This window comes from Rhinolophus sinicus, chromosome 5, assembly GCF_057876585.1.
Source record: "Rhinolophus sinicus isolate RSI-liver-muscle chromosome 5, RSI-T2T, whole genome shotgun sequence".
Taxonomy (NCBI): Eukaryota; Metazoa; Chordata; class Mammalia; order Chiroptera; family Rhinolophidae; genus Rhinolophus; species Rhinolophus sinicus.
Window position 1 is genome coordinate 86,235,648 of NC_142505.1, and position 144,179 is coordinate 86,379,826.

A 144,179-nucleotide genomic window follows, 5' to 3' on the forward strand; every position below is an offset into this window, starting at 1 on the left:
AGTGCAGCCTCAGGAAAGCAGGCATATTTACAGTCTTCCCCTCTGATCCAATGCCTCTCATTAGCATCCTGAAATCATACGGGCACGGACTTGACAAGGCTTCATTTTCTTCCGCTGCTTATCTTTGACATGATGCCTTCAGCGGCTGTGGGTGATGAGAAGGCTTTTAACCTGGTGAATCAATAGCTGATCCTTGCCCACCTCCATCCCGGGGGCGACATGTGGTCGCCTCAAAGACGTCTCAGGTCTTTAAGGCATCTTGTTTGTTGTCCTTGAGTCCCACTTTTGCAATTTTCACAACATTAGCTTGTCTTTTGGATGGGAGATGAAACCCTCAGTAATCATTTAGGGCATGGCTTGCATCAGCAGAAATGATAGCTGGGTTTTTGTCCTTGCTCCAAAAAAGTAAAAAGCAAGTATTGAGATTTTCTAAGGAAGCTTTTGTCAAATATTTATTAAGCTACCTATGGAGTTCCGGGTACTGCTTTCAAGGAGCTTTCAGACCAATGGGAGAAATAAACAAAAGAATTAATTAATGCCATCAGAAGGAAAGCACAGGAGACCACGGGAAAGGGGGAACAAGCTATAAAGGCTTCCCAGGGGAAATAACAGCTCTGCTGGCTCCTGAAGGATATGTGAGAGTTATCCAGATAAAAGTGTGGAAGGTATCTGTGCCCTGAGCAAAAAGAACTATATGTTCAATGGCCTGAAGGTGACAGAGCATGGCATGTGGAAGAACTTAAGGAACTTCCAGTGCCTAGAACATAAGGTGCCAGCCTGGGACAGGAAGACACACAGCTATAAATGCAGATGGGGCCCGAAGGTTTAGACTTTACTCTAAGGGCAATAGGAAGCCAATATTAATTTTCCATCAGGACGATCTTCAGACTTAGTTCAAATGATGGCAAGACAATGCAAGTAGATTGGGCCTGGGATTGCTTCAGTCAGGGTCTCAGGAAACACAAACTGCTCCAGATATTTTAAGGAAGGTAATTTCATAGAAAGAATGATTGGCCAGATGTTAGAAAACTGAAAAGACCAAAAAGAGGTACTGAGGTATCATAAGTGTCCGTAGGAAGCAGCTATCACTTCAAGGACTGGAGAAGCAAAGAGACGAGGTTGGCATTATTAAAACATACATGCTTAGCAGAGGGGCGCTGCAGAGCTCCAGCCCAAATTCCGGAGAAGATGCTGCCTGGCTGGTGCTGATTCTTCAGTTTAGAGGGTCCAGCAGAACCAGGATTTAGACTTTCAAGGAGAGGCTGGCTCGTTTGGTTCCAGTTTATTTTTCTAACACTCAGAATCTGCCTCAGGGAGGGCACCATAAGGCAGGTTCTGAGAGTGTTAGACAAATAAACTGGAACCAAATGTTTCTGCTGGAAGCAAGTGTCACAGACAAGGTGAAGAAGCACCGGTGGGCTCCATAAACAGGAAGGAGCAAGACCCTTCTTCCTCCTCGAGCTTCACAGCTTCTTGGCTCCCTCTCCCACTGGGAGAGCCCACCAAGGAGCCCGGTGGGAAACGTGGTTAGCAGAGGCTCAAGTATCACAAAGCTGAGGAAGAAAGATGGGCTTGCCGCTGAGAGACAGTAGTTTACCAACCACTCATCACAGGTCTGCAGGCTTCCTCTCTTTACACACCTCCTTGACAGCACTGGGGGTGAGGCCAAACTGGGAAGCAACAGATTTAAGCTCCAGGGAGAGAGGAGCAAAAGGCAATGAAGCACACCCTGGAAGGCTGAAACATGAAGAAGGAATCTGGCCATTGGGAGGATCATGGCAGCCCTGCTTCTGCCCAGTGCAAGGGCTCTGCTCAATCAGGGTCAGCCACACAGTGCAACAGGCAGTTTGTACCTGGGCCCTTTGATCGCACGTGTAACCCTATCATGCAGGGTCTCTGGTTCCCGCTCCCGGCACCAGAACGCAGGATATGGTGAGGCAAAAAAAGAACATCAATGGAGCCATAGATAGGGAAGTTATACCACTATATTCTCGCTGGCAGCTGGGTTGGAGACACAGGAAGCAGGAGCCACATGATCTGCAATCCACCGTCTGCTTCTCTGGCAACCAACCAACCAACCAGCCAACCTCTTAGTATAGCCACAGCAGTTATATTAGTGGCTAATAGCTAACCACTTACATTGGATGGCCATCTACTACCCGAGCCAGCACCTTTCCAACTGCTCTCTGGGACTCTGTCCCCACAAATATCCATTGCGGAGCCCCTCGTGAGACTCCCTCCTTCCCAAACAATTGCTCCCTGGTAAAGCTGGAATACTTTAACTTCCATCCACTTTACTTCCAGTTTCCTTGTGGGCATCCTTCTCTTTTCTAGCCTTAGTGCTTAGGATGAAGTTCCAATTCAGCTAACAGCAGAGCACGGGACACAGGCCTGAACCAATCAGAACACCACATGCCTTCCAGCCACCATGATTGGTTCAGTATGTTCAAGTGACCCAATCAGACCCAATGAGATTGAGAAAGAGATTCTGCTTTGCCATATGGAAATTAATCTGGAATTACAGAGTGGGAACTGCTGTAGGTACAGAACATCCACAGGAAGAGAGCTTATTTGAATATGGGACTACAATATCAAATGCAGACCACAGAATCCAGAAGTGGATCCTGGTAACATCATTTGAGGCCTGAGCTGTAACTGAAGTCAAATCTACTGTCAGGACTTTTCAGTAAGTAAATTACCAAATTTCCTTTTTGTTTATGCAAGCCATTTGAAGTAAGGTTTTCTTTCACTTGACACACACACACACACACACACACACACACACTACAAAATGATACTGATGTGCCACCAGTGTCTTGCATCTGTTTCTTGCCTCTTTCTCATTTGCAAATAACCTTTGCCTGCCCTCCCTTTGGATCACAGCACCAGAAGGAAAATGCCTTCACACGATAGAAAAAAACACTAAAAAACAAAATGAAAATCATTTAACTTCACTAGTAAACAAAAAAACACAAATTACAATGAGAATGATCTCATCTTGATTAAATTTCCCCTTTATTAAAAAAAACTTTAAAAATGACAATAACCAACTCTAACAAAGTTGTGAGGAAATAAGTACATTTATATACTTCACATACCATGTAAATTAGTATAGCTATTTTGGAAATCATATTGTAATATATATTAATGGTCGAAAACTGTTCACCAACTTTGACCCAGTAATCATACTCATAAATTTCTCTTAAGACAATAATTGCATAGGCCATTCTCTATCTTTCTTGACCCTCCTGGTCTAACTCTAGTTTATCAATGTTCTATTTAAAAACTACTAAAACTGTATACCATACCCTACATATAGTAGAACATAGTGTTCCTACTAATTTTCAGGACCCTGAATAACATTTTTATGTATACTAATGAAGGTTGGGTTAACTTTTTATTTTGGAGTTTATAATATTCTTGTCAAATCTCTTTTGCATGTGTAACTGGTATTTCAATCTTTGCATATTTATAGCTCATCTCTCCAACAAGACTAGACGTTCTCTGAAGTAAAGTACTAGCTCTCATCTTTATAATTATCCAACAACATTTCAGTCAACAAACATGTAGTACCTACGTACTGTGACGTGGAAACTGCACAGTAGCTCGTGCAGGGCCATGCATAGTTAGTGATGGATAAAGAGATGATGATGAATATTTGCACAGAAAGGAATGAGAAAATAGAGCCAAGGGTAACCCCAAATAAATCAATCCTAACAGTAGAAATACAGGGGTCTTCAGAAATTATCTGAGACCCACAGGTTTTTCCCATAGCCTAACATCTCAATGCAAAATGGCCAGTGCACATTCAAATGTCTCTTTCTGGAGCCCAAGGGTGACCAGAATATGGGCTGTCTCTGCAGCGCCTCAGTCTCCTCAGTCCCGCAGCCCTAGGGGACTGAAGTTCCTTAATTACTGCACGCCGTTTCATAACTCTGTGCCCTTGAACATTTCCTTCCTTCTGTCTGGAATACTCTTCCCACCTTGGCCACCTGATGAGTGCCTCCTTCCACACCTAACGCATGTGAAGCCTCCTCTGTGCTGCTGCCTCTAAGCCCCTCCTTCCCTGACCCACGCTGTTCCCCGCACTTGTCATTCATGGCAGTATCACACGGTCTCGAATTACTTATCTATCTGGCTAAGGTTTCCACAACCCCATGAACTCCTTGAGGTTCTCCTTCATTTTTGCATTCCAGCATTTAGGGCAGATACGCAGTGTGCTCAGTAAGTGCTTGTCGAATAGATGGATGAATACATTTTAAACTGATTGCATCTTCATGTTTCTGAGAGTCCAGTCCATGGGGCAGAAAATGTTTACATGTGTTTTTTCCCCAGATAGTTCTGCAAGCTTGTATGTACACAACTACAAGACACACACACACACACACACACACACACACACACACACACCTAGGACTCAGGTGTAACCGTGCTGTGTGTTTCAGCATATTAGCAAAGGGAATGCTTGACCAGCTAGAGACCTCCCAGAATAGCACAATTCATCAATCACAAGAGTTTGGGCTGACATTTCAAGAGGTAAACATGTTTAGTGTTTTCACCCAAAGGATGACATTTTGTCTAATGATGTTAATTTTGCACCATAAACACTTTACACTACCAAAAAAAAAAAAAAAATCCAAATAAATGCCTGTCAGGTCGACAATTACAAATGGCAAAGGGGAGATAGATTAATTCCTGCAACAGTGAGTTTGAATTATCCAGAAGACAAGTATTTAAAACACAATTAGACAGAGATTAATTAGCCCTGTGTCTTCATAAAGCAAGCTTTTTTGTTTGGCTTGAAATAGACTCCAATTTGCCTGTAGTGTTAAGTATACAGATTTGGTTTACTTTACTTGCTCAGTCTTTACCTGAATTTTCATTCTGAATTTTCCATTCTCTTGTATTTATAGCTCGCCCCACAGTTATCATAATGTCTCTATTTAGAAACACATTTTTCACTTGCTGGCTACCAAGTAGATTTTCAGCAAAAGCAACCATTTGATAAGAAGAGGAAATACAGGTGGACCTCACTTAAATTCATGAAGTAACTACCTAATACTCCAGATGTATAAAACCACAAAACTGTCCACTTTTCAAATTTGCTCCCCATAAACTTCTTAAATTACATGCTTTGTTGAACTTTATATACCAGTTTGAAAAATTTAACCTAAGGGAGGCGTCATATAGGGGTGCAATGATTTACCTTCAAGTTGCTTTATTGTAAAATGTATTCATAATAGTAAAAAAAAAAAGAGAGAGAAATGGAAGGAAGGAAGGAAGGAAGGAAGGAAGGAAGGAAGGAAGGAAAAAAGGAAGGAAAGAAGGAAGTCCTAAAAATTCTTCAAAAATAGAAGAACTAGAGTATGCAAGTATTAAAACACTATATAGCCATTAGAAATAACTTGGAGAGTATATCAAAGTTGGGGAGATGTTTTTGATATGGTGATAAGAGGGAAGAAAATAAACAAGTCACAAGCAATATTTGTAGGCAGCAAAAACAGTGATGAAGAGCCTGGATTCTGGAGCAAAACTGCTTTGGTTCAAATACCAGTTCTATCACTCACTAGCAGTGTGACTTCAGGCTTTTAACCTCCTACGTAGGGTCTCAGTATACTCATCTGTAAAACGGGGGTAAGACTAGGACCTAGATCATAAAGAAATTAAATTAATACGAATAAATACAAATAAACCACTTGGAACAGTGCCTGAAACACAGTAAGTGCAACATAAACATTGGCTCTAATAACATTTATAGTATGTTTCTGTTTTTAAACACGTATGGAAATATTATATGCACAAGAAAAAAACTTGGAAGAATATGCTCCAAAATATTAGCAATGATTATGTCAATGGGATTAAGGGTAATTCTTAGGTTTTATTCTTATGTTTATTTTTTTTTTACTATTCTAGAATAACAATGCAGCATTTTTGTAATCTTCAAAGTTGATCATTTTTAACGAAATCGTCTTTTCTTATATGTTTTTCCTCTTAAAATTTCATTAGTAAAACACCATTTTAAAGAACAAGTAGAGTATATTACAATATAGTATAATTACAGCTGGTGATTTTACTTGAAATTAAGTACAAATCCACTGCAGTTGAAGACTTTGAAGTCTATGGTATAAAGTAAGGTACTGTGTTTTGCTTTGTTTTGTTTTTCAATGTTTTATTTCCTGGGATCAACTATACCTGCATGGCATTCCTAAATGTCATTCATTGATTCACTCGATAAATATTTGAAGTGCCTACTATGTGAATAGAATTCTAGTGGGAGAAACAAACAAAAACCAAAAATACAAGTCAATGATGTAGCATGCTAGAAATTGATAATTGGGTCTGAAAACAAAAAGGAAGCAGCATGTCAGGGATTGGGCAAAGGGCAGGGGGGAAGGAAGGCGTGGGGTCCAGTTTTTAAAAAGGTATTCATACTAAGCCTCACTGAGCAGGCACTGTATGCCAGCACTGATGAAAAGTCCTTTGATAAATACAAATATTCATTCCACAAACTGTTGATGAATACATAGCATGTGTCAGGTTCTGAGCCGGGCACTAAGAATGCAGTAGTGTCCGAGCAGGCACGGTTCCTGCTGTACTTTACAAAATATAAAATCTTATGGTTGCAATACTATCTAGCCCTTTACAGGGAAAGTTTCCTGACCCCTGCTCTTAACCATTATTTTATCGGAACAAATCTGAGGATTGGGTAGGAAATTGTCATAACTGCAGTCCACGTAGACACGAAAAGTCTCTGGAGTGTAGTTGTGCCTGTGTAGACAGTTTAAATCTACAGTGAATTGGGAAATACAGACTACGCCTTTAAGGTTTAATGCAGTTAATGCTTGAGAAGAATTACAAGAAGGCATTCTGTGACATTTGAAGCTGTTTCGATTTCAGCTGCCTTTTATCTGACACTCCAAAATAAAATCACTAAAAATTTGCAGCCTCCTTACTTCGAAGTTCACATATGAGATCTGTGATTCTCTGAATGCCCCTCAAGCACACACACACAAAAAAAATCATTTTAGAGATGTGGTTTGCAATGCAATGAAAAATATAAATTCAAGACTTGGGTATTATTAACTGAAAATAGCAGCCACTTTGAAAACTCCATCACATAAATCTCTATTATAAGTCTATAGTAAGTTTAGATTTTGATTCCAATCCACAAAATCTCATGTATTCACTCATTCAACAAATTTTTATTAAGGCCCTACTATATGCCAGGCATTGCTACTTCACAGAACAGTTACTTGTCTGGTGCAAGTAGCCTAGCCAGTATTACATACCCCTCACCAATGATATTGTCACTTTTAAATGAGATGAAAAAACAGGTATGTCCCTATTATCTTGGAGTGTATAATCTACTGGAGAAAAGAGAACCCAAATGAACACAATAACCAAAAAATAATAATATCATTAGAATCGTGCACAATGTGTGAAGAATAGGATTCTAGGAAAGAGAATAACATCTCATTCCTATAGGAAGACTTAGAAAGCTTCTTGCAGAAAGTGGCATCTGAGATGGGACCCAGAGAAGGAGCAGAGTGAAGCCCGGCAAACTTGGCAGGAAGAATCCCCTTGTCCCTTGCTGCAATGCTCACACACTGAAATGCTAAGGATTGGGGGAAACTGGGACCAAGACATACCATTTAACAAATACAAGTTAGATATTAGTTAGTGCTAATACCCTTCTACACACGCGTGCGTGCACACACATACACCAACTTACAGATGGGCCAGCTGAGACTGGGAGAACTGCCAGTTCATCCATCTGCCCAGTAAATGGCAAATCTGGGCACAAGCCTGGCTGGCTCAGTGGCCAGAGCTTTTCCTGCCCCATAATGTGCATCTCTCCCCTGTTCTTGGGGAAGCCCAACTTCCCAAATCCCATTTCAGTTCATGGGACACGGGGCTACTAAGGAGAAACTGATTTCAGAGCCATATGATTTTGCTTTAAAATTTCCAAATTCAGGGAGAAGAAATGTCAAAAGCTGTCATTTAAACTAAGCTCCATCCCATTCTCTCTAGCACTCCGGCCACCCTCTCACCCCATTCTCAAAAACACAGCTGCATCACAGATCTCTTTTCTGGAAAGAAAACATCACCATCAGTTCTTTGGATTTTTGGAGATTCTAGAAAGAGCCCCTGGTGTTTTGTGAAATGTAATCTCCACTTCACGTGGTTTCCTGGTAGCTGTGGGGTTACTCACTTCCTGGGGCTGCACAGGCAGCTGAGTGTAAGTTCTTCAAACTTCTGCAAACTCCCAAAGAGAAAGCCATTTTGTTTTAGAGCAAACACAGATATAGATAGACACAGCCACACATCTGTCTGTGGTCATTTCATTCCCACTTGACAAGTGAGGAGAAATGACTGGAGTACAGTGATGTGACCTCCACACGTCTAATAGCCATTTAGACGATATTTCCAAAGAGTCATTGGAACCCAGTGGTTTTTCTGATCATCCACGGGGACCCGAACATTCCCTTTCTTCTAGACATTAATCTGTAATGATTCTAGAACCAAGAGACCTGGATTCAAGTCTCAAATCCTCCACATATGGCTTGTGTGACCTTAAGAACTTAATTGACATATCTGAACCTCAGTTTACTAATACCATGTTCTCAAAAACTATTTGCTTTCCTATATCCCCTTTGATTGATATTCTGCTGGTTTTCACCAGCAGGGTAGCACTGGTTTATAAAATATTAACTGTATCTGTAGTTTTAATAAACAGCCACAGCCTCGAGCTCTCCAAGGAAACCTCCTCCGAGAGCCCCAGAATCCCTCCATAATCCAGCAACAAAAGGGTTAATAACTGGTACATCTGGGACCTCTAGGACCGCCCAGCTGGTATCTTTTCTAATTGGTTGATGCCCAAGAAAGTTAAAGCACCCAAAAGTATCTGTATACTTGCTCCCCACCATAGGTTCTCCCAGGGATCCCCAAGGGCTAGGCACGTACTCCTCCAGGTGCTGGGGATTTCTGGCCATCCTGACACCCATATATGGGAGCCAATCCACTATGCTCTCATATGCCAATATTTGTTCCACCTGCCAGAGCGTGTCCTGGGGCAGAAGAGGAGTGAGGGATGCCTTTGGCAGCACAGCTAACACCCAGGTGAGCAAACCCTCTGTGCCCATCTGGACCACAGAGGCTATGACTGGCCAACTCAGGCCAGCATTCCCTAGAATCATCTCTGCGTGGCCACTTGTGGAAATTGCAGCCACCATGAGCCAGGCTCTGAGAGAACCAGAGAAAGATGGGGACAGCAAATGGGCAGGCCAGGAGATAGACATAGGAGGAGCCATTGCAGGTTCAGGTCAGTGGCAGGCGGCTCCAACTCTACAGCTGGCACTCCCAAGAGATCAGAGTACTGTTTGGAGTCCGATATTACTATGGTTTTTCCCATTTCACAGATAAAGAAACTGAGGGATGAAAAGGCTATTTAAAATGTGAGTGACAGAGTCTAACTCTAAACCCAGGCACCTCAGTGACAGAAGGTGCGAGCTTACCCTTTACACGGCACCACTGCTCATTTGGCCTGAAATATAGATTGAATTTAATTAAAAATGACATTCCAGTAAATGATTTTCATGGCTTAGTTGATAGGAGAGAATTTGACCGTATAAAAATCATAAGCAACATTATAAAATCTAGAAAAAAATGTTTAATGGAATTGCTTAGTTCAGCAGAAACTGAAGGAACTCTCAGGACCATGAACAATATTTTGGATTTTAAAAGAAATTCTCTACTTTTTAAGATGGCAAGTCACCTAATGACTATCAATTGAACACAGAAGTGGACAGAAGAATTGGATGTATTTCCCTGTGTCAAACCACAAGGTATCATTTAGCATGTGACAGCCATCAGAAGATCACACCAATGCCTACAAATCAACAAATGACCTGTCAATCGTTAACATTTCAATGAATGTGTGCATTACAACTTCTATCACTTGGTAAGGAGTTTTATAAGTTTAGTTCAGACATTAAAAAGGAATACATGTTTAATTTTTTATATAAAGCTTGATTTATACATTAAGTTATATTACTGTAATGCTTTCGCATTTTTTAACTACCACCCCTGCATTCACTTATAAAAAGCATGTTTCCTAAGTGTGTAAGAGATTGAGCTTGTAAATTTATAGGAATTTGAGTATAGTATTCTAGCACCACTACTTAGCATAAAACAGCCCTGCAAACCTGGGAATCACACAGACCACTCCTTGTCTGTGGCTTGGGGTAGAGCCATGCACAGAGGATACGAACATTCAGATAAATATTAAGGAACTATAGTAGATGTAGTTTACTTTTTTCCTTTTAATAGGGGAAGGGGTGCTCTCAGCATCAGCTCTCCCTTCCTGCATGTGGTCCTGGCAAAATGTCTCAGGACGGTTCTGTGGCATAAATTAGGAAAGAGAAAAAAACAAAACTAATAACCAGCTTCACATCATCAGACAACAGTAAGACTTGCAAGACAACAATCTCAACAATAAGATGTCAAAAGAGAAAACAATTCAAGGATAGTAAGGTCCCGTGTTCTTCAAAGAGCTAAGCAACCTTTCCCAGAAGCAATCCCACCCCCAGCAAACATCCATTCATGTCTCATTGGCCAGAATTGAACCACATACACCTTTCTGAACCAAGAACTTACATGGGGAAAGGAATTTTCTCCATGGTACAGATTCTTCAAAACAGTCCCTACATTCATTCCAGAGCATCCCTAACACAACTTCACCAGCCAAAAATCAGAGAAGGTACCAGTGGGCTTTAGTTCCACGTTCACCAGAAAAATTCATCATGGTAAACCATATGGAGGAAAGGGAGTCTTTTAACAGATTGATCTACAATTATTTCCTTTTCTATCAAAAGACAGTAAATACTGTCAAATAAAGCAATCACTCATCTTTCAACCCTGACAAAAACGCACACTAGCCGTGCAAACAGGAAGCTGGATCCAAATTAGGAGCTAAATTTGCCATTCCTCTATTGGCCTGTGCTACCAAATAACAAGTGTTAAGCTTTTTTGAAAGAAGCCGGTCAAATTACCAAGCAAACATAATCTATTCAGAGCAGACACGTAGTGATACTACTTGTAGCTGATGCGAATTTTTAAATGCAAATTGTTTAACACTCAGCTCATGTGGCTTAAACAATCCATGTAGAATTAGGGTGGGCTTTCAATGAAGCTTGTTGATTCAGCAGCTCAAACATTGTCACCAAGGACCCCTGGTGTCTCGTCTTCTTTCTGTCTCTTAACTCTGCCTCCCATGGGGTTGGCTTCAGCATCAGACTCCATACAATGGACATACCCCACAATACCCAACAGCTCAAGCTTTACTCTTATGACAAAATGGCTGCCTCAGTTTCAGGCCCTGCGTCCTTATCCTAAGTGATCTACGGAACAGAAATAGTCAGTTCCAATAGCACAGACCCAGGTCCTGGGATCTTTCATTGTCCTGAAATAAGTCATTTGACTAAATCCAAATTAATAACTGTACCCAGAGGGGAGAATATGCAGGTTGGTGTGGGTCAATAATAGCCGATCATTTGAACTGTGTGTGGGATTAGTCCCACCTCAAACCACACAGAACAGGGTATATTCAGGGAGTAGTTACTGGGAGAAGGGAAGCAGAAAGCAATGGTTATTTGAGTGACAAACAGCAAATTCCCACTGCACCTATCCTCCACACCTTAATTCTCCGTACATAAAGGAATGACTTCAGCAAGCCTCCAGTTTCCAGGGCTATTTCAGAGCTACCTTTTACAAAACCACATGGTTCATTTTCACTCATTCATCTTAAAAGAAAAAAAATCTCTATAAAATAATGGCATATTTTATTTAACAAGTGCCCCAGAATCAGAGTCACAATACCTGTGGCATCCTCCTCGGTTGGCTCAGTGGCAGGTTTTGTGGCTGCAACGCTCACTGATGAAACATCATGTCAAAGCAGTTTCTGGATTCGTGCTCGCTGGGCTATATCCATTGCTAATCGAGCTTGGAGATTGGTTGCTGGCATTAGACACAAAGATGTGAGACAAAAGCGGGCCAAGTGATGAGATGCCAGCCTAGACTGGCATGTGGATCATTTTCACTCAATTTCCCTCTGTTGATGGATCAAAGTACTCTGAGCACAGCAGTCAACCAGGAGAAAATTCCAAAACCTGCGTCTGTCCATTGGCTCCCAGCTGCAGCCTGGAGACAAATTAAAGGACACAGAGGGAATTCCCAGCTTCCAAAGAGATATCAAGCAACAAGATGAAAAATGAGCAAACTATGATCTGCAGCGCAAATAGGATGTTATTGTTGTAACATCCCAAGTCCACAGCAATCAACAAGCAACAGTCTGGTGTACTCAAAACACGCCTGGGATTGGACACCATACACTTATATTTGACCAATTACTTTACTACTTGGGTGATTCATTCAATGTCTTTAAGACTCAGTTTCCTCCTCTGTAGAATAGGAGCAATATAATGAAGTAGAAACTTCTGAAGTATCTCTGTAATGCACAGTTGCTCCTCTTAACTATCCCCCAATATATAGAGGAGCCATTTTGTAAATGATTCCCTAGCAGCCATTTTCTACAATGGTTATAGGTGATTGAATCAGGAGTAAAATCTGGCCAACTACATTTCTCCTCCTGATAATATTATATTTAGAATTGGGCCTGAGAGGAAACAATTAGGCTCCTTCAGAGTGGTGGGACCAATAGCATGGAATGTCATACTATTAGCAAACAAAATCCTCCACTTGTACTTACCAGCAGAGAAATACAATTTATGCAAAACACACACACATCCCATAATCTTAAATCAATCATCCTCAATCCCCTTTTCTTGTTTAATATCCTTAGGTCAGTGTCCATTACTTGCAAGCAAAGAATTTCCATGAACTCATAATGTCTAACTCACTAGGTAGCTATGAAAATTAAATTAGATAATGGTGCTTTGTAAATGAAAAGTACTACAAAAACTGATAAGGGCAATAAATTTTATGACTGATAAAGATAATAGATCTTGACAAAACAAAAGAACTATTTTTTTAATGATAAACAAATTATTTTTGGAGAAAGGTAGTTCTTGACATGGAAGGATGTTTAAGATATATCATTAAGCAGATGTTCAGTTTACCAAAATAGAAATTGTTTATACCAGGGGTCAGCAAACCTTTCCTATAAAGGGCCAGATAATAAATATTTTTAGTTTTGTGGGCCATACAACCTCTGTCACAACTACTCCACTACTATATCAAGGAAGCAGCCATACAAATGTGTGTGGTTGTATTCCAATAAGACTTTATTTATGGACACTGAAATGCAAATTTCATATCAGTTTTACATGTCACAAAATAATATTCTTTTATTTCTTCAACCATTAGAAAACATTAAGTACAAAATATATTCTTAGCTGAGGCTGTACATACACACAAACATACACACACAACTCTGAAACTGTTACTTCAAGATAGGAATAGAATTTATTTGCAGGTGATAAGTTTCAAGGAGACTTATTTTCTTCTTTTTGAATACCTATATTTTCTATTTTTCTAGCATAGGTATAGATATTACTTATGAAATCATCTTTAATTAAAGAAAAAAGTAAAGTGGCATCATGAAAGATAGTTCAAAGGTAAAGAAGGAGGCAGGAAAATGGCGGTTGGAGGGTGAAGTCCCCCTGAGTTTCCCTGCAGCACTAGAACTCTTCTTGGTGGCTAAGCTGGATGACAGTCTCACTGTGAACCATGATGACACCACTGGGACAAAGCAAGGAGTCCTGTCTGAAGTGACTTTACCAAGTCAACACAGAGCCACTTTACCAAGTACACTAGCCTCAGTTATCTCAGCCTCCAGTTCCAGATGTCATAATACCAACCCCATAGCCTTGAAATCGTAGTGTTTTCCAGAAGAAACAAAAATTAGTAAGTGTAACTCCTTTTTGGGCCCAGATGATCAATGAGTCATTGGTTTTCCTTTATAGGAGAGAGCTCAAGGGTTCATCCACCCAAACCCTCACCAGGGCCCAATACTTCCACGCAGCATCCCTTCCTGACTCTCAGCCAGCCTCTGCCAATACGAACATCATGTGCAGTGCACGTCAACCTGTGGTTCTCCTATGTGCCAGGCATCGTGCCAGGTGCTACTGAAAAGACACGTTCCTTCCACCAATAGCTGCAGGTCATGTTCTTAAGGTCAGTACTGTCAGTGTTTGGTTTAACACATGTCACATAAAAATAGCAATAATAATAATGATGATGCTATGCTCCTGGCACCCACTGTCTCATTTTAAGTCTTCACTTTATCTGTGATGCATAATCACCACCGTTGAGAAAATGAGGTTCAGAAAGGCAAAGTGACTGCCCAAGATCAGCCAGCCAGCAACTAGCAAAGCCAGGATTCAGTCACAGGTGTGACTCCAAAGTGACAGAGCATTTGTGCCCTAGGGTCTTACCATGCAAGGTAACACTTGGAAGCCTGTTACAAATGCAGAGTTTGGGGTCCCACCCCCAGAATTGGGGTCCCACCCTCAGAATCTGCATTTTGACACAATCCCCAGGTGAGTCTGGAGTCCAGTAAAGTCACTGTCCTAAGAAACGAGTTCTTCCAATTCAAAGGAAAGTGGAAAGGAAACACAATGTATTCCGTGTCGATGGGCCGTAACTGCCATTTTAATGATTCTTTTTCTTTTCATCACACAGTGACCCTGATTTCGTAAACACTATATTAATACATAGGTGAGGGACCTGAGGTTCAAGGAAGTTAAATAACTGCCCAATGAGGCACAGGGCCAGGATTTGACCCCAATGCTCCCAACACCATTCTGTCTGCCCTTCTTACTTTCCTGTCAGAGGCTGAAGGGAGTTAGATGACCATGTAGCCAACTTGGAAGAGAGCTTAGTTAAGTTTGGGACTTGAATTTACCGGTAATGTTGGAAAGAGGGTAATTTCTGTTTTATAAGCCTTAAGTTTCTAATAAGCTACATTAGGGGATAATGGATATAGAGAATCCGTAATTGTGTCCACCAGAAATGAGACATATATTTTTTTTTACCTCTATTAAATTAGAGGTAAATTAGGTGTAATTTCCCTATGAGGTTTATCTAAAAGGTGCTGAAATGGCAGCCTTTGGAATTGACAAGTTCCTTATCTCTAATAAAAGTAGAAACAGAAATTAGACTCAAAGAATCTACTAAGCCCACCAACAGCTAAAGAGAAATGGAAGGCTTGGAATGAACGCTGAGAAATGCTGGATCTTTTCAGCACAAAGACCAAAGAATTACTCAAAACAAGTCAGAAAAAAAAAAAAAAAGGGACTTGCAGGTTGGTTTAGATCAAGTGTTATCCCTGATTTGAATGATAAGGTATATCCAAAATTGTGTGGAAGGAGAAAAGGTGGCCATAGGCAAGCAGGAGACAGAGCCCAGGAGAGACAGCCTGCGTGTTATGCTATTCTCACCCCACCCCACACATCCTGCCTTTCTTTTTGCCCATTTTGTTCAAGGCTGTCTGTATTCCTTTCACCTCAAAAGGTGCCTGGCCATAGTAAACACTCAATAAATAGTTGGTAAATAGATAGATAGTATTAGGTAATAATCATTAAATGTATCAAATGGCGTCCAGAAAATCTGAGGAGTTCTATAGAGACGTCTCCAAAGAATTCTGGGGGTCATGGGAGGTGAGGAGAACTTGCAAGTCTGGCCTCCCCACCTGCTCCCACTCTACTATAGCATCCTCGTTACATATGTTGGGCTTCTAAGTAAGATTTGACTTAAAGAAAGTCTCATGACTAAAAGGAGAAAATAAAATATTAAAAATCACTGGTCCAGTAGATAAAGATTAAGCAAGAAAAAAACTCTAAGTCTCCTTAGTATTAGCCTTATGACCTTGAGCAAGTCATTGAACTTATCTGAGCCCCAGTTTCATCACTTATAAAATAATTTATTGAAGAGAGATCCAAGATGGCGGAGTAGATAAACACTGTGTGTGCTTCCTTCAGTGAACACATTAAAATTACAACTAAATTATAGAATAACTAACCTGGAAAACCACCTGAAGTCTGGCTGAACAGAAGTTTCATAACTAACAATATAAAGAAGCCATGTCGAGACTGGTAGGAGGGGAGGAGATGTGAAACGGGTCGGCCTCAAACCTCCGTGCTGTGGCTGAGAATCATCAGAGAAATCTCAGCTGCGAAGGTTCACCCCAGAGGAGTGCAGGTCCCCAGCCCACAGTACTGGTCCCAGGAAGAAGAGCCCCTATAACATCTGGCTGTGAAAAACAGTGGGGATTCTGACCACCTGGGTAGGACTAAAGGCTGAGGGAAATCCAGACATCCTCTTAAACAGTCCCCACACATACTCACTCTCAGGCACTCACCCTGGGCTCTGGTGGAGGGACAGTGACTCGGAACGCATCGGAGGAATATGGGGGGCAGACTCAGGTGTGTAGCTGCAGGGTCAGGGCTGGAAGACAGTCGCCATTTTCCTGTGTGGGGCCCTCCTCCCAGGCAGCCTTCTCTCCTGTGTTGAGCCCGCCCCTGAATCTGATTGGCCTAGTGAGCTCTGCTGCTCCATGCTGCTGACTCACTGAGATCCTGCTTCACTCAACTTGCTTTACTGCCAAGGCTTTATCAGCAGCTGAACCTTATGGAAGCCTGCAGGTGGCAGTAGGCGTCCTAGTGTCCTGGCTCTTTGTGAAGCTACCCCAGACCCGGTACTGGTGGCAGCCATCCTCCATCCACAGCGTGGCCTCTCCCATGTGCCTCCAACATTAGCACAGGCAGCGGACAACCTCGGATCACTGTAGCTCCTACCAGGTAGTCCCTAGTCAGTCACAGGCAGTGGGTGACCTGGGCCTGCACCAGAGCCCCTCCCAAGGAGCCCCAGGACGAACATACTTGGAGGTTGTCTTCAGAACACAGTAGAGCAATGCCCAATTCACCACACAAGCAGCACAAAGGGCAGTCTCAAAAGCTACCAGAGCCTGTGGCGGTGAATCTCACTCAGTGGGGTAAGCCTCCCACACAGCAGCCTGTAAACTGTGGATGTGGCCAAACCCCACAGCCAATGAGCAAGGGGGGCCACTGCCATCCACTGATTTGCCAAGGCTCATCTATAACAGGAGGACACACACAAGCCACACAATGGACACTCCTACAGCACCTGGATCAGGTGACCAGGGAGACTGTGCCAGGGCCCCACAGGGCACCTACTATGTAAGTCCACCTGGACAAGACTGGGAGACATAGCAGATCTACCTAATACATAGAAACAAACACAGAGAGGCAGCCAAAATGAAGAAACAAAGAAATGCATCCCAGTTGAAAGAGCAAGAGAAAAGTCCAGAAAAAGAACTGGAGACAAGCAAACTACCAGAGAGAGTTCAAAACAATGGTTATAAGGATGCTCAATGAACTTAGTGAGAACTTCAAGAGAGAGATAACAAGCATAAAAAAGGACACAGAAACTATAAAAAAAAGGACCCGTCAGAAATCAAGAATACAGTAACTGAAATGAAGAATGCACTAGAAGGAATCACCATCAGATTAGATGAAGCAGAGGATCAACTCAGTGATTTTGGAGACAAGGTAGTATAAAACACCTAATCAGAACAGCGAAAAGAAAAAAGAATCCAAAACAATGAGGATAGTTTGAGAGACCTCTGGGAAAACATCAAGCATAACGACATTCGACATTCGCATCATAGGGGTACCAGAAGGAGAAGAGATAAAGCAAAGGATTGAGAACCTATTTAAAGAAATAATGGCTGTAAACTTTCCTAACCTGTCAAAAAAAAAAAAAAAAAAAAATGACATACAAGTCCAGGAAGTGCTGAGTCCCAAACAAGAGGAACCCTAACTGGACCACACAAAGACACATTATAATTAAAGTGGCAAAGGTTAAAGACAAAGAGAGAATCCTAAAAGCAGCAAGAGGAAGGCAACTAGTAACTTATAAGGGAGCCTCCATAAGACTGTCAGCTGACTTCTCAACAGAAACTTTGCAGGCCAGAAGGGATTGGCACAAAATATTGAACATGATAAAAAGCAAGGACCTACAACCAAGATTACTCTACTCAGCAAGGCTATTAGTTAAAATCAAAGGACAGAGCTTCACAGATAAGAAAAAGTTAAAGGAGTTCATCACCACCAAACCAGTGTTATAAGGAATGTTAAAGGGACTTTTTTAAGATGGAAGAAAAAGATCAAAATTACAACTAATAAAATGGCAATAGCTACATGTCTATCAACAGTTACTTTCAATGTAAATGGATTAAATGCTCCACCCAAAAGACATAGGAGGGCTGAATGGATAAGAAAACAAAACCCTGACATATGATGCCTACAAGAGAGTCACTTCAGATTTAAAGACACACACAGATGGAAAGTAAAGGGATGGAAAAAGTTAGTTCATGAAAATGGGAACAAACAAACAAAAAAAGCTGGGGTAGCAATACTGCTACTTGTACCAGATAAAATAGACTTTAAAACAAAGGCTATAACAAGAGACAAAGAAGGACCCAGTAATCCCACTTCGAGGTATTTATCCAAAGAAACCCAAAATGCTACTTCAAGGGGACCTGTGCATCCATATGTTCATTGCAGCATTGTTTACAATGGCCAAGACGTGGAGGCAGCCTGGCGTCAATGGAAGAATGGATAAAGAGGAGGTGGTACATATAAAAAATAGATTATCGGTAGGCCATGAAAGGGAATGGGTTCTTGCCATCTGCGGCAGCATGGAGGGACCTGGAGGGTATTGTGCTGAGTGGAGTATGTCAGACAGAGAAAGACAGATGCGATGTGATTTCACTTATATATGGAATCTAAAGAACAAAACAAACAACACCAAAAAAAGAAACCAACTCAGAGATACAGAGAACATTTTGATGGTTGCCAGATGGGAGGGGGTTGAGGGTGTGGGTGAAAAAAGGGGAAGAGATTAAGAAGTACAATTTGGTTGTTACAAAGTAGTCATGGAGGGATGTAACATACAGCATAAGGAATACAGTCAATAATATTGTGATAGCGTGGTACAGTGTCAGATGGTTGCTGGACTTATCATGGTGATCACTTAAAGTATACAAACATTGAATAACGATGGTGTACCCTTGAAAGTAATATAATATCGTATGTTAGCTATATTTTTAATAAAAATCTTTAAAACATAGTTTGTTGAGTTTGGTTAGATTATTTCTAAGGTCCTTTCCAGCTCTAAGGTAATTTTATTTCATTTTAATTACCACCCAATTTTATTTTTTTTTCTTCTTTGTATTTTTTCTAATTTTTGTCTAATTTCTTTATAATGAGCATGTATTTTTTTGTAGGAAGAAAAGGTTTATGTTCAAAGACATATAAATGAAATTAAACTTTAAAAATCCCTCCCAAGTATTCCCTGCATTTGCATTGCTTTTAACAAAAGCTGGAAGAGACGTTTTCCACATTCTCGCCTGGGGAGAACAGAATTTAAAGTCATGCTGTAGGGAGAGCTGAAGCCTTCAAAAGCAAGTAATGCTTAATCTGTTCTATTTCTGAAGCACAAAATAAAACCAAACAAAAAAGAGAACTAAGCGACAGCTTCACCAGTGCCAAGTTTCCTCATGCATAAATAGAGATCCATCCAGAAAAACAGCTTTCTCAGTCGGGTGGGACAAATCCTCGTGTGCTTTTGTGGAAAATTCCCCCAGCAAACTGGACACTGTCTACTGGCGTCAAGGACACTGTCTACAGCTGTTTCCATGTATGGCCAGAAAACTACACAAAGGTTGTGAGATGCCATGATCTCTGCTGGGAGCAAGTGCCTGAGTGAGAAAGCTGCTCTAGCCTTTACATCCCATGAAGTAAAGGTGACACACAGCCCTGGAGCTGATTGCAAGACCACCCTGAGCAAAACGAGTGTAGGAGAGCTCTCATTTTAGACCTCCAGTCTCTGCTTCTCTGTGTCTTTTCCTGGCCCAGGAATGCCCTCACCCCCACCCCACCCACTGTGAATCTTAGTGGTGCTCAGTTCTGCTTCCTCGTGGACCTAGGATGAGTCCTTTCTCCTCCTCCTTCCTCATTGATCTCTCACTCAGGAAGGGACCCTAGCCACAGTCGTTCCAAAATATAAATAATGATGTGGCTTCCTGCAATATCTCTCCCAGGTGATTATACTTGAATGGAAACTAAGGAATAATTTTCTGCTTCTGGGATTTCTGATTTTGGTGAGATTGATGGGAGGCATCAGGGAGCAGGGAGAGCTGCTCAGTCCCTCTGCAATGAGACATCAGAGCTGCCACACTCTGAAAGTACAAGCATGGGCCTCTTTCTTTTCTTTATCCACTCATTTCCTGTAGGTGAGCCCACCCAAATTCCACAGCTTTAAATACCACATCTATACTGAGGATTTCTGTATCTCTCCTGGAAATCCACACTCATATAATCAAGTCTCTATTTGTCATTTCTATTTGGATAGAATAAAAAGCTTTAATACAATCAAAACAGAATGTTTTTATTCTTCAGAAGGTCTTCACTCTTCTTCAGAGTACATACAGGTCTCACAATTAAGTTCACAAATTTGTTGCAACGAAGTTGCTAACGTTTTTTTATATCAGAGGGAGTATTCATTATGAATTTGTACCGGCTGGACAGTTAAGCAAGTTTACTATTTGGAAGTGCTGAAAAGGCTGCATGAAAATGTTAGACGACCCGAACTTTTCTCCAGCAATTCACCGCTCTTGCATCACAACAATGCACCAGCTCACACGGCACTGTCTGTGAGGGAGTTTTTAGCCAGTAAACAAATAACTATATTGGAACACCCTCCCTACTCACCTGATCTGGCTCCTAATGACTTCTTTCTTTACCCAAAGATAAAGGAAATATTGAAAGGAAAACATTTTGATGACACTCAGGACATTAAGGGTAATATAACAACAGCTCTGATGGCCATTCCAGAGAAAGAGCTCCAAAATTGCTTTGAAGGGTGGACTAGGCACTGGCATCCATGCTTAGCTTCCCAAGGGAAGTACTTCAGAGGTGACCATAGTGATATTCAGCAATGAGGTATGTAGCACTTTTTCTAGGATGAATTCACGAACTTAGTTGTCTGACCTCCTAGCATGACCACCCACCTGATTACTTAAGACAAAACTCTAGGCATTTTCTTTGGCTTAATTTCCTTTATGCTCCACAATCAATTCAATGGATGTAGGTAACTAACTTCAAAAGAATCCCAACCACCATTTTTCTCCTTCTCCACTGCTCCTACCCTAACCTGGGCCACCATCATCTCCTGCCTCGCCCATTGCTATACCCCCAACTGATCCCAGTCTCACTAAAACCCATTTGCCACAAACAGGCAGTTGGATACTTTTTAAAACATAGATCCTATCAAGTCACTCTCCTACTGAAAACCATCCAGAGCTTCCCATCCCACTTACAGTAAAATCTAAACTCTCTGCCCTACCTTACAAAGCCCCACATGATCTGATGTCTGCCTTCTTCTCTGACCTCACTTCACTCACCACTACTCAGCCACACACTGGCCTTTTTTTTAGACTTCACACCCACCAATCTGGTCTCGGCTTTAGCATCTTCATGTGTGTTAGTCATTGTCCTGCAATGTCCTGCCCCAGGATCTCCCCATGGGATGTCTTCTTCTTGTCATTTAGGTCTCAACAGGTAAACTGTTACCTCTGCAGAGAAGTCTTTCTTGACCACTAATCTAAAGTAGTCACCAGGTGAGATATCATCACACATTGTATTTTCATTATCTGCATACCACTTATCATTTGATATTTTCTTGTTTCTTTATTTTTCGTTTCAGTCTAAGACATGTGATATAATGCAAAATTCAAAAACTTCCCCATTGTTCACCATGGTTTACCATTATCTATCCAGTGCCGCCTCCATTGGGTTCTCAATAAATATCTATTGAGTGGATGGATGGATGGATGGATGGATGGATGGATGGATGGATGGATGGATGGATGGATGGATGCATGGATGGATGGATGGATGGATGGATGGATGCATGGATGGATGCATGGATGGATGCATGGATGGATGGATGGATGGATGGATGGATGGATGGATGGATGCATGGATGGATGGATGGGTGCATGGATGGATGCATGGATGCATGCATGCATGGATGCATGGATGCATGGATGCATCCATGCATGGATGCATGGATGGATGGATGGATGGATGGATGGATGGATGGATGGATGCATGGATGGATGGATGGATGGATGGATGCATGGATGGATGGATGGATGGATGGATGGATGGATGGATGGATGCATGGATGGATGGATGGATGGATGCATGGATGGATGGATGCATGGATGGATGCATGGATGCATGGATGCATGGATGGATGGATGGATGGATGGATGGATGGATGGATGGATGGATGGATAAACAAGGATATAAACCAAAGATGTTTACGATGAAGGGAGAGGAAACCATGAGGAAGCCTTCACAGCATAATGAGAAAATCGTGGTGAGCTACTCTTGGCTCATCCCAGTCAGAGCCACATTGTTCTGGGTGGGAGCCCCAGTCTGGGGGTCCTCGGGGTTCTCTTTCTCATCTTCAAGGGCAACTCAAGATTTCCTCTTCTCTCTCTACATTTCTTTTTCATTTTATACTGATCTAACATTACAGACATTTTGAAAATATGAAAAGGCAGCCCACAATACCATCATCACAACAAAGCAATTCTTTCCACATGTCCATATTTCCTTTGAGTTTTTATTTATAAGCAGATATAGTTTTCACAAAATTACAACCAAAGAATACATGCTAGTTTACTGGGTTGCTTTTTATACTATGAGATCATAAACATTTTCTATGCTACTATAGATCTGAATATTTTTGGAATATTCATAATAGTTAGCATTTATGGAGAGTTTGCTGTTTGCCAAGCATTATTCAAAGCACTGGTGTTCTCTTGCTTTATCTGCACAATAACTGTTTAAGGTGGCTACTATTATTATTTCCGTGTGTAGATTCCCCTGCTAGACAAGGTCCTTGCATGTGCACACTATATGTACCAACAATAAACTTCAGTGTAAGATTGTTGATAATATTAACTGGCTACAACTCATATATCCATCAATAATAGAATGCTTGAATAAACTGTGATGCATCTGGTCTGTCTACTGCCATTAAAAATAATTATACAGTAATATATATGCTGATATGGAAATATTAAGAGAAAAAAGAATCAGAATATGTTTATTATGATCCCATTAATAGTTATCCTAAAAGGTCATGTGCAGGTAAGTAAAAGAAAACTATACACCGGGGGCACCAAAAAAATGTATACAAGTGGACTCTTTGGTCAACATTGCTCAAGCAGTAGTTCGCCATAATCAGAAGTGTCTGGATGCTGATGGGAACGACTTTGAGCACCTCTTGTAATTGCAGAAGTCTAACATGACTTCTATTCATCTTTTGTTATCGGTATCAATTGAGTATTATAATTTTAATAGTTTTCCTTTCTTAAGATGTGTATACTTTTGGCACCCCCTATATTGTTTGATTTCACTGACATGAAACATCCAATCTACAAAAATCCACAATGACAGAAAGTATATTAGTGGTTGCCAGAAGCTGGGGAGAGGGAAAAATGGAGAGTGACTACTAACAGGTATGGAGTTTCTCTTGGGGGTAATAAAAATGTTCTCAAGTAGACAGTGCTGATGGTTGCATAACTATGAATATACTAAAAACCACTGAATTGTACACTTTAAAATGGTGAATTTTATGGTATGTGAATTGTATTTCAATGAAGAATATATTTTAAAAGAAACTGAAGAAAAAAGTTGTGTTTAATATATATTAATTTATATTATATTACAGTATACATTACATTATAATATATATATATATTTATATATAAAAAGGGGGATAAAAAGATGCCCAGAAAACTGTTACTTGTGGTAGAAGGAAATGGAGATGGACATATAAAATAAGATAAAAAGAGAGGGTTTCTTTCTGTGTAGTTCTACATCATTTGAATGATACGATTTGAGTAATTTAGAATTAGAATGCTTTAATTTACTACTTGTTTGATTTAAAATAAAAATTATATAATAAAAATAACGATGAATTTTTAAAAATTCTTATCAAGTAAGCAAAATAGGGATTGATGTTTGATTTTTCTTAGCTCACCATGGTATTAAGATCAACAGGTTTTATACAAATGAGAGAATTTCAGGGGGATGTATCTCCTCCTTAGTTTGTTTTGTCTTCAGAGGTTGAATATTTTCTCCTCGGTAGTACAAAGAAAGACTTTTTTGGATTTATAATGAGTTTTAACATAACAATACTATATTATATTATATTGTCTTTCTTTGTACCACGGATATATATATATACTGCCAGCTCCCAAATAATCATACAGTTAGGATAAGAAGCATAATTAAAGTTCATAGAGAACAAAGAACAAATCTAACACTGCTATATTTTCTTACTTTTATTTTACCTGAGAGTGCAAAATAAAATGCTCAAAATGCAACATTGAGAAAGTGGAGTCTTTATTTGTAGATTATATATGATCATAACTTAGAAAAACCAACATAATCTAGAGATAAACTATTAGAAAAAGGGAGCTTAGTAATGTTGCTGATATAGGATTGACCTACAAAAATCAATAGTATTTCTCAACATCAGCAATAACCAGTTAGGAAATATAATAAACTATAAGACAAGCAACAAAAATAGAAAATACTCAGGAATTAAGCTAAGGAATAAAACTCAATAGCTCTCTGGAAAATAATTTTTAAATCTAATAAAAGACATCAAAGATAATCAGAATAAATGGAAATTACAATAATTTTTAAATGTAAATTTTTCCATCACTAATCTGTAAATTTCCAATTTAATTTCCACTTAAACACCTTTGAGAAATTCATCATATGTACTCAAAAATTTACATGAAATAATAAAGGTTGATGCATAACTAAGCCAACTTTAAAACAGAAAATTAAAAGCTGACCATCAGATATTAAGACACACTATAAAGCTGTAATACTAGAAAAACAGATCCATAGAACAGAATAAATATCTTAGAAACACAGTCATGTGCATATAAATACTTCATAATATGTTTCCCCGAAAATAAGACCTAGTCAGACAATCAGCTCTAATGTGTCTTTTGGAGCAAAAATTAATATAAGACCTGGTCTTATTTTACTATAAGACTGGGTATAATATAATACCAGGTCTTGTATTAATTTTTGCTCCAAGAGACGCATTAGAGTTGATTGTCCGGCTAGGTCTTCTTTTTGGGGAAACAGGGTATATGACAAAGTGCAAATAAATAAGAAAATAATTTATTGTTTAAGAGGGTATTAGGAAAACTCAATCACTGCATGCAGGAACATAAAACTAATTCCCTTTATAAAACTATATAAAAAGGAGAGACTAGATAGGTTTAGATATAAAGGCAACAGAACAAGAAGGTTAACTGAAGAAAATACCTCGGACTTCATTTTTTTAAATTTAATTAATTAATTTAATTTATGCATGTGGGGTGGCGGGAGGGAAAGTAATGGATTGGGTTACACTTAAGGATTTCTGCTTCCGGGTGGGCTGAGGATAATGGCAGCTAAATCAGAATCACTTCACAATTGTTCCAAACAAACTATACAGATTAACCAGAAACACAAATAAAACCAGAGAAAACCCATCCCTTCAGCATAAGTAGAAGATAGAGGGCCCTGGCCCCCACTGCAAGTGTTTGTGGAAAGTGAGAGAAGTCCGGGAAAACTGAGAAGGGTGAGAAGGGGCTTATTGGTTTGAAACTGGCCGGGTACATTGAGGGCAAGGAGAGACGGAAGACCGGCACAGATCACTCCAGATTGGTAAGTGGCAGGTTAATAAGCAAGGGAACCTGTTTAAGAGGCTCGTCTTGGGTGCTGCAAGTTGAGTAGATCTCCGCACCCCACAGCAGAATGTTACAAGTTTCTATGGAGGCCTTAACGAGGTTCGCTCACATACACTGTCCAACTGGTCTCAACACGTTGCTCCCTCTCAAGCCTGCGTCCTTGAGAAGGGCTCTGGCTGTAGGCATGGCAGGTGGGACATCCACTCCCAAGTCAGCGGAGGGAGTGAGGAGCCTCCGATTGCCCGGATCTAGCTCACAAGTCAACCTGCGGTAGTTGTCTAAGATAGAATTAAAATCACCTCCAGAAAGAGCAAGTCCATACTACGTAACTGTGACAACACTTAATAATGACTACAGGGAAGAGATTTAAAAGCGTGCAGGACCCAAAGCAGCAGCCTCAGAAAGGGACAACATTTGAAGGGGAAAAATATTCGTACTTCAGTGCCTGGGGTGGTGAGGACAAAGGCGCATGTGAAAGAAATTTGGTATCCCACAAGACAAAAGAAAATTTAAAAATTGGGGAATACATGGGAACTTTCCCATTATGACAGATACAGATAGATGACAGGTAGACAGATAAGATAGATATTGATGGATGGATGGATGGATGGATGGATGGATGGATGGATGGATGGATGGACAGATATCCATTAAAGAAACTGCACTTCACAGGCAGAAGAGGAAACTTTTGAATGAAAACTTGTACTCTTCCCACATTGCCAAGTTGACCCACAAAATAAAGACTCCAAAACAGTCTACATCTACAAAAACTTGGAAAAATAAAACTGAAACTTAAAATTGAAACATTTAAACTGGTGAAAATTATCCCACACCACCCCAAAAACAACTAAGCAAAGAAACTATAGAATACAACACTCCAAATTAAATACAATATTTTCAAGCAAGTATATGAATGAGATGTTCAAAATGGAACAGAAATGGACATAAAACATGAAAAAACAAAGAGTGAATTTAAAGAAATGGAAGAAAAAAATCATCTCAGAAATGAAAAATTAAATTACAAGTTGGCCTAGGAAGATTGCATCGAATGAACATTTAATAAGAAGAAATGAAGAAAAGTAGAAAAACAACTAAGAAATAAAAATAAGATGAAAACATTAAAAAGGGACAAAAAGAAAGTAGTTTAAATGGAAGAAAAGCAAAGGAGATCCAATTACACGTAATTAGACTGTTTAAATAAGAAAAAGGAAACAATGGAATAGAACTATTACTTTAAAATATTGCCCATGAATTGATTCAGGAAATCATAGAAAATCTAAGTCCACATACTAAAAGGGTCCACCAGGTACCTTGGACGATTTATCCAGAATTATCAACCCACATACTGTGTTTCCCTGAAAATAAGACCTAGCCAGACAATCAGCTCTAATGCGTCTTTTGGAGCAAAAATTAATATAAGGCCTGGTCTTATATTATATAAGACCTGGTATTATATGGTATTATATTATATTACATTTTATATTATATTATATTATATTATATTATATTATATTATATTATATTATATTATATTATATTATATTATACCGGTTTTATATAATAAGTAAAATTATTAGTAAATAAGACCGGGTCTTATATTAATTTTTGCTCTAAAAGACGCATTAGAGCTGATTGTCTGGCTAGGTCTTATGCTCAGGGAAACACGGTATATATCCTAGCAAAACTATTAGACTTTAAAGGTGAAAAAAACAAACAAACAACAATAAAAAAATCCCTCAGTTCTCCAAGCTGGCAAAAAGACTGAAAATCTTAAAATAACAAGAAAATTCAGCTGTTAGACTTCCCAAGAGCGACATACAAATCAAGGCAAGAAGCAAGCAGCATTTGCAAGAAATTTAAGGGGGGAAAATACGAACCAAGGATTTTATGTCCAGCTAAGCTGTTCTTCAATATCAAAGCTATAAATAAAAGATAACATAAAAAACAGTTTTACACATGCAAGAACTTGGGGAATACTGTATTCACAAGTCCTTGAAGAATCTGCTAAAGAATAAATTTCACCAATGAAGTTATGACTGAGGAAATTTAGTTAATTTAACATATTTTATATTTAAGACTAAAACAAAAATGGAGACAAGTAGAAGAATAATATAAAATGGCATATACTCTGCAAAATAAATATAATGTGAATAAAAAGTGGAAGAGAAGGGAGAGGGAAAGTAGAAAGGAGAATAAATTCATTGATGTAACATAGAAGCAGTTCTCAAAATTTTTGGCCTTTGAAATCCTTTACATATAGATGATGTAATACAGAATTGTACACTTGAAATCTATGTAACTTTACTAACAATTGTCACCCCAACAAAATTTAATTTAAAAAATAAAAAGAAAAAAGAAATTATTTACACTTCTAACATTTTTGAGAACCTCAAAACGGTTTTGTGTATTGAGTTACATGTGTCAATACTTTCCATATTACAAACAAAAACTGAGAAGTTATTTATTTACCTTTTTTAAAATTAAAGTTTATTGGGGTGACAACTGCTAGTAAAGTTACATAGGTTTCAGGTGTACAATTCTGTAATACATCATTTATATATCACATTGTGTGTTCACTACCCAGAATCAGTTCTCCTTCCATCACCATATATTTGATCCCTTTTACGCTCATCTACCACCCCTTTCCCCACTTACCCTCTGGTAACCACTAAACTATTGTCTGTGTCCATGAGTTTTTGTTTCTTCATTTGTTTATCTTGTTCCTTTGTTGTTTTCAACTTTATATATCACATATCAGTGAAATCATATGATTCTCTATTTTCTGTCTGACTTATTTCACTTACCATAATAATCTCAAGATCCATCCATGTTGTTACAAATGGCTCACTTAAAAATAACAATAAACCTATTACATGGTAACAAATACAACATTTTTATAAAAAATTGACATTTTCCCCCAAAATATAATAAAAAGAGTGGCATCATTTTACATTTTTGCAAATCCCTTTAAGGCCTGGCTTAATAGAAAACAGCTGGATTTTCATAGGTTCTTCACACATCTCATTAGCCATCACAGCAATAACACCATCATATATCATGTAGCCTCTGGAAAAACTTCCATGTATTCATGAGAAAATAAGAATGGAAAAGTGAAATAATGTCATAGTTATACTATGAAAATAGTTTTGACCTCACACACCCCCTGAAAGTGTTTCAGGGGCCTCCAGTGGACATTATTTTGAGAACATCTGTTGCACAGACAAAAGAAATGAGTCAAGGATACATTAGAAACTGACAAACCACATAAAAAGGTTTAACTAAGAAAACAGCGGAACTTTTCCGCCTGCTCCCCTTCCCCTCAAGCACCGCTCTAGCTGTCTCGCGCTCGCTCCGGGATCCTGCTAGACTAGCACTTGCCATCGTCTCCTGCCAACCACCATCATGATCATGTACCCGGAACTCATCAGCCATAATGAGATGATCTTCAACATCTATAAGATCCTGGAGATCACGGATGGGCTGTGCCTGGGGCTGGAGGGGAGGACAGTCAGTGGGACAGAGGGTAACATTGGTGACTCACTCATTGGTGGAAATGCCTCTGCTGAAGGCCCCGATGGCGAAGGTACCAAAAGCTTGGTAGTCATTGGTGTTGATACTGTCATGAACCATCATTTGCAGGATACAAGAAGTACATCAAGGATTGCATGAGATCAATGAAAGGGAAACTTGAAGAACAGAGACCAGGAAGAGTAAAACCTTTTATGACAGGGGCTGCAGAACAAATCAAGCATATTCTTGCTGACTTCAAAAACTACCAGTTCTTTATTGGTGAAAACATGAATCCAGATGGCATGGTTGCTTTGCTGGACTACCGTGAGGATGGTATGACGCTATATATGATTTCATTTAAGGATGGTTTAGAAATGGAAAAATGTTAACACAGTTGGCCATTGGGATCCATCACCGTCGTTATCATCATTACTGGCTGCTGCTTTTCATCCACACACCAGGACTAGGACAGATGGGACTGATGTCACCTTGAGCTGTTTGTTTATCTTGACCTTGATTTATTTGGAGCAGAGGCAGTGTTTTTAGGAAAAACATGTCATATAGGTTGTCTAAAAGTAAAATGCATTTAAATTCAAAAAAAGAAAAAACAGTGGAGAGGGGCATTTTAAAAGGTAAGCACCAAGGTTATCACTAAATACATAATCCTGATACCAAAGAAATTTTTTTAATTAAACAGCAAAACAAACACATCATGTACAGAAACATAGAAAATATAGTAAACTCATATATCATGTTTCCCCGAAAATAAGACCTAGCCGGACAATCAGCTCAAATGTGTCTTTTGGAGAAAAAATTAATACAAGACTTGGTCTTATTTTACTATAATATAAGACCCAGTCTTATATAAGACTGGGTCTCATATTAATTTTTGCTCCAAAAGACGCATTAGAGCTGATTGTCTGGCTAGGTATTATTTTCAGGGAAACAGGGTAGTAATTATAATTGAAATAAAATGACAGGAGAGAGACCAAACATAAAATGCATATTAATAAATGTGTATTGATTGGTTTATCTTTTAAAAGAAAAAATATTTCCAAGTCAACTCACAAAGTATCAAATCTATGATGTATACAAGAGTCACACCTGAAAGGAAGTGATTCAGAAGGCTAAATGTAAAGGGATGGATACAGACATAATAGGCAAATGAAATCAAGGGGTGGGGAGGGGAGGGTAAAGGGGATCAAATATATGGTGATGGAAGGAGAACTGATCCTGGGGGGTGAACATACAACGCACTGTATAGATGATGTATTGTATAAATGTACACTTGAACCCTATATAATTTCACTAACCAATGTCACCCCAATAAATTTAATAAAAATATATAATAATAATAATAATAATAAGCTATACCCTACAAACAAAACACCCAGCCTAGAAGGTTTCATAAGGAAATTTTACCAAACTGTAAATAACTGGATAGTTTCAATATTATAAAAATTGTTCAAAAGCATAGAAAATGAAAACCTTTGAAAATCATTTTACGAAGCAAATATAATAATAATACCAAAATATGATATAGTCAAAATTTTTGAAAATATAATTTATGAATATTAATTCAAAAATTTGTAATATTTATCAGCAATTTATCACCACACTGTGAAAATAATACACAATAACCAAGGAGGATTTGTTCTAGGAATGCAAAGTATACTTATTAGCATAAGATACCATATATCTAAGGAGAGAAATCATGCTATTATCTTCATAAATGCTATAAACCTTCTTTTCAACACCCATTCCACACACACATGATTCTGAAACCACAATCTTACTTGGTGTAAAAATGCTCAAGATATGTGCAAGATGGCCCCAGTGATCCCTATTTCCATGTAATCACTGCTTTGTATAGACCCCTCCCACACTGAATAGTGCTGATCTATGTACCCAGTTCCACAAATTATGGAAATGATGTTGTATGACATCCAAGGCTAAGTTATAAAAAAATAACTATAGTTCGCACCATGGATCATTTGTCCAGTGCAAGCCAGCTGCCATGTTTTAGGACACTCAAGCAACCCTATGGAGAGGATTGCGTGGTGAGAAACTGGTCTCCTGCTAGCACCAACTTGCCAGCCATGTGAGTGAGCCATCTCAGAAGCACCAATTAAGCCTCAGATAGCTGCGGCCCCAGGCACCATCCTGACTATGACTTCATGAGGGACCCCCAAGCCAGAATCACCCAGCTAGGTCACTCCTGAATTCATGAACTATAGAAAATGTCTGAGATAACAAATGTTTATTGTTTTAAGCAACTAAGTTTAGAGATAATTTGTTATGCAGCCATAGCTAACTAGTACAACCAGTATGAGAAAACAAACACAGTACGGAAAGACACAAAATCAAATTTGAACAAATGGAGAGATAGCCCTTGTTCTTGGACACCGATTTGTAAACTTAAGGCAATACTAATAAGCTATTTTTATTAAACTAGATAAGTTCCAACAAAAGTTGATGTGGAAAAATAAACATGCATGAATAGCTAGGAAAAAGACTGAAAAAAGCAAAGCTACTAGGAAAAGGGGCCTATCAAATATTAAAACATTCTATAAAGCATCCCATAATTAGAACCATGTAGTTCTGGCACATGAATAAGGCAGACAGATTGGTGCCACAGAAAAGAATAGAATGCCCAGATGGAGACCCAATACATAGGGACAGTTACTACATGATAAAGGTGGCTTTTCAACTCCTGGGCAAAGATGAACTTTTTTAAAAAATGATATTGAGATAATGGGATAGTCTTTAGGGAAAAGATAATAAATGCATTCCTCTTATCACATGCGAAAATAAACTCCAAATGGATCCATATATAGCAAAGTAAAAAATAAATAAATAAAACCATACAAGCACTAGAAAACATGATTGAATTCATCTATATAACCTGGATATAAGAAAAGTTTCTAAGATTTAAACACCAGTTGAAAAAAATTTTAAGATAAATTTGACTATAAAAAATTATAAATTTTATTCATGGAAAAAATGCCACAACCAAAGTAAAATGCCGAAAATGACAAACTGGAAAAAAAAATTTGCAGACTGTATCAGAGACAAAAAGGTATTATCCTTAATATACTTAAAAACTCTTACAATAAAGGGGGGGAAGTGACTAAAACCTCAACAGAATAATAAGTTAAAGGGACAAACAATTCATTAAAAAGATATACAATGGTCCTTAGTCATATGAAACTATTTCAATTTTACTCAGAATAAGAGAAAAGCAAATAAAATGACAGTGAGATACCATTTTTCTTCTATCAGGTTGGCAAAGAATTAAAAAGGTTGGCAAAGTCTGCTGGCAAGGCTGTGAGGCACTCTTGCTCATGGCTGGAGGCAATGCAGATGATATAACCCTGCTGCTGGGGAATTGGGCAATCTCTAACAAAACTACACATGCATTTTCTTTTAATTTAGCAATCCCCATTCTAGGAATTTACCCCGAAGATACACCTCTACCAATAAGAAATACATCTGCATTGGGTTATCCATTACAACATTATTTGTAAAAATGTGAAGTTTTGGAAATAACCTAAATGTCTACACATAGGAGACTGCTAAATTACGATACATACACACAATGAAGTGATTTGTAACAAAGAAAAGAGATCTCTATGAGCTAATAGGAAGTGAGTTCAGCATATATCGATAAGTGACAAGTGCAAAGTACAGATATATTTCCACAGTCACAACATGTCTATGTGATAGTAGTTAATGACAAAGGAGGAAATGGTCATTGGTAGACTCATCTTAATTAAGTGACCAAAGTTAACAGAAAGGGTATAAATTGATATATGCCTCCTGACATGATGCTCTGAAAGCACAATATCACCTTTGTAGCATTTCTGCAAAAAATTCATAATCGTGAAAAAACATCACACTAACACAAACTGAGGAACAGTCTATTAAACAAAATGTTAAGGGCATAAAAAAGAAATCCTAAGGGAGAGAAAGAAAGGAAATAAAAGAGATTTGACAGGTAGAATCCTGGACTGTAAGGAAAAACTAACTATAAAACTCAATATCGAGAGAATTGGCAAAATTCACACTTGGATAGTGGATTACATAGTAGAAAATCAATGTTAAATTGCCTGATTTCTTGCTTGTATTCCCGTTATAGTTTGTTCCTGTTCTTAAGAAACACACACTAAGATAACCAGGAGTAAAGACATATAAATTCTTTACTAGGAGTAAAGAACAGGTCTGCAACCTATTTGCAAATGGTTCTTTACACACACACACACACAGACACACACACACATAAATACATATATGTATATGTATGTATATATATGCATATATGGAACAAAATGTTAAGATAATGAGTCTGATTAAATAATATATTGGAGTTTTTACATATACATTTACAACTTTTCTGCAAGTTTGAAGTTCAAAATAAATAGTTTTTTAAATGTACATTTCTGTTTGACAAGTGCCAACATGAACACAGGTCACTAGTGGTTGAAAGCACAGGGGAAAGTATTTGAAATGTCTAAAACTCACAAGGCCTTACCGAATGTAAAAGGAATTGCTGCAAAGCAACAAGAAAAAACAGCAATCCCAACAGAAAAAAAAGAAGAAAAAAAAAAGGACAAAGTCTATGAACAGACAATTTACAGAGGAGGAAACCCAAAAAGCTATTAAATATATTTAAAAATGCTCAGAAACATTGGTAGTTTAAGAAATGCCAATTTAAAAAATGAGATACCACTTAACCTTATTAACTCACAAACATTAGAGTTCTAAATAATTCTAAGGGTTGTAGAAATGGAAATGTAGGAACTCTTAGGCATTACTAACATATCTATCTATCTATATATATATATATAGAACTATAAGCCATTCTGCATAATACTCTTATACTTAAATTAAATATATTTAGAGTTGTAGAAAAACTTCACTGGACACTTGTTAAAAATGTTAAGGAAAACTTGAAACCATTGCAATAGGGGAGAAAGTTTGAATTCAACTCTGCTGAAACAAAAGGCAGAAGAATTTTTAAATGCTGGGTGAGCTAATGGAAAAGTACTGGAGGACATTGGAGGGAGGCTGGTTCATGTAATTAGGCCATTTGTGTTTGCTAATTGTCACTTTTAGAAGTTAGGCTCCCACAGAGACTCAGAGACAGGGATGCTATCTCCTTCCACCATTACATTTCAAAGAGACGATGATTTCCAGATCCTTGAGAAAGATTCCTGGGTTGCAGAAAATTTACAATACAATTGTAAGTTTTCTAAAGTAAATTCTCTAAAAAGAAAAGGGAGGTCAGAGCCTACAATCAGGAAGAAACTTGTCTAAAGTTTAATCAAACTGAGGAGAATGTTAAGGTAGCCTTCATGGATACCTACCAGTAACTCCACTCCTGAAGATGGATTCATAGATAGATGATTGATTGATTGACTGATAGATAGAAGATATAGATTCATAGATAGATAGATACACAGATAGATAGATACATAGATACATTGATAGGTAGGGGCAAGCAGATATGCACAAGTATGAGAACAGTATTTAAAGCACAGAGACTCACTAGCTGAATAATCTTACACATGGCATTGAACCATTCTTAGCCTCAGTCTTTATCAGAAAACATGGCTATGATAGGCAGGTCATTTCTCTTTTCCTTGCCTCGATTTGTTCCTTCCGCCCCTCACTCCTACTGAAATTGCGCTGTGAGAGATGCCAAATTTAGCAAAGAGAAGGGTTTGTCTGTCTCTATTCTATACAATCTAAATACATGAACCTCCTATAAAAAAAAGGCAAAAGCCATAATAAGGGTCTACCTTCCCCCCTCTCAGCAGAGACCAGAACGGAGAACTTGACTCCCCCAATTTCAGGAGGGAACCAGAATCCTGAGGAGAAGCAAGAGGATCAAAGAAAGCAGAAGCCTCTGAATGACCTCCTAAAGTAGACTGAAAGGTGTCTCAATGAGGAAAGTAAAATGCCTGTTGTATTTCATCATTGTGTATTTTCACCTTGTGTATTTTCACAATTGTGTATTTTCACCTTGTGTATTTTCTTACCTGCAGGCCTGTCTGCACATTCCATCCTCAACCATTTGTTACAACAATCGCTATCATTAAACGCAGCTGTAAATCAATGGGTTTTCAAATTACAAAGCATTCTATATTGCTTATATATATTATATACAAGTGTGATTATAATTATGACCTCAAGGATTGTAGTGTGTGCGTCAGTGTGGAATTCCCCCAGAGGGCAATAGGGTAGGGGCATATATGCAGTCTTCTCACTTGCTGGATCTAGAACCATTACAGTTTTCACGTCCTGAGACTCTTCTCCCATCTGCTCTATCAGGGACTCTAACCCCGTTTTGAGGAATGAGTCATTTCACACAGCACAAAGGCATGCTAGTTAGAGAAAATGTTTCCAACTAGAACAATCCGTAGAGTGAGAGCTGGAAAGAGTTCTTATAGATCACTCAGGGAAGTGTCCGACAGAACTTTCTGCGATGATGGATACCTTCTCTATCTGGCTATGCTATACAGTATCAGCCAATCACTACGTATGGCTGTTGAAGACTTGAAAGGTGGCTAGTGTGGCTGAGAAACTTAATTTTCAATTTTATAGAATCTTAACTTAAAGTTGAATTTAAATAGTCTCATGAGGCTAGTGGCTACTGTATTGGACAGTGCAGATTAAGGAAAAGCTTCCTGACCTTGGACCCACAGATGTTCTAGTCTCCAAGAAGAGCCTTTAGAAGATGCATAAATTCACATAAAATTGTATATGAAATATTGACTCTGCAAAATAATACTGCTTTTTCTTCTAATAACACATAGCTCTCCAAGAATAAGTATTAAATAAATTAGGGTGGGTATCTAAGTAAATAAATTAAATAAATTAGGGAGGGTGGTTCAGGGGTGAGAATGAAAATGGGAATGAGAGGGGAAGGTGAAAATAAAATTTTAAAAAATAAAATAAAAATAAGAGAATGGCTCTGCAGACTGAAGATGAGAATGGTCCAAGAACTGCAGAGTATAATAACTCTTTGTACCCAAGGTATGAAAAGAAAGAAAAAATTGTTTGTATAGGTATTTTTTAAAGTCAGACTTAGCTTTCATCAAATTCTCAAAGAGGTCCAAGACTCCCACCAAAATGTCAAGAATCTCTGAGCTCGGGGAGAATAAACTCAGGACAGAAGGGATGGTAATGAGATGTGAGTTGGTTAAATAATATAATAGACAACCTTTTATCTGACACAATTGAGATTGGCAGTTAGCTAGTTAACCAAGAAAGTGAGAAATTTATCTTAAAGTGGGAAAACATAAAAACATAGTACTCAAGACACTTAAAATATTTTATTTCGATTTATATATAAAAATACATGTGTTTGCCTTTGCCCATCTTCTGGGGTGGAGTCAAGGACTTTTCTTTGTGAACAAGTCCATTAACTAGACTTCTGAATTGTATTTCTCCCATAAATCAAAACCATAATGCATTTTCTGATTTCCAGTGAGCTTCTCTAAATGGAGCAAGAACATAAACACTTCTGAAGCAATCTGGATGCAGAACCCTTCTCGACTTTCACAATTTCCCCCAAATTTTATAGTTGGCTCACCCACATCTAATTCAAAAGCAGTATGTTTTCAATTTAACTTAATGCGTCTTTCCAAAGAAACTAGGTTTCATAAAAACTCCCCTCTTTCTCTTCTCTCAAATGTCAACAGTTGTGGAAGGCAGAGTTAATAGTTCCCCGAAAGATGTCCATGCTCTAACCCTTGGAACCTGAGTATGTTCCTTTACATGGCAAAAGAGACTTTGCAGATGTGATTAAATTACGGATTTTGAGATGGGGAGATTATGCTGGAGTATCCGGTGGATCCAATCTAATCAAAGAGAGGTGGAGAGTCAAAGAGGAATTTGAAAATGCTATGCTGGTGACTCTGAAAATGGAGAAAGAAGCCAGCCACAAGTCTAGAAATTCAGGTGGCTTCTAAAGCTGGAAAAGGCAAGGGAACAGATTCTCAGAGCCTTGGGAAAAAGATGCAGCCCTACCAGCACCTTGATTTTAGTCCAGTGAAACCTATTTCAGACAGACCTCCAATACGATAATAAATGTGTATTTATTTTAAGCCACTTAGTCTGTGGTTATTCGCTAAATCAGCAATAAGAAACGAATACACCAGTATATGCAATAGTTAACTAAATGAAATAATTATAAATGCAATGAGCATAAACCGATTTGGGAATAAATGCAAGTAACCTTTGCAAAAGATGTTAATTCAAGTTTCGAGACCAGAAACCTACAAGAGAATGAGTGAGGTATACCAGCAGTGGTTATTCAGGATGCTGTTTTATGGGAAAATGGAGAGCACTCACTAACCCAGCAAACCAATCTCTTAACCCAGAAAGAGAGCATCTATTTTAGTGGCTCACTTTTTTTGAATGGTCACTGTATTCCAGGCACTGTGCTCACCACTTTACAACAATTCTGCAAATAGATAGTATTTTCAATTATATTTCACCAATGAGGAAATGTAACTTCAAAGAAAGTTAACTTGTCTCAGACCACAGAGCTAGTCAACGGCGGACTTAGTAGCCAACAATTGGTCTGTAATCCATCTGATTTGAAAGCCTAGGCTGTTAAGGTTCCTTCCAACCCTGTTTCTGTATTTCCCAGATGCTAACCCAAACACCCCATTTTACAGATGAAAAAAACTATAATTAGTCTAACCAATTCTAGCTCTATCACCATAGTAGTCAAGATCACAGCAAACACACACACACACACACACACACACACACACACACACACACACACATCAAACAGGGTAATTTGAAAGAAATTGAATAAAGGACTTTTCACAAGATGTGTTTTTACGTACACTGAGAAACACATCAAGTGAGTCATAATGGTATTTACTCCACTTCAGAGAAAGAGGTTGTAAAAGTAAGATCGAATGACGATGATATGACATGGTGTACATAATAGTTTGTGATCAGGAACTCTAAATCAAGTGATATCTAGATGTATGTAGCATTGCGTAGCATTACTATAAACTTTCATTTGAGGTTTGATAAATGTGCGGCCACACAATGATTCCAGTTCAGCCACTTACTAGCCGTGTGCTCTTGGACAAGTCACTTATCCACTGTGAGCCTTTGATGCCTTATATGTACGGCACCTCCTACCATCTACCCAGGGTTGTTTCAGGGATCAAATGAGATAATAGATATGGAAGTGCTTAGTAAATAAACTAAAACATCCTCTATAGATATGAGCAATTACAAATACCTGTCACATAAGTGAAGTAGATGATAAGCATGACCAACCATGTCCCAAGACAAAAACACTCCTATCAGGCCTCTCTCTGGAGTCAGTAAAATTTTAGCTCATCAGAAAAATGATGGCTTTTGTTTAAAACTTTGCTGATGGTACAGGCTTGTCACCTGGGACCTCTCATCATTGTCTCTGGCATCTGGGAAATACAAATCCAGCATCATTTTCAAATAGAACAAGATGACAAATTAAAGTCCAGGCAGGTTCCTTTGTAATTACAAACTAACACTGCAACTGGCTCTTGTTAAAATGGTTTCATTAAATCAGCTGTTCAATTCCCTCTTGCAATGTACAGTATGTAACCATTACTATACAGTGAGGTCACACATTCATTACAAAAATAAAATGCCAAAATTCACAAGCACTTCAGTCTCTATTTTTTAAAAAATGCTTACTCCGGTGCTTCAAAATGTGAACAATATAGTGAGGAGTGGGCTACCCAGACCTTTTCGTTGAGAAAAATGTTTTTGTCTGAATGTATCAACTGGGGCGGCAGAATACATGCTACGTAAATTGTGAAAAGGACGGTCTTAATTTGACGTCCTTCATACTCCTGAACAAAATATTTGAACAGCCATACAACTATTGAAGAAATTACATTTGTAATTAAAAATCTCCCCCAAATAATAGTCCAGACCTAAATGGCTTCACTGGAAAATTCTACCAAACGTTTAAAGAATACCAGTTCAACACAATCTCTTCCAGAGATGGCTGAGTGTTTACTGTGCCAGGCACTCACGTTCCAGCTTTTTTCTTTTTTTTTTTTAACGTGTCTTGAACTCTCATCCTTCCAACAATCCTATAAAACAGGCCCTACTATTACTCCCTCCCATAGAAAGAAAATGAAGCCCAGAGATCTTATGTATACAGCTAGGGCACAGCACAGCCAGTTTAGGCTTCTTGGCTATATTTGAATTAAATCAAACCCTCCGATTTTTTTATATTTTAATCTTCATCTAATGCCAAATGTATTGTCAAGTTTCGCTTTAGTGAAGGGAAATTCAGATCTGATTGGGAAACACTGTTTCAACAAAGAAGTTGGGGTACTGCCATAGCTGACATTCTTAATAGAAATGTGTGTGTTTTGTAAATAAAAATAAAGGTTATTCCTGCTGGCAACTGCCATACAATTTCCATCTAGAAGATAGTTCAAATATATCTGAGGGAATAAATCAGAAAAGAGGTCTGTTGTTGGAAAGATAAGAGCTTCACTATAGTAGAACCAACAGCACCACTATAAATACAAGAATCAAGAAGCAAAATACTGCTTCATTTTTCCTTGTTATTTGACCCCACCAAGACTAATTATACCCCTTCCCATTGATTTCAACAAGCACACTGGATTAAACACTGTAGAGAAAACCGCAGTATATAGGTGTATCTGAATTCCCTCCATTTTGGGAAAAACAGTATGTTATAAACATTATATTAACATAGAAAATTCTTCTCATTAGTGTTTTCTCTGACCAAAAGCGAAAACATGACTGCACCCCCTCAAAAAAATTACAGGGAAAAATAATTTAAAATTTAATATTCAGTAAATGCTCTTTCTACTTATATACTCAAAATAAGCTGTGATGCCCAACAACAAGGTTTGCCCTAGTTTATTGGGTATTTACCCTGTTTTGCATTACAAAATATTCACAGGCAAAGGCCATGCTGCCAGGATGTAAAGGCTGACTCTGAGGGACATGGGAATTCTGGGAGTTCCAGGGATCAGAGGTGGCCTCCATCTGGACTCTCCAACTCTTCCAGGGAGAGACCTGACTCCCACGGGCAGAACAGGGCCGTGTGGCACTGGGGGATGTCCTAATTCCAAACGCTTGTATCAGGCTGAAGCATATGTAATTGCCATCCTCCAGTAGTCCATTATATTCCACTTAATAGAACACCTGCCCTGTACAATGCAGCATTCTATGCAGTGCCCCAAGCAAATTGTCTTTCTTTTTTCAAAATTAAGAGTCTATTCCAATTACACATTCTACAAAGTGATATGTTGGTTTTGACATAAAAAGTGTTTTTTCCATAAATCTTTGAGAAAAATGAATGCTCTCAAAGGAGCATTCCGCCCTTCTATCTTGTGGCTTCCCACATCCCTCACAGAGATGACCATATATTCTCAAGGTACAAATACCGTTTTGAGAATTGCAGATACCCTGTTTTGAGAATTGTCCCCACTCCCACCAGAAAGAGGTTTCAGAGGCAGATGGTGGGGGATGGGGGGACAGTAGAAGAGGGGACGGGGACAAATGCCTGGCTGCTGCTTTGCTCTTCCCCAATTCTTCTCTGCAAATTCCTTGCCTTTTTTTAATGAGGCCCCAAAACATTATTAGCATTTATTTTTTTTCTAAGAAGAAATGGTTCTCACAGCACTTGACAGAACAATTAACACCTAGGGAAAGAAGTTATAATGCTAGCTTCTGAATTCATACATATAAAACGACTCCTTTCCATACTGGAATAGTTCCAATTGCAATCTGATGCATAGTTTAATTCAATTTAAAAGTGTAATTAAAAAGGGGAGCCACCCTAGTGCCTCAAATGTGACTAACTCCAAGTTTCCAAGGGCTTTAGAGCCAATCACCAAGATACAGGCAGAAAAGTTGCACAGAACTTGTTTCAGCTCTAATCTATGGATATGTTCAGAAGGAAAAAGAAAAAAAAAAGGAAGACATGAACTGAGGTACTCTGAATTTCCATGCCATATCCTCCAATTGTCTGAAATGTCATTTCAGACAGAAAAGGTTTCTTCATAGTCAGCCTTATCTAATCAGCGACAGGTAGGACCTTGGTAAGTTTTTTTCTCTTCTTTTTCCCCTTCCTGATCCCATATCTTGTTTCCGTTTACAATAACCATACTCTGTGGTAATTCATTCATTAAATTATTTCCGGCTGCTTTTTGTAGGTCTCCTGTCCTGAGGACCATGGGAATTTTTTTTTATTTTTTTTCCTTTGGACTGACAAGAATGACTTGGGTTTAGTTGAAACTAATGACTACATCCTTAAACAAACACATATAACAGGGGAGCTTCAGTCCAGAAAACAACTTCCCATCGACCTCTCAAGAAATTGTCAATGCGGTAATTTCAAAATTTGAACAATGGATGGACTTTTGAATTTAGAGAGATTCCAAAACCCCAAACGGGGGGGGGAAAAAACAGACAACTAACTGAAGAGTGAGCATTTTCTCATTTGTCATGAGATCTCAAGGTTCATCGTGGCACTGACACAAAGAAGCAACGATTTCCTCAGCAGCCTAACAGATGGCAGGCACAAAATGGCTCTAACCCTCTCCGACAAAGCTGGAGAATAGCCCCACGGAGTTCAATTTAACAGGATGGTGGCTGCTATTTTCTCTCGGCCGCCTCCTGCACAGCATGCCTGTCCAGAGCTACATCTTAAGGTCCAGAAACAGTTACTCAGGTTAACCCTTCGAGATGAGCAAGGGTCTCAAGTTACTAGGGGATTGCTTTTCTGCATGGAACTCTGTCCCAAAAAACACAACTCAAACGTCTGATCATAAAGCAGGTTGCCTGCACATGGTGGAGAATTTCTAGCATCTCTTTTCTACTATTAGCATTTAAGAGACACTGAGCACGTTTTTCTTAGAGAGTGAATGATATTTTTCTGAAGGGCTGGAGGCAAAACATTAGAAAGGAGCCATCTCCTATTGCAAACTCTCTCCTCTAAAATAGCTTCTAAGGGTTACCGCTTACATGAGAACAGACATTACTTCTGAAGTTGATCAGAATCACTGCTCACAGCTTCAAGATAACCTGGGGAGCTTTACGCAATCCTGATGCCAGCGCTGCAACCGAGAATCTCGGGGTAGAACCCAGGCATCAGTATCTTTTTAAAGCTTCCCCTGGTATACCCAGGAGGTTCCAACTGGCAGTCAAAGTACGCAAGAAATAGTGCATTGTACATGTCAAATACTGCATTCTAAATGTCTATAAATTGTTTCTGTAAGTTAACTTAATTTCAGAGTCCCTACCGCACTGGGTTTGTCATTCTTAGTACTCTATGTCTCTCCCTGCCTTGATCTTTCTGAGGCTTGTGTTAAGGGTTCTGGGGTTTGCAGGGTTAGCCCACACTAGTTCGCACGCCCCGCCCAGATATCAGGGAAACAGGTACCCATCCTGCAAGCCCTGAGTTCAAGGATGTCCTGAGACCAGGTTGTAGTAGTCAGAACAGTCTGAAAGTAAAAGATGTTTATGCCTGAGTACTGTGTACTCTGCAATCTCTGTGCACTGCGGAGCTGCTACATGGCTCAGAAGAGGTGGTCTCATGCAAGCCAGCTCCACGCTTCTACATGTAAGGCCGGGCCTAGAGAGAACCAGCTCTTCTCCAGGTATCAGGAGCCCCAGAAAACCAGGTATGACATACCCCTCACTAATTTAGATATTATTATCCACAACTGTGCCATCTGCTGGGGAGGCTTTGGGGCCACCAAGTTACACATTTTGGTGATGATCTCTCCACTGTGCCTCCTGTGCTGATTTTTTCTGCATCCATTAAATAAGTAATCATCGTTTGATTTACCCAACGGGTAACGATATGTGGTCTTACCGCCAATTGGTGTCCATTCCTGCCATCTGTCAGTACTGTCAGTATAATGATGGTGCAAGCCTTCTGGAAACCCACTGGATCAAGTCAAAAGAAGACAAATCCTGCCTTTCTCTTGCACACAGTAGGTGCTCAGTGCTAGTTAAACTAAGGATTCTACCCCTAACGGCACCCAGGCTCTAATAAAAGAAAGGCAATAGGGTTTGGACAAGGCATTTTGATAACAGGGCACAGAAACCCAAATACATTCAAGTTAAAAAAAGAGACAAATGAGAGGATAAAGACAAATCCATGGAAACAAAGTACAGAATGTACAAGGTATAATAATAAATAAATAAAAATACAGTGAATGTTTAAATTAAAAATAAATTTATTACAGTAAAAGACACATTGCTATTAATCCCCCTCAAAATACTCCCCCTTGCTTCAAACATACTTATCCCATCGTTCTTGCCACTTTCTGAAGCAGTTCTGGAAGTCCTCTTTCGTGAGTGTCTTTAGTTGCACTGCCATAGCTACTTCGATGTCTTGAATCATTTTGACTTTGGGGAAGATCCAGAAGTCGCACGGTGCCCGATCCAGTGAATAAGGTGGATGAGGACACACTATAATGTTTTTATTTGACAGAAATTGCCAAATCAGAAGCAATGTGTGACATGGAGCATTGCCATGATAGAGGATGATTTACTGCCCACTTTAAAACATACCTTCTCTTAATCGTAGCTCACACCTGACTGATTGCACCGAACAAGTTGAAACTTGTCACACACTGTTACTAAGGTTCGATGCGCCACTTCCCGTATTGAAGATCCCTGCCTTTCCATTGGATGGCAGTCGGCAGCAGCATTCACCGTATTTTTCTATCACACCTCGTAAGCTTCACATTACAGAGCTACACATATAAAAACACTAACATGAATGGGGGAGACAATGGCCTAAAAATCAAGAGAAACCACTTGTAGCCACATGTCCCTTACCTTGAGGTCCCGGATCTGACAACTGCAGTTGGGAATCAGGAAGAAAGTTAGAAAAGGGTAGTGGAGCCACTAAAATAATGTCACGAAGTCAACGTGGCAACATTCATTCATTTCACTGCTGGAAAAGCCCCTCAAAGCCTCACTCAAATCCTGTTTACTATTCCTTGACATACAGTATATACAATTACATGATTTCCCGGCTCCATGCAGCAAATGAGAGGGACGTTCCTAGAGTATTGGCAGAGAGAAACAACACATAACTGTGAGGGAAAAGGAAAACTGTAAAGACCACTGCAAATGGCCCCTCAAAGAGCAGAGCCTTTGGGGGTCATTCAGTAGAGGGGCTTTAACAAATCTAAATAGGACCTGAAAGAATTCGAAACATAAATAATAACCCTGAAAAGACTTCATTATCTTCAGCAGATTCTGGCTTACAAGGGCAGGAAAGTATACAGTAAATTAAAACAGCGTTCCATATTAAATGATTGAAGTAAAGCAAAAAAGGTGTGCAGCTGAAAGGAAGAGCCTTGAGGCTGCCCACACCATTCAGGTACCCCATAATGGCTGATAAATGAGCTATAACTACAAGCAGACTACTGATAAAACACACAAAGCAATTTATATAAAAAATACAGCACCTGTTTGTTTTAATCCACATATGACTGAAACCATAAAAGCCCCTTCGTGGCAAAAGCACCTCAATCGTGTAGGGATAGCTTAAGTCAGCTTCTCTCTGCGTAAGAACTTTCTATCGTGTTCTGAGTGATCAACTGTATTGATCAGCAGGCCCAACTGACTGCAAACCCTTCAGAAATGATAACAGCTAAGGAGGCCAGAAACAGCTCCACTAAATCAGTGGTTCTCAGCATATGTGTCTGGGAAACAGCACAACTGAATCTCCTCGTAAACGTATTTCAAAATGCAGATGGCCAGGTGCCGAATGAAGGGTCACGAAGTGGAAACACTGGGGGCGGTCCTGGAAACCTCTCCTTTAGCACACCTCCCCCACGATTTCTGGTCCCAGTGGAAGGCTAGGACTCACTGTAGTGAATCATCACCTTGAAAGGTGGGGCTCAGAAACCCAGTCAGGAGGAGGCTGACCAGGTCTGTGAATCGACCCTCGCCCAGCCTTGTTCCTAATCTGCCCAATAAGGCCGTACTCCTGGTTCTGACATTTCTTACACTGGACTACAGATAAAATGTAAAATTTAAACGTGGGCTTCTAAATGTTTTATCATGGGGAAAGGATTCTGACACATAATAAAAATGAACTCTAACAAGGCCTAATTAATTTTTAAAAGAGCAGAAGATTTTTCAGCCATAGATAAGAAGCCGGAAGCAACGGATGCCTGCAGGAGAAAAAGGGAGGGAGGGAAAGTGTCTGATGCAAGTCCAGAGGATTATGTGGAAATGGGAGGAAAATACATTCAAAAGCAGTATTGGAGGAGAGGCAGAATGCAGTTCACATCCGGTTTATGAAAATGCAATCTATTAAATATTAGCTGGGAGGCTACTAATGCTGGTCCGTAACACTCCTGAGGCAGACGCTGGAAACTACTGGCAAACATGTTTCGTTTGGCCAGCACAATGTTTTAAGCAATTTTGAACTTATTGCCGACATGCAAAAACTGGGAGATTTCTTTTCTTCTTAAATTCTCTCTTTTCCTGAAAAATTGGAAACTGGAAGAACTAGAAGAAAAACCAGCCACATGGCAACGCCGTGCTGGATCCGGGCAGCAGCTGTCCACCTTTTGCCAGGCACACGTGCTCTAGGATCTCCCCAGTGGTCACCAGCCTGCTTCACCCATCAGATCACCTGCCAGACCCCCGCAGGCATTGGCATCAGCCACCCCAGCTTCAAGGAATTAAGGCAATAACCCAACCTCTCCGTGCTTCACTATTTCTCTTTCTCACAAAAACTCATACTACAAAGATCCTTTCCTACCTCAGAAGTATTAAGAAATCAGATAATGTCTTCAAATCACCTAGAATTCGTGGTAGTGTTGTCATCTTTAACTGCCCATGGGAATCACCGAGGCACCTTTAAAAACACTGATGCCTGGGTTCCCCCCAGAGATTCTGATGTATTGGTCTGGGATGTAACCTGGGCATACGGATTGCACAAAGCTCCCCATGTGGATCTAATGGACCTCAGCCAAGACTGAGAATTCTCCTGCCTTCAGCAGAGGCAAGTTGTTGAGTATGAAGAATTAAGTTTATTCCAATGTCAACCTCCAAATACAAATTTCTTGCCTGTCACCCCTGTGATAAATCACACCATCTCTTATTTTGGGAAGTGGGCTATTATTCCAAAATCCTACAAAATGCCATTTACAAACTGGAAAAGGAGGCCAAAGTGTGTTCTGGATTCTACCTTTTTTTTTTTTCCCCTTCAACACAACTAAAGAATGAAACACTAAAGAAATAAGGAAAAATTATCCCAAGACACAAAACTCAGGCAATGCAAGTAGCTCAAATACACTAAGAAGAGGCTCACAGGAGCAGGCTTGTATTTTTTTAAAAAATACAATTGCTTTGAAATTCATCAATACACTAAGTGGAAAGTCTTTTAAATATTTAAAAAAAAAAAAAGAAAAGAAAAAATATCCCTAAGACTTTCCAGCAATGGCCCAATTTTTATCTTAAGATGAATTCCAAATTATTGCCTCTCTTCAAGCTTTCTGTTAGGTAACGCACATTTATATTTGGCATCCGATCATGGGAAATGTAAACTACTGTCATCTAATTTTCAAACAGTAATACCACCTTACATTACATTTGAAAAGCACATTTTCAAAATGGTTTTACATGATAATAATGGTTCCTATTTACTGGACTTCTACTAGGCACCAGGAATGCTAGGAAAGATATATGTATATTCCAAAATCGGTCCAACAACTGCACACAGTTAATTCTACCACCCCGTTTTACAAATTTTACAAAATGAGTTTCAGAAAGATGTAAAATTATGTACTAGTGTGCTAGTGGTTGGCAATGCTTAGATTCAACCCCAAGTCTGTTTGATTCTCAAATCTGGGCTTTTCATACTAAACTACCTTGTTTTAATCATCACAACCCACAGGTAGAAAAATCTGTACCTGATTATCCTCATTTGCCCAGTGAAAAACAGAGAGGTTAGGATCTGCTGTGCATGTCAGAACAACTCAGCAGAAGCCAAGAATATAACGTGCCTTCCCACTCTCCATCCCATATTTTCTCATAGGTCAAACCACAGTCCACGTATTACATTATAAATGCTATACTGATGGCAGTTATGTAGTACTTATGGATGGAAAGCAAATGCCCCTGATTTCTGAAAAGCTTAAAAATTATTAGAAATGTGGCTTAGCTTCAACTCAGATCTGGAACATTCCTGTCCGTTCCAGGCTACCTGCGAATCAGGTATCTGGTTCCACTCCTTTCTTTGTCCCAGAATCCTCTCATGAATCCTCCAGGCAATGATTCAGATAACACAGAGGCACGAGTACCACTCTCCAGGCCTGTCCTCGGCTGCCCTGACACCAGACAACCAGCAGGATGTCCTGAAGACAGGCGACATCGCCTGCTCTCGGTTTCCCCTTTATGTGAAAAATCGTAGAGACTGTGTCATACGAAAATCCAGCTAGAAAGTCTCAGTTCCATGAGTGCCGCATTTGAGGCTGGCTCCAAGGCGAGTGTATCATTCCACGTCCTGGCAGGAGGGTCTCCTCTTCTTTAAGCTGCCGACATTGCAGCTTTAAACCTGTATTTCAAAAAGTGTCTTTGATGTGCTGTGTCCGAGAAGCGACTCTCGAGCAAAAGTGGACACAACCCAGCTCCCCTGCAAGAGAAAGCAGACAGGCTTTATCACCTCATAAACATGTCTCACCAATCAACACTCGTTTGTCGTCTTTGCTGCAACAACTCTTAAGGGCCACTTGAGTTCTATGCCTATGGATAATTCTTGAAGAAACAGCATCTCTGCATCCTAATGATCTTTGAACAAAGCAAGCACCTCATTTTATTAAGTCCAGCTACCTAAAGGAGCTGGTTCAAAGGGGAGTTAAGAAAGAGCTGAAACTGAGGTCTTAATCATTTCTATGTGAAAGACCTCTGCTCTGTTTTCCAAACTCACCAAGCCCTGTCTCCCAGCTGCCAGCAGCAAGAACAAACACATGCGAGGGCTATTTGTCCTACTCAAAAATGACAGGAAATCTAACCAACGGACATGTCAGCAGCGGCACCACAAGTATATTGGTTAGTGAGATTTATGTACCTCCGGTTTGGCTCACGACAAAATCACCTTCTAAGCTTTCTAACTGTCAAATGCCCACTTGGATATACAGGCCAGACAGGGTTCTGGGGCATATCTTTAGGGCTAGGTACCATACACAACGTGGTCACAGTCTGTGGGGGTTTAAATTATGCAAATTTCAAATGGGCCATGATATAGGAATATTAAATAACGTCTCCTACACACATTTGTGCAAACCCCACAGAATGTTGTTGTTGTTTAAAGTAAGAATTGCATAAGTCCAAAGCTGGCAAATTGAGTGTATTGTTGCCAGCATCTACACCATGGCCACAACCCAGTGATAATTGTATCTGCTACACAAAATGCCTGCATTTCTACTCTATTATGCATGTGCATTGGAACTTTATGAGCAATTTGAACGATCATTGTTGCCGGTATTTTATCTTCATTGTTGTGACCATTTCAATGCTTCTTATGCCTTAAACTAACATCATCCACACGGTGGTATTAGAGCTAATGCAGAGAAAATAAACTGTCACACTATTAACGTTGGGATAGAGAGGTACGATGTGATCAAATGCTAGATAAAAAGGCCAAACCATCACCACGAGGCACCCTGATGTTAATTTAGGAGGGGGCATGCTCTAACCCAGGACAGAAAACTTTTTCTTAAAGGATCGGATAGTAAGTATCTTAGGCTTTGTAGTCCGTAAACTGTCCATCACCACTATTCACTCTGCTGTTGTAACTAGAACACAGCCAGGAGCATAGCTGCCTTCCAATAAAAGTTTATTTACAAAAGCAGACAGCTGGCTGGATTTGGCCTGCGGGCTATAGTTGGCCGATACCTGCTCTACAGCTATAGAGGTAATTCCCCCACCCCTTTCTTTTAATATAGCATGTTACCGCTCATAAAAACAGTAGTTCTCCCACTTAAAATGATTCTCCTATTTTTCACAGAGCTAATTTTGAGAAAATGAAAAGTTCCATTAAAACGGGCACACTTCAAGCTTGCAAAAACTTTGTAAAAATAGGCAAGAAAATGGGATAAACATGGGAAGCAATCAGCTAGCAACAACACTGCAGCAACACAAAAGCCTCAAAATGTTCTGTGTCATGTTTTTGGTGATGCTTACATAGCTGTATATATCCGTCAAAACTCACCAAATTGTGTGCTTAAAACTCATCAATTTAATTACACAGATAATACTTCAATGAAGCTGATTTTGAAAAAAGCGTAAAGCTTCAGCAATCGCCTCTAATTTGTAGTAATTGTAGATTTATGTGGTCAGAGTACGTACCCCTTACTTTACATTTTTTTCCTCTGAAAAAAGTACTCATACACTTTGAGTTTGAATGTACCTCCTTCAGGAACTCGGTTGCATTAAATGCAACTGTCCTGCACTGAATTCCTGGTAGTATCCAGACCTCAACCACTTCACTTAAGAGAGGAGAACAAGTTGGTTTTTAGAAACAGCACAAAGCCCCGAGTTCATGGCTTAGCTCTCAAAACAAACAAACAGAACAAGAACACGGGTAATTGAAGACAATGGGTAATATTTAATTTCCTCATTTTCACTAGCAACACTTAAATCAAAAACACAATTTGCTGATTTAAAACACAAGTCGATGTGAGTCTCATCTCCTTTTCTTTTTTGAAATTATCTTTTTTCAGTTACAGTTGACATTCAATATTATTTGAAAGTGCACAGCATAGGGGTTAGACATTTATATAATGTGTGCAGTGGTCCCCCCGATTAGTCTAGTACCCACCTGGCACTCTACATAGTTGTTGCAACATTATTGACCATATTCTCTGTGCTGTACTTTACACGCCCGGGACTAGGCTGTAACCACCAATTTGTACTTCTTAATCCCTCAGTTTTTTCTTTTCAGTTGTCTTTGCTCCAGTGTGGAGCCTGTCAACATTCAAGCAGCAACAACAAAAGGCAAGCAAGAAGAGGCTGAGATGCTAAAATCAGGAGAAAGCCACACAAAATCATTCCTCTGATTAATCTAAAGTCAACAGAATACATGACAAGGTCAAATCCCAGGTCCTAGCTTCCTCAGTGCCCTTGCATGTAACCTGTCTCCACTCAGAGATGAGAACTCATTTAAAGCAATGGTTCTCAAAGTGCAGTGCCTGAACCAGCAGCAGTACCAGCTGGGAAAACTATTCGAAACACAGATTCTCAGGTTCCACCGGGACCTACTGAGTCAGAAACTCTGGGGGTGGGGACACAGCTCTCTATGTGTTAGAAATCCTCCAGATGATTCTGATGTGCACTAACGCTTCAAAATCACTAGTTTAAAGTTTAAAAACCAATATATACTTTCCCCAAGTAAGCGGTGTCCCCTCGTGTTTTTTTTAAAAAATAATTTGTGACCATGTTTCATCAGCCACCCTTGTTTATTTTTATTTTTTTTAACTTATTTATTTAAGTGTGTTTTTCCAGGACCCATCAGCTCTCAGTCACGTAGTTGTTTCCATCGAGTTGTGGAGGGCGCAGGTCACACTGGCCCATGTGGGGATCAAACCGGCAACCTTGTTGTTGAGAGCACTGCGCTCTAACCAACTGAGTTAACCGGCTGCCCCCTCCCCTTGTTTTCCTGTTAAATACAGAGCTGACTTTAGATCCCACTCTTCAGGGTAAGACGAACTCTGTGCCCAAGTACACAAACATTGGAGGAGCTTAGTGAGCTTCAAAAAAATGCCAGCCTGAAAAGACAGGGAGATCTGGCCAAGTTCCTCTCTGTAACTTTTCAAAGTACAGAGTAGATTATAGGAGCACACAATATTTAGATTCCATTGCAACATTTTTGAGCACCTGCCATGCACAGTGGCTGCGGTAAATGAAATTATCTTGTTTTCCCTTTGCAGTAATAAATAAATCTATTATTATGTGTAAAGTACACAGAGGCTTAACATTAATTAGAATGGAGTCCAACCCGCAAACAAGCAGAAACACTTTATAATTCTCAAATTCTCATTCAGAGGCATGACCAGCATGCTTTGAAGGTTGAGGTATTTGCATATAAATGTTCCTTTTGCTTCTTCTTGGGTTAATTGTTCTCATAGTTTACTGTATATCACAATTAGAGTACCAGGTCGCTTATACAAAACCCTGTGTACTATAGTTTTAAGCCAATAAGAGGAAACTTGAGGTCATTCTGAATTACCCAAAACAGTGTTTGCTCTACTTAAAGGTCTTACGTTCTCTCAGATGTTAACAATCTAAGTCCAATAAATTTTACAAGATGTAAATCCACTGTATTCATTTATTTTAGGCTTTGATTCTCTTAAATAACTTTGTTCTTGTACCCTTTCCACTATAAAGACCATTCTTGATGTAGACAATAAAAACGTAAAGAAAAAGCTTTATGTAATTCTGAAATCCCCTGCTATCTGTTAACCTCGCATCACGTTCGCTAAACTAGAAGTGGCATGTGCTCCCGCACAACTGCTCTTTCTTCCATCCTGTGCCCATGGCAGACATTGCTAATCAATGACGGCACTCTTACCCAGAGCCTGAGAATTATTGTCAGGCCTCAGAATCCTTCTCAACAGCATTTCAGGCAGCCATTCTTAATCAATGGGACTAGATATGACTGATAAAATACATTTCTTTCACTGGCCAATCAACATGCCCCATTCTGGCTTTCCTCCCTGCTCCAAATGTAGCTTTAAACACCTCCTTTCATTGTTCACAGAACAATAAAATTAAGCTCCAGTGATTCCCGAGCTGCAATCTCCACAAATCTATGCCACCTTGAGAGTTGCAATCATGTTGGATTGTGCTGAGCAGTTTAAACCATTTGAATGCAGTTGTAACCCAGCACGTAGTACGAAACTGCTCTGAAAAAAAAAAATCAAAGAACCAAGTAAATAAAGCTACAGAACAGATAAGGAAACACCTGTGAGACAGTCCCCTGTGCACATAACTGGGAAATGCGTAGCATGAAAGCCCAGGGAGGCAGATATATAACACCAAGCTGATAAGCATAAAAACACAGTCTGAGTAAATAATTCTGATTTGGCTTTTGGTACTCACTGATGCTTCTTTATTCAGCCGAGGGGGCACCACACTGTTCCTTTAGCAGCATCTCCATTATTCTAATTCCCTATCGAGAGAAGAAAGAAAAATCAAAATGCCATATTTCATGGACAAGTACCTTTACATTTATCACAACCCTTCCCCTTCAAGGAATTCAAGTCATGGCCATATATTCATTTCAGAAAAGCAGGCTCATAGTCACACCTTACATTTTTATAATAGTCTACTCATCAATTTCACCTACATTATCTCCACGAGTGCTAGGAACTACTTAGGGAAATAAGCAGAGTTTAGGGTCTTCATTTTAAACATAAGGAAACAGCCCAAGAGAATTTGAGTAACTTCTTGAAAGTGGCCCAGCTACTAAGTGGCATTGCCAGAGCTGGAATAATAATGGCCATAGTTAATATTTATTGAACACTTACAGATGTGCTACATTCACTGCTAAGGTTTGATGTGCCTTATCCTGGGTAGTGGGTGCTGGGTGCACTGTCTCAGGTACTCCTTCCAGCCATCTGCCAGCACTGTGGGCTGCTGACGGCACACAGCCACCCTCAGCCAAAGGGAGCTGCCTTACCTGAGACTATGTCCCCTCTCCACGTGTAGTCCACATCCAATGACTAGTGGATACAGGGGTCTAAAGGCCTGGCCCCCTTCCCTCAATTTGTGGTAACTCTGAGGGGCATCCTATCTCTAGCTCCCCATGGGATCAGCGGAGACCTTCATCACAACTATGTCACAGTTCAATGTCACCTGCTGCCTAATCTTGCTTTCCTCACTCCCTCACAAGGCGTGTTCCTGAGTGTCCTCTCCAGTCACCCTCTGCTCGCAGATCTCCATCTGAGTGTGTCCCCACAGCCAACTTGACACCATGTTTAATACACACAAAACCCGGAACACGTACTATTCTTACCCCTATCTTACTGATGAGTAACCAGAAACTCAAAAAGGTTTAAGTAATTTGCCCAAAGTTATATAGCTATTAAGTAATGAGTCCAGGGAAAGAACAGAGGCATGCTATTCTGGTTTCTGGGGCCACCCCCTAACCACCTTGCAATGCTCACTCCACTAGTGTACATTTCAAGCTGTCTTCCCACCTACCTTGGCCAGTCAAATCTTACCCTGGAGGAAAAAGGAAAGCAGATATTCCCCCTTTCCTCCTTCAAGGGCAAGTTCTGAAGACCAGAGGATAAACCTTAGATGGAAAGACAGGGTTATGGTGTATAATAATTATGCAGTAGGGTCTTAAGGAAGTCAAAGCTGGATCCGGGAGCCTGGGACACATGGTTCCGAAGTTCTCAGGGACTGGAGAGTAGGTTAGAGAGACCATGTGTCCCATGCCCCCGGTTTCAGCTTTGGCTTCCTTAAGACCCTAGTTCATAATTATAATAATTAAAATGCAGGCTCCCACGTCCCTCACAGGAAGTCTTTGATTTAATGGGACTCAAGTAATAAGCATCCAGATGATTCTCAGGATCAGGTGGGGCTGGGAAACACTGAGTGGGCCCCTAAGAGAAAGGAAGGGGCTTCCTACTTGGGGGTTGATCTGAGCCATGAGACGGGGGTGCATCTCTAGAGGAGACAATAAACTGCATTTAGTACCAAAGTACACTGAACAAAATGTAACATTTCCTTGAGGTTTCAGAAGGTCCTTCAGATTCGGGCTGGCCATCACCACAAATGCTGCCACTGTCTTGGAAAGAAGAAGTGTTAATTAAAGGGTCTTGACAGAATGCCGAGAAGCATGGAGTGTTGGGTAAACCCAAGCAGCACACTGTAGGACCAGGCACGCTGTCATCAGAATCAGGAGACCTGGGTTCTGATCACAGCTCTGCCAGTTACTCTCCTGGGTACGTCAGGCTACTCACTTTCACCAAGAAGTAACTTAGACCTGAGAGCTCACGGGGTTACGAGGCTTACTGGATGGTGCTTTCCACAACCAGCCGCACACCAGAATTACTAAGAACCCACAAAAGCAAATACAGATTCCCAAGCCTTATCCAGACCGACTCAAACAGAATCTCCAGTGCTAGGGCCTGGAATCTATAGATTTATAACATACTGTATGTGGTTCTGAAGCACAACTAGTTCATTTGTAAATGAACTAGAATTTGTAAATGGCAGCTTGACACCACTTCCAAGATCCCTTCCAATTCTGCCAGCCTGGGAATTGATGAAATAGCTCTCCTTAATCATGTCTGAAGGTATGTACTGCTATCTTGTACTGTTGGAGCTACTCTCCTTTTAAAGAATTGGGGGTGAGGGGAAGAGGAGAGGGGGGCGAAACTACCAGTGGACTGAAATTTAACCTAAGACCAGAACTGTGCCAATTTCTGCTCTCATTCATCCATCAACAGATCCAGCTAATAAATATTTATTATGTACCTACTATGTGCACTGGAGATTAAACGGTGAACAAACAAGACAAAGTCCCTGCTCTCATCGAGCTTCTCGTCTAGTGGATTTCCTTCCCCGGTTTCATTTTTGTTGTTTCAACAAACCCCTGGACAATAATTAAATGCCCTCCTTCTACTTTCAGGAAGATGAAAAACTGCCATGTTAATTCTGTTCCAAGCTTCCATCGGCAGAGTGGGCACATAAATCTAGACGGCATGTCTTTAAAACCAGAAAAGCACACTCCTTCCTTAGGAAGTACCTAAGTAAGCACTGGTGAACTCTTCCCATCTGTCTGAATTAGGAACCCACTACTTACGGAGCGGAACACTAATTGACATAAGTGAACACTTTGAGGTCTGCCTTGGGAATTGAAAGACGTTATTTATTGAATCAATTATGTTCACAATGTGACAGTTGATTTTTCTTTCCGTTTTTTCCCCTCTCTCATACCACTTTCAGTCTTTTTAAGCAGAACAGTTAGAGATAGAAGGCGGAGAATGGGGGCAGAGAGAGACCTATAAAGTGAATTTAAAAAACTAACAGGGAGGCCAAACCATTATTTACTACCTCTGTTAGGTAAAGAAGGACAAAATCAAAGCCCAATCAATACAGTCCTTTCAAATAAAGTTCCAACGCTTGAAACTCAACCCCCAGGAGATCGGGCTTAAAGGGGCTAAATTTACACCACTTATAACACAATGATGCCTGAAATGCAGAACAAACATTACGTGGATACACCTTTATAGCTAGGGCTTAAAAGCTTTTTGGACTGACAAACCATAAACCAGCTTGATTTTATTATTTCTTTCCCCTCTGAGAATTTACAAGGCTATCTTTCTCTACTTACCAACAGACAGGTAAGTGAGCTCTTTCAGTCTCATTTCCCTTCATACTAGAGCTGTGCTGGCCAAATGTATGCCCACAAAGGAGCCCCGGAGTCTTCCAGACTCAAAGCACTTCACAAATTCCCCCACTCTAAGAGTCTCTGATAGCTGATTAGTATGGAAAATGAAAAGCTTTTCTGAAGAGGAGGCGGAGTAAGTTAGAACTGAAGGTAGCTAAATCCAGATAGTATATTTACTTTGCTATCAAACTGATGCTTCTTTAAGAAGCTCTATTTTACCTAGGAGGCCTCGAAGAGAGTAATACTAGACCTTATAAAAATTACAAAGGTCTAAAGCAGTTCCCAAAGGACACATCTATGGGGTACTCTTAACAAAAGAGAACAGTTCGATTATCACAATGGCAAAAGATTGGTGTTCAAGACGCCCACTGGAAACAATGCTTTCCTGTGGGTCATGGCTTTGGAGTTAAGTACCATCAATAGTATCGAGGTCCTTGTGTGTAAGAGACTGCACCACTGATGCAGTGGGCAATAAGGATGCATATAAGACATGACGCCTCTACTCAAGCTGTCATTGGTCTCTTGGGAGGAAATAGCAGAATGCAAAATAACTCAAAGGCAAGACAGCCTCTGAGCAGAGCTACCATGTTTAAAAGGAAACCGTTCAATGGAAGAAGAGAAGTCAAGACTAATCTCGTGGGAAGGGAGGACTTGCAGAAGCCACTGGACAAGGAGGGATTTGAGTCAGACCCAACATCTGGTTCATGAGTGTGACAAGATGAAGGGAAAGACCAAGCAAGCACAGGGAGGTTTGAGAAAAGACGTGTGGGTGGGACAAAGTGTTCCTGTAGTTAAGCAGGTGCCTTCCTGAAGGGTGATAAAGTGGACTGGAAAGAGATGAGACTATTACATTTCCCATCTTTCCACCCTCCATGTACGTACACCCTTCCTCCCACCTTAGCTCTGCTCTTTCCTGGAAGAGACAACAGCACCAAAAACATCCCTGCATTGCCACAAATGGCACAGTAATTATGCAATAACACTTTGAGAGAGACATAGGGTCAGGTCCAAGCTACTTGTGAAACCTTCGGCATTTGGCTTATTTTCTAATCTCCAACCACCTCTTCTTCGAATGGAAATAATAATATGGGCTTCTCCTAAGAATTAGTTAAAATAATGCCTAATCTGGTTATCAAAGCACCTAGCTTCTAGTAAACAGTAAGTAAGTAGTTGTTCATCTAAATCTCTTTAGTGTTCATCTAATCCCACTAAAATGTAAGCCCCATAAGGTTGGGGGCCTTGTCAGTCTTATTCAAGATATATCCTCTAGAACAGGGGTGTCCAAACTTTTTTCAACGTTTTTCACCAAGGGCCATATGCGGTAAAATACACAAACAGCCGGGCCACTCACTCGAGGTGAAGTACATATTGCCTCACCTGGTTTATTTAAGTAAACGAAATATATTTTTGGAATTTGCTGCGGGCCAATTAACAATGGATCATGGGCTGCAGTTGGCCCGCGGGCCACAGTTTGGACACCCCTGCTCTAGAAGAACAATGCCTGGTACATAAAAAGCAGCAGTAAATGAATGAATGAATCTATCTATCAACCAATCTATCATCAGCTTACAAATCTACCACATTAGATGATAAAGTGCTCAGAGGCAGGGAACAGAAGAAGTTACTTACTTTTGAATCCTAATTGTGTAGTGCAGAATTTGGCACACAGTAGGTGCTCAAAGTTGATGTATTATAAGACAAAGTTGATGTATCAACTGACTGCATCTGAATGCCAGGCTTATGATAAATTTGCATTTGGGAATTACAGTGCAATCTGCCCAATAGTTGGCCTTCTTGAAAGTGCGGTTGAAAAGGTCAGGAGAACAAGGGCTGCCACAGGGAATGAAGAAGGAACAAAAGAAGGAAAGAATAAAGAATGAAAGTATAAAAGATAAAAGGGAGGGTATGATGTGGCAAGAACTGACAGCAGTGGTGGGAACTTAAAACAGGCCCTGAAGAATCTGGGTTAGCCAAGGGTTTAGAAAGTAGGATGAGTTTGGATGCTACTGTTTGCATTATAAAACCACTCGCCTTTTGATAAAAAGTTGTGCATCAACTTTACTTTTAAACATTCACCACCTTTTTTATTCCAATTTTTAAGGTTGACAGATCTTTTCATTACCTTTATGTAGAATCATAAGGTATGAATAAAAGACAGAATAAGGATATATTACTCCCTTGCTTCAACCCTCCAGTAGTGCCCCATTGCTCTTATAATACAATCCACATTCTGTCATGGCTATTAGGCTCTGTTTGATCTGCTTCCAGCCGACTTCAACAGCAGTTCCCTCCATTTTTCCCCTCAGCACCCTCCAGATACACAGGCCTGCTTTCTCTTCGTAGGACATGTTCAGTTCCTTGCTTTTTCACTCTCTGTTCCCTCCGGCAGGAACATACCCAGATCTTCCAGTGGCTGGCTAGCTCCTGGCAATATTCAGCTCTCAATTCGCCTCCGCAGAGACTCCCCTAAACACCGAAGCGAGGCCACAGTCTGGATCACATAGCCAGGTCTTACCGTCTTTGTAGCATTCATCACTATAAATAACTATCCTGCTTTTTAAAATATTTTGTACTGTCTGTCACTGCTCCCCCCCAATAGAATGTAAGCTCCATGAGATAGAGAACAACCTGGCCAGTGGGTGTCCTCTGTGGAAGGAGGGAAGGAGGGAGTTTTTACATCAAAAGGAAGAGAAGGACTACTCAAAACTTCTCCAGGAAATCTTTGGCCATAACAAAACACCTACTAATCTGATGCTGTCGAACTCTTTTATATTTAGGACTTCCTCGTCTATGAAACTGGGATAACAGTGAACAATAGTAATAGTTCAGATTCATTGGCTCGTACTGTGGGCCAAGCACTGTGCTCAATACTTTACCTGTGTCGGCTTATTTCACCCTCCGATCTGCCTTAGAGGATTATTATGTTGTTTTGGATAAGAACCGAGGCTCAGAGAAATTCAGCATCCAGACCAAAATCACACAATCACTAAGAAGCAGGACTTTGAAGAATCAGGAGTGAGATCCAGGATATTACAACACTGGGGGGGGTGAGAGTTTTAAATGAGATGGCGGATGTGAAAATACCTATTATACTGTAGAATACATAGCAAGAACTTTTCTGCCCTTCCCTATTGACTATGTTCAAAAAGCCTGGTAAATCAAATTTTAGTCCTGTTCCCAAACTAAATGGCATGAGTCTTAATATGTGAATCAGTATATCCTGATAGAATGTATGACTTCAATATGATTTTCCCACAGTGGCTAATAAACTCCAGTAAGATTCATTTTTATTTTGATAAGTAACCCAAAATCCTAAGGTGTAACTGCAGAACATTAAACTGATACAATAAGTCAGATGTCATTGCTTCACACTGTAAAGCGTCCTCTCCTTACGAATGTTTAATCTCAATTTGTAATGGAAAAGAATATATTCCAAAATAATAAAATCTGAAAATTGGAAAGGACATTATATTATTTAGTCCAGATAGGAAACTGTCAGCAAAGGATTGAAAGTGGCCCATCTGATTTAGAGAAGTGTCCTGGGATCAAATATCAGAATGAATGGTCACAAAGCCATTTCCATATTGCCAACCTTCAAATCAACCCTGACTGGACGTGAACATTTTAGCAGCTACAAGGCATTTAGTCATTGGTGTTTTTGGTTTTACAAGGTTAATTGCCCACCTCCAATATGAGTCAATTAGTCTACTTTCATTTTTAGTTTTTTAAAGTGTGACCAGTATATATAATTTAATTTTTCCTGAATTAGACTTCATGCAAAATACGGATTGTTCACCAATCAAGGCCAGCCCCCTACCCGGTGCCACATCCCATCTGTGACATTTCACTGATCATCTCTTACCTGCTTACAAACCTCCACTGATGGGAGGCTTTCTACTCTTTATTCCATCTGTCTCAGTCCTAATTACAAGAGAATCTTCTTACACTGACACAGGACTGTCTCAGTGCCTGGCCCCAAAAGGGCGCAGTACCAATTCTTGTACTCTTGACTAACAAACTAAAAAACAACAACGTTCATATCAATGCCCTTTATCAGCCATTGTTTTACTATTTATCAAATTTATGCTCAGCCATAATTTCCCCTTGTTTCTTCCCTATTCTGAGATAAAATGATTAGCAGTTTGCTTATATATTTCATCACTAAATTGCCACTAACAGAATCAGTCCAACTAGTATCCAGATAATAAATCAATCCAATAGATGCCCAGATAATTCTCCTTTTGTCTTTTATCTCTACCCTTCGCCTTCCCCCAGATTCATTAATTTCTGTAAGTCAATGATACTCTTTACATGTAGGGTTGGTCTACTCTGTCTTCATATAGGTGTTTCCTTTGAACAACATATAATTTTCCAAAGTCCTATTCAGTCAAAAACCCATCCCACCAAACCTCAACAACATTGAGGTTAATGATCATTTATTATGGGCTTCCTACATGCCAGTTTACGTACATTATCTCGTTTAATCCTCTCAACAGTTCTGAGCTAAGATACTTTTACTCTCATCACTTCTGAGTAAGGAAACTGGGCCTCAGCGAGGTGAATAACTTGCTCAAGGTCACATGGCTAGTAAGTGGCCAAAATGGAATTTAAACGCGGATGTCTCCAACTCTTTCCACAATGAGTATGTACCTCACTGACTTTGTTTCTGTGCCTGTGAAATGGGTACAGGGAAAGAACAAGCACACGTCCTTGAAGGATGGCTCTGAGGACTCGATGAGGCAACACAGAAAGCTAGTGACACATGGCAGACTTGGGTTAACTCTTACTTCCTATCCTCCCTGTGGCCTGAAAAGTGGCTACTGATTTCCTGATGGCCCCAGACCTGGTGAGTGGCCTCTCACAATGGGACTCCCGCCACAAGGCCTCCTCCATTCAGTTGGCGATCGGTAACCTGGAGGAAATGTCCGCAGGGGCTCGCCTTGCGCTCGTTCATAGTTCACAAGGCATATTTTACTTGTTCTTCACATCACCTCGAAGGGTCACTAATACTTCTGTTTGACAACTCAGAGCCCAGCAGGCTAAACCAGCTCCCTCTAAGTCGCAGGGGTCCATCAGCAACAGAGACAGAATGAGAATCCCGGGCCTGGGGAAGAACTCATTATTAAGAGGCTGCGGCCCGTACCAAGCTGTGCTGAGCACTTCACATCCTTTGACTTATTTAATCCTCACACCCAGCCTATGAGTCAGTGGTGTGAGGAGAAGAGACTCAGACAGGGTAAGAAACTTGGTCCAACGCACCCAGCTAGGAAGCGCAAAATCCAGATTCACACCCAGGTTTTTGTGACTCTGAGCCCCCAGTATACCACCTCCTTTTTAAAAAGGTGTATTTAGAGGGTTCTCATCTCAAATTATCAAAGAATGACATCACCCAAAGCATAGTCCTTCCTGCCATCCCAAAGTTATTTCCATCTACATCAGCGTGGTTTTAAGGTTATAAATTTAGGGGAAGCAGGGGGAGACTGAATCACTAGTGGCTCTTGAAATTGCCTTAAGAATACAAGCACCTCTCCACATCTCCAAATGCATTTCATTTTCTGTCGGTACCAAGTGAAGTCAACAGCCCCCTCCTGGTGTCCAATTCACTTGCTAGAGCAGCTCACAGAACTCAGAGAAACACTCCCCTGTGTTTACCAGTTTATTAAAGGATATTATAATGGACACAGATGAGCAGCCAGATAAAGATACACAGGACGAGGTCTGGGAGGGTACAATGCATAGGAGCTTCCGTCCCGGTGGAGCTGGGGTGTGTCACCATCCCAATGTGCATGTCTTCCCCCACCTGGAAGCTCTCCGAACCCCAGACTAACGGGACTTCCCTGGAGGCTTCGTTACACAGGCATGATGAAATATTAACTCCATTTCCAGCTCCTCTCCCCTCTCTGGAGGATGAGGGTTGGGGCTGAAAATTCCAAGCTTCTCATCAGGGCTTGGTCTTGGCCCCCATCCAGAGCCCACCAGAGTCACCTCATCACAACAAAAGATGCTCCTAGAGCTCTTATCACTCAGGAAATGACGAAGGCTTTAGGAGTGCTGTGTCAGAAATTGGGGGAGAAACCACCATATATAGTTTCTATTATCTCACAGAGAGCTGGAAGAAATGGACCTAATAACATAACTGATACTTTTTTAAAAGTTGCTTTACCATTTCAGTTGCTAACTAAATGGGGAGCATCACTGGTTAATGCCTGAGATTGACAGCCTTTGTAATGTTTGGTCCCAGATACTCTTCCATGGATTACTGACACTCACGTAACAATATTCTAAATCTACCAGCTGTCTTGAAGGTTAAACAATCTAATAAAATTCTTCCCTTCAATAAAAAAATCCAAGGCTTATAAAAAATACTGGGGGTGCCAAAAAAATGTATACAAGTGGACACTTTGGTCAACGTTGCTCAAGCAGTAGTTCGCCATAATCAAAAGTGTCTGGACGTTGATGGTAACCACTCTGAGCACCTCTTGTAATCGCAGAAGTCAAACGTGACTTGTATGTATCTTTTGTTATCGGTATATATTGAGTATTATAATTTTAATACAGTTTTCCTTTCTTAAAATGTATACACTTTTTTTGGGCACCCTGTGTACATTCACATATCTTTCACCTGGAAAACTGCAAAGGTGGAATTCCTTTTAAATAACAAGCAAGGTAAGCAATTCTGACTGTTGTTCTGAGATTGATGCACAATCCTCGAGGCTGAGGGACAACCCGGATTCATAACTTGTTTGGAATTTGACCAACAAATTCAGGACCCCTGGGAAATAATTTGTGAGAATGCCTGAAGTATACAGGGGTGAGCTGCTGGAAAAGTCAAACTGGGGTGGGGTGAGAGGGGTGATATGCAGCCTTAGTCATCGAGTGCTCAGGCTAAGCGTTTGAATTGGGGTTCTACCACTCCCCACCTGTGTGATCTTAGGCAAGGCAGCTCACCTCTCTGTGCCTCCTCAGCTATAAAATGGTGATAACAGTACCTACCCAGACAATTGCTGAGCAAACTGGAGGAGGTAAAGCATGTGATATACTGAGGATGTTACCTAGGGCATAGAAAATGTCCAATAAATATTACCTCTTATTGTTACCTTTCCTATTACCGCAATGGATAAAACGTTTCTCCACTTTGAAGACTATTTTTAAGATAATAAAATGAAAGCATAAAGAAGGCTCACCACTTTTGGAAAATAATACAATAATATGTACATTTGTTCACTAATTCAATAAGTATGTATTGAGCACTATGTGCTAGGTACTGAGGAGAAACAGAAGCCCGTGGTTCAGTGAAGGAGACAAAGAATACATTCAAAGCATCATGAAAACAGTCACATACTGAGAAGAGCACTTCAGGGAACCTTTTCTAAAGTAATAATACAAAATCTGAAAGACTTTACGCATAAAGATGCTTCAGATGGTCTCAATTATAATGGGAAAACTTGGCAATAACTTCAACACGCAATACTAAAGAAACGGTCAAATCAATTATTATATAACCACTTAATGAAATATTATGCAGTCATTAAAATGACAGCTTTGAAGTTTATGTAATTATTGTGAAAGTCATTTGTAATAAAATGTTACTTCAAAAAAAAGCAAGACATGAAATTGTACTTATACTGTAGTTATGGCTGTTTAAACTCTGCATATGAAAGACTAGAAGTAAATATGCCAATTTGAGTTATAATGGAGAGATAATTATCATTTATGTATTTATAGTGTGCAAGGTATTTTAAGCACTTTACAGTATTTCCTTTAATTCTCACACTCATAAGGTAGGTACAATTACTCACATTTCACCCAGACAGAGATTAAATGTGTACAGACCCTTTGAGGGAGGGCGCCGAGATTTAAACTAAGATTGGCTTGACCCCAAAGGCAGGTTCATTATAACCATATTTGTCTATAATGTCATAGCAGGAAAAATAAGTTTGGGCTTATAACTCCCTTGCATTTTTCTTTTTAAGTAACAACAACTGCTCACTGACCATGTGCCAAGTCCTAACCAAAGCATTTCATACACGTCACTCCGTTACTCTTCACACATACTCTATGAAGTAGCTTCCAGTACTGCCCTCATTTTACAGGTGAGGAAAGTGAGACTCAGAAAATCAGATGGCTTGCCCAAGGTCACACAGCTGATCAGCAGAGGGTATTCTGCTGGTTTCAAAGAGAAGGAGGGCAAAAGAATATAACTGGCTTTCCTGGAAATATAAGTAAGTAGCACTTACTCAAAAACATTTTAAATACATTTTTTAAAATTTTGTTTAAAGACTGAGTCTTTTGGGAGGAGTGCAGCAGGATTTGGGGTGTTTTTTTTTAAATTATGAAATATTTCAAACACATCAAGAAGGGCAGAGAATAGAAAAGCTAGTAGGCTTTAACAAGTGTTAATGTCTTTTAAAGTAACAAAACCTACATACCTACCAAAGGCCACTGAGGAAGAAAAATTTTAATTATAGCCTTTAAATTCTTAAACTAGATGTCCATACGAAAGCAGTTAATTAATTCAAAAAGCCACCATTTTCCTTTACCTAAGGAAATTCAGAGAAAAATAGAATAACAGTTTAGCTAGAATCCAAGGAAGAATGCTGGACAAGGAATAAAAAGGGTCAAATCCCAGGCAGCAAAAGGAATTAGGAAAAAAATGGAAAGTGACAAAGAAATAGCGCTCCAGCAAACCTGGGTCCGTGAGACATCAAGCTTCTTTCTCCTTAAAGGGAAGACATCCCAACCTCATCCCCATCACCTTCCTGGGACTCAGCCTGGTGCCTCAAGTCCCACAAAAAGTGGGCATCACAACCAAAGAGGTCCGTCAGCAAGAGATGATATTCTACAGTACAACAGGGAGACAGAATAAGAAGTCACCAGGCAGAGGGGGAAAGATGGTTACAGGAACAGTGCCAAGAGCATTTAATTAGCAATGCTGCAGGACGTAGGCTCAAAACTGAAGTGTAACTATCAGATGTACCTTTCAAGAAATGAAATTACCTTTGCAATTCAAGTTGCTTTACCCAGAATTCTGTATTAACCCGATCTGAGATGCCTGAATGACATTTCCCTGGCCTTGCTGGTCAAATTAAGAGCCTCAATTCTGCACAAAAAGCCTCGCTGTATCCAAGCTCCAGCCTACAACAGACTTGATCCACAAAAGATTTGTGTCTCAAATGTACAATCTGCAGATGCAGCCCCTATTTTTCTGCTATTTCAATGCAGCCTGTGCAGAGCTGCTTCAGTTTTCAGTGCTGTGCCTTCCTTAGGTTTATATGAGGGACATGTAGACATATGGTGCACTATTTTCTCATTGTCTTTGTCTTTGAATTTAGCACAACAGAGAGCAAGACAGGCTCAGAAAGTAAGAGGTTGGTTGGAAATTCTACCCAGAACGGTGGGGAGAACATGGCCCCCAAATCTCTAAGGGTACTGTTGAGTATGAGAGTAGAAGAGCAATAGGAAAGCAAGGATCACAGGTAAGTGTTATGGAGACGAGGGCACTTTCAAGTGTCAACTTCAGAGTCATATGTATACCCACTGCTGACAGAGACAAGTTATGCATTTGTTTTGTCTCCTCACCCAAGCTTTTTTTGGGGGAAAGGGTCCTGTCCTCCATGTCAAGGGGTCAAAAATAACGACAGATTAGAGCAGGGGTGTCCAAACTGTAGCCCGTGGGCCGCATCCATTTTTAATTGGCCCGCAGCAAATTCCAAAAATATATTTAGTTTACTTAAATAAACCAGGTGAGGTAATACGTACTTCACCTCGATTGAGTGGCCCGGCTGTTCGTATTTTACCGCATATGGCCCTTTGTGGAAAACGTTGAAAAAAGTTTGGACACCCCTGGATTTAGAGGGTCGGCTCTGAAGTCAGACCACCTAAAATTCCAGTTCTGCCACTTACTGGCTGATGCCCCTGTGCCAGTAATTTAATCTCTCTGTGCCTGCATTTCCTCATCTGTAAAAAGGAAAAGTGGGAATAACAACATTCTCCCTTTAAGAGGGTTGTTGAGAGAACTGAATATTCATAAAACAGTGCAGTGCTTGACTCATGGTAACACTCAATAAATTGTATTAGCTACTATTATTATTATATCTGGCTTTCTCCAGAGTTTCCAGAACAGTCTGTGTTTACAGACAGCATGGATTAAAAATAAGCCAACGTTTCTATTATTAGGCATTAATATTCTGAAGGCACCTATGATACCTATAAATCTTTGTAATATGCCATTTAGTTAGCTCACATGAATAGGATTTTAAATGAAATTGTAACAACCTTACCACATGCTTACCACCCCCTCTGTCAAACAAGTATTTTGTAAAAGTATACCTCTTATTTTTAAATATTTTATTGCCACCCTAACACTTGACCATCTACTTGTTACATGAATTACCTCTGACACTCTTGGAGCTGTACTTAGCTTCAACTCCTGAATTTTTGTGCAGGCTTAAAGACTATTTGTCAGATTAATTTTTAAAATCTTGGTATTTACACCTTGGAGGAAAGGAGGAGAGAGCTGAGAAAAACATCATACAATGTCAGAATTGAAAATGACCTCCTAGTCCAATCCCTGATTTTGCACAAAGTGACAGTGGCATTCGGAGCAACTAGTCCAAGCAGTGCGGCCACCGGGATGTGGCCAAGGGAGGCCCAGAGCCCAGTTTCCTGATCCCTGACTCGTTCGCTCCTCACTGCACTGTGCTGAGATACGATGACTGATTACTACTCAAAGAATGACACCAACCACATCGAGGGCTCAGGAACCCACTTTCTGTCATTTTAAGTAAGAGCTTCACTTTCCAGGTTATGTCTAGTTTAACAGAAGGCAAAGTCCCAGCATTTCAGCTGGCTGACTTAAGGGATTCCTGAAAGCTTCACCACTGAGCAGTCTATTACAACCCCAACGAATTCAAAGGAGCCACTGAGGGATTTTGGTTTCCTAAGTCTCACAGTCAAGATAAAGGCACTGATTTAAACTCGGGAGAAGGAACAAAAACCATGTCACTCACAGAATACTCATTTTCACTAAGATATTTTCACTGCAAAGGCTACATTTCTCAGGACTAAAACTCTAATAATAACAGCAGAATGAGCTGAGCTGCTGGGGAGGGAATATGTAAGAGGAGGACAGCTACAATTACTTAACTGATTTAGAAATAAATTGTTAAAATCAGAATTCTTGGTAATATGCTCGCAGTAGCTAATGAATAAATATCAAGTAAAGCAATCTATTTGAGTACTCAAGAGTGGAATTAAAAAGTAGTATCAACAGAGGTAAATTGAGAGCTGAAAAAGAAACCCTCTGGAACTGGAGGGACAGAATGTATTTCATCCGTTCTTTGAAGTGGTTCAAGTAATGGAAAGAATCTTGCAAGAATTCATATAACCAAGCCGGAAATACAAGTCTCCAAGATATAGTCAGTAGAATATTCCACTGGGATTCTTATGTTGTATTTGTGTCTTTTATTTATTGTTATGAATGAGTTTTATTTGCTCTTTTCCTTTATCTTGGACTCACTGGGTCTTGAAATGCCCACTCCTTTTCAGGGTTTTGACTACTATGCACGTGTGTACACTCTTTAATTTACCAATAAGGGATTGAGCAGCTCAGGGCAACTAGTGCAAGGGAACACAATTCAAAAGCTTGGAGGAGGACTGAGGTCAAATGACTAGTGAATGACTGAAGCATTAACTTTCAAGGTCTTTGGATAGGAATCAGAAGACTGGAGCTAACAATCTCATTTCTTCTTCACAACAATCCTATGAGGGTAGAATACTTAGCCCTGCTTTCCTAATGACAAATGAAAGTTCTAAGATGTTAAGTAATTCATTCAAGTCATACAGCAAGAAAACTGGTAATACCCAGAGCCAGCTTGTAGTGGAAGCTATAAATTGGCAGAATTCTTTTAGGAGGAAATTTGGCAATATGCATTAAAGGTCTTAAAAATGGGCTTTAACCTAGGAAGCTACCAGAAACATACACAAGTATTTATATTCATGGATTTACCACAATAGTATTTATAATAGCAAAAAAATAGAAACCAACAATAAGAGAGCTATTATGCCAATGGGATATTATAAAGGCATCAAAAATGATGTTTTGCAGGAACATGTAATAATCCAGAAAAATGTTCACAATATGTCCACAAATGACAACATTGGGCTAAATGAACAGAATGATCCCATTTTTGTTTTTCAAAAAAAAAAAAAAAAAAAGCTACACATACATATGCAAATATACACAAAGACACACGGAAGGGTCAGTCCTAAAATGTTAAAAGTGAACATACTGAATATTAAAATTATGGAATTAAAAACTGGTAAAAAATGTTTTTTTAAAGAAACAACATAAACTTGACCTATACTGCTGCTATAGCTAAAATTTCTGTTTAGATCAGTATTTAAAAGGCAACTTATTTATTTAAAAAATATACTTCTTATCAGAGAACGTCTCTATTTAAAATTTTATTTTTCAGTTACAGTTGGCATTCAATATTACATTAGTTTCAGGTGTACAACATAGTGATTAGACATTTATATAACTTACGAAGTGATCACCCTGATAATTCTAATATCCACCTGGCACCATGCACAGTTTTTACAATATTATTAACTATATTCCTTATGCTGTACTTTACATCCTCGTGACTGTTTTGTCACTGCCAATTTGTACTTCTTAATCCCTTCATCTTTTCACCCAGCCCCTCAAACCCCTCCCACCTGGCAACCATCAGTTTGAGAGAACTTGTCTTAATGCTAATAATTATTGGAGTTTTCCTATGTGCCAGGCATGTTTCATGTCTGTGCCCTCATTTCATCCTTAAAGTAACCCTGCGAAGTAGGACGATTATCACTTCATTTCAGAGATGAGAAAATTGAGGGTCCAAGATGTGAAGCATGACACCTGCGATGTGAGGAAACCAGATCACGGGCCAAGAGGGATTCCTCTATTCAATCCCTAGGTTAAACACATAATCAAAACCTTGTTTCACATGACATCATCTTTCTAAAGGCAGAACATAGTAGGCTTTTAGTGTATGATGTTTGGTATATGATTACTAGGATGTCTATAATTTGCTTCAGAATATTTCAGCACAGGCAGTATACTATTATGCCTGTAACACAGGCGTGCATTATTATAGTTCCAGTTACGCACCAGGTACAGTCAGTTCCCCTACAGAACGCGTCACACTTCAGGGGTTGGCTATGAACGTTCTAATCAGTAGCCTTGCTCTCCAGAAACTTCAGTTACCTTTATCCATGACAACACCAGAGGCTTTTATAATTAGCATGAGGAATGTGAAAACTGAATTTTCACTAGTGACATCCGTGGTTTGCTGAGCAGCACAATGGATGTTAGAAATGGACTGTCAGAAAAAGTAGAGAACCATATGATTTCACTGATATGTGGTATTGTCATGCAGGGTGTCATGCAGGGTCTCTGCTCCCGCTCCCCACGTAAGAACGCAGGACGTGGTGAGGCCAAAAAGGAACACCCACAGAGCCACAAATAGAAGAGTCATACCACTATAGTCTCACTGGTGGCTGGGTTGGAGACACAGGAAGCAGGAGCCACACTATCCGCAACCTGCTCTCCACTTCTCTGCCAACCAACCTCACTTGCTAGCTGCAATCCACTCTCTGCCCAATCTTCACTCCACCCCTTGCTAGCTTAGCCACAGCAGTTATATCAGTGGCTAATGACTAACCAGTAACAGCTGATGGCCAACTAGTCACAGCTGATGGCCATTTACTACCCAAGCCAGCACCTTTCCATGTGAGGCCGAGAGCCTGGAAACTGCTCTCTGGGACTCTGTCCCCACAGGTATATAAACTGAAAACAACAAAAAAACAAGACAAACAACTGAAAGAACAAAAACTCATAGACAATAGTTTAGGGGTTATCAGAGGGTAAGAAGAGAGGTAGGAGGAGGGCTCTAGAAGAGGGTAAACGGGGTCTAATATATGGTGTGGGGACGGAGCCCCAGAGAGCAATTTATAGGCTCTCGGCCTCACGTGGAAGGGTGCTGGCTCAGGTAGTAGATGGCTGTCAGCTGAGGCTGGTTGGCCGTCAGCTGTGGCCAGTTAGCCAAGTGGCCACTAATATAACTGCTGCGGCTACGGAGGAGAGACGAGGAGAGCCGAGGATTGCCGAGGAGAGTTGAGGAGAGTGGAGGACAGTCGTCGGTCAGTTGGCAGAAAAACGGACAGCAGGTCGCAAGTCCAGTGAACCCAGCCTCCAGTGAGACCATAGTGGTATGACTCCCCTACCTATGGCTCCATGGGTGTTCCTTTTTGGCCTCACCATATACAGTGTTCCTGTGTGGGGAGTGGGAGCAGAGACCCTGCAGGCCTCCCCGCACAACATATGGTGATGGAAAGAGAACTGACTCTGGTTGGTGAACACACAATGTGAGATATAGATGATGTAATACAGAATTGTACACCTGAAATCTATGTGACTTTACCAACAATTGTCACCCCAATAAACTTTAATTTAAAGAAAAAGAAATGGCTGTCATTCATTTAATTAATGGGACGTACAATATGGGGATTAGCTCAAAATTCTAGAGATACTCCCATCCCTGCACAATCAAGGTGTAACACTCTATCTAGCAAGCCTTTCACCTGCCAACTTCAGGGATGACAGCCTTAGTTTATGTCTACATGATCCCATGGCCAGCCACTGGACCGGAAGATTCTGGCTGCCTGACACTGTCTGTAAAATAGCTGAATCTTGCCTTTGGAATATCGTCAGCTCTGCCTTCAGTGAACAGTTCATGCAATTCGTGGTCAGAGTAACAAAAGGACAGAGACTTAATGGAATTTACATAACAGGTAAACTATTTGGTGCCTACTTGCACATAAAGGACTAATAAAATATCTGTATGTGTTGCAGATTTTTTTATATAAACTGGTAGGGAGGTTGTGAGGGTGTAGCTGACCCTCACCAACTATGAATTATCCTGTTCCCAGTATGAACCAAAAAGAAGTTAACAGTTGTACATCAACTCAGCATACAAATCGGCTAGGTCAGGATGACAGGCAGTTCTGACATGGCTCCCAGGGATCCCTGCCTCCTGGTATTTATGCCGTTGTGTGTATATAAATACACACACACGTATAGTATCTTATGTCCCAGGCAATTATCTTCCACTACTAAAATGAATGTTTGTAAGGCTCACATAAGAACATGCCACGGTCAGATCTCTTTAGCTGTGGCATGTCTAGGCCAGACTTCCTCAAAACGATGTTCACATTATTTGACTTGCTCACATTGTTTCGGTGACAAATATTTCACATGCTGTTGCGTTCGATCTTTCTCTGCTTCAGCTTCCCGATCAACACAATAAGAATAATGATGGCACTAATAACGGGGCCTTGCCAGGAAATAACAAATTATTTTATCACACGTTGAAAATGTATTTCACAAACTCAAAAAAAAGAAAATCCCTCAATGCGAGTGCACAATGAGAGCTCTGCATGTGCGCAGCATTCGTAGTCATCTCTAAGGACTCAGGCAACTGGGCGAAAAGAGAACACTTGCATCGCAAAACTGCTAGCACCCCTGCTATCCACTGAGCCTCTCCCAGAAAAGCAAAATGCAGGATTTGCAAGAACCACATGGGAGTTCACCAGAAACTGCTTTTGATTTGAGTTTGGAATTTTGTTGGGGGCGGGGGTCGGGGGAGGGGAGAAGAAGAACTGGATTGTTTTGTTTTGATTTGGAAAGATGCAGGCAAAAATTCCAAAAGATAGTTATACCCAATGCAGTATAAAGCATGCTTTCTCAATGGGGGCATTATCAAAACAAGGTGACAATTTCTTCTTGGGAGTGAAAAATATCTTTCACTTTTTGTGAATAAAGCAAAGACATAATATATACAAAGGCAATCAGTATATCTATGGGATTATAAATTCATGGTGGGAGGGTAAATTAGGGGGAAAAAATGTCTAAAAAGGCTCCATGGGGGGTGGTGATAATGGAAAAAAGGTTGAGCAACACTGGCCTAAGAAATGCCTTCCCCAAACTGGGAGCTGGTGCAAAGCCACACCTGCCGCAGGGACTATCCTGATCTCTGTTACCTTCCCTGAGGACCCCCGAGGTCATCAGACTTGCCTCTGGCCTGGGTTCCTCCCAGCTCTGATCCACAGTTGGCCATTCCCCAGCTGCAGAAATGCCTACGAGGCCTTTCATGTATCCCAGGCTGCCACCAATCCCTATTTTCCTTCAGATCTTTCTCTCTGTTTCCTTGATCTGTTTTTGAATGCGCTTGCATACCTCGAGGCATGTTAAAAATCCGCATTTGGCATCTAGTGTGCTACTTGTCTGTGGTGGCACCTTTTCAACACTTCCAACCTATCTTCCGTTGGCCATCTTGGGTCAAAACTGTCCACCAGGGAAATAAAAATAAACAAAATTAAAAAAAAAAAAAAAAAAAAAAAACTGTCCACCTGGACATGAAAATCAGGACAAAGAGTCAGACTGTGGAAGAGTCCCAGACTGAGGAAAGCGCTGCATGGCACGCCCAGTAGTGTCACTGGCCGAGGGTGTGGTATATACAACACTCACTCTTCTGTACAGACATGACAAAAAGACACAGGAATGGTACGTGCCATTGCTGTCTTGGACAAAAATAGATACCTACCTCAAAAGCAAACTTTGAAGCAGTTCCTCAAAAATTAAACATAGAATTACCATGTCATCCAGCAGAAGAACTGAAACAGAGACTTGAACAGATAGCACCATGTTCATGGCAGCATTATTCACAACAGACAAAAGGTGGAAGCAACCCAAGTGTCCGTCGATGGATGAAAGGATAAATAAAATGTGGCACACAATAGAATATTATTCAGACATAGAAAGAAATTATGATACATGCTACAACGTGGGTAAACCTTGAAAACATGATGCTAAGTGAAATAAGCCAGTCAGAAGCACAAATATTGCACGATTCCACTTGTATGAAGTACGTGGAGTAGTCAAAGTCATAGAGACAAAAACACAGAATGGCGGTTGCCAGGAGTTCGGAGGAGAGAGGAAGAGGGAGTTAGTATTCAATGGCTACCGAGTTTCTATTCAGGAAGATGGAAGAGTTCTGAAGATGATGGTGGTGATGGCTGCACAACACTGAATGTACTTAATGACACAGGATTGTACACTTTCTAAATTTAATGATAAATTTTATGTAATGTACATTTTACCACAATAAAAAATTTTAATATACTTTTCAATATTCTCTTTTAATAGAAAGACAGCTTCAAAATACTAAATAGCAAAACAACAAATCCATAGCCCATGGGAAAGCAGATACAAGGATATGTCATTACAGTAAAAATGGCAGAAACGCCAGCTAAACACGCCCTCCACCTGTGTGGCATTATGGCATTTAGGCCAGCTGGAGTCTGGGTAAGAACAGAGGCTGGGGCTGTGACCCAAAAGGAGGATGCTATGAAACCACTCAGAGGTCCTTTCGAGTGAGTGTCAAGGCCCCTCCCTCCTCTGGCCCATCCCAAGTTCTTTCCTTGTAACTGAGTTCCTGGCTTCTGCATCCCCCATCCTTACTGTACACACCACACCTCCACTCTGGCTCTATTAATAAGCACACTCATCTTGCCCCACACAAGTGGTTTGGGTGCAGAGCCCACGATGTGACAGTGTGGTGTAGTCATCAAAAGCACACTCTGGACAGTCAGACAACTTGCGTTCAAATCCCAGGTTCATTACTCACTAATTCTGTGACCTTGAGAAAAATGTTTGCCACTTGAGATCTCACTTTCCCTGTTTGGAAAATGGGAACAACAGCTACTAGATCTCAAAGAGTTGTTTGGATAAGTAAATAAAGTAATGAAATGCATCCCAATCACAGTGCATGGTATCTAGTAAGCTCTCACGAGCACCAGCTGTTTTTTAATATCCTTTTTAGCACCGATCATAGGACTGAGCACTAAACACCAAGTGGGCACTAAACATCAATAAAGTTTCAGCATCAGCATATGTTTGTTTATTCATTACCCGACATGCTCTCCACCCTGAGCTAGATGTCTGGGGGGTTGAGTTATATAAGGTACAGTCTCTACTCTTGTGAATTCTATCTTATTCCTACTTGTGTCTCCAGCATCCCACGCGATGCCTGGCTCAGAGTTGGCACCCAAAGTGGAACTGAACTTCTGAGACTAAAATCTAGTAGTGTGTTCACATGAATTTGAGGGGGTAAAAAACACACACAAAAAAAAAAAACACATGTAACTTTTAAAAAAAAGTATGAAAAAGAAGCCTGTGAGTAGAATTTTTTTCATTCTTAAAAACAAAGAGAATCTTATGTATAGTTGACTTGTGTTCTTCAATATCCTGAAAGTTTTCATACACAGCTTTCTCAAAAACAAACCCTGGGAATGCATTAAGATTCCCATTTTGTGGATGAATAAACTTAGGATCAGAGGGGTGAATGACTTGTGTCAGATCACAAAGACAATGGGCTTTCGTGGGCTGTAAATTCAGAAATGCTTCTATTTCAAGGGCCTATTTGTAGACTTGAGTATGAAGTGGAAATCCCCATTCTCCTGCCCACAGGCTTGCATTCCAAGAGGAACCTGGGGTCCAAGTGAAGTATGAAAGTCAGCATTTGTGTCACAAAGGCCCCTGAATTGCAAGTCTCTTCTGAGTGGTTAAAAGGAGAAAAGCAATTGAACAAGCCCCCAGAGACACAGAAATACAAGTGACCTTAGCTTGAGGGTTCAAACCTAGGGCCAGCTTTGAACTTACAAACAGAAATATAAACTTTGCAAGCACCTAGTTTTGCTGTTTCTGGGGGGCAAAAAAATAGGTATCAGACCCCATCATTAAACAGCCTCAGAGATAAAGTCCTAAAGTGAAAATAAGTCACCTAAAACATTCTCATGGTGACTTCCACAGAAGTCATCTACACAGGCTAAGCTGTGAAGGTTTTATCAGGAAACCAGCTGATATCGGAAAATATCCCCACTTGGATAAAAGGTAAACGACACTTAAGTATGAGTGGCTCCTAAAATTGAAAAGCTAACTAAGTAAACTAAGGCTCTTTTTAAAATAGTAGTTGGAAAGAGCAAAAGCTAGCAGAAAAAATATATATATTCTTACTTCTGAGCATAAGTGAGAACACAGAGGTTCCCCACTTTAAAAATGTAAAGTCACCTGATGATTTCCAATAGTATTCATTAGAAACCAACTGTGGACCTCACTGTGCATTCCAACTCCTTTCTACTCATTTCCACATCAATGTGCAAAGCCCTGTCCAAGGTACTGCGGGGTGGAGGAAATTGGGATTTGGATTAACAAAAGCCCCTCTTTTTTTATCAAGAGCATAGAAGCTACTGTGAGGACATGCCAGAAACCCTTGGGAATACAGATATTCCCCACTCTTCAAAAGTTCACAGTGTGCTACTTCTGGTAAAGTGGCGCACAGTAAGACTCACTGGCAAAAGATGGGGATTTCAGTCCAGACTCTACCCTTTGCTAGACCTGTGATCTTGAGTAGATCCATTTAGCACATACGTAGCACAGTGCCTAGAACAAAGCAGGTGCTCAGTATATATCTGTAAAAGGAAGAAAGGCAGGCAAGCAGCCATCAATGCATTGGGTGCACTTATCTCTTCAAGACCTTTCTCATCAATAAAATGGTAATAATAATGTCTACACATCTGACAGGATCTTAAACAAACACTATCTGGTTAAAAGTCATTAATAGGTTCAGATTGATGGACCGGTCAAATACAGACCCATTTAGATTAATCAAACAATATTTATTTATCTAAAGCAAGAGTTGGCAAACTATAGCCCACAGGCTAAATCCAGACCACCACCTGTGTTTGCAAGGTCCATGAGAAAAGAATGGTTTTTACAAATAAACATTTACAACCAATCTGATGGTAGGTAAAACTAGCTTGTTACCCCAATTTGGCTAAATGTTAATCTCCCCCCCAAAAAAAGAATTCCATTCTTCTAAGTATTAGATCCTTAGTAGATCTGTGTTAAAAAAAAAAAAACAAAAACACTGTACTTTATTATTACATTTTTAATTTTGTCAAAAAAACTTCAGCAAATTTGTTTCTTTTGTTATAAAGTAGCTACGTAATATCTCAATTTTGCTTCTTGGCCCACACAGCCTAACATATTAACATATTAACTGGCTCTTTACGGAAAGAGTTTGCCACTCCTGATCCAAACAATGTACAGAAAGTCAACTCAGTCAGGGACATGACAACAAAATTATTTTTCTCATCAGCACCATTATACTTAGAGTGCAATTTTGCAGAACACGGGGATTTTTACAAACGCATATTTTGCAATATAATAGGAAAACCTGCAATAATGTACAAGTGAGTGATAGTCAGGTCTTCCAGAGGCTCAACTACCCGCTTCTAGCCCAGGTTGAAAAAGGCTGGGCCAGTCTGGATATGTGCTCATCTGGACCAGGAACACATCGTTAATCTTGACAGTATGGAGTCCAGTACAATACCAAACACTCATTCTCACCCTCAGCCTTCCAGACTAATGCATCACGGTCCAGGTTCCTTCTGGAACCTAGATCTGCAACATGAGGTCAAAGGTCCATTACCCAGAAAAGCTCTGGGGTCATAACAATAGTTCCTTAGACCAGCCATTAAGCCTATGCCACAGAACAAAACTAGGTAACATATACATAAGTCCTAAGTAAATCTGGGACTAAGTGATTCTGCTCATAATAGCAATAACAACATGATAAAATAAAACATTATAAATAGAATAGTAATTTAAAAACCACTTCAGAACACCTGCAGATAAAGATGCATAAGGAAGAGACTTTGCCCTAGGCAAGAAATTAGGACACATCAATCCCATGTGTAAAATCATAACAGACAGACTCCACAGAATTGCTCTACTTAAAAGAGGGTAGATGGGACCTCAGAACGCCAAGGTGGCTTCTGAATCACTTTCCTGGAAGCCTAACCTCTCACAAGTACAGAGTTTGGAAACCACAATAGACAATCAGGAGTTCTGGATTTCTGTGTCTTCCTCATCCATAATATCAGGACAATAACAGCTATTTCAAAGGTTTGTGAGCATTAAATGCGATAATAAACAAAAATTCCTTTTACAATGAGTAGCACATAGTAAGCACTCAATAAATATTAGCTATTACCTTTTTTATTAAATAGTTGTCATATTATGTATACTGTAAATATAATTATTCATTCTGATTATTTCTCTTAATTAGACTATAAGTATTCTCCATATTATCACATACTCTTCATTGGTATATTTTTAATTTAATAGGTCATAAATGGCACTTTAGTTTTGCTTTGATTTGGATTTATATAATAATTAGTAATTTATATAAATTAGATTTATATAAATAATCACTTTTGCATATATTTATTTCTTAATTGTATGCTTTTCTTAAATCTGTTAATGAGCCTTATTCAAGAACTCAGTGGGAATATCAATGGTTTCTTAAAATTACTGTTGGTTCCAAGTGGGAACACGCTTACCTTCTGGGCTCCCTGTCTTAAGAATGCGCTAGCGAAAGTTTCCAAAATACAGTTGAGAAAGCCAGCCCCTGTGATTGAAATCCTGCCTCTTTGAATAAACTCCGTCCTGCAAAAAACAAAAACATACATCTTTGATGTAATTCTCCATTTGGATATTTAAACCACAGGGATTTCCAACAGCATAATTACCACGTATAATTAACACAAAATAATACTCACAGTAATTCAATAATTGCCTGTTACAATAAAAGACTGTTAAAAAGAGACTTATAGTTTATATAAGCTGTACACAACATTATATGTCAATTATATCTCAATAAACCTGGGAAGAAGAGAAAATATGTGGGTGCATTATTCTGGTAACTGCAGAACACAGGATTTCTAGTCATACCTAGTAAATAATTCCATGATAGGAAAGTCAAAGACCATTAAAGATTGCTCTATTTGACCCACAATGAACAAATTTAACTAATTCTAAGTAACTCTGTGTGTGTCTGTGTATATCCAGTGTGTGTGTGTATCCAGTATGTGTGTATCCAGTGTGTGTGAATTGAGTGTGCATCCAGTGTGTGTGTATCCAGTGTGTGTGTGTATCCAGTGTGTGTATGTGTATATCCAGTGTGTGTATCCAGTGTGTGTGTATCCAGTGTGTGTGTGTATGTATCCAGTGTGTGTGTGTGTGTATCCAGTATGTGTGTGTATCCAGTGTGTGTGTGTGTGTATCCAGTGTGTGTGTGTGTACCCAGTGTATGCATGCACATATGAGCACTTTCACTGACACTAAGTAAAACAGTTTGAGAAAATTATGGATCCAAAAAGCTATGATTTTGGTAAGAATAGTTATTATAACCTCTTCATTAGACTTTCTCTCTAATCCTCTATAATCAGTAGCATGATTTAGATCATGCACACAGAAAAACAAAGACTTCAGAACACTTCTCTCTGTTTCCCGACCCCCCTCCACACACACACACACTCACACACACACACACACACACACACACACACACACACACACAGTTATCCCAGCCTATCTGACATAAATAATCTAAGCAAATAGTCTAAGCAATGCAGCTTCCATGTCTTAGATTTAAGCCTATTTAAAACAATTTGCTCGTGTAAAACATATCCTAGTGACACTAATCTTTCCTGTCTTTATTCCAGAGTAGAGTAGAATTTAACAGTGGTTTTAACATTTAGAAATGAATAGTTGGGCAGTCTTACATCCTTGGGAGAGGTGAACTCTTCAGTTCTCAAGGCAACTGTAGGTGAGCGGTAAATGTCTCTCTAACATCATATTCTAAACAATATTTATTTTTGCAAGTTTAGGGAAAAGTAAGTGCTCACCAAAGCACTCTCAGGGTTTGCCCACATATCAGAGAATAACAGGACAGTAAAGTGGGGTCATGGCCTTGCCACCAACAAGATAAGAGTTCATCCTATTATATTTTAAGACTGCCAGAGAAGAGAGAGGAGTAAAAGAGATCCGAGATGGCAGAGTAGATAAACACTGTGCCTGCGTCCTTCCCTGAACACAGTAAAATTACAGCTAAATTATAAAACAATCAACCTGGAGAACCATGTGAAGTCTAGCTGAACAGAAGCCCTACAACTAAAAATATAAAGAAGCCATGACGAGACTGGTAGGAGGGGCGGAGATACGGAACGGGTTCCAAACCTCCGTGTGGCAGTTGAGAATCAGGAGGGATACCTCAGCAGTCCTGGAGGTTCCCCCCAGACGAAAGAGGGATCCCATTCCCCCAAACCAAGTTCCCCAGCCCAGAGTACTGGTACTAGAAAGAGAAGCCCCCACAACATCTGGCTGTGACAAACAGTGGTGGGGATTCCAACTGTTCAGGTTGGAAAGCTATGGGAAACTCAGATGTCCTTTTATGAGGCCAGTGCACAGACTCAACTTGCACAGACTCAGGCACTCACCTTGGGCTCCAGTGGAGGGACGGTGACTCGGGGGCCTCAGAGACATATGGGGACAGACGGAAGTGTGTGGCATCAAGGGGAGGACTGGAGGACAGTCAGCATTTTCCCAAACAGGGGTCTGCCTCCTACGCAACCGGCAGGCAGACACCATCTTTTCTACACTGAGCCCTCCCCCATGGGCCAAATCTGAATCTGACTGGCCTGGTGAGCTCCACTGCCCTGCCCTGCCCACTCAGCTGGACCCCTATCCCACCCAGCTTGCCAGGCACTTTCTCCAGGAGCAGCCAGCCCCTCCCGCGTTGCACTCTTCCTTGGAAAACAATCAGAGTCCACAGACCCCAGCAGGCAGCAACTAACCTCAGTGTGCTCTGAGACTATTGCTGCGTCACTCCAGGCTCAGCACTGGCACCAAACCAGTGTCTGTATTAACCTGGTGACCATAACTCTTCCCACTCCAGTGACTCCCTGAGACCCGTCTCACCCAACTCGTGTGCCACATGGGACTTTATCAGTGGTTGGACCTTAAGAGATTCAGCAGGTGGCAACAGCCCTCCAGGTATCCTGGCTTTTTGAGGAATTACCCCAGGCATGGTACTGGTGGCAGCGTCCTCGGTCTGCAGGGTGGCCTCTCCCATGCACCTCCAGGTTCAGCACAGATTGCAAACAACCGCAGTTCGGTCTGTAGCTCCTACCAGGTAGCCCCCCCCAGCCAGTCACAGGCAGCGGCTGACCTTGGCCTACACCGGAGCCCTTCCCAAGAGGCCCCAGAACCAACATACTTGGAGGTGGACTTCAGACCACAGAGAGCACCGCCCAATTAGCCCCACAAGCAGCACACACAAAGGGCGGTCTCAACAGGCACCAGAGCCCACTGGGGTGAATCCCACTCAGTGAGCTAAGCCTCCTGTACAGCAGCCCATAAGCTGTGGACATGGCCAAACCCCACAGCCAGTCAGCTGAGGGTCAATCCCACAAACTATGAAACAACAGCAATCAAGGCTCAACTACAACAGGAAAGCATACACAACCACACAATGGGCATTCCTGGAGCACCCACCTCAGGTGACCAGGGAGACTGTACCACTGGGCCCCACAGAGCACTATATATGGCCACCCAGCCAAGATTGGGAGACTTAGCAGATCTGCCTAATACATAGGAACAAACAGTTAGGCAGCCAAAATGAGGAAACAAAGAAATATGTCCCAGGTGAAAGAAAAGGAGAAAAATCCAGAAAAAAAACTAAACGAAAGGGAGGCAAGCAACCAACCACAGACAGAGTTTAAAACAATAGTTATAAGGATGCTCAAGAGTCAGTGAGAACTTCAGCAAAGAGATTACAAGCATAAAAAATGACATAGGAACTATAAAAAAGAACCAGTCATAAGTGAAGAATACAGTAACTAAATAAAGAATGCACTAGAAGGAATCACCAGCAGACTAGATGATGAATATATTTATAGGCTGGTCTAAGCCCTCACCTAAGATTATTTGCTTAGGACACATTGCTAGAGGTAGATGTTACGGGTCCAAGGCCTTGCTTGTGTTTGAGGCCATTATTAGGTGTATACCCCTGAAACTAATATAATATTGTATATTAGCTATATTTTAAATAAAAATCTTTTTTAAAAAAGGGCAAAGGACCTCAATAGACATTTTTCCCAAGACATACAAATGGCCAACAGATATATGAATAGATGCTCAATTTTACTAGCTATTAGGGAAATGCAAATCAAACCCACAACGAGATACCACCTCACACCTCTTATAATGTTTATTATCAACAAGATAAGTAATAACAAGTGTTAGAGAGGCTATGGAGAAAATGGAACCCTTATAAACTGCTGGTGGGAATGTAAATTTGTACAGCCACTATGAAAAACAGTTTGGAGGTTCTTCAAAAAATTAAGAATAAAGCTACCATACGACCCAGCAATCCCTCTTCTGGTTATCTACCCCAAAACTCTGAGAACATTTATCTGTAAAGCTCTATGTACCTCTATGTTCATTGCAGCATTATCCACAATAGCCAAGACATGGATACAACCTAAGTGTCCTTCAATGGATGATCAGATAAGGAAGATGTGTATGTGTGTGTGTGTGTGTGTGTGTGTGTGCGTGTCCACGCGCACACTCAGCCTTAAGAAATGATGATACAGCCATTTGCAACAACATGGATGGATCTTAAGATTGTCACGCCAAGCAAAATAATTCATATGGAAAAGAACCATGTAATTTTACTCATATGTGGAATATAAAACAGAAAGCAACAAATGAACAAACCAAACTAACTCAGACTAGACACGGACAACAGTATGGTGGTTACCAGAGGTAAAGGGAGGTGGGGAAGAGGATGGAAGTGGTAAAGGAGGTCAAATATATGGTGACGGAAGGAGACTAGACTTGGGGTTTTGAGCATACAATACAACATACTGATTATGTGTTATAGAATTGTCACTTGAAACTGATACAATGTTATTAACTGTCACCCCAATAAATTAAAAAATGGAGTAAAAAAAAGACTGCCAGAGAAAAACATGTTGCATTTTCCCATTGAAATAACTCATTTCCCCATTGACAAAGATATTTTCTTCTTACTACACATAGCTACCTAAATTCCTCATGCTAGATAAGCTCCCATGTAAGAGCCTATGCACAACACAGCAGGTTACACATCAATGTAGTTTAACTTCAGCTCTTTCAAAAAAAAAAAAAAAGACAGAAAGGATAGATGGATGGATGGATGGATGGATGGATGGATGGATGGATGGAGCTGAAATATTAACAATAGGATCCCTAGGGTATTAGAATTATAGTTGTTATTTATTTACTTAGTTCTTCTTTTTACTAATTTTCTATAATAAATATGTATTACTTAGCAATCACCAAAAATATTAAGTCCCTGAGGATCATTGTTATGTAAATAAAGTTATTCTTTATAAAAGGTTCCGCACTACCGAGGACCATTTTCAGTGAAGGTACATGCTAACTTCTGATTTCCCCGTTACTTCAAGTCTCATTCAACACCTCTTGACTTTCCTCTTCCCATACCACGTACCCTCAGTTCTTTGTGCCCTGTGTCCTAAGACTTTTTCCCATGCCCAAGTTTGAAGTATTCCATGTTTCACTCAAGAGACATAAAGATGATCCAAGTATTCCTACACCTGTCCTTTATTTCTGTTAAGCCTAAAGGAAGGACTGTATCACATTTATGATGTTACATTCTCTGGGTCACACCTACTCTTCAAAAAACTGTACAGGAACAGTGTATCTTACGTATCAGAGAGTGTATTATCTTCTAAGGTTGTTACTCAATTTTTTTTTCTCTCTTTTACTGAGAAAACTGTGGTAAAGAGAAGTTAAATAACTTGCCCAAGGTCACATAACTTGTCACGCAGATTCATTATCTACCACCTCAAGCTCTAGTCCTGCTTCTACCTCAGTTAATGACACAGCCATCCTCCTAAGCTGTGAGATTAGAAATCTCAGGAACATATTATTTGGTTCCCTTTCCAATCAATCCAAATGCGGAATCAATCACCAGATTGTGTATATTTTATTTCTAACACCCCTCAACAGTCAATGTCATTCTCTCCCTGATTACTGCTACTGCCTGGGTTTAGCACAGCATTTTCCTCTCTCCAGGACCACAACTGCCTCCTAATGGGGTCCTTGTCTCCAGCGTGGACTCCCTATAATGCACTCTGCCCAAAGTCAGCTTTCGCAGCACGCACTGGTCTCATCAACGGCTGTTTACTAAGACACAGGGAATAAAGCCCGCGCGGTCAGTCGAGATTCATCCATATTGTTGCATGTAGCTATTGTTTGTTCATTTTCATTGCCGCATAGTGTTCTATTGTGTGAAAATAGTCCAATTTATCCACTCTACTGAAGACAGACATTTAGAACAGATCCAATTTGGGGCTATTATCAATACTGCTGTAATAAAACTACTTATAATGTGTACAGGTACATGAGTGCACCAGCATCTCTAGAGTATCTAGCAATCAAATATCTGGGCCATAGGACAGGCACAACTTGAACCGATAACGCCAAATGTTTTTCTGAATGGCCGTACCTGTATTTTTTTCTTCATTGCATCAATTCCAGTTGCAATGACTAGCACATGGTAGGAAATCAATAACGCATTAGGAATGAAAGGATGGCGAGGAAGAGAGAGGGTAGGGAAGAGGAAGGGAAAAAGCAAAAGAAGGGGAGAAAATTAGAGTACATCTCAATGCTTTTGCCAGGGAAGCAAATGTCACAGGAGTTTCACCTACTACAGCCTGTAGGGGGCAGCCTTCACCTGGCTGAGTGAGAAGCCACAACAGTTTTCAGGAAAATTATGTAAAAAGAGGAGGCTCATTCACACACGAAGAGCCTGTATCTGAGTCACATCTATCACTTTGGCTACAGAGTGGACATAATTCAACACAGAACACAATGGAATCACCACTGTGGAACAGAGAATCACAATGAAACACAGAGAATGCACAACACAAATTTCAGAACACCTTTGTGAAAGTGAATGGCAGTTGATACCATCAGTCTTCTAGTGGGTCATTTAAATTTTTGGTTCCTTCTGGATTTGGGAAAATTTTAAAGTTCAGAGGAAACACGGATCAGGAACTACTCCCCAGAGCACATGGCCACCAGCTCTGAATCCTCAAAACAGCGGTTCCCAGGACAGCAAAAGCTCTTCATGAGATCCTATACTCGCATTATTGACTGGTTAGGTATGGCAAATCTTGCCTAATTGTTTTCATGAGGGGAATTTAATCAAAGTGTCTTTGAGGAAAAAGTCTCTACAAATATTCTTGTGATGACATCTTAATTCTCATCATGATGTTTTCGACATTTCTCCTATAACCACATAGAGGGGTGCCCCAAAGGCAAGGCAGGGTTTGCAGGTCAGGGGGTCAGCTCACTCTTTGCCAACTACCTGGGTCTAACACCACTGCAGAGACTGCCCAGCTGGGATGTGCACACCACACCAGAGTACACAGTCTCTCCCACCCCGTCTTCCCAAACCCATCTATGGAACTGTGCTTCCTCAGAGAACCAACTCAATGTAGAGTTCTCAACAAGTGCTGCAGTTTTCAGCCTTCACACATACACACACACACACACATATACACATATATATAATGTATACATTATATAGCATATATATATGCATATATATACATATGCATATACATACACAAACACATATAACATTCCTGGAGTCAGATTGCTTGGATCTCCTAACACAGAATGAAGACCTACTCAGGTACACAAGTTCATGAAGCTCTGTGAAGCTCAGTGTCCTCTGTAAAATGGGGTTAATACCTATTTCATAGGTTGTTCCAAGGGTGAATAAGGTAATATGTGTCAAGTACTGAAGGTAATGTGGGAGAACTCAATAAATGTTAGTCAATAATACGAACACCAGTCAGCATGAAATGGGACTGGGAATGGAGGAGAAGGAAGAGGGTCAAGTCTCCAGTGAAAGAAGAAAGTGACCATATGATCTGTAAGTGACAGCTATGAGGAGGAGAGAGTGGGACAGCTTCATGAGGTGTTGAAAGAACGTGGGTGTGGCCATGAGGAGCTGCTCTCAAAAGGGTGATGCTTCAGTTCACTCTGTAAAATGAGTCTTTTGAGAGTTCCTATATGCAAGGCTTAAATTAGATATAAAGGGAGTCAGGAAAATCATTTTTTATCATTAAGAGCAGTTTAATGTCTATTGAGGTCCCTATTCTTTCTGAATGTCATTAGATTAAATCTTATGACTTAATTTCAGGATTCTTGGAAGGGATTTTATGCCTTGTTTGCATTGCCTTACAATTCCATGAGTGCCCAAGGGTTGTACAGAATTACATATCATTTTGTGGGGAAATAACCTGTACCATAGATCCAGAATTCTCTTCATCAAGGAATCTCAAGTCCAATGAAATAATAGCAGAAAGTAGATCATTATGAGTATACACACTTGCATTTGTTATTGCTTGTATTGATTACGTTGATTATAAATAAAACATGCAAACATCCTCAAAAATAGTAACGATGCCAATATCAGTAATAATAATAGTAGTAATAATAATGTTATCTCCTACCACCACCATTCTTTCTCCCATTTACAGAAAGAGAAGCACCGTGTCTGAAACTTTGGCGATGGTACAAATCCAGCTCCAGGCAACTCTAAAACCTTTGTGCCTCATTAACTTCTAGGTAGCACTGATCACCAAAAACCACTTAGCAATGAGCCGCTCCCTTCTCATCTGGCATTCAAAGCCCTTGGAGCTCCAGAAGGCTCCCACGTCTCCAGCTTTGTCTCCAGCTTTGTCTCCCACGCTGCTATCACGTCACACACACACTCTCCCTCTGCAGAGCCGCTGTGTGAGACCAAACACCCTGCCAGGCTCTCTAACCTCCACTCCTAGGCTTCTCTCCCTCTGAGTTGCTCTCTTTTAACCCATCCCAGGTTGCTGCCTAAATTATTAACAATGAGCAGCAGCAGGAAATGCTGTAACACTGAGGAATAATCAAATCTCAGGAGCCCAGCGGCCTAGTGTGGGTACTTATTACAGGGCAGGGTGGCTCAGTCTCTTAAAACAACATTTAAGAATTGATCATCAATAGCCTACTGTGGTAAAGCATTGTATTAAGTCCTTTATAAATATGCATTAGTTAAGCTCTCACAACAATTTTAAGAGGTTAAAAGTAAAAGCGCACAGATGAAACAACTGAGGTTCAAAGAGGTGAATTTGCTCAGATCACCCAAAAAGGAGTGGTAGGGACCCTATCTGAATCCACAGTTAACCTCAGATCCCTGTCCCTTCCCGTAGTCCTACTAACTAAAGAAGGGCCCGTTCAATGCCAGCTGGCTGGCATGAAGGTTCAAAATATACAACAGCTTGTGAACTGGTCCAATAGTTTTGCCTTGGGATATTGGGCCCACCGATGCAAGCATCTCACTCTGGGCTGGCTTCGAGCATGTGTGATCTACGTGGTCGCACAGGACTACACACTTAGTTGAATGCTCTGCTGTCACTGTTTTGAAATTCTTAACCATTTTTGAACAAGGGACTCTGCATTTTCATTTTGCACTGGGTCCTACAAATTACGTAGATAGCTGTTCCTGATCTATACAATACTACCAACTGCCATGCCCCGGAGGGTTCTGAGATGCTTCGGAATGCATGTTTCAGTTTAGCAACACCTAATAAATGCCTCAAACACAAGCAAGGCCTTGGACCCATAACATCTACCTCTAACAATGTGTCCTAAGCAAATAATCTTAGATGAGGGCTTAGACCAGCCTATAAATATATTCATCACATCATTATTTATAAGAGCAAATAATGGGAAATAACGCAAATGCTCCCACATTAGGACATTAATAAAACACACTGGAATGAGTTTATCCAATGAATCCATCTGATCAGCCATAAAAACCACTTTAAAAAATGACATATTTAATAAGGAAAGACAGTCCCAAATGTAATGATAAATGAGTGTAAAAATCAGAATACCATGCACAGCAGGATTCCATGTTTGTAAAAATGATTTTCCTGCCGAATGAGTAAACACATTGCAGCGACTGCAGTATGCTCCTGCCGTGGAACGCTACATAGCAATGGGAAAAGAGCAGACTCCTGATACGCACACGAGGATGCACATAGACAGAAAGGTGAGCAGAAGAAAACGCAAAGAGCAGAGCACGTCCTGCAGGGCTCCATTCCGTGTGAGGACGAACCACAGGAGGGACTAATCTCTAAGGACGAAGGTCACAGTACTGGTTTCCTGTGGAGTCACTGATTAGAAAGCGCAGACACCTGCAGAGGGTATATGACCATATTCTGTGTCCCCTCTATGTGCTTTGTAACTGTTCCACCATGAACATGGAATACCTACTTGTGAGAGGAAAAAAGAAAGAGGAAATATTATTTTTAAATATGATAATAAAGAACACTCGGAGCAAGATTCGTCCAAACTCGACCACTGTGAGGATCGGAAGGTGCTCCTATCTTAAGATAAGAGGCTGTTGAGTCATCCCAGGGCAAAGGGGAGAATCAAACAACGAGCTAGGAAAGAGCACATAAATTCCTCTGAACGCTACAACCCTCTGGAGGTCACATGCATGTTACATGGAGCAGCCTCCACCTCCAGCACAGAAAACGTCTCAAAATGCAGCTGTAAATGCAAACCAGAAAACTGAACTCAGCGTGTCCATTTTATTTTTTCATTAGCTACCAATATTAGTGTTGATTAGAAAGATGGCAATCAAGCTCCAAGGTGTCGATTCTCAAGCTGAGGAAGGAGGCAGATCCTTAGACCCAGGAGACCATCATCAGCATCCTGTCTATTTGTCTCAAGGCCTTTAGGTTGTTCTGCATGATACCCAGGCCTGGTTGATAAAATACTTTAATTTTTATTACCCAAACTTTTTATTCTACAGATGAAAGAAACTAAAATAAAACAGAAAGGAAATTAAACCAGCATCTCCTCCTTAAGAGTGCAGAATGCCACCCAATGTTGACACTAACCCCACTCAAGCCTCCTTTCTTCATTCCTTCCTTCCACTGATAATTTCTCTCTTGCATAAATTCAAGAGGGCCCTCATCTGTATTTACTGTTTGCTGGAGAGCCAGATTATCAACTGGTCACAGGAACTTGGCACAAAACAGAGTTCCAAAAGGGATGCCCGCTATATGTTTGCTTACCATTGGGACCCACAGGATACTAATTGGTTATCAGGGCCTTTCAAATCTAGCTGCTCAACTAAAAAAGCAAGTGCTAACTAAACACATGGAAGTCACCAAAATGTCAAATTTGCTCCTGGAAGAAAAAAAAAAAGACTTCGGAGCAAGGAAAAATGGATACAAGAAGAAAAAATGCCCAACAATTAAATCAGCCCCTTGAAATGCAAATTATACTATTTGTGATTCACTAAACCAATACTCAGGACTTGGGATATTTTAATCCAGGAACTGAAAAATAAAAAATTCAAAATATTATATAGCTTATTTGTTAGAATGAATAGTGTTCAGATGAGTAACTTCAATAATAAGGAAAATTTATTGAACTAGGAACAGCTGTTCATCCCATTAATTTAATCTGTGTGTAAAGTTTGACTTTGGCTTTCTTTTATTATATCCCAGAGGGAATTTCTTTGATATTTTACAAATGTTGAACCAAAATATCCAACGTTATTAAGACACACTTCACTAGGCTGAGCATTTTTAAATCTCAGAAATCAGGTTTGTAAGCACCAGTGGATACGCTGACACTCTTAGACAAGGGGGGTGACAACATGGGTGATTAGGACGCTCAGTGCTGAATATGGGACAATGGTCTCATTACTCAAAAGCAAAAAGACCCAGCCCTGCAACATCATGAACAGAGGTAGTCTCCACTGATCGTCATAACTCGCTCCAAGATAACAGAAACATTTTTACTTATCCAAAACACACACAGCTATGGTGAAAGAGCAAAGCCCAAGAAAATACCCTTCCAAGATGATTATCTTTTAGCATTCCATTACTTGGATGAGGTAAATGTCCATGACTGAAGACAAATCAAATGCATATCAATTATTTTCCCACATAATACAATAAAAATAAGGAAAAGCACCAAAAACTAACAAATATACTTTAAAGAATAGAAGCAAACACAAAATAGTAAGAAATTAATAAGCTTACCTTGGAATGCAAGGTATCAGAGGGCAGAAATCATGACTTTTCCATCCGAGAACTCTAAAACAACATACTCCATCCTCCACTTCCAACGAAATGCCTGTGCTCTGCTCTACACAGTAAATTAAAGCCCATTCCCACGAGAGCTGACTTTTAATTTTTATTTCTGATTAAGACTCATTTTTCTATGTTCTGATTTGGCCCAAGTATCCGAAGGCACAGCCGTGCATCAGCCCGGCATCTCTGATTGGGGAAACTGAGGCAGTTCCTCAGAGCACCACGCAGGACGCCCCTGGGTCCACAACAGCCACACTCACAGCACGAACCAAGAAAAGCACATAAAACACAGGGGAATTCAATCCAAGCCAACAGCTTGTATTGACCCCTGGATGCTATTCTCTCCAGTGCTTAAATCTCACTGTGGATCTAAAAATAGAAGGGTTCCTCCTCCCATGACTCTGACAGAGGAGCGCTTCTCCCCAGAGACGGTGTGCTGACGGAACTCAAAATCACAACATGCAACGTCTTCCTGCAGTGTAATGGTAAATAATTACAAACACTGTTTTCTAGATTAAAATAAAACATGCTAAAGATCAGCGTCATGTGAATTGTTAAGATTTTGATAACAACCACACTCAAAGTAATGATACGAAACATTAACATTTATTGACCACTAAGAGCAGGCACTGTTCTAAGCTCTCTGCATGTACTATCTCATTTAATGGTCCCAACAACCCTCTGAAGTAGGGATGTTATCCCCATCATACTGAGGAAACTGAGGCTTAGAGAAGTAAGGTAAATCGTGCAAGGGCATATAATTATAGTGCAGAGGTGGGATTCTAACTCAAGAGTCTGGTCAGTGAGGCGTAGGACGTGAGAGGCCATACAAATCAGCAGGTGCCAGGTCAGCAATGTGAACAAAGCAAATCTGTAGACTGTTGGATAAATGAGCCAGGTATAGAGAGACAAGAGACTAGGAGGCTGCCCTAGTTCCTGCTGGCTTTCCAGATCCCGGTTCCTGGCCCTTGGGAGGCTCACCCTGTATTCATAGCCAGTCGTAAATTCCTATTACTTCCAAAGCTTAAGAAAGACAATGAGTCCCATTATGAAGAGGTAATGAGAAGAAGAAAAACAGTGTGCAGCATTCCTCCCTACTGGTATTCTCCAATTATTTTTGTCCAGGTGCCCAGATATTTTATTTTTAGTCATTTGGGTTTGAGGGCCTTACTATTTCCATTGAAATGATACATGCATCAAAAAACTCAAACTATATAAACAATATCAAAAACCACAGTAAATTATCCTCTGAAATCATAGTTCACAGCAATAACCACTATTAACATTTGGTGCTTGTCAAATTTTGCTTTTGTTTTAAACTTATCTCAAATGCCTTAATCGTTTCTCACCCACTATACTGGCAAAAATTTTTTAAAAATATGTTAGTATTAAATGCTGGAAATGTTATAGGGAAATGAACTCTCATGTTGATGAGAATGGACATTAATGTATTAAACACATTGGAAGACAATTTGACAGAATCTGTATAAACTATAAATATGCATGTCCTGAGAAGCAGCCATATATCTTTCTTTCATTGAGATATAATTCACATACCATAAAATTCACCCTTTTAAGTACACAACTTAGTGGTTTTAGTACAGTCTCAGAGTTGTGTGTGACCATGAAAACCAGTTCCAAAACACTTTCATCACCCCAAAAAGAAAACTCCACACCCATGAGCAGTCACTCCCCTTCTTTTCCTCCATGCCCACAGTAGCAACCTACTTTCTGTACCTATGGATTTGCCTATTCTGGACATTTCAAATAAACTGACTCATACAATAATATGAGTACCATATGAACAATAGGAATAATATGAACAATATGAACAAAACTGATTCATACAGTAATATGAACACAAAAGAAGCCTTTTGTAACTGGCTTCTTTCAGCTGTCATGTTTTCAAGTTTCAATCATGTTTTAATATGAACCATTACTCCATTTCTCTTGATGGCTGCGTAATATTCCATTGTATAAATATAATACGCTTGTTTATATATTCATCAGTTGATGGGCATCTGTTTCTACATCGTGCCTATTAATGAATGGTGCTATGAACATTCCTGTACAAGTTTTTATGTGGACATATTTCAATACAATGTAGAATTGCTGGGACAAGTGGTAACTCTTATGTTCAACTCTTTGAGGTACCGACAAACTGTTTTCCAAAGCAGCTGTACCATTTACATTGCCACCAGCAGTGTGTGAGGGTTCTGATTTCTCCACATCCTCTCCAACACTTGGTATTGTGTCTTTTCTATTATAGCCATCCTTGTAGGTTTGAAGTGGTACCTCATTGTGGTTTTGATATGTATTTTCCTAACAACAAATTATGTTGGGCATATTTTCATGTGCTTATTGGCCATCTGTGTATCTTTTTGGAGAAATATCTCAAATCCTTTGCCAATGTTTTTATTGGGTTGTCTTTTTATCACTGAGTTGCAACAGTCCTTTACATATTCTAAGGGACTAAATATTCTAAAAGGACTAGATACTAAACCCTTATCTGATACATCGTTTGCAAATATTTTCTCCCATTCTCCGGATCTTCTTTTCATCTTCTTGACAGCATCGTTTGAATCACAAAAGTTTTTAATTTTGATGAAGTCAATTTTACCTATTTTTACTTTTGTTGCTTGGGCTTTTGGTGTCCTATCTAAAAAACCACTGCCTAATCCAAGATCATTTACGTTTTCTCCTAAGAGTTTATAGTCTTAACTCTTTCATTTAGGTCTTTGATCCATTATGAGTCAATTTTGTATTTGGTGTGAGGTAGGGGTCCAACTTCTTTCTTTTGTAGGTGAATACCCAGTTGTGCCAGCACCATTTGTTGAAAAGAATATTCTTTCCTCCATTGAACTGTCTTAGTATATAACTTTTTAAAATATACCTTAAATGTTCTATAGCTTGATTGTGGCAGTGGTTACGCAACTGTATATGTGTTTGTCAAAACTCAGAACTGTACACTAAAAAGAATAAACTTTATTATATGCAAATAATATCCTTGATAAAACTGAGAATTAAAAATTCTTTAGAGAAATATTCACATAGAACATTTACAAGGATCATGTGCCTTACAAATATTGCAGTAAAAAGAAATTGGAAACCATTTGAATGTCTGTCAAAAAGGAAAAACCTAAATAGTACAATCATATGTATATGATAACATATAATCTAACATAGTTTAATAATATAATATAGTATAATCATAGGGTTGAAGACAATGCAACAGTTCAAAGGAATAAGTTATATTATATATATATGTATATATAACAGATTCAGTTTAGAAACATTCTATTAAGCGGAAAAGATAAATGCACAATGACTCACACAGAATGAAAGCACAGATGTAAAAAAGATATACAAAACTATACTATACAGGCTCTTTGAGTACACATGTACATACCTAAAGGTATGTCTTAAAGGTCTGGAAAAACACTCAGCACACTGATAGCACGCATTGCCTCTGGAGAGGGCAAAGAGGCACCCGGATTGGATAGGGTGGTCAGAAACGAGATGAGTGCTGTCACTTTTCTCCCAAAGGGAAATGTATTCATTAATTACTTGTGTGATTTAAAATTAATAATGTGTTATTGATGTGAGTTGTAAACACGGGTTATACGTATGTGCTCTTTAATGCATGTGCTCATTTGTGCATCCCTGCACCCAACCTGTTCATACACACACATACACACACACACACATGGAGAGGTGATCTTACCAGTTTGGATTTTCCATACTTGCACGGAAGACAGACTCTTCCTTCATGGACGCATACTGTGTCCATGTAAGGCAGTGACTCTGTATAGCCATGTTTCTTTCTTGGGGATTGAGCCATGATTCCTCTTCTAACTGGATACTGGGTACCTTTAAAATGCTCACCTGTCCAACACAGGGAAAATGGCTTTCTCAATTGAGGAAGAACAGACTACATAAGGATTGTGTTTAGAACTGTTTTGAGTCTTGGATAATTAAGAGGACAAGTGATCCCGATATACGGATGAGAGCTCACCAATGGCCATGAATGCTTGATAATCAAACATCCTATGACCTTACTAAATGCTGGTGAGGACATGCAAATGGCCCAGGATTTATGGAGGCTATACAGTTCCTGGCCTGATTTCCCTAACTGCTAAACACTAAGCAAATTATCAGCCTCCTCAGTGTCTCCTCCAGGGCTGGTTATGGCCTTCTTAAATTGATAGATTCTAATTGGGTCCACTTATAGGCTCACATGCAGGACGATATCAAGTAAAATATTTTCTTCATTTTAAACTTTGTTCAATACCTAGAAATGTATGCTTTCCTAGGTGGAAGAGACATGGAAAACTACAAAGGCAGAATTGTACAAGTCAGAGGTGTCCTTAAATTATTTAAGAATTGAGATACAACATAAAGTTGAATGCCTTTTTAAATAATAGATTCAAAGTGTGTATGTAGGGCAAAGACAGTACACACTTTGTGGGAAAAACCCATAATAATTCGCTGCACACACTGCAAGACATTTTACCATCCGGAAAATAGAAGAAGTTCATTTTCATTGTCCTATCAGCTTTCTTTCCAATAAAGAATGTGACAGAGTTTTAATCCACGATAAGGAAATAATAGAAGCCATCATTTTTTTCTATATACAGTACGGCAGTGGAACTTGCCAGCTAGTCGGCAGTCCAGCTGGGTTTCACATCATACACAGAATCACTTCCGGGTTGAAACAACCACCTGAGACATTTCACAAAGAGAGCATCGAGATGCTCTCCTCTTATTTCCTAATGATTTTAAAAGGGTTCTCGGCACTAATTTCTCTATGATTCAAGCAGTGTGATTAAAAATGTCCACTTACCTTGTCCCCAACAATCACTGGTGTGCTTAAGGATTTCAAAGAGAGAAAACAATTGGCTATCATGAAGATTTCGTCAAGGCTATTACTTTACAGAAACATATACAAAAAGACTAACAGAGAGCACTGAGAGCATTACACTCCCTGAAATAACTGTTCTCTCTGACAGTGAAATAGAAACTGAAGCTTTTATATTCCTGACTAAAGATCTGACACAACATTTACCATTGGCCTACTTCTGATCAGTGTTATCTAAGAGTCATATCTAACCACGGACTGATTAGAAAAGATGGTCACTTCATGTAAAATGTCCAAGGTATTTTTAAAATAATTGTAGACCATCTCTATGTTCACTAAGAAACCTCCACACGAGAGACAGAGACAGAAACAGACAGGAAAAAACTATCTCTGGTGGCATCTGCCAAAACTTGAGGTTGGGTATGACAGACCTTTCTTCCTCTGAAGGACTATGAGGTAGAGAACTGGGAAAGTTCTAACACTCCTTTACACTGGACTATGTCCTTTTCATGGCCATTTGAAAATTACCCAATGTTACACCAAAGCTGAATTCTGAAATCAATTTACCTTCCTTAAAATTTCCGGAACCACATTCTGACAGATTGCAATCCTCTTTCTATAGATGATCCCTGTTGACACATCTAGAAACAGAAAATTTTTACACTCAAAAAAGAATTTAAGAAAATGTACTCATGTCTTAAAAGTCAATAAAACTTTTAATGTCAATCTCAATTTTCTATATGTAGATTTCCTAGAGAAAATGTTTAACTCAAAACTCTGTGTCCCTGACCACTTTTCTGGGGGCAAATCATTCCAAATGTACTTATCTGTAATCGGGGAATAAGGGTAAAAAAACTACTCACACTTCACATTGTAAAGTCAAGGATAAAAAAATTGTTCACTGCTATGGACTATCGATGTCAACATTGCAATGACAAGGGCCAACGAGCCTCCTGTTCAACCCCAACAAAGAGAATGTTTTAACAACAAAACCAAAAAAATGGAGAATCTGATTCTGCCACCTTCTGCACCAAACATGTTTTCAAGCAGATTCCTGGCTACAAAATTTAAACCTATAATTAATTATATTAGGCACATTCTTCTTTCACAGGGGAGCAGACTCCCTGCGGACTCAGCTATGCTCTTGCTGCAAGGTTTCTCAGAGCTCTGGCTACAGGAGCCCTGAACCTTGGTGCAAACACCCTGACTGTTCAGAAGCTGTTGACAGGGGAAGAAACTGGTTCGTCTCCTTTGTCCATTGGCATTCCTTCGGCTATCTCCTCCAGTGTTTATAGCACACATACTTAAAATGGATTAGCCACTGCTGAAGGCAAAGGTGCCCTGTCAATGGCAGAAAGCATAATTAACGTTTCTATACCACTTGGGAATGCGCACATTGCTCTCTCTTTTCATCTTCACAACCACCTAAAAGCAGGATTATTATTTTCCCATTTAACAGATGAAAAAAACTGAGCCTCCAATAAGTTAGGTCATACAGATAGTAACAAAATAAAGACTCGAAATCAGATTTCTCTGATGACGAATGACAAGTTTCTCCCACACCAAGGGCAGGTACATGAGAAAATGTTTTCTTAAATGTATTTATAGAATTATGGCAATGCAAAAAGAATATCCTCACAAGCAAAAGACAGTTTTGTGTTCACCAAGCACAGAGAAGGCCTCAGAGTCACGTAAACAGTAGCATCACATACGCTTACTCAGAAGGCTCAAGAACATGTTAGACCTGGGCCTGGGTGTCTCTGAATGTTCATACATTGATTATGTGCATCATTACAGCTTCCCGCATCGCCCAGTTCTCAGGTTCAAATTCTGACAGTGAAAATGCTTCCGCAGGAGATGTGAATAATAGAGAACAATGAGGACTCCTACGTTCTAGTCCAGGGGTCGGTAAACATTTTCTGTAAAGAGCCAGATGGTAAATATTTTAGGTTTTGTGAGCCATACAGTCTCTGCTGCAACAACTCAACTCTGCAGTTGTCACAAGGAGGCAGCCATAGGTAATATATACACAAATGGGCATTGCTGTGTGCCAATAAAACTTTATTTACAAGAAGAGACAGCACAAGCATAATTTGCCAACCTCTTCTCTAGTCAATACTGAACCATATTAAGTATAGTTATGACTCCATAATATAATCACTTTGAGGTCACATCTCACATACATGCTATTAATCACATCTTTTTTGCCATCTATAAAATTATACATGAGGGGCCAGCCTGGTGGCTCAGGCGGTTAGAGTTCCATGCTCCTAACTCCAAAGGCTGCCAGTTCGATTCCCACATGGGCCAGTGGGCTCTCAACCACAAGGTTGCCAGTTCAATTCCTCGACTCCCGCAAGGGATGGTGGGCTCCGCCCCCTGCAACTAAGATCGAACATGGCACCTTGAGCTGAGCTGCCTCCCGGATGGCTCAGTTGGTTGGAGCGCGTCCTCTCAACCACAAGGTTGCCAGTTCAATTCCTCATGTCCTGCAAGGGATGGTGGGCTGCACCCCCTGCAACTATAAATGGCAACTGGACCTGGAGCTGAGCTGCACCCTCCACAACTAAGACTGAAAGGACAACAACTTGACTTGGAAAAGTCCTGGAAGTACACACTGCTCCCCAATAAAGTCCTGTTCCTCTTCCCCAATAAAATCTTTAAAAAAAAAAAAATTATACATGAATATATTATAGGGATGTAGCCATGTGACCTTGGGTAAGTTGTTTAACCTCTCTGTGCCTTCGTCTCTTCATTCATTAAATAGGAGTAATAATACCTACCCCATACATTGTTCTGTAGATTAAACTAATTAATAAAAGAAAAAGTTCCTGGCACATATTAAGTGCTCCAAAATGTTAGCTGTTACATACAATTGTCATCAATCATTAACTGAGAAAGTTAACAAGAGCATATTAGGCAAGGCTTCAATTCCTGTAAATGTTGGGTGCTCTTTTCTATCAGGCACCTCAAATGCAGACATATACCTGTTTAAAACATACTGGGCCACATACACACAAACACACACATCTTTACAAAAACAGTATCACTTGATGATCATCACTGATGTAAGGTATATTCAGAGAACTTACCTCGTTTTTCCTCCACAGTTTTCACACAGATGACATTTTTATCCATGGGGTTGGGATACTAAAAGAAAACACATAAAGAATAATTACCATCCATCTTTTACCAAAGTGATTTATTTCATAGTAACCACACTTATTTGCAGGAGCAGTAAATATCTTCCAAGCAACACCTAAGGCCAGTTTTCCATCAAGGGTCTTAATTTTACAATGTCAGCCTAGATAAGTGAGATGCTACCATCAGTTAGACCTGATTGAAATCTAGGGGGAAAGGTCTTTAGACCCAACCTAACCCTCGGTGCAGAGGGAGAGGTTAGGTTAAACTAATTAATAAATAATACTATTAATACTGAACCAGCCTTATTAAAATCAACAGTGTTTTTTGTGGTGAAACGCTTTATTTGCACAATCTTGTTTAAATCTCCTACCAGCCTCTCTGTTGTGACTGGGTCATGTGATATTATCCCATCTTTCAGAAATGAAACTGAAAAAAGGTCAGCGAGCTTACGGTCACCCAGCTAGTTAGTGGTAGAGCCAGGAAATCAAACCAGCCTAACACAGAGTGAATGCCTTCACTATTATCCCACACCATTGCCTGCTGGCTCAGTTAGCATCGCAGGAGTATAATCACAGAAGTAGTCTATGCCAGGTACTCGAGAAATACTTTATTGATTAAATTCCCCTGAAAGACAATTTGGATGAAACCAGGCTGATAATAGCTACCATTTTTTGTTCTAGGCAATTTACATACTTTATTTCAGTTTAATTCTAAGAATGATTCCATGAGATACATACTGGGTTTTTTTTTTCCATTTCACCTGTGAGAAATAAGGCTCAGATGAAGTGAGTCATTTGCTCAAAATCACCCAGCTAAGGAGCGCCGAGAGTATGATTTACCCACAGATACTCTCTGTTGCCTTCAAAGCCTGTACACCTAACCTAAGCTCAAATCACCTCCGAGTTACTCAAATTCAACCCTTTCCGTTGCTCAGATGCAAAAAGAGAGACTAAGCGAGCAGAAGTGACCTCCTCAAAGCCATAGGACAGGGTGGCTGCTGACCCAGGCCTGCGGAGCGCTCCCTGGGCTCTTTCCCAGAGGTTTACTGCTTCATCATGGGACCAAATCTGAAAAAAATTACAGGCAGTCTTATCCAAAACATCATACGGTGCTAAGGGAGAGATGAGAGCAGTGAAGAGGCTGAGGGGGAAAAGAAGAGAGGCCTCCACTTGGCAAACTTGAGCTCTAAGTCTTCTGAACTCCAGGAAACGGGATATAAAAGTCACTGAGTGTGGACCTGCCACACTCCACACAGTTGTGTGCACGTGTGTGTGTGTGTGTGTGTGTAAGAGGTTGACTGACTGACCCCCTGACTGAATTTCAGGGAAATGGGTCCTTCACTTTCACACATTCTTACACATATTTGTGGCCCCAAAAGACACTGGATTAGAACACAGGCTCTATGAGAGAAAGAACATTGCCTATTTCGGTCATTCCTGTATCTCTACCCCCTAGCACAGCGTCTGACACACAGTGGCCACTCAATACGTACCCGTTGAATGAATGAATGACTTGGAAGATAAACCTCACTGACCTCAGCGATCAATTTGGAGAATAAACCTTATTTCATTAAGGAACCGATCTGTAAAGACCAATCTTAGTTCTCAGCAGCTTCACACCTCATCGCACCCCCATAAACTGTCATTCACACGGCCACCCTGGCAACTGCAATCTTGATAACTAGTCAAAAACATGGCTTTCTAAGTAGGCATTCATTCACTCCTTTTTGCTCCAGAAAGAAATGTTCACAATAACAACTGCTTTCTTGAAGTTTAGCCTTCTTGAAGTATTAGTATTTCTTGAAGATGCTGTACATTACAGATGTTCAGGTTGAGCTGTTCTGTTCCTTAGCAAGGGGCCTCTTACACAGCACCCTTGAAGCGAAGGAAATACTCAAGACTCACACAGATGCCCGGAACTGTGTGTGTGTGTGTGTGTGTGTGTGTGTGTGTGTACTAGAACTTTCACACTAAGGTAAAATGAAAGCGTTTCCTTTACTACAGCCCTAGTTTGCTTATTTTATATTCATCAATACATCCTGATGGACTATTGTAAATACAATGAAAGTTGTAAGATTACTGAACTAAATTATGAAAGAACTTGGATATGTACTGACCAGAGACGGACAGGGATCCCGGTTTCCCAGTTCTGATTACCTCACTATCAGTGAAATTCCTAAAGAGTATATATAAGCTCAGAAACTTCGCACTTTCACATAACGGTAATATTTGTTTATTAAATAAAAGGGTTTATTACATCAGTTTAAATAATAGTCAAAAACTCTATTCTTCATTCAAAATTTTTTTGAGTACCTACAATATCAGGCACCGTTCCAGGCACTGAGACATAGTCACGAAACAAACAAAATTGTAGTCTCTTAGTTCACCTGTTAGTTGAGGAAACTTTCTATACATATGTATATATCTATCTCCATACATACATACATACATACATACATACATACACATACATACCTACATACATACATACACACCGACTAAAGCACAACAGGGGGATGGGAAATTGTGGAAAAGAGCCAATGTAAAATACTTCAGGATCACCCACTAGACAACGCTTGTAAATACCAAAAGTAACATGGAAGTTCTATTAGCCAAACACAAGACATCCTGAACTATTCACTCTAGTAAAACCATCTGCAAGATTCAAGTCATTTTCCTACGCAGCTACTTATGGAGATGGGTAGACATGAGCCTCGCTTCCATATGAGAATGGGAAAATTACAGGTTTATTTACAATAGCTAAATACCATGACATAAAAGGCAAATGTTTGAACTTTGTTAAATGAAGGATTTATTGTGCTGAGGCTCCCCCTACCTGGCATTACTTGAAATGATCTGACACCATCTTGTAACAAATATTTATGATTTAATTCACAAAACTTCATCTGAAGTCAGATAAGAAGGGGTGGAGGGAGGGAAGACTGCTCAGAGAGGGTCACCACCAGTAATGCCAATTTGAGAAGACAGAAAGCAGGTGACCAGACTTTTCTGGACATCTTTTCAAACAGTCTGACCGTGGAACTGATGAAGCTAGGTCAGGAGCAAGCCCATGAAAGACTTAGTGAGCACCTACTGTGCCCACGCAGGGTGCTGCGTGACAAGCAGCAGTAAACCTATTAATGATTGTTAAGATAAGGAGTCTTTTGTGTTTAAAATACGATGGCATAACGCCTGCACACAAGCAGGGTCACACTGGGATTTTTCAGCCCCCACGCCACACTAGGGACTCTCCTGGAAGCAAAGTGCTCTGATGACCCAGATACCTACCTTCCAAAACCCTTTGCCGTCCTTGGACTTGACTCATTGGGTCACAACTACAGTGGCAGAAGAATTACTTCCCAGGCTGTGTACATTTCTCATCCTTGCCATCTTTTCGGGTGACTTATGGATTTTTTTTTAAGGTTTATTTGACTTAATTTTGAAGTGATGATTTTTACTTTCATCACAGAATGTATAAACTAACTCCTTTCCCTTTCCCCAAGAAACAGAACTACTGCAAATAATCACTGTATATATTATATGTATGAAACAGTCTAACAAGAGTAGAATGTAGTAGACTCTCCTACATTCTCATATATCTTGCTTTCATTTATTTTTTTACATACTAAAAGGTAAGAGGCCAAAAACTACCAAAAAAAAAAAAGTGGGTAAAAAACAAAATATACATGAAAACAAAGACATGGCTACAGAAAGTGAGAGGCCAAGAAACTGAGCCCATCTACTTATAGGGGTAACATTCAACATATTGTGGGAGGAGCTTCATGAAGATATGGTTTTCACCTTTCGTATATACAGGAGAAAAATATATATAAGCTTTCATAAAGCCTACTCTTGAGAGAGCTAGGAGTTATTAAAATATCAACTTTCCAAAAAGCTCAAAAGTCAATGTCTGTCTTTCATAACATACTCCCCAACCGCACCCCCAGCCCCACCCCAGAGAAAGACTCAATGACCTCCATAGGAGTCATTGTTTACCAACTTCCAAATAGCACAATCCAAGAGAGTACAAGGAAGTGGCTGTATGATTAGTCCAGCAAAGAGGACCTGAAATAAGTCTGGCATAGTAACCTAGCTGCTTTGTAAGCATTAAGGGAATCTTTGCAACTCTGGCTTCTTCCAAACATGTACATGGAAGTTACCAAATATGTTTGAATGTTATTTAAATGACACTTGTAAAATAAGTCATAATTCAAATGCACACCTTGATTCACGCTCACTTCCCCCTATATTGCTCCAGGTTAGTAAAGATTTCTGCAGACTACTTCTCTTGGCTTTTTATTTTCAGGTGCATGGAACAAATGTAATAAACTATTATTGTATTACTATTATGATTTTTAACAAGTACTTGTAAAGCACCTACTATATGCCAACATTAAGATATGGATATTATATGCAACTATGTGTGTCACCCAATTTATTTCCCCCAACAACTCTAGAGGATAGTTATTATTGTTTTGTAAATAGATGCATAGAAAAATGAACTGACTTGCCTAAACTCACATACCGTGTTTCACCAAAAATAAGACCTAACCAGACAATCAGCTCTAATGTGTCTTTTGGAGCAAAAATTAATATAAGACCCGGTCTTATTTTACTATACTATATGGTCGTATATAATATAATATAAGACCGGATCTTATATTAATTTTTGCTCCAAAAGACGCATTAGAGCTGACTGTCCAACTAGGTCTTATTTTTGGGAAAACAGGGTAGCTAGACGCGCTCTGTCCGCCTCCCCCCCATCTGATGTCAGAGCCCATTTCTTCACATCGGTACCATCCTCCTTCAGTCCGTGCCTAATCTTCTAGTAGAATTGAGGACAGGAAGATAAAAGTGAAGAAACACTATTACAGTGTGAGCCAAAAGAAAAATAGCCCTTATCATATGTCAAATCATTTATTTTGGAAATGTGGGTTCACCCCAAATATTTCAGGATCTCTGCAGGGACATATGTTCCAGACATGTAAACGTCAGATTTGCAAGGGGGAAGAGATAATAGGATCAGAAATGGAAATGTTATTAATTACCCAATCAACTTTCTACTCTAAATGGAAATAGTTATTCATAAATCTCCTTTGTGAGTTTAAGGGTAAACACTCAAACCATTTTGTTCATCACACCAGGCTCCTGGGTAGAACAAATAACACCGGAGGCCACTGTGTTGAAGCAAAAAAATTACTTTACTCTGTCCATTTTATTACAATACCCAAAGTAAAGACATGTTACTGAACCCCACACTGTTTCTGTCTGAAATTACAGAAGAGTGCATTTCATTCATTCATTCATTCAACAGTGATCTGTTGAGTACCTACTATGTTCCAGTATCTCTTTGGGTACTTGGGCTACATCAGGAACAAATGACAAAATCTCTGTCTGTGAAGCTTACGCTCTATTCACAATGACTCTTTCGCCTATAGCATAAAAAGAAAAATCAACCTGAACAACTCTATGGAAAGGAAAATTATAAATCCTCTGGCCTCATTTGAGAATAAACAAGAAAACCCAATCACCACAACGGCTCTCTGGGTCCTTTTTAATGACTTTAAGTTTCAGGTAGGCGAAATTTAAGAAATCTTCGAAGACTTCTTAAGAAAGGCAAGCCCATTAAACCGACTCATGCATGCTTCCGGAGAGGAGTGAGCTCTAGACTGCTACACTCATCTGCAACTTTGTGTTCTCTTTGTCAGGCAAAGAAAGAAAACAAAATCCACTGTCAAGTGCATTGACACTGTAGTTCATGGAAAGTACAATTTAGCATCCGATGAATAAACCATTTTGGGTTTCACTGTATTCCTCCAGGAAGAGTTCATTGAGAAACACTGTACATATTCCATGAACAAAGAGTGTTGTAGTGTTTGTTTTCAAGGTGCCACTTAGCTTTGAAAGCATGTAGCTAATATTCTGTCTGTGGTATCCAACAGGCAGGTGGAAGAAGAGCAAACATTCCTCAGGTTTTAAAAATAGTAGTATATTATAACTTGGAAGGCAAGTCCTAACATACCGAAAGCCATAGATCAGTAGACTCTATTTAAAATAGAACTCCCTCAGTGCTGGAGAGGCTTCAAACATACCATTGTGCAAAATCACATTAAATACTTCCCAGAGATCCTCATATGATCGTCCCTTCTGCCAAGTGCTTTCCTTTCAAAAACCTACATAAAGACTAGAAGAAACATAAAAGTGTATCTTGCCAAAAAGATCATTCTTACTAGTTCAGGCTTATAAAAAGCTTATACTTGTCGAATTGTTACACATTTGATCTTCACAACAATCCTGGGAGATAGGTGGGGTACATGGCATTCACAGATGAGAAATTAAGACAGTCGGGTTGTCTTATACAGTTGTGCAGGCTGCTCACTGCACAAGAGCTCCAAATCAAGAGAAGCCTGTGGGCACAGAGCTACAGCCAGCTAGAGGAAAGAGCAACTTTTTCTAATTTGCATAAACAGTCCCATTTACTTTCCACTAGCCCCATTTACTGTGAGCTTATGGACTAGAATCCCAAGATGATGCCTCTTTCTAATTCACACAAGTTCTGACTGGAATCCAGGTCTACTGACTTCCAGCTCATGGCTTTAAACAAAGTAAGACAAAAATTCTCACAGCACGTGGATTTGTTGCTATCTTAGAAATAGTCACATAGCCCCTACCAGCGATCTGTGAAGACTGGTTTTGAAAAGGACACATGGAAGTGTAATGTCATCCATAGTGTTAGCACTGTCCCATCACAAGGCCTTTTCTATAAATGTTCTCATCCCCTTTCCCTACCCCTATCTTCCAAAATGTCCTCCTCAGTCTTTATTTACTATGTGCCAGGCACTTGACTAAGTATCTTTAAGAATTCTTCCAGATCCTAACTAAATGCAGGTATGTAGGTGACCTCAGTTTATAACACATGGCACATAAAAAGTCAACCACAGAATCGTGAGCATTAAAATTTTATCATTGGTATAAGCCACTAAATCACAGGGGTGATTTGTTACACAGCACTAGATAGCTGAAACACTGTATTTTCTCTCCCTGTCACACAGCAAAGCTATGCCCTTATGCCAGGCACAATAAGTCTAGCCAAATGAATAACCCTGAGAGAAGACTGGACAAAAGAGAAATTGAGATTGGATGAAGAGCACAGCAAAGTTGATTCTGAAACATTTTATTCCCTCAATACAAACAGTCCTCTGGACCCAACCAACAATGGATTGAAAATATTAGAAGAAAAAAAAAAAATCCCCAGAAAGTTTCAATAAGCACCACTTGAATTTGCCACACACACTGAGCTCTATGCTGAATCCACATGAATGAAATGACGTGTAGGCATCTGCTGCTGTGGCTTATATGCAAATATGTTATATGCAAATACCATGCCATTTTATATACGGAACTTGAGCATCCCAGGATTTGCATATCCGAGGTGAGGGGTCCTGAAACCAATCCCCCTACAGAGGGATGACTGTAACCATCTGAGTTCCTATTCTGTGCAGGGCAGCACAGCCTGGTGAATAGGGGTGTGGGCTCGGGATTCAGATGTGTTGAAATCCTGGCTCTCCCACCTGCTAGCTGTGGGAATTTAGAACAACAGTTGCTTAAACTTCTCTGAACCTCAGTTTCTCCAGACCATGAAGTGGGCATCAATCTTTACTTCCTAAAGCTGCTGGGAGAAGTAAACATGATAATATGTGAAAGCAATTCCTCCCTTCTCCCTTCTTGCCTAGGAAACTCCTATTCATGCTTTAGCCATCATTTCACAAACACCACTATTTCGAGGAAGCCTTTCCAAATGGCCACCCTCGCGGACGTTAGCCGGCCTCCCTGCTGTATTCAGTCACAGCACCATGAACTTTCCCTGTGTAAATACACATCATCAACTGAAATCATGTGCTCATTTGTTGATCATTTATTAATGTCACTGTCACTCATAGAGACCATCAACTCCATGAGACGAGGGTCTACCTGTGGTGCCCTAGCACCTAGCACAGAGCCTGGGACACAAAAGAAAAGCATCTCTAAACACCTGTTGAATGAAAGAAAAGCATTTAGCTCAGATGTCTTAGCACGTGCCAAGGACTCTCTAAACGAGAGCTTGGCGTTGTGCTACGTGCTTTTATTTCTGCAGGATGAGTCCTGCCCTGAAGAAGCTTACAGTCTAATGAGGGTAAAAGACAACTGCAAAAGGAACTATCCAACACTGTAGAAGATAGCTAGACAAAGTGCCCCTCTAGGTCTGACAAGGCAGAGATCACCTCCCGGGGAGAACAATGCAGAAAGGCTTCCCAAAAGAACGGTGGAAAATCCACCTTTCCAATTTCTCTTTTTTTAAACAGCTGTGGGAATTTGGGCAGATTGCTAACCCTCTCTGGGCCTCAGTTTTGTAATCTGTGAAATGGGGAAAATAGTATCAACCCAAAGGGTTTGTTGTGAGGAGTCAAGTGAGAGAATTCATGTAAAGTGCTTATCGCAGTGGCATTAGAAAATCCACCCTTCAAAGTGCCAGTCCTAACAAAAAAATGGGGTTGTTTCTCTTTTGGGCCCAGAAGACTGGCCTACGACAAAGCCTACACCAGATCCATAATTCATGTTTCATTCATTTATTCATTCATCAGATTTTTACTGAGCATCTTGTAGATGCAACGCACTATGCTAAATACTGAGGGAACAATTAACAAGCTGACACTCCTCCCCAAAAAGGCCTCCCAAGGCAACACCGTATTCACCAGCCAACTATTCACTCCTCTGTGACCTGGGCCCCCAACTGTGTCACCTCCTCTAACGGAAGTCAGGTCTTATCACTTACAAATCTCTAAAGAGAAAAAGTCACCTCCCTTAGTTTGGCTTCCAAGTGGCATATGGAGCACACAGCCTGGTGGCTACTGTTCATGCAAATTCTTGCAGATCCTGCTTAAGAATGTGAAAGCTGAAGAGGAACCTAAAAGATCCAGTACAACACTCAGCTCAGATGCAGATAATTGAGGCCTGTAGAGAAAATGACCTTTGACCAAGGTCATCACGTGAACTCACTAAAAGCAGAGCCAGAGCAGGGGTCCCACCTCCCAGGCCTGGGTGCTTTTGAAATTTCCCAGTCTCCCATTACCAGAAGCCACAGTCCTAGGCAGAGCCCTCGGGAGAAAGAGGGCCACTGAGTACTGAGGCAGGGTGCTCGGTTATAGCGGTACAAACAACAACAGTAACATTCTAGAGGACGTACTGAGCATCAGTCCCTGCGATAGCACTTGACGTGAATTACCTCCCTTGACTCCTCACAACAAACCCTTTGAGCCGATGCTATTGTTTTCCCCGTTTCACAGATTACAAAACCAAGGCCCAGAGAGGGTAAGCAATCTGCCCAAATTCCCACAGCTGTTCAAAAAAAGAGAAAGTGGGAAGGCGGTAGAAAAATAATGCTGAATAAAGTAGGATGATGGCTTCAATGCCTCCCACCAACTTTTAAGAAAGATCGGCAAGTCGTGTACAACCTCAACCAGAACTTGGGTTCCCTGTGCCTGTCCCCACAAGTCTCTCCCTCCAGCCGGCACAGGGTGTGAACGTGATGCTCCGCACGGAGCCTCTCCCTCCCGCCACAGGGGGAGCCTTCGAGGAAATCCACCTCCACCCTCGTCCCGCGCACCCCGGAGGCGAAACCGGCGGAGGGAGGGAGAAATGGTGGGGGCAGACTTACGCGGGGAGGAAAGAAGAAGGGAGAGCGGAGAAGAGGGGAGAGGAGAGAAGAGGGGAGAAGGGAGGAAAGGAGAGGGGAGAGGTGCAGGCAGCAAGCGCCTGGAGCGCAGGCAGCTGGCCCAGCGGACAGCGCGGGAGAAGCCAAGCCGCGGCCTGGCCAGCGCGGGGCCGGTACCTTTCGGAGGAAGCTGGCGACCACCTGCTCGAAGGGGTACTTGTACACCTGGTGCACGTCGACCGTGACCCCCATCCCCGCGCGCCCGCCACGCCTTCTCCCAGCGCAGATCCACCCGAGTTCTGCCCCCGACGCTGACGTCCACACCCATGCGGCCAAAGGGGCGTGGGGGTTTGTCTTTCTCCTTTTTCAAACTTTCGAAACTTTATTGTCCACTCTCAGAAACAGACAGGCGGTCGCGCTCCCGCCCACTTCCGCCAACGTCCTGTGTGGGCGGCGGGGCGCGGGAGGTGCCCCCGGAGCTCGCTGGGCCCCGGCCGTCTGCGCCTGGAGGCGCCTGGGAGGGACCGGTCCCCAGCCCGCCATCGCCGCCACCGCCAGCACCACCAGCACCGCCGCCGCCGCCACTACGCCTGCAGACCTCAATTTGTGTGCCCCGGAGGCTCCGTGCCATACCCCAGAGCTGTAGACTTTGGGACTTTGGCTTGTGTGTCATCACTTGGCCTGGAGCCACAGAGTAAGTCTTAAGCCAGTGTTGGCAACACTAAAAAAGTAATAAATATATTACTACCCACCTCCAAGCTGAGAAGTTGTAAGATAACCCTCCTCGGTGTTGCTGCATCTGCTGTGACAAAAGCCAACAGCTCACACGACCCAGCAGCTGCCTCTCAAGACTGGAGGTTGGGTCTCAAGTACAGTAAAAATTGCCCCTGTCACCTCGGAGTGTCCAGGAAGTAAAGAACGGTAGCTTAGGATATCTGGCTCCAAAAATTCCTATGGTCCTTAAAGGTTAAACACCTTGGAGCAAGGAACAAAGGGGTTCAAAAAGAATTTTGAGTACTATTCACTGTGCGGATTTTACAAGGAGCAAGTGAATCCATTCATTCAAATAAGTTATTCAACATTATTTACTGAGCACCTACTATGTACCAAGCACTGTGGTAGGCATTGGATTCAATGGTATATAAAGTACAGTTCCTGCTGTCAGGTAGAATGAGTAAGCCAGGTGATTTAACATCCAATAAAGAAAATAGGAAAATAAACTCAATAATGGATTTAGTTACAGGGGGTAGGGCATGATTTTAGCTAGGATGTATAAGGAAGGTCTGTCTGGTGGTGACTTTTACATTTATAATTGTATAATCGCACTTGCCGCTGACACACAATCATACTGGTGCAGCAAAAGCGAAGCCTTGGATAAATCTAGCTGTGCACTCACTCACTCTGTCACCCAAGCTGCTGAAAGAGACGGAGTCGGAGGGTAAAGGGGGGTGGTGGTGGTGGTAATGTACACCCACCCATTGACTCAGACCTCTTTTTAATTGATGACCACTAACCTCAAGGGGCCTGTTCATGGTGCCAGAAAAAACACTACATTTCTCTAATCCATTTACTGTCCCACACTCCTCTCACCTCAAACCTCCAATACCTCCCTTCCCAGCCTTATTCTCAGGTGATTACCTTGCTTCCTTTTTCATTTAGGAAACTAGGTCTCTCTACAACACCTACCCTCCCACCTGTCCACATGCCCCACCTTCTCTCCTCATCTTGTGGATGAACTGTCAGCACTTCATTTAGGGCCAGTCTCTCCACTTGTGCACTGAATCCAGCAGTGGGCTGGCCAGTGGTAAACAAACAGCTCTCCTTTAAAAAATCAAACCAAAACAAGGCCCTGATCTCTCATGCTTGCAATTACTGTGCTATAAATATTCCCACTATGGCCAAGTTCAAACTACCAATGTGATGTCACTGGAGGAGCTGGGAAGAGAAGCACAGGAGCGCTCCATGCTGTGGCATTTGCACTATCCACATACAGTAGACAGAACCACAAGAACATAAACTATGGCAAAGGTAGCAACATAGTTAGGACGGGTTGAGTTCTGAATACCCAATGCCCTCTTTAATATAGTTTCTTTCACTGTAAATTTATAAAATGTAACAATAGCTGTACTTAACAACCAGCTGACGGTGTTCAGAACATAGTACTGCAAAATATGGCACCGCGGTAGACTGAATATTTTAAGCTGAAGGGGTTTGAGAAAAATGGTAAAACCTGGTTCTCTGACCCTCCCCTCCCATCTCCCCTGAAGCTGGTCATAGGACACTGGTGTAGGAGGTGCCCTCTATTCCAAGAGGAAAGGAACATCCTTATCTCCAGGATGGAGGCTTCACCAGGAGGAATCTGAACAGAAAGGTCTTACCAAGTCTCCCCCAGTTTCCTACACTTACCTCATCGTCTTTGTTCTGTCCTATTTCTACACGACTCTCCACGCTTCATCAAACCCAGCATAAAAACACTCAGGTTTAACCATTTCTTCAGATCTTCATTTCTTCTTAAGGTTCCCTGTCACATGAAACTTATAGTAAATAAATGTGTATGCTTTTCTCCTGTTAATGTCTTTGTCAGTTTAACTTCAGACCCCGCCAGGGACCCAAAGAGCATCCAGGGAAACTTTTTTCTCTCTTACACAGCTCTACCGCATCACTAAAAGTTCCTTGTCTTCTTTCTTGTTCAAGGGTATGTCTCTAGCAATATCACCACCCCCCACACACACACTTTCTTGCATCATCAGTTTTGCCTCTCCTGAATTATTCCAAACAGCACCCCAGGTCACTATTTCTTCCATCTTAAAAAAGAAATCCACTCTTAATCCCTTATCTTCCTCCAGCTCTATTCCAATTCTCTGCTCCGTTTTTGCTCCTCAGAAGAGTTGCCTAGAATCTCTTGAACCATGAAGTTTGGGCACCTGCCACTCCACTAAAACTGCTATTGTCAAGGTCACTAATGACCAAACTGCTAAATCCAGTACAGTCATGCACCACTTAACAGCAGGAACACGCTCTGAGATACGTGCCGTTGGGCGATCTCGTCATTGTGTGACCATCCTAGAGGGCACTTACACAAACCTGGATGCTACAGCCTACCACACACCTGGCTGGATGGCGTAGTTATTGATCCTAGGCTACAAACCTGTACACGTGTTAATGTACAAAACGACACGACATTACATCAAGCACAAGAGAAAATGATGCAACCGAGAGACGCGGTAAACACGAGATGTATAAGACATATTGCTGCAGATGTAACAGGGCGTATTGTTTTACAGCAAACTTCTTTTTTATAAGTAGAAGGCACACACTCTAAAATAATGATAAAAAGTATAGTGTAGTATAGTCGATACATAAACCAGGAACATAGCCACTTATTATCATTGTCAAGTATGATGTACTGTGCATAATTGTATGTGCTGTACTTTTACATGACAGAGTCCAGTAGGTTTGTTTACACCAGCATCACCACAAACATGTGAGTAATGTGTTGTGCTAAGATCTTATGATGGGTAAGATGTCACTACTCGATAGGAATTTTTCAGCTCCATTATAATCCTATGGGACCACTGTCATAGAAGGAGTGGTCCATCACTGACCAAAACGTGGTTAATGAGTACATGACTGTAATTAATTCTCAGTCCTTCAGTCCCCACCTTACTAAACCTATGAGCAGCATTCCCTCAAAATACTGAATGAGGAGTGGGGTGGAGGGTTAGGTGCCAAAGCCATTACAGGTTGAATATACATATAAAGCAATTCTACCTATGGGGAAAAAATTAAAAAATATAAAAATAAAAGAACCAGTCTCCCTGGGCAACTACACAGGCTCACAAAGGAGAGATAACTTCACGTGCAGGAATTTAAGGTGACCTGTACCTGACTCTGCTACCTTAGAGAAGCCGAAGACTAGGTGTGAAACACAAGCCCCTGCCAGGCTGGGCCCTGGGCCCCCACTCCGCTGACCATCGATTTCTTCCAGAACGTATCCCTGGGCAGCTGCTCGCCACCTCCTGATGGACTGGCCACAGATGGCCAAGGTTGTGTCCTCAACGATTAAGGGCCCAGCATCTGTTGGCTGTACTTGGGCTGGTTGGCTGAGTGACTTGTTTAAGGACAGATGCCACCTACCCATTCCAAGGACAGCGGGGCACTCTGCGGGTGGAAATATGTGCCAGGCTTGACAACGGGGGGCCACTGCCACATAATCTGGCTCAGAATCGCAGCCAGTTTGTACAATAACTTTCATTGCTGTGTCCCCGAGGAAGAGAGAAGGCGCTGTGAAACAAATTCCCAGTGCTTTGAAATGGGTGGCTTAACTAGTCAGGGGCTTGAGTTTGGAAATTTGCTGGCCAGCCTTACAAGTTCGTGACCTTATTTGTATCTTCAAGGCTAGGCGCAGTAGTGGACCTCCAATGCATTGTGATGGCAGGAGTGAATGATTGGCCCTTTATAAACGCTCTGAGCTTTAAGTGGATTCAGCCCTGTGAGGTCTAAGCTTCAGCCCCGACCCTCTCTCCTTGCCCTCACCCCTCTTCGCTTTTCTCACCCACTTCATCTGCTTCAATTCCCTCTTCTGACCATTCTGACTATCACAGATCTTTATTATCCAATCTTATAATGGTCTGTTTACGTACATTCTCCACTGGACTGTGAGGTTCTCCAGACTGGAAGGAACGGTCTGTTATTCACTCTTCCCTATCCAGGGCTGAGTAGGAAAAACCTCAGGCCTCCTCCTGTGCTTCTCCGTTACTCTCACACGACTGTCACACTCACAACACTTCTGACACTAGATGTGTGGGGTTTTTCCCACACCACACAATTCTGTGACACCAGTGTGTCTGTCTCCGTGTCCAAATTTCCCAATCATGTTGGATTAAGAACCTCCCTAATTACCTCATCTGTTACGTGCTGAATGATTCCCCCATCAAAAGTCCTATGTTGAAGTTCTAAGCCCCAGTACCCAGAATGTGTCTGTATTGCAGAGAGAGAGGGCCTTTAAAGAGATAACTAAGGTCAAATGAGGTCACATGGGTGGGCTCTAACCCAACAGGACTGGTGTCCTTAGAAGAAGAGATGAGGACACAGCTGTGAAGAGAGGGGGGACCGTGTGAAGACACAGAAGACACCCATCTGTAGCCAAGGGGAGAGGCCTCAGAAGAAACAGCAGCTTTTTCCTTTCTGTTTTCAAACATTGGGAGATGTATGATTTTATCATGTTCTTTAACAAATTGAAGGCAGTATCTTCAAAAATATGATTTTAATGATATTAATTATATTCCATTATATAAATGAACCATCATTTTAAGTTATTATTGTGTTATTTTTATAACTATTGCTGTCACGAAATTCCTTGTGGGTAAATTTTGTCAGCATATTTCATTTATTTTTTAGAAGAGAGTCCTAAACAGGTAGTTCCTGGGTAAAAAGATAGGACTATTTTAACTCTATCAACACCCTGATCTCAGACATCCAGCCACCAGAACCATGAGAAAACAAATTTCTGTTGGTTAAGCCACCAGCCTGTGGTCCTTTGTTACAGCAGCCACAGCAAACCAATGTATTACATTAACTTGATCAGCTGCTAAAATCCTCTTTCCAAATGGGGTCACATTCACAGGTACTGGGGGTTAGGACTTCCAGCATCTTTGGAAATAAATCATTCAACCCAGAGCAACAGATACAAGCAAGCTGAGCTGAAAGATGAAGAGAGTCCGGTGGCACCAGATCTCCAGTTCTAGTCCCTGAATCCCACAAGACGCCCTGTTTCCTGCAGCAACTTCTTGAATTTGCTGAGCTTCTCCAGGATGCTTCCAGGAAATCTCCTTTCGTGCTTAACTTAATCTGAGTTGCGTTTTCTATCACTTTCTACTGAGACTCCTACCCAATATGATGTGGAAGGAAAATGTAGCTTTATGAGTTCATATTCCAGACGGGGGAAAAAGAAAAAAAGAAAAAGAACCCTTTATTGCCAGGGCTTTTTTCATCTCCAATCAACCCAGCTCCTGAGAACTTTGAAAGTTGAGCTGCCTTTCACACTTGTATTTTTCACTCTCTGTTTCACTTATATGTTTCACTCCTTCCATTTTGATTGCTTAGAAATCCAGTAAGAATTTTATTCATTTTGTTTGCTTGGCAAAATTGCATCCTGTAAGGCCAGTTCAGTTCACAGTATTACTACAAAAGGGGAAGTTTTCTTTGTAATAGCAGTAGCAATTAATGGCATGCATTTTAAAAGACTCTAAGATAGTTCCTCTCTGGGAAGACCAATTTTAAAAGACTGATCTCACATAGACTGAAGACCAGACATTACTGAGGGGAAGTTGTAGCCGTAATACAGAAACTAATAATAATTAAACCAAAGGTACACAGGGAGAATTTCAAATGAAGTGCAACTTAGAAAGCTAAGGGGTAACATATTCAGCCTCAGTGTGACTCAGTTTGCCAAGTCTTTTCCCTTCCCACATTATTTTTCTAGGGGAAGAAGATGTGAGCAGTAAGATAATGCAGGGTTGGAATAGGTCCGGGGGAAGCAGGGAGAAGAGAAGGGCAGGGTGGGAGGCAACCAGAAGGGAAACCAGGGCAAAGGAAGAGTGAGTTGGACAAACAACAAACTGAAGACAACTTAACTTTGCCTTGAACTATTTGTTAGATTATTTGTCTCAAAGGACTACCTAACTGATGAGATCAGACAGAAATGAGGATATTTCAGTCAATAACATACTAGCCAAGAATAATGGCAGCTATCAAATATTAAGTACATTCCCAACGCCAAAGGAGTTGCTGTCCAAAGGGCTTTATGTATTGAATCTTAGCAACAATTGAAGAAGTAGCATCTGTTTCAGATTGGGTTCCCTGGAAACGGACGTTAAGACAAGAAGTTACATACAGGAGGACTGGGGGTACCTTAGGAAGATACACCCACAAGGAAGTGAACAGTGCAGGACTGGACAAAGAGATAATTTATCCCAAAATTTGGTTCCAGTTGAGGCCTCAGCCAATCCTGTAGGATGCTCTGGCACTGGGTGGTCCCCCCTGAGGCAAGGGGGCTTGTAGTGGAGGCCAGTTCCCTGTAAGGAGTACAGCTTTGCGGTGGGGGTGGGGGAAGCACAGACCCTGCTGAGGGATCTGGGTAGAGCACTACAACATCCGTTATTATCCACAGTTTGCAGATGAATAAACTGAAGCTTCCAAGGGGAGAAGACTCCAGTCTCTCTCAATTTTATCTGCAACGGTATAAGCTAACAGATGCAAAGTCACTGGAAGAAAACTGGAATGATTGGAAGGCAGAACACATAAGAGTGTCCACCTTAAAGGCAGTGGCTGTTGCTACAGAAAGAATAAGCCAGTCAAAAGAGTGACTTATGAAAGCACGAGAAAATAAAATTCAAGAGATAAGTATAGATACCAGAGAAATTACCCCTAGAAGTAGAAGATGTACATAACAACTTTGAATAACTCTTTCCTCACTGGAAAATAAAATTGTTTTCTTAAAATGGTCACGTCAAGATTAATCTAAGTCACCAGGCAACTGCCTGATTTCCATCTTGGCTCACCAAGCAGGCTGCCTTTACCTATAGAGCATTTCTAATTGGTGTAGGAGTAATGTCTCAAAGTATAGAGTGGTTCCTGATATTGCTTTAGCCTCTCAGTTGCTTAAATGACTATTGTGGATGATAATATGTGGTAGTTGAATATAGTTGGTTCACCCCGTGTCTACCCATAAGATATGGACCCTGTCTCAGAGATGAGCTAAAACAGACGCTGAGCGTGTGAGTCAAAGGGTTAATTCCAGGGACTTAACAAATTTACCTACATCACATGCATCCTAACATTACCCTTACATGTGACCAAGCATAACAGACCTGCTTTTTTTTTTACTATAGTTATTACTACCATTGTGTTACGTATGGTGGCTTGGCCAGCCAGTAGTTTCTGCGTGAAATAACATTCCAGTGATGCTCTCAGAGTCTCCCTGGGATAACCGATTAAACAACTGTTAAAGGATGGGGAGATCATTCCTAGTCCTCCTAAGATGCTCATTAGTCCATGAACAGCTGGTTCCCTAAACTCAGAGCTGAAATAAAGAGCAAACTTAAATGCCAATTTCTCTGGGTACGAATCTTAAAAGATTGACTCCTCTACCATGACATATGAAACCAACCAGCAAAAGATGCCCCATGACCTGGGAATGAATGAATATCATAGCTTACAATTAACCAGCTAGGGGACTCCAGAAGAAAGGGCCAATCCACACCCCACTGTAGCACTCCTAGGACTAGATCCAGTTCAAGAGAGGAGGCAATTAAACAAGGAAAAAGTGGCTAGTTCCTGGGACGAGCATTTCTAGGACTCTGGAGGCTTCTGTAAGGTGAATAAATAATTCTTTGGTGGGTCTATTTACTATCCATTCTTTCTAGTAGTATTTATTAAGCATCTTCTGTGCACCTGGCACAGAATGCATTAGAACATAAAGAAAAGTAAGATATGGTTCTCCCTTCAAAAGGTAGAGTGGGAATTGTTGGTTGTTTACTCTGCCATTCATCCTGCCCTCTGTCTCCAAAACAGATCCCTGTTTTCCTTCAGATTTTCACCCTACCCCCACCCCAGAGGTGGCCCTTATTGGTCTAGGAGTGACCTCCACTGTCTGTGACTGGCAATAGAATGGGCATATGACCCAATCTGGATGAATGAGACATGAAGCAGTTTAGCGCCCCCTCCCCTGGATATGAACAAGGAAGCGTCCCTTGCCCTGGCCAGCAGACATCTCATGGGTAGAGAGCTTTGGTCTGACTCCATCCCTGTGGTGACAGAAACCAATAGATGTGAAAATCTGGGCCTTCAGCGAGCAGTGGAGCCCCTGACCGATCACCCAGAAACACCACAATATGTCCATTGCCCGATACAGTTTGAGTTGGATTCTATTACTTTCAACCTAGAGAACCCTAACTGGTAAAAAGCTAACAGTAAATTCAGCTCCTCTGACAGGTATTTTCTAAAAATCAAGCCATAGGATAAAATACTCTGCTGAAACTAAATTGCAAATTTTTTAAAGATAGGACTGGGTCTAATGTGTCTTTGCATCTCTGGCACCCTACAAACACTAAATGCTGAATCTCTCATGAAATTCAGATAAGATAATGTATAAATTCTCTGGTAGAGGAAATTGCCATTCAAATAAAATAATAAAGAAAATATGGCACCAAATACAAGCTCTTCATAATAATAGGTAGCACTTCTTGAGCACTTAGTATGTGCCAGACACTGTTCCTTGTGTAATTACTTCGAGTGATTTGCATGTATTAACTTATGTAATCCTCTCACTACAATAGCCAGGTACCGTTATTACCCACAGTTTATAGGTGAAGAAGCTGAGGCACAACACGTTCGCTCAGATACAAAAGAGAAGGCATGCCCGTTGAAGACGAAAATTCTCCGTAGGTAACTAACTAATGACAAATAAAAATAAAACCTTGAAGTCTCCATGTTTCAACCAATTAGGACTTATCTAAGCCAGTTCCTAACAGGATTGTGTTTCGTCGTCTAGACAGGATGAGAAGGTAAAAATATATAGATTTGTTTAGTTTTTCCACAATGTTTTAATATGCTATGTTGATTGATAGACTCCTGGAAACTTGTTTTTTCCTTCTGCTGCTGTCTAAAGGTTATCGTAGAAGCATTTGATAATCCATGCTATTAGTCCAATCTGTTACCTGTACTGACATACAAAAATGCACCTATTTGTTAATGTAGACATACCAGGCCATGTATCTTTAAGCCAAAGCCCCCAAAATTCTGCTCCATGTCTTTCTGAAAAATCAGTAAATATCCAACGTGTAGTATTTGCTGTTACTTCTTTCAATAAATATTTTTGGGAGCCCACCATATTTTAGGCAGTTTTCTAGCTGCTGAGGAAGTATCAATAAACAAAACAGATATAGTTACTGCCCTCAAGGAGCTTACCCTCTAATGAGGAAAATAGATAATAAACAAATCTTTCCACAAATAAATACAAAATTACATATTTTGCCTTGAAAGGAAAGCAAAGGGACTGCTGAGAGATAATAAAAGAAATATCTAACTCAGTGTATGTGTGTGCCAAAGGAAGCCCTCCTGAGACCCAAAAGAAAAGAGTATTAGATAAAAACTTCTGTTATTTTCTTACCCAGTGTCAATTCACCTTCTGCTATAATCACAGTCCAGGTCTTTCTGGAAAGTATTTGCACACTCTTCCCGAGCCCACTGCAGTGGCGCTTTGAAGACATTTCTGCCACCCTATACTTCTAGGAAAGGGCCACAACCCCCGCTAAGCCAGTCACTGTATTCTACTTCCCTGGCCAGTGATGCATTCAATTAGTGCATGGAAGAGCCCGTGACATCTTTTAGGCCAATCATAGCAGCAAGGCTCCATCTAGGGGCTTGGGTTTAAGCGATCTCATCCACTGTGCTGAGTGTTGCGAAGATGTGACCTTGAAACTAAAACGAGGGGATGACATATAACTGAGAGACAGCTACACCGAGAAATGGATCCCCTTGACATCAATTGAACTCTAATTTAAGCTGTATCTGACTATCGCCATTCATGAACTGTTCATTTATACGAGTCACAGCACATTTCTTTCTGGCTCAAGCCAGGGTGGGAGTTGTGACTGCCAGTCATTTTGTTTTCTGGTTCTGCCCCTCCTGGAAATATGGTAGGACTGTACCTCCTTACTCCTTTACATGTGACATGAGACTTGATTTGGCCAATAACATGTGAACAGACTTCCTCTATGTCACTTCTGGGCAGAAGTCTTTAAGAGGCAGTATACACGTCACCATGTTTTCTTTTCCTGCCATGGCAAGCAAATACATTCCAAATGGTGGAGGCTCTGTCGACTGACTGCAGGTCCTGATTGAGTCTGACAGGAAGCAGCGCTCCCCCCCAACCAAGATGGAGAAATGAAAGCACTGACATTGCGTTGCTCTTTATTGCAACGTAACTGAGTCCAAACTAGCTTATACCCGCCATTTTGAATTGTGTTTTTCTGTCTTTTGCAACAGAAATAGCCCTAGCTAATACAATGAATATGAGAAAGGTGGTGAAAAATAAAAGAGGAAGCATTCCAGTGAAAAGCTCCTGTGAAGGGACGACACTGACTCGAACACTGAAATGAAAAGGACTTGTTTTGAGGTTATTGCAGTGACCCAGGCAGGAGGTGGTATTGATTGGACTATGGCGACGGCATGGAACATGGAAAAGAATGAAGAGATTCAAAATATATTTTAGAGATAGAAAACAACAGGAAATAATTTTTCTCTGCCAGGACCTATTGCTTTCTCATTTTGACTTTATGTTTTAAAGGCCTAGGGACAGCATAAAAAATAAATGAGCTGAGAATTAGAAGACCTTAATTCTGGGGTTGTCAGTTAATAAGTAGGATATGGCCTTGGACTAGTCCTTTACCTTCATTTCATCATCTCTGTAAAATGAAGGGAGTTAGATAGGGTGTCTCTACTTTTTCATTTAAGCACTGACATTCTATGGCGCCTGGTCATAGGAAACTACCACATTGAAATATTTTAATGGGATAAGTGTTCCCAGCTCAATTAAGAAAATAAAGAATGAAAGTCAAGAGACTTTGCCATAGTGCAGGCAATTTGTGAATGGTGAGGGTAAAATAACACCCAGTGGCATAAGAAAGGCTTGAACCTTTTGATTACGATTTTGCAGTGAGTTTTTTTAATATAAGTGTCTGGAAGATGTCCAAGATGGTATATGTGGTACACTGTCAACATGACTCATTCTGATTTTGATCCAGATAGACTCTTCTACATTAAATCTATTCCTCCAAACATAACAAATAAACTGAGATGCAGAAAAGCTACCCAAGCCATACTGGACAAGTGAACTTCACAGGGACTTTATCATAACACTGTTCACTACAGCAGAATTTCCCAAAAGGTATCCTTAGATGCTTAGCCTTGAGACATAAACAAACATGTATTTTCAGTAGTTATTTCCCCTGACTTTGTGTTTTATTTAAAGAAATATCCATTAGTTTCACGTTCCTGGCCCCTCTCTTCTCCCTTACTCACTCCTGGCCCATGGATGAGTTTGGAGGAAAAACTAAGTTAGTTTTTCAGTCTTTCCTTCCCTGCCCTTTTTGCATCTGTTTCCTTCGGGGAGGACAAGTTCTGTGCTATCCTGGGCCGTGACGTAAAGAGGGCCACACTGCAGGTAGACATGTCTGTTCAAGCCTCCGGAAGCCCATTTGTTCAGCACCTAAGCGACATCCTCCAGCGCAGCTTGTATGAGAATTTTGAGCTCCATTTTCCTGATTCTTGTCTATCTTTCAGATGGTGATAAAATTGAGTGAGGGAAAATGACATTTACTGAGTCCCCTCAAATTCCAACACTGCTGTATCCATGCTAATGGACAATGGAAAAATATATGGCCAGTTTTGATTCCACAAGATATTATTGCTTAATATGAATCTAATTTTTAAGGGGGTCAATTTAATGTTGATTAAATGAAAACCCAAAGAAAATAATATAGGTGGTACAAAATTAAGAATTTTGGAAAAAAATGCGAAACAGTGTGAATTATGGGAATGACAGAAGTTTGGAAATTACTGTACCAAAGAGGAGAATGTGATATAAGGTATGTCTTGACTCCATCCAGGAGTTTCATCACACCAAACAGATGATCGATTTCAGGAACTCGGTTTGTAGTTGATAAAACCTTACGTAAGAAAAGTATAGAATAGCAATAGAGTAAATTAAACTGGAAATTTCAGGGTGAAATAACTTTAGTGTGTACGTTTTTGCTTTGACCCAACAGCAACATCAATGCATTCTTGCTCACTACATATTCTCATGTGTACCCCGGAGTCCAGCTCCTGGACTTTAGAATTATTTGCTGTTAAAAGGAAACAGAATCCCTGAGAAGATAGCTAATCCCATGATGTAGGACATTAAAAACAAAAATTACATTTCTCCAACATCCTATTGTTGCCAAAAAGCAAGAATACTTTCAAGAATGTCAAGGGCAAGTATAAAGGATAAAGCAGTCAACATGAAAGGCCCCCACTGACTAATGGTGACAATATTTTTAAGTAAAACTTTTATTATAAAAATAAAGCATAGATAACACACACACACACACACACACACACACACACACACACACAGATCAAATGCATGCCCAGGTCAAAAAACAGAACTTGGCTACCCATCCCATAAGTTCCTTCCATAAGCGCCAATCCCATCCCATCCCCTTTCTTTTCTGCATATCCTTTTATAATAATGACTTCCTTGTATTTTTTGTGGTTTTTATCACCCAAATGTGCATCCCTAGACACTATAGTTTAGTCTTGCCCATTTAAAAAAAAAAAAAAAAAGGTGCTATGTCTCTTAAGATGAAGTTACATTTAAGTATCAAAATCACTATCACCACCATCATCACCACCACCATTACCATCATCGTTATAGCTCATAGGACAAGATGAGTCTTATGAAAGGCCATGAATTCAATGACTTAAAATAGAAAAGTTGATATGAAGTCTGCCCAAAAGGTCATTGTAATAGAAAACGGTGAATATAATAGACTATGTTTGTTTTTTTATTTTAATAATTAGGAGGGTTTGATATTTCTTCTTTTAATCTTGTATGTTTATAAAGCACAGTCATATGCCTATTTCTGTCTGAGAGCTAAACATTGGACACTGTAAGCCAAATAGTCTCAGAAAAAGTAAATGCCAAGACCCAGAAGGACTACTCAGCACAAGTGGGCACCCACAATAACTGACCAGAAAGAGGGTTCCACAGTGTTTGCCAGTATAGTGTATTAGCCAGAGGACCTACAAAGGGACACTAACTTCATAGACTCAATCTCTCAACTCCTAGGAGATTAAATCTAATAAACCAAGTCCTGCGATCTAGGCTGTCCTAGTAAGGTAATCTTTTCTTTGGGATCTGAGAAGAATTTTGTGACCCATAGAGAGGAATAAAAGTAATAATATTGTAACCTGGAAGGTATATCAAAACAGCATAGAGGGGCCGGCCCGGTGGCTCAGGCTGTTAGAGCTCCATGCTCCTAACTCTGAAGGCTGCCGGTTCGATTCCCACATGGGCCAGTGGGCTCTCAACCACATGGTTGCCAGTTCAATTCCTCGAGTCCCGCAAGGGATGGTGGGCAGCGCCCCCTGCAACTAGCAACGGCAACTGGACAAGGAGCTGAGCTGCACCCTCCACAGATAAGACTGAAAGGACAACAACTTGACTTGGAAAAAAGTCCTGGAAGTACACACTGTTCCCCAATAAAGTCCTGTTCCCCTTCCCCAATAAAAGCTTTAAAAAATTTGGCACAAAAAAATAATAAGCAAGAAGAAGATCCCCACAAAAAAATAAATTAAAAAAAAAAACAAAACAGCATAGAAAAGCAAATACAGAAGTGAGAAAGGCATTAAATCCATCATATTGATGTTTTAGAGTAGATTTAAGTGAAACTATAGCAATAAATTCTGTAATCTTTGTTTGTTATGTTTATGAAGTAAATGGTCCGGTATCCTCAGTTAGTTTAAATTGTTTAAAATGATATGCTTAATAAATTTGTGATCAATGTTTAAAGGCCCCGAGAAAAATTGGTTTTCAGTTTTGAGTATTAGATTCATGAGCTTAATAAATTGAGCATTAAACAAAAAACTAATGATTGTGAGTATTCTTCTCCATGGAAAACCCCTTTGGACATAAAAGGATCTATCAATAAGGACCTAGACAGAAGGTAGTCTTACCTTGTGTTAGTTATCTATCCCCAGGTAACAAATGATCCCCAAACTTCCTGGCTTAAAACAACATTTATTATCTCACAGTTTATCAACCCACAAGTCAGGGATCTGGGTAGAGCTTAGCAGAGTGTTTCTGGCGCCAGGTCTGTCACAAGGCTGTGATTAAGATGTCAGCCATGGCTGAGTCTCAAGCTCAACTAGGGAAGGAGCCCCTTCCAAGCTCACTCTTGTCGTTGTTGGCAAGATTCAGTTCCTAGTGAGTTGCAGACTGAAGGCCTCAGCTCCTCCCTGGCTGTTGGCTGGAAGCCACCCCCTGTTCCTTGCCATGTGGACCTTTCCATAGACAGCTCACAACATGGCAGCTGGCTTCGTCAGGTGAGCAAGCAAGAAAGGCCGGAGAAAGAGTCATAGTCTTTTATAACCCAATCTCAGAGGTGACATCCCATCCTTTTTGCCAGATTCTGTTCTCAGAAACAAGTCACTATGTCTAGTTCACATTGAAGGGAATTGCACAGGGGCAGCAATAGCAGGAGATGGGGTTCCTTGGGAGCCACTTTAGAAGCTGTCTACCTGTGAATTTTTCCCAAGGCATTGGCCCATACGGCAACAGTACACTGAGGGCCTTTTGTATACAACCAAGTGTCATATCTCTGAAAACACCAAATCACCCAGTATTTATTGAATACCTTCCATGCACGAGGCACTGTGGGAGATGCTAAGGATACAATGATAGACGAGGCACACTTTATGCCCTTAAGGAGCTCATAGCTGAATGAAGGAGACCAACAATCAAAGAAGAGTTAACCACTCTGTACTCTCTTCCCCTCCCAGGGAACTTACCATTTTATTTACCAAATATTTGTTTAAATCTCTGGTTCTCTGTGAGGTTATCATGTCCCTGAGAGAAGATACTATGTCTGTTTCATCTTCTGGCTTCTTGTGTCTTGCCCATGGCCTGACTCATAGAAGGCCTTCAAAAATTTAACATTTTGAAACTAAAAAGCTACATGGTCAATAATCGGTTAGCCATTCACATTTTAGTGTGAATTCATGGCCCCAATCTTCTGACAAATAATCATTAATAGGGGAAGAAGTACTTGGGAGCTGGATAAAAGTGATACTGAGGTGACTGCACAAAAAGGAAGCTCACAGTGTTAAAAGAGATAAACATTGACTCTGTTTTGTCAAAACCTGATTTAACAGCCGCATTCCCACCTCCTGTACCCACTCCCCCACCCTCAAGCAATGAGGAATTTCTACTGTATTATGGTTCCAGGTCTTTTCTTCTCTGGGTTTTACATGTTCTTTAACACAAGCAGTAATTATATACCATAACTCTGACACTAACACAACTGCACTTCTCTCTCACGTAATTGCATCAATGTGAACTCTCTATAATTACTGTGTTTAATTAAAAAATGAGATGCAACTAATGAGGACAGGTGATAAAAACAACTGGGAACATTTCTTTCATATTTACCTTTATCATAAAATTCACTCAGATTAAGGTCTAGTGAACCACAGAAATTTTTTATAAATGTCACTGGCACTGATATAAATGAATATACTATCAGAGCAAGCAATTCATATCTGTCAAAGACTTAGTAGAATAAAAACAACATCACCTTTCCCACAAAGTTAAGCTTAATTGATGTCTTTGACCAGTTTAATTTAGAAAGGTAAATTACTGATTACAAAGTTAATGCTTAATGTGGATTTCAAAAACTAAATGTGCAGCTCCCTTTTCAAAAGAGATCTTACCTGCAAGCCAAAATAAAAACAGGGGGGAAAAAAGCAGAGTTGTTCTAGGAGCAAAGGTTTAAGACATATGAATCCCCTAGACAGGCAGGCAGGGGAAGATACAGCCATTTCAAACTACAAATGTCTTCCCAGAAGGGTGGGGTCTGTAAAAGAAACCTCCTGGCTCAGCAGATCTTTGTGAGTAAAGGCATAGATAGGCTTAGAGGCCAAGCCCCACTGGGGAATAGGGGCCATAAAGATGAGTTATTCTGCCTACCAGAGTAAGAATAGAAAGTACACTGGGATGTTTGAAAGGCAGAAAAGAAAACAAGCAGGATGGTTGTTAAGTGGCCAGTCCAGTCAGCAAAAGAAGCCTTGCTAAGTTGTCTCATTACTATAATACAATATCAGCCCCCTAGGAATTTCCTCCATGTGCAGTACAGTTTGTTACTTTCACAAAGGCCTAGTAGGGCAAGATGTGTGCGAGGATCACAGAAAGGGCCTGCATGTTTAGAGTCCGGGTGGATGTGACGTGGAAAGGAACAGCATGTGTGGGACTAAGTACATTAATTCAGTTGTTAGGATGATCCAAGGAGTCTGTAAGTGTAAAGTGATTAGAACAGTGCCCTGCCCACAGTGCAGCTGATACATCTGCTAAAATAAATGAACAAAGTCTGTAATGCAGCCCCGACAGCCAGCCCAGCTAACCTGGCCAAGCAGAGGAACTGAGAGTCACTGGAGTCAGCAGCAAGGATAGTAATGGTGTCCTCCCCAGTTTGTAAGGCCAGATTCCAGTATTATGCTGACTAGAGGTCCAAGATTATAAGTTCATTAATGATAAATACTAAGTATATTTCCATCTTTGTTTCCTGAGGACCCACTACAAATGCCTGGAACATAATATTAGGTTGGTGCCAAAAGTAATTGCGATTTTTGCAATTATTTTGAACCTTTGAAACTGCAATTAGTTTTGCACCAACCTAATAGATAGCGAGTGAAAAATTGCTCAATGAATAAATGAATGGGTAGATCTTTTGAAAACATATATTCATTTAAAAATGTTTTTGAAGTTTCAAAAGGATATAACATTGTTTTAATCACAGCGTCACTATGATATTTTTAACCTTCATATTTGTTTCTAGTTCTGAAAGAATTCTTGTGGTCATAGGGGTACCAATTGGCTAACCTTGCCCTAACCTTACCTTGATATTGCCCAAACCACTGACAATGTTTTTCAGTTCACAATCAGGAAGTGGATATTTTAGTGCAAACTTATGTCTACTAGTAAGCAAAGAACTCAGATATGTTTTGCATACAGATCAGAGGCACTATTTCTGGGTACAAAGGACAGTAGGCAAACCCTATGGCTCTACCCTCAAAATATATCCAAAATCCACCCACTTTTACCACTTCCACTGGTACCACACTGGCCCAGGTCACCATTAGCTGTCACCAGGATTACTGCAATGGTCTCCTCACTGGGCTCCCACTTTCACTTTTGTCCCATAGTGTCTTCTTTCAACACAGCAGCCAGAATGGCTTGTTAAAACATAAATCACGTCATGACCCTCCCCTCCTCAAAACATTTGTATCAGTTGGCATCCAATTGTGAAACCAGAAACCAGTCTAAACATTTCAAAGAGAGGGAATATATATTATCGGGAGTTAATTAAAAAGATTAGTAACTGCAGGAAGACACTACCACCCTTAGGCTGGAGGAACAAAAGGAAAACTGGTGTTGCATCAAACCTACAATCAGAGCCACTGCTGTGACCATCGTTGGAACGGACTGGCCTGGGCAAGTATTCCCAGCAGCTGTTGCTGCTGAGGCAGCTGCCTTGTGGGAAAGGTTGCCAGGACCCTCATCTGAAATAAAAGGAAAGCTCCCATTCCTCCCACCTTCCAGTCCTACCAGTACCTCCCAGAGGCAGAACCTAACAGGAAGCCAGTGGGCAAGGGAGTCTGGGAAATGTAGTTTGCAAGTCTCCTGCACCAGCAAGAAGAGGAGGGTGTAGAAGGAGAGGGTCTGGGATTGACAGAAAACAGATCCCATCCAGAGCAGCACCTCATGCACAGTAAAACCCAGGTCCCTACAGTGACTTCCAAGGAAGGCACCCCCTTACCCCAACACTTATGCACCTTCCTTCTGACCTCATTCCCTATCACTTGTCATCTTACCCAGGGCACTCCAGCTACACAAGCTCCTTTACTGCTCTGCAAACATGCCAGGCCCTTCTTCCCATGGGTCTAGCACATGCTGTTTCCTCTGCCTGGGATAATCATACCCCATATGCTTTCACAACTCACTCCCCCATCTCCTGTAGGTCTTCATTTAAAGGACACCTTCACAATGGCACTTCCCTGAAAACGAATTTAAAACTGCAAACCTTCCCAACTCCCAATCCCCCTTATTGTTTTATTTTTCATCAAAGCATTTATCCTTTTCTAATACATTATGCATTATATATATATATATACACATATAGTTTTATCATATACAAATATATCTCATTCTATATTATATATGTTTAGTTGTCTCTAAATATATGTATATATGTTGTCAATATCCCCCCACCAAAATGTAAGCCAGAATTTTGACTGTTTTGTCTACTGATATAGCCCCAGTGCTCAATAAATGTTTGTTGACTGAATAAATAAATGTAATCACCAGTAAATGTATTTATTATGGGATGAAAAGTATTAAAGGCTCTTAAGAGCGTAGGGGAAGGGCAGAAAAAGAAACATTGCTTATACCTCTTCCTCTTCTCTCTAACTCCACTCAGCCTACATCAGGTGTCTCTTCTATATGTTTCCTACATTCTCTGTAATCCCATGGTCCCAGAACTTGGCACACTATACTGTAGTTATCTATTTACACATCTGTCCCCTCCACTGAAACTCGAAGTCCCATGAGATACCAAAGGGCGGGTGCCCACTGGGTAACACTGCACATCAAGCACTTAGCAATATTGTCCTGCACTTCCTGTATGCAGGACTCTAACAGGGTTTGTCCTCGAATGTTCCGGTCAAAAAGCAGAGCAACACACTTAAAGGTCTCTCAACACTGGTCCTGCTTCGGATATTCTGGAAAGACAGAAGAGTCAACAGCTGGGAGAAAATATAAACAGTCAGGAAATAGTTAAGTACAGAAGCAAAGAAAGTCGGTAGCAATCATTGTAATATTCTAGCTAAGTGAGGATGGGACAAATTATCATGTCTTCGAAAATATTTGAATCTTTTTATTAGAAGTATTTATATTGCCTGAAAAGCATTACACTGGTGAGTTATTTTAAAAGCTGAATATTACAGAATAACAAACAAATCTTGAAAAACTTAAGTTATGAAAATCTAAATAATTATCATAGAAAAGCAATGTCTCTCAACAGATAACAGATTTTGCAGTGTTATTCTCAAGGGGAGTGGGCATTAGAGCTACAAAAGTTCATTGATAAAAGTATCTTTCTAATTTTGTAACCAACTTTAAGAGGAAAGAATTATCCTTCACATGTGTATTCATAGACAGTAAAAAGATAATTGTTAAAAATCAGCCTTGGTTAGTTTTTTGTTTAGAAGTTTCCAATAGATACCTAGAAAACATGCAGTGTTTTATGAAGAGATCGTGGCTATATCTTAGACTTAAAATTGATTTATTTGTTTGGAAATAATTCAGGGACTGGAAGAAGTCGTATCACCCACAAATACTTAAGCACCAAATTTATCATCAATAGCTTTGACTTGGCTTATATCCGCAGTAGTTCAGAGGCATGCAGAAATGTCTTATCTTATCTCATCCTAAGAAGGAAATTGCTTGTCGCCTGCATGAATATTATCCAAGCACATCACACAGGAGAGACTCGGGACATTGAAAGAAAGGCCTCCTCAGCTGGCCTGTCTTCAGCACGAAGCACATACATACTGTTTGGTTTTCAGTGGCCTGATTGTACACTCGGGCATTGAGCATCCCTTCCCTCTTCCGCTTAATTAAAAATTCAATTTGACCAATGACGATCTGAAATGCATTATAAGCAACAGGAATTCAGTTCATCAGGAACCTGCCTTTTCCATTCCCTTCTCACTGCATAAGTTTGCAAAATAACTCCCAACCAGAAAATGACTTCAAACTGCTGCCTGAAGTGTACATTTATTGGTTCGCTAGCGCAAGGAGAAAACTGAGCTAAGTCAAGGGAGATACACGCACACGGTCCTGGGAGGATAATTTTAGAATTTCAAAGCCAACTCTAATTCACAAACGCTTCTGCCACTTAGACCCACACGGAGATGTTGCTAGCCTCATGAAATGTCATCAAGTAATTGAGTTTTGCCAGTGGTAGAAGTGATCGCAGCCGCTGTGGCTTCCTTGCTGGGAAAGGGAGAAGGAGGAGGGGGGCCGTTTATTAGAAATCACTTTAGGGAGGATGAGATAAAAAGCGGACATACAAAGCCACGGGCTATTGACTGCAAATCTGGCAAGGTTGCAGGCCATTCTCATTGCAGGCAGGGCACCGCAGGGCCCGGTAGGACTCCTTAAATCTGTTGGCCAGCATCGAGAACTTGCTGCCGTGGCACAGAGAGCAGGTGGCACTGCCGGACCCTCGGCAGTGAAAACAGTTGTCCTCTGGAAGCTCCCCTTCCTGCAAGAGACGGGTCAGCATTTAGTTACAGCAGCAGTTCAAGTCCATTGTTCACGTGCAGGTCAAAATAGCACTGGGCTGCCACAACGGCTGGGGCAGAATAAGAGGAAAATGCCTCCCACAAATGCCACTGAGGGAACTGGCCAGAAGCGTGGAATAATCACAGCGGTTTTACCAGAGAGGGTTTCCCTGATGGACACCTCTAAGAGAGAACCTCCTGGTTCCATGCCTTGCATTTTGTGACATGATATTTCTGTATGCTCCACAAGGGCGAGGACTTAATTATCCTCACTGCCGGATACTAATATCCAGCACGTGCAGCGTGCCTAGTAGGTGCCATGCTGTGTTCTAAGAGCTTTCTCTGTATGGATCCATCTAATCCCCACAACATCCCAGTGCAACAGTATAAGGATTATCATCCCTATGTTACAGATGGAAAAATGTGACACCGAGAGGTTCCGTTATCTGCCAGGGGTCACACAGCTTGGAAGAGGAAGAGGTAGTTTTGATCTGAGGTGGTCCAGCACCAGAGTAAAGCGCTCCTAATGAAATGTTCACAGACCTTCGTTGGAGTTGTGCAAAGTAGGTGCTCAAGAAAGACTGCTTGGTGTAACTTAGAGGCTGACTGGATGAATGAACTGTTACAATCCTCCGAAGTTTAGCTCTGAATTCTTGCAATACTTCACCTTTGTTCTCTTTGAGAACTGTGATAAGGCCCCCAGATTAAGAGCTCTGCTCAGGAGTCAGTAGCCTGGGCTGAGGCCTGCCTCTGTCATCAATTATGCACCTTGGACCGTTCCCTTACCTTCGCTAAGTCTCTGTTTCTTTACCTATGAAATGGGAGTGACAATACTTACCTCTCTGAGTAGCTGAAATAGTAGATGAGTATATGAAAATATCATAATATATTATCTGGCATATTATAGGCTCTCCATAACAGTTAGTTCACTTCCAAGCCTTGTTGGTAAGTCTGTGGTCCTCGATTCCCACCCTCCAAAAAATGCCCCTTTGTTGTCGTGCTCTTCCCCTAAGACATCTCAAGGAAACTGGCAACCTTTGCACTCATGGCAAAGACCATGCATAGACCATAACCCTTCCAATAAATAAGGGGCATACCAGGTCTATATCAGTTGGATCCAGCACCATGTCCTGTCCATGTCACTTTCTAAACATCTCTCAAATCCATTCCGTTTTTTCCACGCCACAACCACAGTCTTAGTCTAGACACCAACTCTGGCATGAATTCAGTGAGGACCGCTGCTTCTGGTCTTGTGGGCTGTTGTCCCCACTGATACCAATCTTATTAAGCTGCCTGCAATTGTGACTGCCACATACATAGCACTCAAGGAACCTTTTAATGAACACTTGCCCTACATATAAACTTCAGATTAAAACCCAATATCATCAGCTGATTTAAATTTTTAGTTACTTCTTTCCTCAGGTTCTTGTTCTTAAGCCTCTCTTCAGCTGGTCTCCAGGGGCCTTTCCTTCCTCCCAACCCAGCCAGCTCCTACTTGTTTTCAGATGTCACTTTAGCAGCACTTCCCCCAGGAAGCCTTGCCCACCCACACCGCTGGACCAGGAGCCCCTCCCACCTGTACTATCCCAAGCATGGCAGGTCTCACACTGTCCTGAGAGCTCCTGCTGACTAGTCAAGAAGCTCTCTGAGCTAGTCCCTTGGACCATTATTTCCTGGACATCCAGTGCCAGGCACAATATTTTCTGTTCCTATATTGCCAAATGAATAAACAAACAAAACAATGAAGTTTGGAGAGCGCTTCTTGTCCTTAAATTCTAGGAACTACCAAGACAGCTGGAGTCCACTGGGGGGGGGGAGGGGAGCTCCATTCGGGCTAACACAGCTTTCTTTTATAATGTAATAATAAAAATAATCTCTGAAAAGGGAGGCATAAGTTCTCAAAATAGCTCCATCGTGCTGCAAAGTGCCTAAGAAGGTATTACATTTTATTTATTCTAGATTTAGGGAATGGACGTGATTATCCAACTGACAAAAACCTAAATGATGTCTAGGTACCCTTTTGTGGATGTTTTATTGATTGCTGCCATGTTTTAATATATTAACAATGGAGAAATTTGTTTTCTTCCCTTGACGTATTTGAAATATATAAACATGTTTTAATATATTAACAATGGAGAAATTTGTTTTCTTCCCTTAATGTATTTGAAATAAATATATTTGCCAATAAAATATTCTTAAAGCAAATTGCCACAGTCCATTTTTCCGCCAGATCCACATGTTTTATGTTTTATACTGGATCCCAGTGAGATTTTAATGGTATACGTCAATGTTGGTAAACAAAGTACAGTAAAATCCTACCATAATGCCACACATGTGATTCAAATATTAGTTTATATAAAATGCCAGGTCAGATATTGAAAGATTACTGAAGTGACCTGGTGAGCCTGCTGTACAGAACAACAACAAATCATCTATCAGATTTTATCTGACGCATCCTGAGAGGTTTCACTAGTTTCCGTTCTTCCCCTGGTTACCACCCTTCTCCAAGCACTCACCCTCAATATGCTCATTTAATTATTTAATGATTCATTAAATCACGTATTTACTGAGCCTCTACTCTATACAAGGCATGCAGGATATAAGTTTCTGTTTTCCATTCTTTTTAGTTTTTAAAATACTTCTCAGAAAACAGTTAAGAGGTCTTACAGCATAACTTAGATTCTAGAACGAACAAAGCTCCCCAAACTACCTCTTACTGGTACTATGACCAAGGAACTGGGGCTCGGCTTTCAGTGCAGATCCAAAGGCTTGTGTAGCCCCGAAGATGATAACCAGCACCAGTTTGGAGGCTGCTTAGCAGAGCGGTGAAGATCATGAGATTGGAAGTCTGGTGAACCTGGGCTTGACCGCTGGCTCCAATGACCTCTGGGCAAGTTATTCAACTTCTCAGAGCCTTATTTTCCTAGCTACAGAATGAGATTACTAATAATACTTAGCTCAGAGTCCTTGTGAGAATGAAATAGACTGCTGCATGGAAAGTATGGGGCATGGTACCTGTCTCTCACGGGCCCTCAATAAATGGCAGCTATTCTTCTTATTATTAGTAGTAGTATTATCATTATTATTATCATTACTACTACGACTATTATTTCAAGGGCAGGATCACATAAAGCATACAGAAGCCCACATGATTTATGGTCTCAGATCCACTGAACACAGGGCCGTATTTTTTCCCCTTCTGCATTTCACTGTGGCTCAATTCAATTATCCGTCTCCTTTTCTTTTACAGTTAATACAGAGGGTCAGCATGGCCTGGCTTTTAGCCTTGCCCTGCTCTCTCATCAAGGTCCCCACTGCTTCCCTTTTCCATATAACACCACAAAGAGCCTCCTGGTCAGAAGGGGCTCTTTGGTGTTCTCTGACCCCCTTTTTTTATTTTTTAGAATAAACTTGTCTGGGCATTTACTGCATGAGGCATTGGACAAACAAATAGCAATTTAAAACGAAGTTTAAAGGACAGGCAAGTGAAGTATAACCTTTCACAGCAATTTTCTGCTACACACCTCTGTCCTGGTTTATGGCATTACAGCTGAAAAACATGGATCTCTCCCAATTGAATTTAAAGGTAATTGTTGTATCAGGCCTGTTGTTACTTTTTCATTCAAGGCTGCAGTGTGACCTGTATTTTACCATTTCTGGCCCTCTTCTGAAAATATATGCTCCTACAAGTTACAATATGGTATGAAAAAGAATAGCAGTAATGAATTTCAAAGTGGGAAGGGAATGCTTTCGATCACGTGTTTAGTTATCTACCTGCTGTTATGCTAGGTTCTGAATAATGCTGTGTGGAAGGCCAGAGAAGGCAGAGGAGGACTACTTCTTACCAGCTGGTACTTTGCTCCCAAATTCCAATATTCTTTCCACAAACATTTAACTAACATTTACTGAGCAACTATTATATGCCAGGCTCTATTTTGGGGGGCAACAGAACAACTAAACATGTTACACCCAACATAAGCATGGCCCCTGCTCTCATGGAGACCAAATCTTAGTGGGTGAGAATAAACATTAACCAAATAATCACACAAATCAATATGAGATGGCAACTGTGAGGAGAGGTGTGAGGTGCCCTGAGGGGTCCCTTCTTGGGGGTTTTATCGTCATGGAAGCCAGGGGAGGCCCTCCTGAGGGAGTGTTGCCTCAGCCGAGATCTCAGAGGCTAACGGCAAGGCAGTGGGGAATCTGGAGAACATTCTAGACACAGGAAAGGTGCCTCTAGTAGGAAAGAGCAAAGAAGATCTGAGTGGTGGCGAGATGGGCAGTTTGTTGGAGGTACAGAGAATGAGGAGAGACGTGTAAGAGATGAGGCCAAGAGGCCACGAGTGGCCAGGCTACACAGTGCTTTCTAGAACAAGTGAGGAGTTTCGGTTTTATCCCAGTGATGAGAGGCCATTGAAAGTTTTGGGTGGGGGGAAAGGGTGACGAAGGGGTGACATGATCATATTTGCATTTTAAAAATATTTTATCAAGTGCACTATCAGGTTGGGAAGAGACATGAGTGGCTGTGACCAGAACTTTAACAAGTCCTTTGCTGGAGTCTGGTTGTGACCTTCTTGTTCCTGTCCCCTAAACCCTCCTAGGGTGGGGACATCAGTCAAGTGCAGTGAAGCTTCTGGCCCATTTTGTCACATCAACTCATGGGAGGTGAGAGTTGAGTCCCTCAGAAAGCTTCACATCCCAAGAGATGGACTCTAAAGAAAGAGAAAATTCATTTCTGCTGCCATTCAAGCTTTTATTCTCTTAGCTTAAATTCATCAAAATTGCTTTTTGCCATCCCAAGCCCACACTGCGAGCTAATGAACACCATCAGTCTTCCCCTTGTCTGAGCAATGGTTTCCAAGGTGCACGTCTCTAAGAGGTGTGGGGAGAAAAACCTTCGAACTACTTATATTTTTTATCTCAAGAAGGCAAGAGATTACGCTTTAATAATATTTTCAAAAGAAATTGATAGAGTAATTTTTACTACACGAGTTGACACAGGCACCCTCACTGAGACAGGCAGTCACGAGAAAAAATGTACCCAAAGGACCCTGAAATAAGCCTGATGTAAAATGACCCCACTTTACATAAAATGACCCCACTTTACGTTATGTAAAGTGACAATGGTGTCATGGCTCATTCGTTCACTTTCAGCATATTGCAACATATTGCAGATTACCTGTGCCTGATCTAGTAGATTTACAAATGGCAATGCTTAGTCTTAACCAAACTCAGCTCTGCAAAAATCTAAAGACCCGCAGCTTTATAAGAGTTCTTCAAGGAAACTGTGGATTGAGGATAACACCAATAATAGACGCGAACCCGTAAGAAAAGGACAGAGCTGATTTTTTTCCATCTCTAGAGCAAGATGGTCTAAGCCACACTGCAAAGTGAAAACAATAAATACCCGATCATATCTCACAAGAAGTCATCCGAAAACATTAAAATTAGGAGTGTGTGAAATACGGACTTACAACTATTATTGCTAACAATGTACCATTAAAATATAGTAACTTAAGATTCCTTCACATCTTTAATATTTAGATGTCTTTAAGTAGTAATATTCGAAAGTTGTTACTTAAGTAGTACGCAACCAAGACACTTTGGAGACTACTGCAGTAGGGCCAGCTCTGCGTGGGGCAGTGAACCACTCTGACGCACCTGTGGGTACTGGTTGTGGGGGAACGTGCTTTCTGTCCCTGCCAAAGGCCCATCGTTCTGGTCGCTGTCTCCATAGATTTCTTCTTTGCTTATCAGACACTCTTCCTCAGCCTCCTCTTCCTTCTGGAGAATTTTCCTCATGAAGTCTCTCTTGTCCATTGGGGTTCGAATGATTTTCAGGTTATTCGTGTAGATGATTATCTTTCCAAAATCTATAATAGGTGGGGACTAGAGAAATGGAGAATGAGCATGGACTTTCCACCAGCAATCACCAGGCTGCAGGACCTATTCCACATCCCAGGAAAGAGGAGAGAAGGAACAGCTACCGTCCAGCACTTGTGAGCCCATCGGACCGCAAAGCTACAGTTCATCCCCTGGTTTGTTTGCTTTCTCTGGAAATCATGACAACTACCTTCGTTCTTCCTGCTGATGGTAACTGACTCAGGCTGAACCAGTCCCATATCTGGAGTGTAAGACTCTGCAGGGTGGGGCCCCGCATGTCTATTCCAACTACATAGCACAGCTGCTAAGGTGGGGCCAGGCACAATGTGTGCTTAATAAATATGAAGGAAGTCCCTTTTAAAATAAATATCTCTCCACATTTTTTTCTATGCATAAATAATAATAACAGCATATACATTTTATTGAGTATTTATTATTATTATTATTATTAATACCATTTATTGTGTGTCAGGCTTCGTGCTAAGCATTTTACAAACATTGCCTGATATCCCCCCTGAACATCCCTATGAGGCAGATGCTGGGATTTCCACATTTTACAGATGAAGCGACTAAGTGTCAGTGGGGTTAGGTGACTCTCCAGGATACAGGGTTACTCAGGGCCTGTGGCTGGAATTCTCAGTCTAACGTCCATGTTCTTAACACCTACACTGAATTATTCACAAGCACTTTCCCCAAAAAATATGAGACAATTGTACTTATTTATACATATTCATATATAATATATTTATATATTTTGTAATAACTTGTTTTTCATTGTTTCTGTAATACGAATTGTTTTCATGTCAATAAACATACATCGATAGCATCGTTATTGATAGTGTATGTTCCCTTGCGTTGGTTTCTCACGTGTTCCTTCATCATTTGGTGAGGAATAATCAGACAATACTATAATACACTAGAGAAGCATAACAGTAAATGTGTAGGGATTACGTAACTAAGAACACGTATTTCTTCCCAGAGCGAGGAGAGCTTGCAGGGAGTATAACGCTGGATCCCAACTCTACTGCTCGTCAACTGTGAGATACAGGAGAGTCATCTGACCTCTCAGTTTGCCCATCTGCAAATGGGCTGCCATCTAACTTGTAGGCACCACCACAGACACACTAGTGATTAAAATATGGAAATACTTCCACACTGGGTGGTAAATAGGTGCTGTCCTGAGACTTCTGAGTGCCCTCCTGTTACCCCAGCCTCTCTTCAGGGAGCCTCTAAAATCCCAAAAAAACAGAAACATGGGAATTAAGACCCCAGGTGTCAGGACCCCAGTCCAACACTCTGCTGGGCCAATTGAGCGATTAAATATTTTGACTCTCACCCAAGAGCCTAATTATATCATCTTCTAGGGGTGGAGGTACCATGAAGAATACATAAAACAGGGCTTGCAAAAGCTGAGGATGCCACACAAACAGTGGGCATTGCTACTGCTGTTATTATTAAAGGCTGTTCTTTCAGGAGTGCATGCACGATCATGCCACACAGCCAAATGCCTCAGCATGAAATGTTTCGCCCTGCTTTTACAGAACTACATCAAGCAAATCTACTTCCATACTACCCTTAAGCGGTCTCATATTTAAAGCCCTCATACGTGTAATCACAACCTGGCCTGTGCAGGACTTCAATATTCAGGTCTTCTTCCTTGAAACATCCAGAGTTTTCAATAATTATTTATGAAGCCACAAGCTTCCTACCTGGCCCTGTTCTCTCTCCCTCTCTTCTAGGGATCATGTGGCATCTTCCATTTCCTATTGTTTGATGCATGCTGGGTTCCTGTTTCACACTCTGGACTATCAGTTTCTGAACATCAGAAGATAAAGATGGTGGCACTTTTGGAAGGTTCCATTTCCACTTCCAGTAATAGCTGAAGAGGTTCAGTTACTAGGGAGCTTTTCTCGCATCTACAGCTGGTTATTTTCAAGGCACAACTCTCAATATACTAAAAAAAAAAAAAAATAGCCTACAGTCAATTTGGTTCAATCTTCTGCCTCTAAGCTGGTCAACATCTGAAACACCCAGGAGAGTAAATTTATTTTTAATGTATTCCAAAGGTGGACGGTCCCAAACCACCCTTACGGTGTATTTAAGTTTCAGTCACCCTGACAGCCAAGTTCTTCCTTGTGTCTAAGGAAACTCTCCAGGTGTAACTAAAGTTCACATCATCTGATTACATCCAATTGCCTGTGTGGAACACCCACTCTGACATTATAGGGGGCCAGGATGGAGCCAGGAACTTGTTTGTTTCCTTCCACAGTGTCCAGAATGGTACCCCATGTGACCGAGCATTCACAAATACTCTAATATCTATGGCAACGTGCCAAGATTGCTATTCAGCCACCCTAAAACCTTCCCACTTCTCTGTGTTTACATACAGAAGCACCTCACTGGGTGCTACAAACTCAGGGAGCTGTGGAGGCAGGCAGACCTGAGTTGAAATTTTATTCAAATGTTGTTTGACAGCTGCATGAGATTTGCAAGTTATTCAACCCCTGTGAACTTCTATTTTCCCAATTTGTAAAATTCTTTCCCGTAGAATTCTCGTGCAGATGAAATTACATAGCACGTGTAAGGTGGGCCTTCAGTAAATGCTACGTCCCTTCCTTTTCCTGCCATTTTTTAAATGAAACGTCCATATAAACATCAGTTTCAATTCCTTAAAATATTTGATTGTTTGTAACTGCTTTCTCTGTCCATCACATAACATCTTAAAAGACTCAATAAAAACCTGGTGATTATCACAACGGTAGGTGACATTTACTGAGCGCATACAACGTGCCAGGAACAATGCTAAGTGCTTCTTATGTATCATTTCTTTCTAATCACCACAACAATCTTTGTAAGCTGGTACTTTTATTACCCTCATTTCACAGATTATGACATTGAAACTCAGCAAGATTAAGTGGCTTGCCCACGCTCACACAGGAAGTAGGTAAAATGGACATCAAGCTCAGATTTAACTGACATTAGAGCCCTTGCTTTAAATATATATATATATATATATATATATATATATATATATATATATATATACATATATATATACACATATATATACATATATATGTAATTGTTTTTAATGTAGTAAAATATATACATAACGTAAAATTTATCATTTTAACCATTTCTAAGTATACAGTTCAGTGGCATTAAGTACATTCATACTGTTGAGTAACCATCACCACCATGCATCTCCAGAACTTTTTCTTATTCCCAAACTGAAACTCTGTACCCATTAAACAGTAACACCCCCTCCCCAAGCCTCTGGCAACCACCATTCTACTTTCTGTCTCTGTAAATCTGACTGCCCTAGGTACCTCATATAAGTGGAATCATAACAATTGTCTTTTTGTGACTGGCTTAATTCACATTGCATAATGTCTTCAGGCTTCATCCATGTTGTAGCATGTATCAGAATTTCCTTCCTTTCTAAGGCTGAATAATATTGTACGTATACACAATATTATTGTGTATACGTACAACACAATATGTATTGTGTATAACACAATTGTACGTATACACAATTGTGAATAAAGCTGCTATGAACATGGGTATACAAATACAGTGGTACCTCGGTTTTCTAATGTAATCCACAAGTTCTGAAACGTTCAAAAACCGCCGACAGCTAGGCTTCAGGATCTTGCACTCAGCGGAAGCCGTGTGACATGTTTGACTTCTGAGTCATGTTCGAAAACCAAAGCGTTTACTTCCGGGTTTACAGCATTCATAAACCAAAATGATCGCCAACAGAGACGTTGGAAAACCGAGGTACTACTGTATCTGTTCAGAGCCTTTACTTTTTATTATTGTGCTTAACTGCTACCCAAATTGCCTCATAGCTAATATTTACTAGGGGTTATTTTATAATTGGATTCACTATTGAAAATTCATGACTTACCAGCTCTCATTTCCTTATTTTCCATAAATACCACATTGACAAACTGTTTTCAGTGGATGGAGCTGTATGAATCCATCCTGGCCACTCTCATACCTAGAGGCTGGCTGGGTTGGAATGTCGCTTTTCATCAGGCAACAAAGAAAACAAGGATAACTGGACCATGCAGGAATCTGAGCCTGAATATGGTCTCTGGGATACTGTGTTTAAACCAACTGTGATACGCTGTCAGGAAAACTCAGTTGTCTGATTTTATAAACCCATGCCTAATCATATATTTACATAAATGTCAAGTTTGACACATGACTTACGAAGGTCAAGCAGTCCAATATTATCTACTGTGGCCTTGTACAAGGTATTTTATAAACTACAACCTTGTAAATTCTAAACCTATAAATAAAGTTTAGGTAACAAGAGACACTATAAGCACAAGACATAGTTAAGAACCTAAGACATAATAAGCACTCAATAAATAGTAACTTAGTATCATAAACATTACTGTTAATGATATTATTCTCTAAAAAAGAGCATTCCATAGGGCAAAAAGCATGGGAAATAAGAAGACCTAGGTTCTTATTCTGACTCTATAATATTGTGTGGGTTCCTTAACAACTTGGCACTCAATTTTCCTCATCTGCGAAATGGGAATAACTACAATAAGCCTTTCTCCTGCAGGCTATGGTAAAGACCTAATGAGATAATATGTGATCATGCTTTGTAATGCAAAAGTCATTCCCCTAACACGAGGAACTGTCCATTCCAGACCCCTTAATTCGAAAAAACCCTGGCACTATATTTGATAAATGCAGACATGCCCATAATTATACTTTTATCAATGCTAGCAAGGCCAATACATTTGTCTGCTATAGATATATTATCTGTTTCCTTGGGAAACTACCATAAAAATTATTAGAGAGTAATTATCTGAATTTCACACTTTAAAGGCGAGAACAAATCTTGGTGTGTTATTCATTAATAACCTGGTAAATTATATAATTGTATTTAATTTTTTTAAAGATATATATATATATATATATATATATATATATATATATACCTATATACACATATATACATATATATACGTGTGTGTGTGTGTGTGTGTGTGTGTGTGTGTGTGTAGACAGATAGATAGATCAATATTCAAGCTCTTCTAACTTAAAAAATTCATGTATTGGCTTTTAACTATCCATGGTACTGGGGAAGATAATTAAAACCCACAAATAAAATACATGTTTCAACTGAACTGTTAGCTCAAACTTCTTCCCCATGTAACATTTCCTCTGGTTGATTTGCTCTTTACCATCTCTTGCCAGGACTCCACCTATCCAGTGTTCATGCTACTGAGTAATGAAAAGACAAAATACATAAACTAACGGTCAGACAGACTTTTTTTTAAAGCAGGCGGCAAGAGGGAGGTAAGGGGAAAAAAACCAAGATATAGATAAACAAAAAGCTGAATAATTGCCTGGAATAAAATGAGCACCTTCAAACACTTGGCTCTTTCAGGAAACAAGACAACCTGTTGTTGCCTAATTTTCTAAAACAGCAGTCTGGTGACCTGAAAACCACTGTATGTCTATTTAATTTACTTACTAAGATAACCCAGCCAAAGACCCAATTACAATGTTTTACCCTGGATGGAATTTGAATATGATCTATGCTTATTGCACTTTCCAATAAGTAGTCAACAAGCATGTTATTTTTGTCTCAGGAATATTACTCTAAGAGCAACTTCCCTTGTGGTGCACCTACAGCCCTGGTTGGTACCCGAGCATGATACAAATTAGAAACATTCCGGTGTTTCTTTAAACACACTTTAGTCCTTAAAGCTTATACGCCATGCACAATACCAACCTTATGGTCATTTGCCTTGTACTCGTTGAAGAAAGGCTGGCTGCCCGCCAAAGTGTAGGCATTGCCCTCTCTAAACACGCTGATCCTTTGAGCAGTCAGCTTAGGAGAGTATGGTCGGGGTTTGGGGGCTTCCCCAGACCCGTAAACACCATCCATTGGTTCAAGGGACTCTTGGAGAAAACTGTGAGGGTATTCCTCCTTTGGCGACTCTAACTCCTGCCCATCCTCAAAGACCTGCTTCAACACTCGGCCACTGTAGGAGGAAGAGATTTTAAATCGTACTTTCCGGGGTTTGCCGTCACTCTTCTGGTTGAGCTTCTTCTCAGGGTCCTCCATCAGCAGAAATGTCCCCCTGTGGTTTCCAGGCTTCAGTGTAGCCAGAGAAACTTGGAGCTCTGAGAAAAAGGCACTTTATTTTCTCTCCTCCTGCATATAATTAATTCAAGTCGCTGCTGGGATATGCTCAGCTTACAGCAACTGACACCACACATTAAATATTGATAGATCCTCATGCAAAGGCAGGTGACTGTGAGTTTATGGAATGGAAGGAGCATAAGACAAGATTGGGTCCCCTCTGAATCCCAAACTCACCCAGAATCTCACCCCAGCCCGGGTTTTTCTTACCCTGAGCATGAGTAGGTTTATTTAGATGGAACAAGTACCAATTCAAGAAGGACCAGTTACTCAGTCGATTAGCAAATGTCTTGTTGTTATTCTGACCAACAGCTGTGACCTAATAAGCATTTATAAGTGCCAGAGATTTTTACATGCATTATATTACTTCGTCCTCACAATAACCCTACAATGAAAGTATTATTATCCTTGATTTACAAAGGGGAAAGTGAGGCTCGGAGCAGTTTCCCCATTGATCTACTGTATTACAGCTAAGAAAGTGACAGAGCAGGGATTCGAACTCAGTTCTGTCTGACTCCAAAACCCATGGCGAGTCCTCAAAGCCAAAACTTTTAAACTGTGTCTCACAGAGTCCTAGAGAGGAGGAAGCCACAGGTCTTGGATTCTGGGCCTTCTACCTCTGCATTAAGCACAGCAGCTCCAATTTATATCCATTTTATATTTAAGATTCATGTGCAAGCACAGCCCTAAGCTCCACTGCCTACTGGAAACAGCACCTAAACGCCCACCATGACATAGTCTCTGGGATGAATATCAGAGAGGCATGACATGTGGCGCTGGAGAATGACAGCCCTGCAAGCGAGTTTAGGAAACAGACCTAACACATATGAAATAACCTCCTGCTTAGGGAGCAAACTGCCCACTGCTGACTCCCAGCATAGCTCTTCTGGGAAAAGAGTGGTCCCTAAGGAGACAAGGATGGAAGAAGAAGGCTTGGGAAAGAAAAGGCCCTTGGGTTGGGTCTAAAAGGATGGGTTGGATTTGAAGAGCTGGAATGGTGGGGTTGAGCTTTTTCTCTGTCTTTGTCAACAACATCCTCATTTACTTAGCTGCCCAAACTGACTTCTCTGGGACTCCTGCAGCCAGTCCTAGGGATCATATCACCACTGCCTTCTTCCATCATTCCACACCATCTCATCACTTCTGTTTTCAAAGTTGCAGCAGCCCCCTAACGACTTCCCCACCCACCTACATGTCCATTCTCCAGAGATGCCGGAGTGATGTTTCCAAACCACAAGTCTGCGAATATCAGTCTCCTGCATAAAAATTCCCAACCCTTCCAAGCAGCAGGCAGAGTTCCTCCAAGCCTAACCCTACCTTCCTTTCCAGGCTTGGCCTCTGTCACTCTGCCAGATGTTGCCTGGAACGTACATTCCAGGTGAACGTACACCGACAAGCTCACCTGTTTATCAAAACCACAGGCATCTGTCTCTTATCCAGTTTTGTTTCCTGCTTGAAAAGTCAAACTTTTACTCCTCCTTCAAGTCACACTTCAAATGTCACTGCTTCTGAGAAGCCTTGCTCCTGCCCTTGGGAGAAGGCCATGGAACTTTGGACCTACCACCACTAAGTGCTTCTTATTTTCTCTTATGATTCCTGTGTTCCCCTCCACGAAACTGTGAGCGCCTCACAGTCAGAAACCATCTTCACTATTTCTCTGTCCCCACTGTTTATAAAAGTGTCCAGTATATAACAGAACTCAGTTAATTGTGGGATGAATGACTTCTAGGTAAGAGAAATCAAATAAATAAAACTTTTGGAACAAGAGTTAAACATATTTTTGTGGAAAATAGTGAAGAGATAGGATCAGAAAGTTGTCAAGAAAAACATCTACGTTTCTACTAAGGAGGGGTTTCACCATCATAAGGCCCCTGTGTAATCAATGCAATAGAGTAAACACACACACACACACACACACACACACACACGGCATTTTTTAAAAAGAAAGATATGTTCTTAATAACATCAGAAGCCACATTCCTCTAGATTCCCTAGAATGCAGAGCTGGCCCCAATGTAGCATGAATGGTTTACAGGAGGCTGCAACCCGGATCCCTCAGTACTTAGGACAGCCAGGTGAGGGCCCAGGCTTCCAATGGTCACCTCTGACTACATCAGCCATTCATTTACTCCATTGTAAGGAACAAATATCATTATTTTTTATGTCTGCCATGTTGTGAAAAAAATTGGGAAGCTCCAAGTAGGAGAATATTTTCTTCTATTCATCCTGGGAAACAGATATTAATAAATGACCAATAGCCTATCTTCATCTGAAAGGACCAGTGAGTTGACGTCCATATCTACCTGTAGAATAGGCACTTTCAATTGCTCAAGAAATGTACCCCATTAACAAAGGTAGCCTTTGAAAAGTGAACTCTTCAACCGGAGCTTATGTATTGATGCATTTTGCTCAATCATGCTTCTGCCACCTTGAAAACTGTTAAGTTAAAATTAAGTTAGAATTATCAACACCATTGAATTGAATGGGATCCTGACTATGAAAAAAGAATCACTTGATTATGTGAAGAAATCAAAAGCTAGCAATGTGTTTTCCAAGTAATACTTGTTCTATACATTTTTATGCCCTTTCGCCTGATCACAAACAGAACTGGAGGGAGCCAGACCAAAATCATGGGAAGTTTTGAAACAATTTATGCTTACTTGATAATATTTAGATGCTACTGTTTTCAGAATAGTCACAACTCATATACTTCCAGAAGGAGGATAAAACTGATCAATTAAAAGCAATTTTGTTAGTATTATCCAAAGCCTTGAAAATGTTCACCTCTTTAAACCTTACTAGGAACGAAAATAACTGCATAAATCAGAAGAAATAATATCAAAACATTAACATTGGTTGCCCCTGGTGGAAGACTCTGAATGATTTTTTTCTTCTTTCTCAGTTTCATGATATCTTAATTGTCTATGATAAGCTTATCTCACTTTGATAATGGGGCAGGGGGAATACATGAAAAAATCCATTCCTTTCAAACCAATCATTTCTCTTAAGGGGATAATATCTTTTTGTTTAATTTTAAGAGTTTCTGTGAGCACAACTTGATTCCACTTGAGCAGCACTAAACCAGAAGTGGTGAGGAGCGCGCCACCAGCAGGAGCTTGGGTAGAGACTCATAGAGAAAAGGAGGAAGCCAAGTAGGGAAATGACTGATTGGCTACAGATTGGCTACAGGAAATTACTGATTGGCTGAAAGCCTAGCTGGCTGTTTGTGATTGGTTGTCCTTAGCATTTTTATTTCATCACCGCAAGACCTCTACGGGCTTAGATTTGGGTTTGCCAAAATCAAAACGTTTAGACTTTGGTAGGGGGCCATGGCACCAGAGCCACATCAATTTAATGGCCTCCTTGTTTAATTAATTGAATACACCTGCCTTAGGTATTAGCTCCACTCTCGGTCTCCATCAAAGTTAAGGTGCTCTTGTCTCACTGTGAAACTCATAGGGTATGATGTCAGATCCGTGAAAGAAGTGTTTTTGCTCTTCATCTCGTCATTGTTCATCTTGTTTCTGTTACTCCAAGTGCAGGGAGGCCATCTGATGTACTGCTAGTGGCTACAGAAAATACATTTAAGACCTTTGGGAGAACACAGTGCACCGGGGAGACCACAATGATGAGTATTAGGAGGATAAAACCAAGAGACGTAAGCACACTTACTCCATAGGCAAGGCCCCCCATGCACCAAAGCAGTTGGTATCAAGGAAATTAAAGCACATACCTGAAAGGGCATCATCCCGTTTCAGCCAAGTGGTTTGTCTGTTAATTTCTTGTATTTGTTACAATACCAGAGGTATTGATCCGGGTACAGCAGAAGGTATTTGCTAGGCACAGACTCCTCCTGGTTCAGCCAGGAAGTAATCTGAAGGTATTCCAAAGCAGTTATCTAAAACTGCTTTAGCAAGAAAACCTAAGGACTTTTGTTATGCAGCTGGAGACTTATCCAGATTCAGGGACAGTGGCCAGCAGAGTCAAGGAGCAATGTCTGCCTGTGCATTAACAGAGAAAAAAAGCAGGCAGCATTCTGTGGATTGGACAACTTATAAAAACATTTCACAATTTCTAGAAGTATATATTCTTCCTCATAATAAAACTGTTAATGTAACACAAAACATGTTTACTTAAAAACCCAAATATCTTTAGTTCCTCTGTAAAAGGAAGCCCAAAGTGGATAAATCCAGGTTCAGTAATTAATGTTTCACTATTTTATTCGGAAATGATCTCT

The 144,179-nt window shown here is 40.5% G+C and overlaps 2 protein-coding genes and 1 pseudogene across 3 annotated transcripts; 1 reads left to right on the forward strand and 2 right to left on the reverse strand.

Moving 5' to 3' along the window:
* Window positions 1–28,484: 28,484 nt before the first annotated feature.
* On the forward strand, window positions 28,485–29,927 carry LOC109451099 (translationally-controlled tumor protein-like; annotated as a pseudogene).
* Window positions 29,928–43,626: 13,699 nt separating this feature from the next.
* Window positions 43,627–107,141, reverse strand: PRELID2 (PRELI domain containing 2). Of its 2 annotated transcripts, XR_012489811.2 has the most exons (8): window positions 106,894–107,141; window positions 96,975–97,032; window positions 94,450–94,523; window positions 93,868–93,892; window positions 92,749–92,909; window positions 77,352–77,457; window positions 52,538–52,607; window positions 43,627–48,071 (listed from the first exon to the last, which is right to left on the reverse strand). XR_012489811.2 is itself a non-coding variant. In XM_019739133.3 (7 exons), the coding sequence occupies exons 1-6, from the start codon at window positions 106,966–106,968 to the stop codon at window positions 52,548–52,550; spliced, it is 534 nt and encodes a 177-aa protein (XP_019594692.2). In that variant the 5' UTR covers window positions 106,969–107,091; the 3' UTR covers window positions 43,627–48,071; window positions 52,538–52,547. The 2 variants fall into 2 exon arrangements, 1 of the variants encoding a protein (XP_019594692.2); XM_019739133.3 differs by lacking the exon at window positions 93,868–93,892 and having other exon boundaries at window positions 106,894–107,091.
* A 19,324-nt stretch (window positions 107,142–126,465) lies between these two features.
* GRXCR2 (glutaredoxin and cysteine rich domain containing 2) lies at window positions 126,466–139,928 on the reverse strand. Its single transcript, XM_019739033.3, has 3 exons — window positions 139,529–139,928; window positions 133,543–133,770; window positions 126,466–127,862 (listed from the first exon to the last, which is right to left on the reverse strand). Exons 1-3 carry the CDS (start codon window positions 139,862–139,864, stop codon window positions 127,680–127,682), a joined length of 747 nt encoding a protein of 248 aa, XP_019594592.1. The 5' UTR covers window positions 139,865–139,928; the 3' UTR covers window positions 126,466–127,679.
* Between the last annotated feature and the right edge of the window lie 4,251 nt (window positions 139,929–144,179).

What these genes read in the sequence shown, in the direction of transcription:
- GRXCR2 (XM_019739033.3), bottom strand. Translation starts at nt 139,864, where the DNA reads ATGGAGGACCCTGAGAAGAAGCTCAACCAGAAGAGTGACGGCAAACCC. An exon ending in ACAAGGCAAATGACCATAAG is followed by an intron (nt 133,771 to 139,528) that starts GTTGGTATTGTG and finishes CCATTTCTCTAG; the next exon opens with TCCCCACCTATTATAGATTT. An exon ending in CCCACAACCAGTACCCACAG is followed by an intron (nt 127,863 to 133,542) that starts GTGCGTCAGAGT and finishes CGTCTCTTGCAG; the next exon opens with GAAGGGGAGCTTCCAGAGGA.
- PRELID2 (XM_019739133.3), bottom strand. Translation starts at nt 106,968, where the DNA reads ATGGGGGTCACGGTCGACGTGCACCAGGTGTACAAGTACCCCTTCGAG. An exon ending in AGTATGGAAAATCCAAACTG is followed by an intron (nt 77,458 to 92,748) that starts GTAAGATCACCT and finishes TGTTTTTTGCAG; the next exon opens with GACGGAGTTTATTCAAAGAG. An exon ending in TAAGACAGGGAGCCCAGAAG is followed by an intron (nt 52,608 to 77,351) that starts GTAAGCGTGTTC and finishes TTCTCTCGATAG; the next exon opens with GGAATTAGAATAATGGAGAT.